This window comes from Tiliqua scincoides, chromosome 2, assembly GCF_035046505.1.
Source record: "Tiliqua scincoides isolate rTilSci1 chromosome 2, rTilSci1.hap2, whole genome shotgun sequence".
In the NCBI taxonomy this organism is placed as follows: domain Eukaryota; kingdom Metazoa; phylum Chordata; class Lepidosauria; order Squamata; family Scincidae; genus Tiliqua; species Tiliqua scincoides.
The window spans coordinates 28,461,501-28,605,679 of NC_089822.1; the positions used below are offsets into that span (position 1 = coordinate 28,461,501).

At 43.0% G+C, this 144,179-nt stretch overlaps 1 protein-coding gene across 2 annotated transcripts; it reads left to right on the forward strand.

The window, feature by feature from the left end:
* The first annotated feature begins 27,227 nt into the window (after positions 1-27,227).
* PIK3R1 (phosphoinositide-3-kinase regulatory subunit 1) lies at positions 27,228-105,818 on the forward strand. 2 transcript variants are annotated; one of them, XM_066614161.1, is made up of 16 exons: positions 27,228-27,315; positions 35,561-36,259; positions 69,224-69,316; positions 73,206-73,280; positions 79,892-80,023; positions 81,051-81,252; positions 81,343-81,422; positions 90,560-90,662; positions 91,569-91,667; positions 91,777-91,957; positions 93,361-93,486; positions 95,328-95,470; positions 95,588-95,764; positions 95,862-95,930; positions 99,126-99,296; positions 101,333-105,818. In XM_066614161.1, exons 2-16 carry the CDS (start codon positions 35,926-35,928, stop codon positions 101,520-101,522), a joined length of 2,175 nt encoding a protein of 724 aa, XP_066470258.1. In that variant the 5' UTR covers positions 27,228-27,315; positions 35,561-35,925; the 3' UTR covers positions 101,523-105,818. The 2 variants fall into 2 exon arrangements, with proteins under 2 accessions (XP_066470258.1, XP_066470259.1); XM_066614162.1 differs by lacking the exons at positions 27,228-27,315; positions 35,561-36,259 and adding an exon at positions 63,833-63,902.
* Positions 105,819-144,179: the final 38,361 nt, after the last annotated feature.

Here is a 144,179-nt window from a genome sequence, read left to right on the forward strand (position 1 = left end):
TGAGACATACAAAATTATGCAGGGAATGGACAAAGTGGATAGAGAGATGCTCTTTACACTCTCACATAACACCAGAACCAGGGGACATCCACTAAAATTGAGTGTTGGGAGAGTTAGAACAGACAAAAGAAAATATTTCTTTACTCAGCATGTGGTTGGTCTGTGGAACTCCTTGCCACAGGATGTGGTGATGGCGTCTGGCCTGGACGCCTTTAAAAGGGAATTGGACAAGTTTCTGGAGGAAAAATCCATTATGGGTTACAAGCCATGATGTGTATGTGCAACCTCCTGATTTTAGAAATGGGTTATGTCAGAATGCCAGATGCAAGGGAGGGCACCAGAATGAGGTCTCTTGTTATCTGGTGTGCTCCCTGGGGCATTTGGTAGGCCGCTGTGAGATACAGGAAGCTGGACTAGATGGGCCTATGGCCTGATCCACTGGGGCTGTTCTTATGTTCTTATGGGATGGGTGGCAAAATGGCAGATGCATTTCAATGTAAGTGTAAAGTAATGCACATTGGGGCCAAAAAAATCAAAACTTCACAAATAGGCTAATCATGAGTTCTTGAGAAGAAAGATCTTGGGGTCCTGGGGGACAGCTTGATGAAAGTGTTGACCAAATGTGTTGTGACTGTGAAAAAGTCCAATTCCACACATGGGATAATTAAAAAAGGGATTGAGATTAATACGGAGTATTGCGTCCAGTTCTGGTCACCACATCTCAAAAAGAACATAGTGGAACTAGAAAAGGTGCAGAAGAGAGTAACCAAAATGATTAGTGGGTTGGAACACCTCCCTTATGAGGAAAGGCTACAGTATTTGGGGCTCTTCAGTTTAGGAAAAGGTGCTTGAGGGGGGACATAATTAAGATGTACAAAATTATGCAGGGGGTGAATATAGTGGATAGAGGGATGTTCTTTTCCCTCCTATACCACACCAGAACCAGGGGACATCCACTTAAATTTACTGTCAGAAGAGTTAGAACAGACAAAAGAAAATATTTCTTTACCAAACGTGTAGTCTGTGGAACTCCTTGCCATAGGAAGTCGTGATGGTGCCTTGCCTAGATGCCTTTAAAAGGAGATTGGACAGATTTCTGGAAAAAGAATCCCGCACATGTTACAAGCCTTGAAGGGTCTGTGCAACCTCGTGGTTTTAGAAGTAGGCTACTTCAGAATGCCAGATGCAAGGGAGGGCACCTGGATGGGGGTCTCTTGTTGTCTTGGGTACTCCCTGAGGCATCTGGTGGGCCACAGTGAGACACAGGAAGCTGAACTAGATAGGCCTTTGGCCTGATCTAGTGAGACTCTTCTTATGTACTTATAGGGTGATGCCGCACAGAAATCCAACCGGCTATTTCCTGTGTCCTAATCAGCAGATGATCCTGTCTCAGCATTACGGGTTGAACTAAATTGCCTTTATGTCTGTTAGAGATATGGAATTCTTTGTGTCAACGTAAATTATGTATTTGGTTCAAAAGCGAAGCATTCCACACGTCAGATTCAAGCATTTCAGGCACAAGTGCGCTGTGCCTGGATACATCAAGACCAAATTATTGACCAGGATGTTCAAGTAAAAACATAAGTTGCAAATAAAGTCAATTAGGCAAAAGGGAATTTCTTCATCAGATGTTAGTCATCCTACAGCACTATTCCAAGAACTGCCTTTCCTTGGATTAAATGAGGATGAAACATTACTCCTCCTGCAACCTTATTTGACATAGTGTTAAGCAGATGACTCTAGGAAATGAAATTTGAGTTATGCACCATTAACACATTTGTAGCAGCGCATGTTCTTAAGACGTTATCTCTGCACAGTGCCATAGTGCAGTGATTCACCGCCCACCACTGGTGGTCCCTGAGACCAGGTCAAAAATATTAGAAAGCAGTTTCTTAATGCTTTGGGCATTTTCTGAGCAAACAAGAATGAATGTCAAAATCAAGCTCAATTCCTTCCGTACTTTGGTGCAGTTGTGCTGACCATGATTACTTCAATGTAGCGCTGCCCCTTCATCCTAAGTGCTGGAGGCCACTGTCTAAAAGTGTAAAAGAATTTTATTTTAATTTGGAAGCTGTTATCAACTGTGGTGGTCTGAAAAAAAAAAGATCAAACCAGAATAGTGTCCCATAATCTAGTAAAGCTTCAGCATTTCTGGTCTGGTGCATTAGGGCCCAATCCTATCGAACTTTCCAGCTCTAATGCAGCTACAATGCAGCCCTGAGGTAAGGGAACAAATGATCCCATACCTTGATGAGGCCCCTGTGACTATCTCCCCACAGTCATACAGGATGCAGTGCATGTCCCATTGGCATGGTTGCACAGGCACTGGAAAATTGGACAGAATTGGGCCCTTAGCTAACCATGGTATAGAGTGTTTCTTTATTAATTCAATAAATTAATTAATTCAACAAATCTGTATACCATCCTTCAAGAAATATTTCCAGGATGATTCAAAAGATTTTTTAAAAAGTAAATCTAATAAAAAAACAGCCAAATCAAGTACTGAAAACAGCTACATAAAGTGACAGTAAGTTAAAAGGGGCCAATGCTGTATAAAGTTTATAAACTGGAAAGCCAGAAAGGTCATTGTGTGGTGCCAAAAGGGCATCAGCATAAGTTCCTGACAAGCCTTATTAGGGCCCAGTCCTAACGGTCCACTCACTGCATCATAGCAACTCATGGTCTGGCAGTGCAACGGCCTTTCCAGCATTGCAAAACGTGGTGAGCAACTGCTACCAGAAATGGCAGCTTCAACTGTGCAACTGCAACTGCAGCTCAACTGCAACTGAACTGCAACTTTAACTGTGCAACTGCAGCCTACTAGGATGCTCCAGCGCTGGTATGTTGGTGTGGGGGTGGGCGATGGATGGAATGTGGGTAGAGGGCAGTGAGGGAGAAGAATGGAGCCGGGACAAGGGCAAAGACACGGTGTGCTGAGGGCAGGAAGGGGTAGTGATCAGTGGCAGTAGCTCAGCTTATATCCTATCCCCCTTCCCAGGCTCATTCCGCCTCCCTGGGTCCATTTGGAGTTGCATCAGTCAAAGAGCTGGTGCCAGTCTGAGAAGACCTACTGGGGACGTGGAGGGAATGAACATTCTCTTGCCTCCAAGGTGTGTCTGGGAATGCACTGGATACAGTATGCACTCTGTTGGTGTGGAGGGATTTGGGTAGGATTGGATTATTTAGCAAAACACAATAAAGAGCATTGTAGCACCTTATAAACTAATTTATATATTTTGGTCTATGCTTTTATGGGTGACAAAGGATGATGTGGATTGTAGTCCACAAAAAGTTAGGCTGAAATGGATTGGTGCTACAAGGTGCTACAAGACTCTGTGGTGGATTTCAGTGGAATTGAGTTGGAAGAAACACATTATCTAAGGATGAGGGAAAGGTTGCATAAGGCTGAGAATCTGGTCCAGAGCTTACATGCATGGTGGATCATCTATTTCTAGAAACAAATGTACTCCTCAACATGGTTCCAACTAGTGACTATGACTACATGAATGCAAAAAAAAAAAAAAAAAAAAAAATGGTTTGAGCTGACAAAACACTGGAAAAGAAATGTCTAAAGAGCTATAATGAAACTGAAATTCTGTAGGAAGCTTTCAGATATGCCTCTATCTTAGCATGTAAAATATGGATGGAAATATATTCCATTTCTCAAAGTCTCCTCCACCCCACCACGCATTAGTACAGTTTTCAGCTGGCTCCCAGTCAGTGCTTCAAACCAATTATAGTGAGTTTATGTGCTGGTTGACAGCTATCAGCAAGGGAAAGAAGATCAGGCAGGAGATAAAACAGAACATATTTAATTTACAGCATTTCCTCATACATTTCCAGGGAAACCAATGTGCACTTCAACAACTAGCATCTATGTGAGAATTTCAGCAACCTCAGATTAATTTACACTTCTTAAAAAAATAGACATTGGATTAGTTAAAATAAATGTTTAAAATAATCTCACTAATCCCTTTACGTATTTCTTTAACCTATCTCGGCTCAGTTTCCATGGAATCAGGGTCAGAAAGTTCACAGAGAGCCAGCAGGAAAGCGGCAGCTGAGAAAGATTGCTCTCACTTTTAGATTTTTGTCTGAAAGCTATACATGCTGGTTCACAAAGGGCAGCAGAGATGCTCAGGTTTGGCCATTGATGTCATAGTTCTCTTTTAAGCTGAAGAAAAATCTTAATTTTAGAGCTGGTTTTTAATGCTAGCCTGAAAATGCATAGATTTGAAAGCACTAACATCTAGTTTATTGTATTCCAGTTTCAAGGGGAATTTATCTAATTAGTTAAAACAGCAGTTCGCTTATGAAAGTGCACTTATTTCGTTGAGGGTTTTACTTCTTGGGTGGCAGGAGACAAAGATATGCATGGTTGCAACCATACATTTTGAAATGCATTATTTACTCATGGCAGCCCATCTATTATGTTCTATAGATATAACTCCTACAGTTAACGTTAAGCTTTGTGCCATAATTCTAGAGTACTGTACTTGCTTCAGGTCACAGTCTGGTTTTTCCATGGAAATGCATTGTAGAAGAAAACGCTGGGCCTTCATGTGCATTTTGCCCAAGTACAGCTCTGTTGCTTTTGTATGATTTTTCAGCCCAATCTTATAGGCTGCCCGCGCAGCCAGAACTTGCGTTCAGGCAGCACAACCTGCTTTATGGCAGCACAAAATGCTGGCTACTGTTGTGCACTGCCCGGCTGCTGCCACAAATGGCAAAAGGGGAGACGTGCACAGTAGCTGTTTTGAGAGCTGCACCAGCCCCAGTAAGGTGGCAGAGGAGATGTGTTGTGGGCATGGAAGGAGAGCGCAGGGGGTGTTTCAGGGTAGATCAGGGATTGAGCAGCAGATGGGGAAGGGAAGTGTTGAGGTCAGAGGCACCAGTGTGTGCCAGGATCCTATCTCTGTCCTTTTGCCCATTCATCCTAATTTTTCTCTTTGGAGTTGTGCAAGTCTAGGCCTGAGGAGACCCATAGGGCAGCAGGGGTTGATATCCATCTTTGCTTGCCAAACATGCATCTGGTCAAAAGGTGAAGGCTTCCAGCACTGCTTAGTCTTGGGGCATGACTTCATTCACACATTGGACATTTATATAACTGTGTCGGCAGGCTGCATTGCAATCATTGTGCAATCGTAGGATTTTGTTCTGGTATGGCTGTTTAAAGGGAACTAGTTCAACTCAAGCCCAAGAATGTAGGGCTGCCTCTTTTAAAACAAACATATTTTAAATTTGTTTCTGTAAGACTTCCAGTGTGTTAAGTTTTGTGAGATATTTTCACTTTTATCATCTGATTTTACTGTTAGGAATGCACAATTAAAGTCACCTTTTTCTTCAAGAATTCTGCATGATGTCCCTGCTGGAGAGAGATAAAGATCAAATTCCATGACTCTGCCAGATAATTCTCCTTATTTGATCCAGTTCATGTAATAAACCAAAGTCTAAAATGAAATTAAACTATTTATTCCCCCACTCCACCCCCTGGGTGTGTGTGTTTCCCTTTGAGATATCTTTCCCAATCCTTTAAAAAAAAAAAAAAAAAGCTGATCCTTTCAGTTCAATTCTTCCTTTGTTTTCACACTTAAAACCTATTTCAGGATTGATCCAGCTACCTCTTGGGCTGAGCCTTGATTTCATTCACCTCAGCACTCAGAGGCAAAAAAGAACAGCGTGTTCCTGCAAAACAGCCCAGCAAACATGCTTCACGGCTATGCCAAGTTTGCAGCTGACCAATTGGCCCACATTCTGAAGGGATTCATTTTCAAAATTGTCTTCCTTTCAAATAAGCTGACAGGACTGGGAGATTCTCTGATTTTGTTGAGACAAAGAATCCATTCTGATTCCCACTCTGGTCATGTCAACAATCAAAGTTTGGCCTCTCTGAGCTGGGCAAACATTTTATATTGGCTGCGCTTCAGGGGTCGCTTATGTGAAATAATGAACCTTATTCCAGGTGGCCCTGGTTGTTGGCAGCTAGAGATGAGAGAAACAGTTTCATTTATGTGTGCTGGATTTATGGAGTATCCTTCCATTTATCCCATGATCCAAAGCTATTTATTAAAAAAAAAGTCAAAGATAAGTCCATCCCCTATCTAAGTCCCAGCCGAAGTACACCCATTTCTTTGACATTTATGAGTGGTCAGCTTCCCATCCAGCACCATTTCAGTTTTACAGACAAGTGGATTGGGGCATTCTAAAAGTAGCCATTAAAAGGCGATCCATGATTTTTTTTTTTAATTTTTAACACAAGTTAACACAATTTTCTGATCAGCTGTTGAGGCATGTGCACATGCTTCTCAGGGCGCAATCCAAAGGTGCAGTTGGGCTGGCACAAGTTCCTTAAAGCACTTTTGCGATGACACAACCGCACTTCGGCTGGCGCAAGACTGCGCTGGCCTCCCCGTGCCAACTTAGGCCCTGTGGTGGGTGAGTTTGCGCCGGCCAAGCTCGGCCAGCACGGGGATCTGGAGGGGGCAGGGGGAGGTTGGGGAGGGAGGTATTCTGGGGAGGGGGGTGGGTGGGCATTCCCAGGGGCAGACAAGTGGGGAACAAGAGGCAGGGCCAGAACCCAGCAGTTATGCCGGATCCTAGTCCTGTCCCCAGGCAGCCCAGGGCAGTCCCAGGCTGCTTGGATTTGCGCTTCTGATTGAGGTGGCACAGATCCGAGCAGCCCCATTGGGACTGCAGTGGCTCTCCCTGGGGTAAGGGGAAAAGTTTCCCCTTACCTCGGGGCGAGCCTCCTGCTGCCTGAAACTTGTTTTGGATACAGCACAGGCCCGCTGGCCTGCCTGCTCCAGCACAAGTTAGGATTGTGCTGTTAAATGCTAGCTTTCTGTTATACAAATTACATGCAACTTAATTTGGCCATTTCCTTGGTCATGTTGGCACTTTTCTCAATAGCCATGGAAATGTCTACTAACATTGGCAGGTTGGATCCACAAAAAGGCTGACACGCACTGAGATATTTTCTTTGATGAAGAATCTTGAAAGCAATAATTCTCTGACTAGTATGCATGAATGCCTTTAGCATGCATGAATAGCATGCAGCCAAACTAGAATGACCTTACAGAGTGACCTTATGGTCCTATAATTGGGTTCAGCATGCATTGAAATTATGGGCCAAGATTTTCAGATCCAATCTGGCTTCATAATCTGTGTACTCTTTCATACCACTCTGCTTATTGGTCATGGCATGATTTTGCAGTTAACTTGTGCTGGGAAAAAGCAGTCATATGAATTTATTCTGACTGAAGCTCGAACTCCAAACACTACCATTTGGCTTCTGCTTCTTACTATAATAAGAGATAAGTTAGAAAGTGATTCTGTGGCCAATGTGGGAAAGTGAAGTAGCCAATAGTATCATTGTCTATATTCGAGCACACCTAACAAAAGATCAATGATGTCATCTTTCCCAAGAAAATGGTGCTGGAAAACAAAATTATATATAGGCAGAAATCAACTTTTTGGCAATGTCTTTTTAAATGACTATTTTCCATCAAGTAGGTCTGCAGATGTGCATAACAGTTTTGCCACCTGGTTCTGGCATCTTTGGTGTGACATCAAGAGCATAGCCCACAATTAGTAATCCCATACACTACAGTCTGTAGGCCCGACATTGGGCCCGTTTGGTGGAATTCATCTGGTCTGTTTCCAGAATGAGATTATCACTATAGTCTAGCACAGGGGTGCTCAATAGGTGGATCGCGATCTACCGGTAGATCGCGAGGCAAAATGAGTAGATTGCGGAGCCCTGTCTCTCCAAACTGTTAATATGTCAGTTTCGTCTAGTGACTAGACGAAACTGACATATTTAGCTAAACTGACACTGAAACTGACACTTTAGCTGCTCTTCAGGCATGCAGCAACAAAACTGACGAAACTGACTAGACTCCAGCAGGGGCTCCATACATTAAAGGGGGTGTCTGTCAGACGCTTCCTTCCCCCCTGGTAGATCTCCGGGCCTTGCTGGGTTTCAAAGTAGCTCTCGAGCCAAAAAAGTGTGAGCACCCCTGGTCTAGCACATTTATGGAAGCCTGAGAATTAAGTGGAAGAAATCCATTACAGAGGACAGAAAGTAGACAGCTGAAGACATGAGAAGCAGTGACACCTGGAGAAGCATCGAAAGAACCTGGCCTGCAGGAAACAACATCCAGGGCCTGACCTGATCCAGGAGGCTGATGTAAGGATCTCAGTCAGCAGGCTGAATATGAGAAATCCTTAGAGAAACAAGGGGAAGAAGAGACAGTTCTACATCTTCAACCAATTCCAAAGTACACTGGGTGAGTAATGGTGGCTTTGCAAGGTTGTATGACCTCAGATATTCGTATCACATATTTGAAAACATCCCCATAGCAAAATTTCCACTCAGGCTGGCTGGCTGTCTAGTAAATTAGGGATATGGCCCTTGATGTGAGCATTCTGCAAAAGCAGGACTGTGTGTGTGGGGGGGGGGGGCATACTTTAAAACCAACCCTTCCTTCCCCAACTATATACAGTGTGGCCTTCTCAACATTTGAATCAGTTCCGTTTTGAATCTGGCCTTGATCTCATTCTCTGGGCCCCTGTAAGACCCCTGAAAATTGCCAAGTAGTTGCCAAGTAGACAAGACACACTGGCGTCCCTGGGGGTGGGGGTGTGTGTGCTAAACACTAAGTTTTGCAGGCTCTGAAATGCTGGTGTAAAGTGACCCCTTCCCCTCACCTGCAGAGCCAGTCACAGCCGTGAAAGCAAAACTCATGGCAATCATGGCAATTGTGTTGCTTCCTTTGCCCCTCCCCTGCCAGTACTTACCCCAGTTCCCAAACTCCCGGAGAGTCTGGGAACTGCTGTAGGGCTGTGCTGTTATTTCTAAGAAAACAGCCATGGGATCAAGCAGCATAGCTACTTCTATATGCAATGTGCAAGAGTAGTTGATCAAAATTGGACTTTGCCAATAACGGACAGCTTGACTGATATGTAATTAATTAAAGATTATTATTAAGCAGCAAATTGAATGATGGCATAATTTGTTTGGTTTATTAAATACACCTCAAGACTTGAATGGCCAGCCTGCCTTGCTCTGATCCAGTTAACAAATCGTGGGCTTTGCTCTTGTGCACTGAAATAGGGATTGGAGCGCAGCAATGGTCACTGAACATAGCCAAGTAGACCTCAATTAGCAATGATAACATATAGATAATAAAACAGATAACTGGTAATTTGTTTTTGTTCATTTGCATGTAAACATGAATTGATTTCCAGCTTCGTTGCTAATCAGAGAAGAGATCCAAGAAATCTAAATGTTCTCATTCTCATCAGCTAGTGCTAATCTAATAAATGGTTTCACCTTACCTATATTGTCTTGTTCAGATCTAATATGGTAATTGATATTGACCATCTGCCTAGTCTCATCATATCTCCCCCCACCCACCCACACACACACCTGTCTTCTTTGTCCAAAACATGACATGACAACAGAAGGCACCTTTAGGCTATAAAATCTCAGACTCTGTGCGAAACTGACATGAGCATGAGTGCTTTTAAAAAAAAGGTCACTGCAAGACTGCCTTGACTTTGAATCCTACTAGGGAAGGCGTATAAAGCAGAGGAGAATGTTGACAGGCATGGATAGGGCCACACAAAACCATAGATAGCTCAGTTATCATTGTGAGTATTGCATTTCTGGCAGGGCAGTGCAGAGAAGGATACACATGTGCTGAGAGGTACTATGATTTTTAGGAGGGTTGGTTCCCTTCATAAAACAAAGGCATTCTCTAGGGATGAGCTCAAGTCACCGAGCCAAAGTTGTGAATCAAGTCGGGGTCAGTGATGTTCGTGACTTGAGACAAAATGAGTCACAAATAAACAGCACTTTTCACGATTCAAGTTGAGTCATTTTGAGTCAAGTGACAATCCCTGGCACTCTCTTAGGTACTCTTGTTGCAAAAACCATTTTCCTGAGCAGGGGTCCAATCCTACCCGACTTTCCTGTGGTGATGCAGCCATGCCAATGGGGTGTGTGCTGCATCCTGTGGTAGGGAGGCAGTCACAGAGGCCTCCACAAGGTATGGGGACATTGTCCCCTCTAGGCTGCATTGCAGCTGCATCGGTGCTGGAAAGTTGGATAGGATTGGGCCCTAAATGCTCAGCAACTCACAACTGAAGTTCACAATTTTGCAGAGAAAAGTTAGTAACTCAAAATACATGCAAACTGGGATCAATGGTGGTATCAGCTTACGTGAGGGCCCCCACCAATCAAAAGGCCCACTAGTCAGAGTCCTAAAGTTCCATGACCCAGAGGCAGAGTTGACCAACGTTGTGGGACCACCTAGAGTTGAGCATTGCCCCAGGGCAGTCTGGCACAAGCGCTCACTGGAATGAATAAGTCTGTTCTGTGGAGACATTGACATTCATGTCTTTAGTTAGCATCATTGCAGTACAAAACTGGCAGTATTGGCTTGTCCATGAAAGCACTTTTACCTCCTATTCCCAGTCATGAAAGAAAGGGGGACAAGCAGGGTTGGACCAATATCGCCTGACACCTGAGGCAGTGTTCCAAGGGTTGCCTCCTCTTAGCCAATGACGTGCCAGTCTCTGCACCTTCCACTCTCCAAGGTTCTTCCTCAGCACTCTCCTCCCTCCACATTTCCTCTTCCCCTCTGTCTCCCTCTTCCTTTTCCAACAGGGAAGGCAAGGAGAAGTGGCAGCAGTGAAGGCAAATAGCCAGAGAGTGATGAGTGCCCACCACCAATCTGGTGCTGAGGCGACTGCTTCAGGACCAAATCCTATTCAACTTTCCAGCCCTGGTGTAGTCATGCCAATGGGGTTTGTGCTGCACCTTGTGGTGGGAGAGTAGTTATGGAGGCCTCCACAAGGTAAGGAAACAATTGTCCCTTTGCCTTGGGGCTGCACTGCAGCTCCACCGGCACTGGAAAGTTGGATAGGATTGGGACATCAGTTGGCCTCACAGAGGGGCCAGCCCTGGGGACAAGGAGGCAGCTACTGTAATGTCTGGAATATGCCACGAAAAGGAAACCAGGCCCAAGGACAGGGAGAAAGTGAATGGACTAGGCTTGGGCATTATTACCATGAACAAGTAAATAGTTAAAGACAGCGTTTCTGCAATGTCCTATGTCTTGTGCACAAAAATCATTTCCTGGACAAAAAACCCAAATCTGAAGTGGTAACTAGTTCCTCCCTCAGTTATTTTTGTCTAGGAGGGCCTTCCACAATACCCATTCATTGGCCACTGCAGAATGTGCCTGAGCCTCTCCTAAGAGATAAAACATACGTACAGCCAAAATGTCCTCATAAAGGATTCACATTCTGTTCTTTATCAATAACTACAAATTAGTCATTCCTTTTCAGTCTTGCACTTTGGAATCAGAACAACATAAATTATGAAGAGTTCCCACACTCAGTCATTCAAAAGCAAGTGTTTTAAGTAATTGCAAAAATATGAACTTCACTTAAGACCAAATACAGTCTCGTATACTGGAGCCAAAAGCACTTTGCAATTCACCAAAACGCTCGTATTCTAAGTGTTCTCGTGAAAGGACAGGAATGGATGTATACAGTGGTCATGTGATTGAATATAGAAAATGACTGTTCAAGTCCAATGTCCAGGCCTTACCTCCAGGAGTTATCATTTCAGAAGTCCACCTTCTTGGCAAGTGTGCCTCTTTCAAGCCTGATAACAAACAAGTAACAAAGCATGGGCAGTTACATTTATAGTCAGAGCACCAGGGTAAAGGAGTGGCTTTTTTATATATATGCTACTCTATTCTTTCTCTTATCCTGCTCTTTTGAGACTGATAAGCCCTCAGTAAACCTGCAGAGCAGCAGCCAACTGGCTGCGTTCTCTAGACTTTCTGAGAAACATCCCTTACAATAGCTTCCTGTTATTGGGGTTGCCAATCAACCAGGAAAGGAAAGCCCTGGCTGAGTTTCTTACATTCAAAGACAGTTGCCACTGCCGAAAAAATCAAGGGAGACTGTTGTTTGCTCCCCTCTCCCACCTTTCCAAATAAATCAGACCCAGAACAAATGTTTCTTTTGTTATGTGGTTTTGATGTTTTCATGAGCATTTTATGGTTGCATGTTTTCATGAGCATTTTATGGTTTATGATTGCAGCTCCACATAGATATCTTCATCTGTGGTTCCTTTCTTCACAGTTGGCCGGGCTCTTCCTCCCACCCCTTGTAATTGTGATTACATTTTCTCCACTGGCTCAACTAACGTTTGATAGAGAACTCATGAGGTCACGTGTTGTCTGTGTGTGTGTTCAAAAGCAGACCTGGGTAGCTTGACCAGATGATTGAAGTAGGCAGGAGTGGGACATGACTGAGATTTCCTATGGATTTCCTATGGTCCCCAGATGCAATAGTGGGGGGTGGCATGCTGCAATCCTGGCCCTGGGGAGCACAGGGGCCAGGATGGCCAGTGCATAATGTATCCCCAAGGTAAGGGAATAAGTGTTAAGAACATAAGAACAGCCCCACTGGATCAGGCCATAGGCCCATCTAGTCCAGCTTCCTATATCTCACAGCAGCTCACCAAATGCCCCAGGGAGCACACCAGATAACAAGAGACCTGCATCCTGGTGCCCTCCCTTGCACCTGACATAGCCCATTTCTAAAATCAGGAGGTTGCACATACACGTCATGGCTTGTAACCCATAATGGATTTTTCCTCCAGAAACTTGTCCAATTCCCTTTTAAAGGCATTCAGGCCAGATGCCGTCACCACATCCTGTGGCAAGGAGTTCCACAGACCAACCACACGCCGAGTAAAGAAATATTTTCTTTTTTCTGTCCTAACTCTCCCAACACTCAATTTTAGTGGATGTCCCCTGGTTCTGGTGTTATATGACAGTGTAAAGAGCATCTCTCTATCTACTTTGTCCTTCCCATGCAAAATTTTGGACATGACTGAGACATACAAAATCCCATACCTTGAGGAGTTCTCTCTGACTGCACCCCTCCACACTCCTCCCAGTGCATACTCCATTGGCATGGCTGAATCGGCATTGGAAAGTTCATAGGATGGGGCCCTAAGTCCCCTCGATATATATAAGTTATATAAGCTCAAGTTATATATATAAGCTCAAGGATCTGTACATAGGTTGAAATTTACATAGCTCAAAACATCCAGCTCTTGCCAGTCTAGCACTATCCACCTGTACAAAAGGACGATCAAAGGATGTACTGCACCTTCACAACTGCACTGATGCAGGAGTCTGTAACTCAGAGAAGATTGTAATTAAAGATTTGTTACAAAACATTATGTGGACTTACCACTTACATACTGGATTCTTCATCTAAACCCTCCAGAAATCCATCCCAGTAGTGTGAACTTCCTCCATGTCCTGCAGTTACCAATTTTTATTTTTTTTTAAATTTCAAGAGCTAATAACCCTTTCAACAATTCCCACATTGAACATCAATCCAGAATGGTCATTATTGTCCTACGTAATGCCTTCATGCAACAAGCAGGCTTGGGGAAAAACTTTATGTTTTGTCCCATCCTGAGGAAACATTTAAAATTAATGCAAGTGTTGAAACAATATAGCATAGGTGCAAAAATAAGGTATATGAGGAATGCATGGCTAAAAACATCAAGGCAAACAATAAATACCTCTCTTAAGTATTTATTGCATACTTTAAGTAACAACCCAATCCTAAGCTGCCCAGTATGCAGGCCTGCCACAGTGCCAAAAATGGCTGCTGCAGCATCCTAAATGCAACCAGGTAGCTGCTGACATTTGTCCACTTTCCCTGAGTAAGGCAAGTAGCCCCACAATGGGGCTACTCGATTCTGCAGCAGCCCTTGGGCTGTGGTAGAATCAAGAGCCTCCATGTCGGGCCTTGCAGCCAGACACAGAGCTCAGGATCCAGTGGAGCTAAACTCCACTGATCCTGCTCTCCTCCCGCCTCATTCCCTACCTCTGGAATGCCTTCTTCTTGCCCTCTCCCAGCCCTCCTTCTGTCTCTCTCCGCCCCAGAACACCTCCTCCCCACCTTCCCCCATGCCCCCACCTACCTCTCCACCGTAGGGCAGTTTAGGCAACCACAGAGTTGTGGAGCACCAACCTTCCACCAGCGCGAGCCCAGCACTGGCTGGCGCTGGGCTAGCTCTGGTGCTGGGCTGGCACTAAGCCCTGCAAACATGCCTTCGGGCATGACTGTGACAGTGCATGCCTGCGGTAAATGCATACTATTTACGTAAATGCATACTATTTACGATTGGGCCCTAAGTCTCACATGCATAGGATTGTGCTGTAAATGCACCAAAAGCAGGAAAGCTGCCCAGGGAAACACCAGAACTATTAGATAACAAGGGAATAAAAGGGCAAGTTAAAGTGAATATGGAGATTTCAAAGAAGCTGAATAAATTCTTTGTATCAAACTTCTACAGAAGACATAGGGCAAATGCCCATGCCTGGTCCAGCACTCTCAGGGACAAACCTGAGTTGAAGTGATAAGGGATATGTTTCTAGAGTGGATTTACAAATTAAACAATCACAAATTATATACACCAATGGGGTCTGAGCTGTCAGTAACGAATTATAAAAGAGATGGTGATGGTGGATAGCGCAATGAAAATGTTGACCCAGTGCATGACAGTGGTGAAGAAGGCAGATCAGGATTGTTAGAAAAAAGATAGAGAATAAAATGCAAGATAGAGAATAAAATGCAAATAAAAAAGTTTTATTTTTTATGGATTTCTGGTGTGTCCCTCCCTCCCTCCACTATAGCATGCAGCACACACTCTGTTGGAGCAGCTGCATGTGGCAAGGGATAAGATTGGGCTGGAAATCCTCCTGATAAACAAATCAACTCATTACACAATTCCACAGCATCTGAAACAGCATCAATAAAATGTTTGTGAAAAATTCTTTTGGTGCTTCTTATGTAGTCCAAATAAACAAATCAAATGAAACAAACTATGATGGGCAGCAAAATGGCTGTGCTCTACAATTTGCTGAATAGCTTTTGATGACTGATACATTTCTTGTGAAGAGAGAGAGGGAACGAAACAAGAGTGATTTGGGAACTTCAGTATTATAGTGATGTAAAACAGCAGTCAAAGAACACACATAAGGTGGGATTGAAAGTAAAAGAAAATACAGAGGTTCTCACAGAAGTAACTTCGTACTCAGATGTTGGAAGAGTCTTATTTTGAGACTGCTCTTGGAAGTGTAGAAGTTTACCCTCCAATATTTCCAGACATCCACCCACCCATGTATTGAACATCACAGGTGATGCATCTGTCTGCTTCCACTGAATGTTCTGAAACTACTAAGCTACAGTGCTCCCAAAAAGTGGTATTCAAAATATTATGGCATCTAAGGCAATACTTGAACGGTTTAATTTTTTTATGTATTTATAAACCTACAAACATTAACCTTTAGCCTCAGAATTCACAAGTCTCCAAGAGTTCCCATTAATACTCAGCTCCTGACCCAATGCTAGCAAAAACCTGTGATATCAAAGCAGCCAGCCCAGTGATAGCTCAAGAGGCTGTGAGACTGTTGCCTACACATCCAACTACATATGTCTGCTAAGGAAGATCAGCCTTTTGGATAGCACTCAGAGCCTGCAGTCTGTTACAGTGAGTATGCTAAACTTTTGTAAGAAGGCAACTATTCTGAAGCTATTTTTCAAATTCTGTGAAGCATTGTGTAGCCATTCAAAACAATATTAACTATCCTTCAATCTCACTCCACATATTATACTTAGTTGTCTCATGTTGGAAAAAGAACAGCTTCAGTGAAGGGGGGTACGTGTGTGTACCTTGTTCTTCCACAGAGTTTCCCATGTAGAGGCCTGGTTCAGAAGTGCTATAAATGGATATGAAACACAGAAAACTGGTGGAATATGTTTCTTCAGAATTCAAAGTTAATGTTCTTAGCCAATGTAACAATTTCCACTTCCATTCTTGGCAGAAACCGCACTACAAACAAATGGACCAGACATGTTTGTGTAGAGAGAGAATGTGGATGTCCAAGCTACCCTAAGAAGAAATAAAACAGGAATTTTCACATAGCCATTGGGCTGGTTGCCTTATCATGGATCTTCACTTTCACAAAATTCCATTTCCACTGACTAAGGGTGGACTAAGATATAAAAATAAAATCCATCAACATGGAAAAAAAAAATGTTTGTCGTTCCCAGTGCCTGAAGGTCAATTCTCACAATTAATTTCAGGTGGTAAGATGCAGATATGTGCCCATATCTTGACTTTTTAATTTTATGGGCAATGAATATAAGTTACTGCGAGCACAATCCTATGTGTGACAACTCAGAAGCAAGTCCCAATTAGTTTAATGGGAATTATTCCTAGATAAGTGTATACAGATGGTACCTCGATATCCACAGGGGATTCATACTTGGACCCCGCGGATAATGAAATCCACAGATCTTGGCACTTGTAGCCCTCCAAACATGATCGGAGGCCCTCCCTGGCCTGCCGAAGGCATAAGGCCTTTAAACATCACTTCCTGTTTTTGCTGAAAACTCCCCAAGGCCTTGGAAGTCATTCTGAGGGCCAAGGAGGCTGCACGTGGCCTCTCCAGCCCTCAGAATGTTCATTCAGAGGGCTACAGGTTGGGCCTGATCCAGGTTTAATGCAGATTGGGGGACCCGTGTTGAGTCAAATCCACGGATGAAAAATCTGTGGATGATCAGATGCAAGCTGTTTAAGATTGCAGCCTGCACGTGTTACCATTCGGTATCCTAATCTCCTATAAGGGTACAATTGGACATTACCTTGACGAATAAGTGTTCTCAACCCACACTTGATGGGCTAACACAAATACAAGCATGGGAGCATTTGTAGGAGAGAATTAGAAGGTGGAAAGAGCCACTTAACCTTTCCCATACTCACAGATTATCAAACTACACAGTGTAGACCATTTTCTCTTCTGTTCTTGTAGGCTAGAATGGGGGAATTGAAACTAAAAGGGAATAATAAGTATGTTCGTGTGCTCCCCACTTGCATTATTAGACAAAGATGGGCTGGGAAAATCATCCTCATCATCATCACCTCCAACTAGCTATGCAAGCCAACCTGTGAGGCCTTTGCCTAGCAGAAATCTTCAGGGAAAGTTTGGATTCCCTCAAGAAATTCCATGATGTATTGGAATCGTGGAAGATCTGGCGAGGAAATACGATGTGGTGTCTGCAGTGGCCCTTTGCTCTAGTGAATCTGGGAGACATGGGGTTAAAGCCTAGGCTTTCAGCAGGGTGTGTGCTGCACAGCTGCAGCCATTAGAGGCAGTCAGGCTATTACAGGATATAAGGAGCACCTGGGGGAAAGTTTGTGGGTTGTAGTGGAGGGAAAATGAAGACTTGCTTGCTGACTAAACAGACTGACTGTGGCTAACTGACCTACTAGACAGCTAACTCATGGACTGACTTATGGCTCTGCCTTTTGGACTTACCTTCTGACTAACTGACTTACTGGCTGTTAACTCATGGACTGACCCATGACTCTGCTAATGAACCAATGGACCAGTGAATGATATACTGGACTTTTGGACTGGTTATCTGGCTCACTGACTAATGGACTACTAGAACAGATTGCTAAGAGCTGAGGTGCTGCTGCTGTACTTGGAAGGATTGCTGCCTTAGGAACTGGGAGGAGGGACCCTGCAGGTTGAAAGGCAAGCTACCCTGGTGGAGTCCAGCAGTACTGCAGTGGAGAACTGGGGCTATTGTTGGGGAACAAAGGGGAGTTAATTAGCTTAGAGTGGGCATAAGTTCTCTAAGTGAGGCTTGGCTTGGGAATCTGGCAAAATACACTGATACCACTTTGCAACCAAATGTTGTTCACAAAGTGGTTAACATACCAAAATAAATGAATGTCATGTTTAGTTCTGTTCAAAGTCTGTGACAGTCAAACTTGTCACATGAAGGTTCCCTAGGGGCAAGTTCTAACCCACATGGACATTACTTAAGTTTTCATCACTGATGCTGAGTGTGAACTGTCTTCCTAGAACAGCAGAGTTTGTGCCATGACATGAATATTCCATCTGGAATGTTTCATTTCTTATGGCTCATTCACACATACAAGTTATCATCAGTGTGGAAGGGGATATTCTGTGAGAGAAGGAATTGGTAGGCTACCACAGCATTTTTGGGATTTTTATTATGTTTTTATCCCACTTTTCATCCAAGGAGCTCGGGTGAGATAACTATGAGCCATTAGGTTTAGATACTGTATCTAGCCTAAGGTTACCCAGTGGGTATTTGAAACTGGATCCTCTAGTCCTAGTTCAAAACCCTAACTGCTATACTGCATTGTCATTCAAGGTACAGGGTCACATGTGTCTCCCTATGCCACTTTCCCAGCTTTGATACCATTTGCCTTTGTTTGTAAAAAATAATGCTTAAAAAATAAAAACACAGAGTAGAGATGGATACTACCAAGTCTATTCTCATCTCCTTCAAGAAATGATGTGAAAGTCCCTAAATCCCACTGAGCATATATTCTGTATTTTCTTACATGTCCATGAAATTCAGCTTCCATGGCAGTAACTCTGGATAAGGCATAATATCAAAGGTAAAGAGCGGAATTTCACCGTTATCTTTGAACTTCCAGGTTTTTCCTTATTGCTTTATTACAGTTTTTGTGGTCTAACAGATAGAAAGCTAACTGGCAGGTTGCATTAACGCTTTTTATGTAAGTTGAAAAACATTCAATCAGTAGGTTATTCTGGGTATTACTGATACTACAAAAATGCCATCTGAATTGCAAGGATAATTGTACTCCCCTTTTATCATTCAATGAAATATAGTTTGCGGCACTTTGGTGCCAGTATGTTGTCTAGGAACAAGTCTTTTTCACTGTGTTTCATTTTGCAGTACACACAACACTTTCTAACAGTTAACATTACACAATATATTGCATTTTCACATATTCTTTTTAGAATTAAAGGTAATGCGCAGATACACTTGTGAAAGAAGCTCTCCATACCTGGGTGTTTTTGTTCTTGTTTTTTGACTGGTGGGTAGAAAAGGCCTGGATAATCAGGACTTCAGCAGGGCAAGGGGGGGCAGAAAACATGAGCTCAAGGCAGTAGCTGAAGATGCAGAAAACAGAGCTAGGTGTGAAAATCAGCCTGTGAGGCTTTTGCCTAGGGGAAATCATCAGAGCAAGTTCACATTCCCTCAAGAGAGCTCCAGAGGCCTAGTGGTACCTGAGTGCTGCCCTACCTAGTGTTCCCTAACACTTTCCAAGTCCCTCTCCTCATTCTGTGCTTGAGGAAATGCTACAAATGCTGGTCAGTCTGGAACATCCTGTTTGTGGAGACCTGTGCTATAAATCCCACTGGTTCCAAATAAAGCTACTGGACAATGCACACTACAAGACCTATGTGGTTGGTGCCCTGCTTCACCAGCTGGGCTCCAGCCTATAAGAAACCAGAACGTAGGGCCCAATCCTACCCGACTTTCCTGTGGTGATGCAGCCATGCCAATGGGGTGTGTGCTGCATCCTGTGGTGGGGGGCAGTCACAGAGGTTTTCTCAAGGTAATGGAGTATTTGTTCCCTTACCTGGGGGGCAATGTGGCTGCATTGGTGCTTGAAAGTTGGATAGGATTGGGCCCTTAGGCACAATATACATAGATTTAAAGGGCATATAGATTTTTTTAAATGTTATTTTACATTAGAATCAAATAGCTTGGATTGTGAGCCTGTGGTAACAGTGATATTAGGTTTAATCTTTATTGTGTTATTGTCCAAAAGGTTATTCTATTTGCCTTGAAAATTCAAGAAACCAAAAGGCATGTGCTCAAATAAACTATTTTTTAAAAATTTTCTCACCATGATGAATTCACAAACTTCATACTTCCACCACTGCCACTTGATGTATGTCTGGAAAATATCATGACAAGAAGTGTTTTCATCAATCCTTCATAATATTTGATAAGAATACATCTGCTGCCCACTTACACATCCTTCCTGTCTGCATGCTTTATCGGTGCCAAATGCAGTCTCTGGTGATTTAAATTCAGACACAACTTTCCCACTTTAAAATTGTTGGAACAAACTAGAAAGCATTTCTGGATATGTGAAGAGAATTCAGTTACTCTGGGCATTGATATAGCAGAGGCATCTACTAGGTATAAAGAGCATCAGTACAGTTTATTTACATCTAGTAGAACTCACTGGCATATCAATTCAGAGAAACTGAATCTGAGTGTTAATTGTTCAGATATCTACATTCAAATGCCCCTTTCTGCCAGTTGCAGCACAACTGACACTATTTGGCCTCAAATGTTCAGCTTGCCATCCCAGCAAAATGGGAAGAGATTCATAACCCAATCACATTTCCCACAGAGCAAAAAGAAAGCCCATGAGCAGCGGACAGGCTGCTAACTCATGTTGCCTAAGAGTCCCCAAAGATCACTATCATATTTTTGCAAAATATGCATGTGCCTAATATACCAAGGGGCAAGCAGGACCATATAAGAGGATACTGCCTGGAAATCAGATGTATGGAGCAGGAATTGTATTGGCAACCTTCAGTCTCGAAAGACTATGGTATCGCGCTCTGAAAGGTGGTTCTGGCACAGCGTCTAGTGTGGCTGAAAAGGCCAATCCGGGAGTGACAATCCCTTCCACACCGGGAGCAAGTGCAGTCTGTCCCTGGTCTGTCTCCCTGGCTATGGGCCTTCCTTCTTTGCCTCTTAGCCTTAGACTGTTGGCAAAGTGTCTCTTCAAACTGGGAAAGGCCATGCTGCACAGCCTGCCTCCAAGCGGGCCGCTCAGAGGCCAGGGTTTCCCACTTGTTGAGGTCCATCCCTAAGGCCTTCAGATCCCTCTTGCAGATGTCCTTGTATCGCAGCTGTGGTCTACCTGTAGGGTGCTTTCCTTGCACGAGTTCTCCATAGAGGAGATCCTTTGGGATCCGGCCATCATCCATTCTCACGACATGACCAAGCCAACGCAGGCGTCTCTGTTTCAGCAGTGAATACATGCTAGGGATTCCAGCACGTTCCAGGACTGTGTTGTTTGGAAGGAATACATATCATCATTTGGTTTAAAAGGGGAAAAATCTTCCCTTCTAGCATGGAATAGCCTGTGCATAGGCTTTATAACATATTTTGATAATAGCCCTTACAGGGCTATTACATCAGAGTCAGATTATAAAGAGCCAGATGTCAGCCTCATAGAGCCCTTAAGCTTTCCAGATTCATTTATCTATCTATAAGTGAAAGGAGCTTAGAGAAACATCAGCTTCTCATCATTCCAGTGCGTATGGATAATTTTCATCCTACATTAAGCATGCAAATAACTTTTTCTAACTACCTATAGATCCACTTGAATATTACATAAACTTTGGGGTCTTAACTTTTTTTAACCTTATAGTGCAACTGTTCTTTCCATATAGCCCCCAACACTCCTGGGTACTCTTGAAGGCCATCTGATTTACCCATAAAAGAAGATATAAAACTGAGTGCATGGTACTACTTGACTTGGTTCTGTTAGTTAGCCTGTAGTTTATCGTTCCTTAATGAATTATTTAGAAATGCTTATAAAAGTGCTGCTTATGTCACAAGCTATTCTCTAAACTGTAGACTTTTGTCTCCATGACTGTCAAACAGACACAGAAACTAATTATCTGTGGGATAACGTGGCTCATGTTTTATTGTGACTCTGTTGGCAGCAAAAGCCTTACTCATATTTTAGGAAAAGTAGGATCTGTGTTGTCATAGTTTTACAAGGTTGAAAAATAAACACAGATGTCACTATTACAGATAATATTTGTAATCATTTTATGATTTACTTGCACTGACTCAGCAAATATAGTTTCAGATATTAATACAGCAGCAGAGAAAATTCTTGAGAATGGCAGTTTTGAAATGTTGCATTTCACTATAATTTCTGACAAAGAGCACAATCTACTTTGATAAACTGGCACAGCAATCAAGAATCCTGTTTACTTGGTAGAGAGACTGCACATCTAGGCTGCAATCTTAAACATACGAGTACTTATCTGGGTGTAAGCCCCTTTCAACTCAATGGGACTTACTTCTGAAGAAATATGCATAGGATTGTACTGTCAGAAACTGTTCCTTTTGACCAAACAGCCCAACTGCTTTTGGTTTCTGTAAATAAACATACAACCTTTATGACAGTAGCATCACCTCCTTTAACCTTTACAAAACGCTAATACTAAATTCAAGCGCCATGTCATGAACATCCCTAGATGATCACTGTGATGCTATTCTAGCCTTTGGGTATCTCTATTTATTCCCACTTTCCTTTCTCAAGAGAGCTAAAATGCTCATTCTGGGTTTTAGAACTTTAATTTATCCTGCCTAAAATTTTGATCCAACCCTCTATTACTCTGTCATCCTATGGCTATCCATGATATCTATACTATGTGGTTTGACTGAATAATCTCACTGCGTACTATGACCTATTTGCTTAGCTAATACATGACCACACTGAACAGTTCCCATCTACCTCACCATCTTTTTTATGTGCTTGCGCTAGCATTTTTCAAGCCTAAGCTGCTCAGAGTTGTGTTTGAAACAGCTCAATGCTTGTGACAAGTCTGAGCATGTATCTCTGGTTTTGAACTTGGCAATATGTTAGCACTCAGACTATACTGCCACACATTTCAGATTCTGCAGTGTCTTTTTCTTTAAACAAGACTACTGCACTGACAGTTTTTAGGAAGTGATAATACAAGCACAACCCATCACTGCCCTGTTTTGCATTGTATTGTTAGGGAAGCCCCAAACAAACCTAAATGGGATTCATGCAGCTGACATGGACACAGGTAAACAAATTTTCCCCTTTATTTCTATATTTAGTTATGCCTAGTCATAATATTAATTTTTAAAAAAATCTGCAGTCAGAAGAAGCAAGTACAAATATTTGGTACTTAATTTTACAATGTCTCCCTGTTTTTAGTCAATTTTGTTATCCTCCAAGGCAGTGGTTCTTGACTGGTCCCTGCCCCTTTAAGGAGTGGGGAGGGGGAGAAGGCAGCAACACGATCCTCAGGACGGGAGAGGGGTTTTCACTTATGTGTAACTAGCACTGCAGTCCTAGCGGGTCCAAGCCTCTGTATGTCTAAAAAAAGGGGGGCAAATGGGTACTTTCGGTTTTCATGACAAAACTGGAAGGGCCTTTTTTCTCTTTTTTGGACATAAAGAGGCCTGGAAAGCTCTGCAATGGGCTCTTCAGATCCCCCAGGACTGTAGTGCTGGCTGCAGGTAAGTGCAAACCTCCTTCTCCTCCTGGGGATGGCATTTGCATTGCTCCCTTGTAGGAGATTGGGAAGCACTGCTCTAATGCCATTATCAGATAAATGCATAAAACTGCAGTTCTTTCACAAGTGAGGTATGCATACACCTGTTCTCTTCAAAAGAGACCTGATTTTAATACAGTATCCTTCTCTGAATTTTGTATATTCCTCCTGGTATTTTACTGTCAAGCTGAATTCCATGCTTCCTGAATTATTTATTAACCCCAAGTTGCAAGCTCATTCCAATATCTCAAGTACACAGGCTGCAATGTAGAACCTGTGCTGTCTACATAAACATCCCTTAACAGAAATGTTTCCATAAGAAAACTGGCAGAAGAGATTCTTCTCTGCTGCTTGAAAAGCTTGTGTGTGTGTGTGTGTGTGTGTGTGTGTGTGTGAGGGAGGGGCCCAAGAGATAGTTTCCGCCTCACACTCTTTTAGCAAAATCCTCTTCCTCTTATTTTGGAATAATATCTTATGTACAGTATGAGTTCTGTACATTATGAGGAACTATTTCACAGCTTTCTAGAGCCACAGGTTCATAAGAAGTACCAGGGAGTGACAAGCAACCCTCCACCCTTCAGGTGGTTAGTGTACTTGAAGGAAAAGCACTTTTATATGTTCACAAGGTTTTTTCTTTATTATTAACAGTATTTATATACCGCTTTTCAACTAAAAGTTCACAACTAAAAGTTTACAGAGAAAAATCAAATCCTTCAATGTATAAAATCAAACATATTTTATATGTATATCTACAAATAAAGCACCATTATATAAGAAGCACCATTATATAAGAAGCATATAAGCTCACTACTGATATATGAGTAGCTACTCACTACTGATATATAATCTACCACATAGAGTCAGACCAGTGATCCAACCATCTGCACATTGTTGACACTGAATGATGGTGGCTCTCCAGCGTTCCAGATAGGATTTCTCTGAGGTCTACCTGCAGATGCCAAGGACTGAACCTAGTAACACAGAGAGCAAGGGCTCTACCCACTGAGCTATGGCTCTGCCTCCAAGGGCCAGCTAACGTGTGAATTTTCTGATCTAAATCTACCAGAATACATGTGAGATAATGCTCCTCTTTTTTTCTGGCAGCGCTACTCTACTTTTAACAGCTGCCTGAAAGGTAGCCATTCAGCAGGCTAGGGCTACAATCCTATGCACACTTTCCTGTGAGTAGGCCTCATTTAACACAATGGGACTTAGTTCTGAGTAGACCTGCATAGGATTTGGCTCTTTTCCATCTTACACAATGCCAGAACCAGGGGAAATCCACTGAAATTGAGTGGTGGGAGAGTTAGAACAAAGAAAATATTTATTTACCCTCTGTGTAATTAGTCTATGGAACACCTTGCCACAGGATATGGTGATGGTATCTAGCCAAGATGCCTTTAAAATTGGATAGATTTATGGAGGAAAAGTCCATCACAGTTTACAAGCCATGATGGGTATGTACAACCTGCTGGTTTTAGTAGACTACCTCAGAATGCCAGATGCAAGGGACTGGCAAAAGGATGCAAGTCTCTTGAGGTCTTGTGTGCTCCCTGAGGCACCTGGTGAGGTGTAGGGAGCTGGAGTAGATGGGCCCCGGGCCTGATCCAGTGGGGCTCTTCTTACGGAGGTGGCAGTACTTCTCAAAGGTCCATCTCATAGGATCTTTCTCAAAAGAAAGCATGTGATTAGTCTGTGGAACTCCTTGCCACAGGATGTGGTGATGGCATCTGGCCTGGGTGCCTTTAAAAGGGGGTTGGACAAATTTCTGGAGGAAAATTCCATTACAGGTTACAAACCATGATGGGTATGTGCAATCTCTTGATCCTAGAAGTAGGTTACCTCAGAATGCCAGGTGCAAGGGACTGGCACAAGGATGCAGGTCTCTTGTGGTCCTGTGTGCTCCCTGAGGCATCCGATGGGGCACTGTGGGATACAGGAAGCTGGACTAGATGGGTGTCTGGCCTGATCCAGTGGGACTGTTATGTAGGTGGCAGTACCTCTCAAAGATCCATCTCAAAGGACCTTTCTCAAAGGAAAAATTTAGTTAACTAACTTGTGTAATGGAAGATCAGAAGATCATCAGGTGGATGATGTGGTATTGACAGCGATTCCATGTTTTGACAGCTGTTTGACAGCTCTGGGAAGGGCAGGGCTAGCTCCACAGCTGTAATCAATCAAGGCCAATGGAGGCTCTGATGGGCACCTGAGCTTCATTTGACCTTGATGGGACTTTGAATGGAAATGGACTGAAGAGATGGCTCACCTGAGCCTAATTTGACTGATGACACACTGATATACTGATGAGTTGACCCTCCGTGGCAGAGAGGAATTCCCCTCAAGTGGAGTGTGGGAGGGCCAGAGATAGACCAGCTGGAAGGAATCCAGCTGGAGCAAGGAGTTCTATGAAAGACTAGAACTATTCAATTGTAAAAATCCCAATGGGGGTTTAGAACAACCTGCCTATGTAAACCACCTTGGATTAAAGTCTGAGGAGAAATCTGATGACCAAAGAAAGGTGGTATATAAATACCTATATATGAGGTATATAAAGAATAAAGTCGTAAATAAAGAATTTGGACTTAGCAAGGTAGCTCACAGCTGAGCTGCATTTTGGATAATGGGACATCCAAGGATAAAAGGCAGCTTCAGAAGGCCCAAAGCCCCAGACCCATGAGGTACCCCAGACCCACAGGACACATATGGACCAGGACCTATGGGAGAAGGGGACTGCCAGGACTGCTGGAGAGGACACAGAGGGGGGGACTCTGCTGCAGAAGGCTGGGCTGGGCTGGGCTGTGTGGAGACTGGATTAGACTTGGACTGGAGGCTTTGGACCTTTACCCACTAAGTTAAGTGGAGTTTTGGGGAGGGAAAGCCTCTGGACAAGAGGAAGTGCAGGGAGTATATGTGCGTGTAGCAATAAATTCTTGTTAATTGCTTAAACTGATAAGGAGTTCTGTTCATTTCTTTGCACACCACAGCTGCTCTTTCTAGAGATAAGAGGGGGTGTTAATTAGCCAAAAAAGTGGGATTGGGAATTGGAATATTTGGATGGGACAGGATAAGGGAAAATTGGATGGGACAACATGTGATTAGTCTGTGAAACGCCTTGCCACAGATTGTGGTGATGGCACCTGGCCTAGATGCCAATGAGAGGATTGGACAGATTGATAGGGGAAAAGTCCATCACAGCTGACAAGCCTGTGTCAAGCTCCTGACTACTTCAGAAGGCCAGGTGCAAGGGAGGGTACCAGGTTGCAGGTCTTTTGTGTGCTCCTTGAATTCCCTGGTGGGTCATTGTGAGATACAGGAAGCTGGACTAGGTTAACCCTGGGCCTGCTTGAGCGGGGCCTCATTCTTATGGAGGTGGCAGTGCTTCTCAAAGGTCCATTGTTAAATACAGCAGTGGTGGGCTGGGCTGGAGGAAACTGAGGCTACAATCCTATGCACAGTTTCCTGGGAGTAAGCCCCACTGGCTATCATGGGACTGACTTCTGAGTAGACGGGCAGAGGAGTGGGCTGTGAGACTGCAATCCTATGCACACTTTCCTGGGAGTAAGCCCCATTGACTATCATGGGACTGACTTCTGAGTAGACAGGCATAGGAAGAAGCAGCCCCAGCAACGACTGACTGCGGAAGGGGTGCGGGTGCGGGGGCGGGCGGCGGGCGGCCTTCCCCTCGTGGCGGTCGGGGGGGGGGCTTCCCGCTCAGCGCCTCGCTCCTCAACAAGGGCCGCTCAGCCGAGGCCCCGAAGGCGCCAGACGACGCGGCTGCGGGGAGGCAGAACGGCCGGGGCTGAGGGGCCGCCAGTGGCCGCGGAGGCAGCGGCGCAGCCCGGCGAGTGGGCGGCGCTTGGGTGCCGGAGGGCCGGCCGGGGTGAGGGCGCGGAGGCGGAGCGAGCGCCGAGCGGGGCGGGCGGGCAGCCAGGCAGCCTTGCTGGGCTCGCGCTGGGGCTGAGGCGAGCGGAGCGCAGCTGCACAGCGGAGAGACGGGCAGCCTCTGCGGACTCGCCTGCTGGCTCCCCGCACCCGGGCGAGGGTCGCGACGGACGGGGTGAGCGGCGGGCTCTGCATGGCCTGGCGGGCGAGCGAGCGGGCAGAGGAAAGGGAAGGAAGGGAAGTCGGGCGGTGTCGTGTCGGCGGCGCCTGTCCGGGCCAGGGCGCTGCTTGGCCGGGCGCGACATCCTGTTCGGCGGCGCGAGGCCTCCTGCAGCCGGGGAGAAGGAGAAGGGGGCGTGCGGGACGGGCAGCGTCTCCCTCGCCGGCCTCCCTCCGCTTCTTCTCCGGGAAGGCTGCAGCAGCCTCGCCTCCCCTCCAAGCCTTGCCGCCTGGAGGAACTTGGGGCTGCTGCAGGGTCACACGCACCGATGGACTGCACCCATTGCCCCCAGTGGGGCTTCCTCCTGAGTAGACCTGCAGAGGAGTGGGCTCTAAGCCCCAGTGGGAGGCTTGCTTAGGCTGCAGTCCTATCCATACTTTCCTGGGAGCAAGTCCCATTGACTTTAATAGGACTTACTCCTGAGTAGACCTGCAGAGGAGTGGGCTCTGAGCCCCGGTGGGATGCTTACTTAGGCTGCAGTCCTATCCACACTTTACTTGGAGTAAGTCCCATTGACTTTAATGGGACTGACTTCTGAATAGATATGCATAGGATTGGGCTACAAGTCCGACTGGTAGGCTTACATAGAGCCCAATCCTATGTATGTCTACTAGGAAGTAAGTCCCATTATAATCAATGGTGCTTTCTCTCAGATAAGTGTGAGTAGGATTGCAGCCCTAGGCTATAATGCTATTCACACTTTTCTGGGAGTAAGCACCATTGACTTTAATGGGACTTACTTCTGGGTAGGCATGCATAGGATTGGGTTCTAAGTCCTGTTGCTAGGCTTACTTAGGCTCCAGTTGTATGCACACTTTCCTGGGAGTGGGTTTCATTGAATACACTGGGAATTATTTCTGAGCAGACCTTACTTCTCTGTCAAGCATGCTCCGGATAGGGCTGTCAGTCAGCCGCTCTGCAAGCAGACCAGATCCTTCAAGAGACCCTGTGCATGTGTGGACTCGGAAGCATGTGCCACCAAGCTCAAGGGGGGATTCCTGCTATAGGGTGTGTTGGGGGCTACAGCTGTCTGCAGTGGTTACAGGACTGCAGGGCATGTGGGACAGACAGGATTGGGATGATGATGGTGGGTTTATGTGCAGGGAAGTCCATATGAAACACTCTCCACCCTCCTTTTCTGCCTGGGGATGGTGGTGCACAGAATTAAATCTTCCCTTGATTACAACAAGCCCAGGTAGATTCCTGATCTGCTACCAAATTGGGGGAGGGGAGACTCTTGAAGAGTGTAATCCATTTTTTGACTTTATGCTTCACAATCACATTTCCTTCCCCCTCCCTGTCCTTTTTATGGACTCATGCTTCCCCCACAGACAGTGTTCCATGTCTGTCGCAACCTTCCTCTTCTTTTTTTTTTTTTTAAACAAGCAAACCAAAGAGTGAACTCTTGGTCTAGACAGTATGCAATGGCATGAGCGTAGCAAGGTGCTAGACTGGTGGATGCTAAATAAAGCTAGCTAAATATTGACACTAAATCTTATTCTCTGGATAAGTATGGAATCCTCAGAATTCAGTTTGGAAAAGTGCTTCATGCCATTTTCATGATATGTATGTTAATTATGTATGTGATAGTTTTTTTGCCCTGTTACATTTTTAGAATTATTCTTCCTTCACATGCTAGATTTGCATATACTGAACTTATGGTATTTTATTTTGACTGTACAGATGGTGTCTTTGTAGTGTATTTTTCAAAATTCACATTGTTGCTTTTTTTTTTTTGAAAATGGACACTTGTCCTCTCCTAAATAGACAGGGAGGCTTAGGCTGCAATCCTATGCACACTTTCCTGAGAGTAAGTCCCACTGAAAACAATGTGACTTACTTCTGAGTAGACAAGTATAGGATTGGGCTCTTCCTCATTTTAATAAGATGCTATGTGTAATTGAGGTGCAGTCTGAATTCAGTCATTAATAGTTTGTAAAGTTTACATAGCTAAGCAAAATCTCAATAAATACTAGTGCAGGGAAATACTTGTGCATTTGAGGGTACTGGTTTGTGTTGGAACTTTGGAAGAATAACTTTTAAGTGTAGTATAACTTTCCTGGATATTGAAGATATGTGGTTCTGAAAGATCAAATGGTTGCTTGAAGGATTTCAGTTCATGAGCTGGAGAAGGGAGTCTTGAATTGGAGAAGGCAACTCTTTCTGTTGCCAAATCCTTGCCAGTAAGCATTGGAGAACTTGCATGTGTAGCTTGTTCTGACAACTATGAGTTACAGGATTGGGATAAAACTAGAGGCCTAAAATCTTTGAAAAGCAGCTTTCCTCACAGTGATTTTTGGCTGTCAGGTGACCCTTTGGCTGTATGTCAGTGGAGCATGCAAAAGTGCTGCTTCTGGAATGAAGCATTTATAATATGCTGTAGTGTAGACAATATGAGCTAAATTTTCAAAACTAAGAGTGCATGTGCTTTAAACTTTATCTGGAACTAACTGTTTGATAGTCCCAGATAGCTGTGTATTAATGTTTTATGGTGTTTCAGATTGTTTCTGAGAAATCTAAAACCCTACTCCCTAGAAATATTTGGGGCTCAAACAGTTTTTTTTTAATGCTGTTTAGAGTGATGTGATAAAATGGTCTTGTTATTGTGTGTGTTTTGAAGTACATTGAGTTGCTCATCAAAACAAAATCTCACTAGTAAATATATTCATATTGTTCTAACTGCATCCTAATTTCCTATAGAAATATTTTGAGATTTACATCCCAATCCAACAGATGCAGACATGGACTCAAGTATCTTGATTTGAGTGGAACTTCCTCCTAAGTAACTCATTTAGGATTGGCATGCGGGATGTTCAGAAAAGATGTAGAGGATTAGCATCTGTTTAGGCTTATTTGAATTTTGATTTGCTATGTGTGATTCACTATGTGTATGGGATTATATGTATCTATTTTTAGTTATAATTTTTGATGATAACGATGAAAGATACCTGCTGGGAAGAGTAGCTTCAGGCAATCTTTGGAAAACTAATAAAAATGTTATTACCATTATCTGAAAGTGTAGAACTTGAGTGCAACTGTTTGAAAAGAAATGACTGTCTTGCTATCCAGATCACAGATGCAAAGTACATGGTTCCATGTTCATAATATATGTTAATGAGTTATATAATTCCTATACTTAGTAATATTGTTTTGTGTGTTCTGTTGCTGTAAGCTGCCTTGGGCATCATTTTCATGATAGAAAGGTGGGATGGAAGTGTCTAAAATAAATATACTGGGATGTAATTCATGATGACTCATCAACAGACAAATTCTGTGCCGGGAGGAAGCGCTTGATGTTAAAGCTAAAGCATAATTGTGGATTTATAAATGAAGGAAAAACTAGCAATCTCAGTCCTGGAGAGAAATAAAGGCCCGTTAGAATTTAAGACTCTCAAATTTAGAATTGTCCTGTTGACTGATTCCAGGGTTGTCTTGGGGAATGAAAGCTACAGTAAATTTTAAAATTTGAGTATGTAGTATACGATGGCCACAACTCTGTGGTAGCCCATATGTTTGGCTTATGTAAAGTTCCAATTTAGTCCCTCAATTAAATAATTTCAGGTAGTAAGGCTAGGTCAGAATCAGAGAGAGAGAGAGAGAGAGAGAGAGAGAGAGAGTGTCCTGGGCTAGATGGACCAGTAGTCTTTCAGTATAGTATCTGTATGCAAAGAGTTTTGGAAGGAGTCTGATGCTAGTTGTTGATGCACTCATTACTTCTTGGGAACCAAACCTGTGAACTGCATATAAATAAAATCTTCAGGCACACAAATTAATGGTTACTCAACATTTTTACCTATCAAATCCAATTCCATGTTGTTTGAAAGAAAAATACTGCTTGTATGCAGTATTTTGTAGTCATAGGTAAATTGCACAATAACTTTTATGATTAAGCAGTTTATGTAGCTATGGACAGCTTTGTACCTGGAGTGATGTTGATTTGTATAACATCTTAATAGTGTGGTGAGTAAATGCAATAGAAATATGGTTTGGTTTTCTGTTATATAAACTTGCAGGGTTGCTGCTAGACAATGCTAATGATACTTCAACATGTCTCCAGAAGCAGAACATTCTTACTAAGATGCCTTGGTAAAGAACACAATTGTGTTTTTGTCATGGGAAGTTCTGCCTTCTTCCCCACTCATATTGACTGCAGATAAAAAAATGCTCTTTAGGATACAATCCTATCCACATTTTCCTGGGAGTAAGCCCCACTGACTATAATGGGGCTTACTTCTGAGTGGATATACTTAGGATTGGGCTCTTAACTTATTGTCTTCTGTTGGCTGTGGCAAATGCTTTAATTTTTCTGTATCACTTAAATAGTGAGGAAAATTGGGGCACTGTACCTGCATGGGTATAGATTCAGCAGTTCGCTGTCCTGAGGGAATAAGCGGAACAACTAGAGGTGAACTAGGCACAAGAACTCTTTGGCTATGATTTTCAACCAAACCAAGTAACGAAAAAAGTTTACCATGCTAATAAAAAGGAAAATGGAGAAATTGAATTGCCGTGTACCTGTATAGGGAATACATGTGTGCAGGTTGAGCCTAATTATTCACGTGGGTTCAGTTCCAAGCACTTATGTGGATGGCAAAAAACACATTATAGCAAATGCATTTAAAAAACAAAGTTCCCTTGCTCTGGTGATTTAAAAACAGCCTTGCTGACCTTTGTGGTGTAAGATAAGACAAATTAAGAACAATCCATCAGTCAGTCCTCCTCCAAGAGCTTAGAAAGGTGCTTCACTCAGCCCCTCCCTTCAGCAATGCAAAGTGATTGCCTTTCTTTCAGTTGTTCAGGTGGAAGGGAGGGGTCCACTGGAGAGAGGAGGACTGATGGATTGTCAGCCAGCTGCCCTCTCTCTCTTTCATTAAGGAGGCTATTGTTAAAGGACTGTTCAGTTTTTTAAACTGATTTTAAAGGGATGCATTTTTCCCCTTCTCCAGGAGTCAGCACGTTCCTTCTCATTTGCAGGGGCCATTCCTGTTGAGTCAAATCTGTGTATAAAAAATCTGTGTATAAATAGGCTGGACCTGTACTTGTAAAACTTGTAAGGTAGCTCAGCACTTACAGAGCAATATACTGGTGCTTTTGGTCACTTATCCTTCCTTGTGACACACTATTAATCTCTGGGTTTAAAGCAATTGTTGCTATACTTTTTCTACTGTACAGCCCTCACTTTAAATTTTACTGGTGGGGGCAGGGGAGGTAAAGAGAGAGACTGCAGTCTCTCTGGGTAGGGGTGGGGAGAGGGGAAATAGGTCAAGCTAGATAAATTTTGCAGTGTTTAGAGAAGAACTGTGTTTGGCAATCTGCCCAAATGCCTGTGGCAATGAGAACAAAGTGAGTACTCCTCACACACTTGTGCACTTGTTGAACTGAAAATATTTCCCAACAAGATAATAAATATTTTAGAGCATTTGAGACATTGAGGAAGTGTTAATTTTTTGGTACATGTTGTATGCATATTTAGCCGAGTGCTGGCAGTGTTCCAGAATTTCAAGTCAAGGTGTGTTTGAGTGCATTTGCTTCCTTTTTGAAAGAATTAAGGAGGAAAATTGTGCACACAGAAATGCAGAACAGTTTAATTAGTATTTAAGGAGCATCTTCATCCTCATTTTTCAATTCCTGCTGTGTTTACTGCACATAGTTGTGAAGGTCCTAAAATAAGTGTCAGTAAACACTTGAGTTAATGTCAGAGCCTTGATAGTGTGTGTTAAGGTATATGTATTTAATTGTGAACCTATTCTACTGTTCTGCAGGACTCTAGTTTAAGAATAAGTTAGGTGGCCAACTTCTATAAATGGATAGCTAATTTTTGCATCGCTAAATGCATTGCTAAATTTTAAGTATTGTTTCTATAGAAAGTGCTCTCCATCTCTATGAAAAGCTGTTTCTTGACTGTTGCATAGTGCAGGCACTGGTATCTTGACCTGTTTACTAACAAATTAATTCCTGAAATGTTGGTCGTTCGTTTTCCTAGATATCTATTCATATATCATGATGCTGTCATACTTTCAAATATTCCTTCTAGCCAAGTTTCTAAAGAAAATACTCTTGCCCTGATCGATATGAAGGAATGGAGAAAAATAGCATAAAACTCTATTTGCATTCCTTCAGTTTCTAAGCAAAGACTGGGGGTCCAGTGCTGTCCAGCTTTCCAGCGCTGATGCAGCCATGCCAATGGGGTGTGTGCTGCATTTTGTGGTGGGGGCATCCATGAAGCCCTCCTCAAGGTAAGGGAATGTTTGTTCCATTACCTCAGGCCTGCGTTGCTGCTGCATCGGTACTGGAAAGTTGGATAGGATTGGGCTGTGAATTGCTGAGGAGAAATTGCTTAGGGACCCTGAATTGCTGAGAAGTAGAGGCTGAGTATTTATCATTCATGTGGGTGATCATTTATGGCTCCTTCAGAATCAAAGGGCCAATTTTGCAATGAGGCATGTAACCAAATCGCATAACTCCACAACCCTCAGATGTTCTGTTACCACTGATGTCTTCACTGTTCCTCCCTTGCTGCCTTTCACATTTGGAAGTATCTCACACAATGCACTGCTCTTATTTCCGTTAAATCCTTACTCAAAACTCACCTTCTCTAACAAGCTTCTGGCTCAACCACCTGGTCCGCATGCTACACTGTAATTAACCCTAACTAAATGTACATGATAATTAATAATACAGTTATCCATCAATAATTGCAGCGGTTTGGTCCTCCCCCCTCCCCCCCGTGTATACTGATATTTGCAGATACTGGGGTCTGCTTTTTCTTAAATGTTTAAAACAATCGAAAAGGCTCCAAACTTTTGTTTCACAAAATGACTCCATTTTCAGGACTATAGGACAGTCTTCTGTGCTCCCTGAAGCCACTTCCATGTTGCGCAACCACCTCTCTTGGCTTGGGTTGCTTCAGAATGTATCACGCAACCTGCACTTGATTTTAAGATGAGAGACCTAGAAGTACAGGTGGGACTCCATATCTGTGGATCCGGTATCCATGGATTCAGTTATCTGCAGATCTACCCCCCCCCCCGTGCCCATTAATGTAGATGAGAAGTGAAGAAAGCCATGTCATTTCTTTTTGTTTCATTATCAACCCAAAAATCACACCTCTAATTATAGGTTAAATTGAAACAAAAATGGCCTGGGCATGAAAGATAAGCATCTCCACTTTTATTAGGATGGTGTTCCTGTTGTGATTTTGGTAATTCCCTTGAGTAGAAAGGCTTTTGACATTGTCAGTGACCCACCAAAGGGAGTAGTGGCAAGGGAACTATTCTGCAGTACTTGTAGGTCTGGCCTGAGCCAAAGTGTTTCCCAAAGTGGCACCCAATTTTGCCCCCCCTTTTGACACACCACCTCCATTTTACCTTTTCTGCCACTCATTGCATATTTCACTCACAACATCCTTCTTGCCCAGTCAGGGAAGGCATATGTACAGAATAGAGGAGGGAGATGGCAATCCTGAAACTGTTCTCCTCGTGAGGAACAATCAGAAACAGCAGTGGTTCTCAAAACATGTGCTGCAACACCTGAGGGCACCACGGTGAACTCACAGGGGTGCCATGGGATGGGTGCCGCCATCTTGGATCATGTGAGATCTTGTATTATCCAAGATGGCAGTGCCCAGGAGAGCCAGGAAGGAGAGGCCACTGCAAAAGAAGTGTGCCATGACCGTGCTAAATTTGGGAACTGTTGAGAAATAGGATTTTAGTGGCCTCTCCTACCTCTTCTTCTAGTTCCATTGTGGCTTTCTTACACCCTTCCCCATCTTCCTTCTGGGATGAATTCTCTCATTCTGTAGTGAGAATGAGCAAGAAAAGGATGCAGTAACTGCCAAGTGAAGGACTGGGATACCTCCTGCCAGTTCACTGCCTTGAAGGGGGAAATTCATCTGCCTTATACGCAAGTAGAAGGTACAGCACATTCCTCTTCCATGTATTTTAAGAGAAGAATCAGTGTAGGAGCATCCTCTGTGTGCCCAGTGACCATTTTCTGAGATAGTGGATCTTCTAGAGTTTTTGTATACTGCACTTTTAAAGGGTTGTCATAATGACTTCTGATCCGTAGAAATGTGCCTATTTTTCAAAACATGTTTTTTATACTGGACTTCGTTACTTGTTCTGTAGTACCATAGTCAGAGCTTTAGATACCACTTGGAGTAATTGCACTAATCTTGTGTCCAATTTTTTTTCTTCTGTAGGTAAAGTATGAGTGCAGAATTCCACAGCCAAAGTTTCAAGACAAGTGAATGTTTTATGGCAAGTTCATCAGAAGGAGGTGCAGCAAGGAGTAATATTCAGCCCACCTTGAAAAACTGTACCCATAAGTGCCAAGAAAATTTGAAAAACTACTAGTTGGAACTGTCCATAGATAAAGAGTGCATTCTTCAGCATTTTCACTGATTACAAACACATCAGCAGTACAACAGCAGGTCCTGGTGCTTATATCTTTGTATTACAATCCTTAATTGATTATTCTGTTTAGAACTTCTCTAATTGTATATTCAATAAGACGGAAAAGCACTGTTTTTTGTGAAAATAATTGAATGTTAAGACATTTGTGAAAATGAGTGCAGAAGGATACCAGTACAGAGCTTTATATGATTACAAAAAAGAACGAGAAGAAGACATTGACTTGCACTTGGGAGATATTTTAACTGTGAATAAAGGTATTTTAGTTGCCCATGGATTCAGTGACGGGGAAGAAGCAAAACCTGAGGAAATTGGTTGGTTGAATGGCTATAATGAAACTACTGGAGAAAGGGGGGACTTTCCAGGAACTTACGTAGAATATATTGGAAGAAAAAAGATTTCTCCCCCAACCCCAAAGCCTCGTCCTGTTCGACCCCTTCCTGTTGCACCAAGTCCTGCAAAAGTAGGAACAGACAGTGATCAACCAGGTTAGAAATGTCTGTCTTGTATGTGAAGGTGGGGAGGGGGAAGCTGTGATTCAGTATCAAATGCTTCATTCTATTCATTAGCTGCAGGTGGATATCAACAGAAAGTTGTTCAGACAGTGGTGGTTTATTGTGTTTCACGAAACCGTGCACACTTGGTCATATCTGTACTTTTTGCTTGGGACTGGAATTAAGTCCACAGTAGTGATGTCTCTAGACTTTATTCTGAGCAGCTTGGTAAGTCATATCTAGCCATTTTGTAATGCTTGTTTCCAATGTGACACAAACATTGATCTAGAAAATTCTACCCCATCACATGTTTTAATCCAAGATTGGGAAGAACCTAAGCCCTGTCTTCCTGATGTTTACATGTGCCTGCAAGCATCCCTGCTTCCAAGCCCCCTCTGTCACAAACATCACCCTTGGGGTAGGGAAGGACCAGGGGAGATTCCCAAGTAAACCAGGATTTAACCCTCCTCCACCTACACCATCCTCCACAAACCTCCAAGAAATGTTTATTTATTTAGCTTACTCCAAGCCCCAGGTCCTTTTAACATACATGCCCTTGGTTAATTATTGCACTCAATTTTCATGTAAAAGATTTTTATTATAGCTTTAAGGGAGCTTCAATTGCTCCAGTAACATATTTACATGAATTACAGTAGCTTAAAAACAAGAAAAGATCATATCTAAAAAGAGGCTAAAATTACCATCTTACAGGTCTCTCAGCATTTCTTCCAGTATAAAAGCTGTTAACCCCCCAGCTCCCTTCCTCCTGCTGAGTGTGTTTTCAGGCACCCATGCCCAGGTTTTATTCTTTAAATTACTAATGCACTACACCTGGGTAACACACAACTTAATCCATCTTAAAGGGAAAGGGACTTGCCCCACCCCGTGACACCCTCCTCTTCTGGTTATTGTTTTCATGGCTCCAGGAGCAGCAGGAGAATGAAGGGTCATCTTTCTCTCCTTCGCTTTCTGGGATGCAGTCATCATAGTGTATAAAGTGTGATAGGAGTTGTTTCTTTTCAACGCTTTGGATCCTGGGCAGAAAGCTCTGGAAAGGCTGTAGTCCCATCAGTCTTTGCACCGGACATATCCACATCCTAGATAGGAGTCTTCTACACTGCTGCCAGAACCATGGAAAAGATCAGTGGGAGAGGGACGTGGAGGGAGATGATGGTGTTGTGTTGGATATTTACAGGGTGTTGTAGGAGGAATTGAACGGTGTCCTGTTGTCCCTCCAGTAGCATCAGTTGAGCTCAAAAACCAAAAAGTATTTTCCAGAGGTGTTTTTTTGGGTGGGAGGGGCATATAGTGTGTTCTTTCCAAATCCAGATTTGAGATTGTCTGGGCAGCATTCACCATCCCTAGTCCATACTGTCCTTGCATGTTGGTTGCCCTTCTTAGGAATGATGTTCATAGAATAACCAAAAAATCTATAATAATCCTGGAAAACCCTCTAACATAGTCATCTTCAAAATTGCATTCTGGCAAATTTTGGTGCTATTCAGTAAAAGGTGTTGGTAGTAGGAGACAGCTTTCCCTGAAAGTTAAATTGCCAGTGTGATCTTCTCTTATAAGTTACAGCTGTAGGGAGGGACATTGCATAGCCTGTAGCACATTGTCAGTTCACCTAGATCAGACTTGTGTTTGGAGGACTCTGGCTCTGACAGACTCCCCAGAATCCTCTGCAATATGTTCATCGACCATATGTGCAAGTTTTCTGTCAGACAAGTCAATTTAGCAAGAGTTCCCTGGAGGTTGAGTTTTATTTTTAAACTACTACTTTAATGCATAGATGGGGAGATGCTGGGGTAATTTTCAGCATAAAGCAATGAGTAATAGACTTTCAACTATAGGAATATCACCAGTGTGATAACCATAAGTTTCACTGATGCTATTTCTGTTTTTTACTAAATAGGAAAAAAGTATCATCAGTACTCTTAGGATCTTTTCATGGTCCATTACCTCTTGTACACCTTGGTCAGTATTTGTATTTAGAAAGTGCGCACACACAAATGTAGCTAGAATAAATCCATGATTTTTGATGTAAACCATGATTTAATGCTACATCAGAATTTAGCATTACCTTGGATATCATTACAACACTATTATGTTCTACATCTTCAAGCTCACAGATGTGTGTCTTTCAAGAGAAGGATTAATCCAACTAATAAAATGATTGATTTGTTTTTGTATGAGTCCTTTTCACTCGAAGAAATGTAATTTGCTAGAAATTTAATCTCACTAGTTGGTGAGAGTGTTTCCGTCTTCTCTAGCTTTCTGTGATCACCCTGATTCACCATTCAGTACTACTGGTGGGAATTGGGGTGATTGGGGAGTTTCTTCTCCATTGCATCATCCATGTGGGTGAATACTTGAACCTTGTGTACAGACTCAGATGGTTCTTTGTGTATGTCCTTCCTATATGATGATTTCCTGGTTGGAGCAAAAACAGTTGAGTAGGAAAGGCCCAAGTAATAGTCCCTGTCCATTTATTATTCACGTATTTACTGCACTGGCATGCGACATTACCACAGAGATGGCATGTATATGACTGGGATGTGCCTGGAAAATTGCAATAGAAGCCCAAATTGTTCAATTTATACCCCACTTGTCTCCCAAATGATTACTCAAAGCAGCTTACAAAATATAAAAGGAATATAATAAATGATTAAAACATAACAAAGTGGGTACATGCAAAAGACACACTTTAAAAAGTTTTTAAAAAAAATCTAGTACTAAAATGAAAATAAAATCAGAAGCCTATAGTACAATCCTATGTATGCCTACTTGGTAGTAAGTTCCATAAGTTCAATGAGGCTTACTTCCAAGTAAGTGGAAGCAAGCAAATGTAACTGTAGTCTGTGACTAAATGTCAGTCACTAGCTTCTGCATTGGTATTCTAGGAAAACATAAGGAAAATCTTTATATCTTGTGGCATTGGGTGAAATATCTGGCATGCCAAATACCAGTGACTACCTGCTTTTGCAGTTAACAGCCTAAATTATTAAGGTTTTACAATAAGATTTTTGCTCCCAAGAGATTGAAATAGTTAATCTTTTGTGCAATCCAAATTCATGTGTGCAAAAACAAAGAGGAATCTTCCCAGGATAATAAATGATCGTTCTGCGCATTAGAGTGCATGGTTACTATAATGAGACTGTGATGTACGATTTGTTTGACTGTATTTGGTGAAGTTTATATTTTCTGGGCTTAACGGTTCAAAACTGTACTGTATCAATATGAAAGGATGTGCCTGGAGGAGTGGTGTTTATTACTATATTATTTGGAGTCAAGATGAAAATGAAATCACACTGGTATACAGATTCAGGCTCTTTTGTGGTTTCTCACAGGTACATTAACTCTGGTATGTTTTTTACAAACTGTGTTTAACTGAGTGCTCCTATAAACAAAACAAGCTTTAGCTGGGTTTTTGCTTATGTTTATCAAACCAAGTGACCTAACACTTGGTTCAGTTCTCCTAATTTAATTTTAAAACTATTTGTGAGCTTATATTGTGTCATTGAAATATATCTGATTGGAAATTATGTTCCAGGGTTGGTCTGAAGCATTAATTAAATTATAGAAATGTTTTTCAAATTTAATTTTATGCTAATTTACTACACTTGGGTTAACTCTAGTTCACAGAGCTGACAGAACAACTATCCCAGGATTTCATATTTGTTTAATGCGATTTGAATCTGGGATAGAAATTCTCTTTAATTTATCTCCTGTCTAGTAGTACTGAAATTCCAATGGGGCATGCAACGCTAACAATGGTAGTAGTTTGATGAAAAATTAAGAGCAATTTTTCTAGCATTAAATAAAAATACAATTTAGGCAGTTGAAATTCAAGTGATGTCTGGGTGTGAGACTTCTGTGTCCTCATATTGACAGTAAGGACCACTTGATTTGTTTCTTCAGTGGTACTATGGTTACTTCTCCATGTTTAGACCTCTTGCTGCTGCAGTGACCTCCAGAAAGAGGAACCATATCATATAATTAAATCATGGTGCTTCTCACATACTAGCATCACTCCTTCCAATGACGCTTGTGCTGGAAGCAACCACATTATTTGCCTGACTCATGTAGTTTCCCTTCTTGGACTCTACTGGGGCAATGAGAGATTTAGCCAACAGGAAGTGGGGACCATGCTGCTGTAATAAGATATTAATCTTGTTTAAGTTTGGTTATGCAAGATGTCAGTAGATCATATTTTATGGATGAAATTCAGGCACATGCTCCTGAAATTTGACATGTATATTTTGTCAGTTTCATATTTTCTACTAAGTAGAAGTACAATTATGAACATAGTGTCCGGGATAGTGTGATCATAGTAGATACTGAGAGAGAGGCTATTCCTGTTCCTCCTAAAAACTTATCTGTACGATCCCTAAGATTTCTGTTTGGGCATTGTATGGGGTCTCCCAGCAGAACAAAGCAATTGTGTGTAGTGTTTCCCAATTAACATTAGAGTGGCATTTTTAAAAATAACAAATGAACTTCCAAAACAATCATTAAAAAATAATAAAACTAAGAAGGGGTACTTTGTCATTTTGCCTCACATGTTGATGAAAGTGTCAAAGCTTTATATCCAGGCCTCTTCTTCACTATTTTTTTTTAAAGTGCATCCCCTTCTTTTTTTTCTCAGTTGATTCAAGCTGGCTCACAGAAGAGTCATCAAACACAAAAATATTCTGTCCTTGTGACTTGTAGTGTTGGTTAGAAAATAGCAAAAGGGGGGAAAGAGAGTGCAGTTGGGAAGCACTTTGCAGGATTGTGCTGATAATTCCTAGGATATCTTCAGAGAGATAGAGAGAGAGAGAGAGAGAGAACAAATAAACCTGGTGTGTTACTGTTAGAAATGTGTTTTGAAAGATGTGTCAGTATCTCCATTTGTCTCTGTTTTTCAAAGAAGGTTCATTTTTGGAGCCTACAGGCTCCCTGAAATCATCATTCCCGTTTTCCAGAGACCTGAAATTATGTATGAATTGTCTTGTATATTCATAGAAATCTTATACTTCATACATATGTTTCTCTAAAACCAGGATGCTGGGGCACTGTGAGCTTTTATTGGCATATCTATGAGATTTATTACCAAGCCAGGTGCTTTTAAAGCCTGTATAATGGACAAGCATCATCTTGCCCTGAAATGTTTAGTTTTAATATGCCTGTTGACCCCTGGACTCTAAAATAAGAATACAAAACAGGAGCCTATAAATTGAGATTGATATCCCAAATCAATAGCCTTACATTGGACTTCATAAATTTGCAGAAATTTGAAAGGGGGATAATTCATACACCTTTTCCCATTATCTCAAGTTACAATGTGTATGTTGTGAGTTGTGAACTCCTCAGTGATGCACTGATTTGTAGTTTTGTTTGTACATCCACTTATTTCAAGCTGAGCAACAAGAAAACAAGAGTGACTTAGCTGCTATTGCGCCCCATCCTTTTGATTTTATCAACAGTTTCATGTTTGAAGAACAATAATGAGTAAATTGACTTAACTAACCATGGAAGACATCCCACCTTTGTCAACATTGTTCCTGCAGTGCTTAAGGTAACAGAGGAATATCTGAAACTTCTGAGGGAACCAGAGTTTGAGAATTAGGCCGGTATTCAGCACAGGTGCCTGTGTCAGTATACACATTATAGAGCTCTGAGTTGTCTTTTTAACTTCTGAGTTCTACTCCAAAGGCTCACTGCGATGAGTGATTGATTTGAAGAGAGTGCGGTTGTTGAAGGGAAGCTTGGGCAGTCGGAAGCAGAGGGCAGCCCTGAATAGGTTGCAACAGGAGGAGTGTTTGTTGCATCATTGGGAAACAGAAATTAGAACTAGGCATTTCTTGCCCTCCTACTTTTTTGTTTCTCATTATGATACTGGAAAAGCATGTACAGTATGTGCATATAAATGCTTAACAGCTTCTGAAAATGTTATTTTCAGAAAAGTTTGTATTTTTATCTACCAGCTTGTGAGGAATTTGGAGCCATGCATTCAAAATGCCTGCTGGTCACCATGTTCACCAGTTTCTTTGAAATACTTTTATTTGATGTACTGGTTAGCAAAGAAAATTCAGAATTCCCCATTACATCAGAGGAACTCGTATATTCTTTTCCCCATTTTGGCAGTTTAGGGCAGTTTTTCTTTGTGAGAGTACAGGCACTGATATTTACTAATCATAGAATTACATACATACATACATACATACATACATACAAAGAATAGAGGCTTCTTAACTATCCTGTCAATTATTAGTGTTTGTTAACTGGTAGTAATTTGATGCAAAAGCTTTTAACCTAAACAAAATATGCTTAAAGTGATTACAGGGTTCAGCCCATATGGCTGGGAGTGAGGAGAATAATGCATATAAAAATCTGAACATTTTTTTTTGAGAAAGTGATACATTTTTTTTCCTCAGATAGCAATAATGCTGGTGAGCGTCTCTAACTGTTGTTTGACTCCACCTGCTGGTAAATGTGCATAATAAAAAAAGATTGAAGCAACCACATTGATTGATTTGAACTTTTAAAATGGTATCTAATCGGTTTTTGATAGATTAGAAACTTGATTTTAATAGTGTGCGCTGGGCTGTAAACATTCAACTTCCATATCCACACAGTAAGCTGATAAAATAAAAACCAAACCAGTCCATTTATTTTAAGTTCTCTGACTTGTCTTCTAAGGATGTGTTGCTTACTAGGGCAGTTAAACCTGTGTATGTGTCTTTGTGTTTGCTCCAAGTGAGCCTCTCATCATAATTGTAGTTCTGTTTAATCTGTGCTAATATCCAGTACCTGACACTGACAGGAGTAGGTTTGTCTTGCTTATAAGGGAGTACATTTTTCTGTAACACATGGTTCTTCGCTAAGCCCTTGCCAAAAAATGATAATTCTGTACTGCTAGTAAAATGGCTGTGCCCTCTTAAATCTTTGCTTAATGCCATTTACAGATACACAGTTTCTTGTGAAAGAACACAGATGTCTGCAGTGCAGCTGGTCATAAAACCTTTTGCATGTGTGTCTTACTAACAATCTGGTGTCCATGATGAACTACCATGAAATCAGTCTGAAGGCTGAAATCTGAGGAATTACCTTTTTTAATAGTTTAGAATGAAAAGGGCATTTGTGTTATAATTTGAGTGCTTAAGGATGGTTGTGTGGAGAAGGCTTACACATTTAGGGGCAATACACTGACATTACCCTAAACTTGAAGGAGTGGGTGGATTATAGATATGCTGGAAGAAGCAAAGCAGACCTGGTCTGTTCAAATTTTATTTCAAAACAGAATTAACATTCCATATTAATTATTTAACTAAAATCTTCTCTTGCCCTGTCCCCAAGGGATAGATAAAGAACAGATAGGGCTGGTAGCAAGACATGCAAACGAAAATACAAAATCAAATCAATGAAAACATTAAAACCTCATTCTGTTGACTAAACCTTGACCCCAGAAATCTGCCCAAACAAAGGTCTTACAGTGCTTCTGAAATGTGTTTAGCCTTTGGCAAGGCTCTGTGAGGAGCAGAATTCCACAGCTGTGAGGCAGCCACCAAGCACGCCTTTTTATGCACTTTTGTTCTCTAATATAGCACATAGACTGTATTGTTGGGAGTGAGTGCACAGCTGATCTTAAATTGCAGTGGGGCAGAAGGTGGTAGCTAAGCTCTTAGATATGTCTAACCTGTTTAGAGCCTTGTGTCAGAATATTGGGACGAAATGTACAGGTGTATATAGCACTCAGTTTTATTGTTACATGAGGCTCTTTAAGGATTACTAGAGCACAGCACAGGACTACAGCCACACAAGTGCTATATTTTTTTTTTGAGAGAGAGAAACTAGCATGTGGGGGAGCACTGTTTGCATTCTTGTCCTAAACTCTTGAGCTACAAGGCCATCATTTGAAATCCGGCCAATGCCTGTACTGGATTAAGGCAGGGCTTTTCAAACTGGGGTGTTGTGATGCCCCAGCCTGTGGGCCCTGGCCTCTGCCCCCTTAAGGGGTGGGGGCAGCCTGGAGGCAGGGAGGAGGCAGCAGTGCGATTCCCAGGATTGTGCCGCTCAGGGGGCTGCAGGGGCTTGGGAGCACTTACCCAGGCTTCCTGCAGTCTCCCCAGGGTGCAGCGAGCCCAGTGCGAACCTTTGTTAGGGCTCTCCGCAGCAGTGAAAGTGGAGCGAACACGCTTCACTTCCGCTTTAGCGGAGGCGGGGCGTGATCACTCTGCTTTTACATTCACTGCAGCAGGGAGCTCTAACAAAGGTTTGCACTGGGCTCCCTGCACCCTGGGGAGGCCGCAGGAGGCTTGGGTAAGTGCTCCCAAGCCCCTGCAGCCCCCTGAACGGCGCGATCCTGGGGATGGTGCTGCTGCCTTCCACCCACCCGTGCTGCCTCCCCCCTGCCCCCGCAAGATCTTACAGTGGCTCAGACTCTCCTGTAGAGTTTGAAAACCACTGGATTAAGGGCTTCCTCTGTCAGTGTTGCCTGCCACGTTATAAATCTTCCATTTTCAAAGAGTCACGCAAATCTGATTGAACACCATAATTATTTTCTCTTGGGTGTCTCTGACTGTATGTGTGTGGTGGAATTTTGCTGCTTCAAGGAACATATTGATTATGAAATACTACCTTGAAACTTACAAATCAGAGGCTGACTAAAGACACTGTGAATAACCATGCAGTTTAATTGATTGAGCAAGGATTTGTTTGAGTTGTGTCTCTCCTTATACAGTAAGCATGCATTTTCCAATGAGGCATTGTTCCTGACGAATCAGCTGGCAGCAGTGCTTTAGAAGGTGACTTGTTCTGATCAGGGCAAACTTTCTACTGTGGTCTACTGATTGAGATGAAGATAGTCATAGATAGCCAGAGTATGTTTGGGAGGTCCACTCTGCTTTGAAAGTTCCACTTCATCCTTCAAAATTTACAGTATTTCTCCAGTGTTTTACTTTATTCTTTTCCATTTTTTTGCCAGTTAACAGCCTTGGATTACAAACATATACATGGGCTGTCTTGCTGCCAAAACAGGAGTATTCAAGATTGTATCTTAAATAATGGATAGGGCAGTGGTTCCCAAACTAGTGGTCATGACCCACCAGCCAGAGAAGCACTTGTCCCTGCCCCTTTAAGGGGTGGGGAGGGAGGAAGGCAGCAGTGCTGTCCCCAGGATCATGCTGCTGCTGGGGATGGGAATGGTTTTTTTAACTTCCAGGCAACCAGTGCCAAAGTTCTGGGGGGTCCGGGGAGCCCTCTGCAGGGCTCCCAGGACAAACATGTTAGAAAAAGAAGAAAATGAGACTTCTGGATTCACAGCGAAAACCGGAAGTGTCCTTTTTTCTATTTTTAAACTTTTGGAGGCATGGGGAGCCCTGCGGAGGGCTTCCCGGACCCTGGCATGGCTGCCGGTAAGTAAAAAACAAACAAACCACTCCCATCCCCGGTAGCAGCATGATCCTGGGGATTGCCATAGTGCTGCCATCCTGGTGCTGTCATAGCCCCACCCCTGCAGACATAGTGCTCCCAACTCCCTTGTAAGAGTTCAGGAAGCACTGGTGCAGGGCATTCAGGCAGAGTTATCTCCACTTTTTAAGTCCAGTTTTTCGGTGAAAGCAGTGTAAGCATATGCTTAACTTTGGTATTGAAATGAATGGCCTTTGAAGGTGCTTTACTTTTGGTTGAATTGGTCCTTGGAAGAGAGGGAAGGACCAGCCTATCCATGAGGCTGTCTGAAGCAGTTGCTGCATGCAGCTGATTTGTGGGGCCGGCAAATTCTGTCCCAGTGTTTCTGCTGTGGCTCCTTATCCCCATTCCCTGGCTTGGAAAAGAAAGGGAGGGGGTAGGGCAGACGTGTGAAGGAAAGCTGGGTAGTGCATTCCTCCCCTCTCCTCCACACTTCCTCTTCTGCGCTATCCCTGCCTTTCTTTTCTATTCCAGGGAATATGAGGAACTATGAGGTCTTGAGCCAGCCCTGTGGGAAAGAGCAGTGTTAAGGCTAGAATTCTATGCCCAGTTTATGCAGTTCTTGTACTCAGTCTCAGCAAACCATACAACAGCCCTCCAAGGTAGGCCAGTACAGTTCTCCCTATACTGTATTACACATTTGGGGGGGGGATTAAGATTGAGAGATAATGTCAAAAACCCTCCAGTGAGGAGTTGGCTAATATTTGAACTGGATCATTCAGGTCATACTTTTAACCCAATTAGACTGCAAAGAGCTCCAAAAGGATCTTTCCAAATTTTTTGTTGTCCAGTTATAAATGCAGATGACATTCAACATATGCAAATATAAATTGATGCGCAAAAATCCTAATTTCACCTGTATATTAATAGGGTTCAAATTGGCTGGACCTGGTCCTGAAGAAATCCTGGGGTCATAGTAAAAGCTTGTAACATCTGCTCATTGGGCTATGTCAGTCAGAAAACCTTTGAGGAGCAGGAAGAGAGAAAGGGGCAGTGTAAAGGGATGGGCATGATGCATCAGCTGCAAAGGAAGTCTTAAGAAACTGGAGGGAGGAGGAGGCAGAGCATTGTTCTGAGAAAGGTGGAAATGGCCGCATGATATGGTGACAGTCATTAGCAAAAAAAATAAAAAAAAAATTTAAGGGCTGGAAAAGTAGACCAGAACATAACCCTTGTTCTATTTCATTTGCTTACTATTTTGTAACATGTGAAATACTAGAGAGAAATTTCAGCAATGATAGTTCTTGGATCGTGTTAAACCCCTGCCTGAATGCAAATGTAAATTTAAGCAGAGTTCTTGCCAATTCAGATCCAGCACAAATACAAAAGCACAAAACTAATAGTTAGCCACATAAGCATTTCTATGAAAAGCTTTATTGAGGTTTTTTCTGGCACAATCCAGTTCTGAGACTTTTCTCTGCGGCCTCCAATCTTTCCCATTACTGTGGAAAGCTTTGAGGAATATGTATTTGCTAACACAAAGAGCTGGTTTTGTTTTTAATAAAATATCTAGATTTAAATGACCTCTGTTAATCCAGGAAGGGGCCTCCTCACATTGTTATTGTTTTATTTAGTTCACAAAGTGGTTTACAGGCAAAATCAAATAAATGCCTGTCCCTAAAGTGGTCACAATCTAGAAAGATGTAGAAGAATGCAAGCAAATAGCTGCTAGAAAAGATACTGTGCTTGGGTGATAAAGGACAGTTACACTTCCCCTGCTAAATAAAAAAGACAACCCCACTTGAAAAAGTGCCTCTCTGCCCAGTTAGTAGAGATAACTGCATACACTAGTAATACAGTTTCCCCAATGTTGTGTTAACTGCGACTGATTCTATGTGTTTGTTTCTATTTTGAGACGTTTTATGTTAACAAACCCCTTTATGGTCTAACCCACAGGTTTTCAAACTCTCTAGGAGAGTTTGCACTGCTGTAAGTCCTTGCGGGGGCAGGGGAAGCAGCGGGGGCAGGGAGGAGGCAGCAATGTAATCCCCAGGATCGCGCCACTCAGGAGGGCTGCAGGGACTTGGGATGCACTCACCAGTCCCTGCAGCAGCCTGTCGGAGGTATGAGGAGCCTTGTGCAAGCATCTACAGGGCTCCCCAACTAGTTAGAAGTGAAAGTGGAGCAATCGCACTCCACTTCCGGTTTTGCAGAAATGGAGCATAATCGATCCACTTTCACTTCTGATGACCTGGGGAGCCCTGCAGACGCTTGCGCAGGGCTCCCCCCACCCCCGACAGGCTGCTGCAGGGACTGGTGAGTGCATTCCAGTCCCTGCAGCCCTCCTGAGTGGTGCGATCCTGGGGATTGCATTGCTGCCTCCTCCCTGCCTCCCTCCTGCCCCGCCCCTTAAGGGAAAAGAGGCCAGGGCCTTCAGGCTGGGCCATTGTGATGCCCCAGTCTGAAAGCCACTGGTCTAATCTCAATAATTTTAAAGTCTCAGCTTTACTAGATTTTCATAGCAGTACATTCTGATGAGAAGGACTTATTTTGGAATATATAGCTAGTGAATCAGTAACATCTTTAGCATACGGGTTGGTCTTTGGTTTATATCCAAAGTTATACTTGGACCTGCCAGGTGAATTTTTTGTTGTCGTCTTTTTTCTTTTACATGACAGTCCCCATGCCCATTCAAGGAAAGTTTGAAAAGTAGTTTGTGATACAGCATGGGGGGTTCTGTTGCTCATGTCACCAGGTTGTTTGAATCTGCTTATGTTCTGAATCTTTGGTTATTAAGATTAGTAATCTTTGGTTACTAAAGAAAGGAACAAAGTGCACTTAACCTATTTGAATGTGCACATTGGATCTGCTGTACAGACTAAAAGACCCAAACTGATTGTGCAGATAGCTGTGAAGCTTGAGCCTTCGTATCAACAGGCAGTTCAAATCACTTTACCAACAGACTCTATGAAAAGGGGAAGACAGTTATAGGCTGGTTTGGTTTTTTCTCCAGATGTTTCCTCCATGACATGCTTGTCAAGTTTTTATTATGTTTAGGTAACAGAAGGAACCAAGTCAATTACTTTTTTAGTTTGCATTATTCATCTGATGTTCAGCATTTGTCGTTGATTGTTTATATCAAGGCAACTTTAAAAAGAACACGTTGCCCTTTCTATTTTGGAAGGATAAACTCTCTGTCCCTCTCAAATGATAACTAAAACATTTAAAAATATTTTATCTAAGGGTAATGTTTTTAATTGTTCATGAGTATTCCACATTCTGTCAATATAACACAGGAAAGAGCAAGCGGTCTTCCTCTCATCAAGTCCATCAGCCAAATCCTCATTAATTTAAGTGAAAATAGGATCAGACTAAAGATTATCCAGGATTGACTCTTTAACCTGGCTATGGGGAATCTTGTCTGAGAAAGTACTGTAGAGTTGGACTGTCTTCACCACTACATTGGTCATACTTTGTTAGTGCACTTTAAAAGAATTGTGAGGCTAACAGGATACCTTTCGTCAATTCCAAGGGCTCTCAAATTTTATGTTACTGTGACCCCTGGAAAAATAATGCATAAATTTATGCAAACCCCTGATACTACAGCTAGATGTGATCCCCTGGAGTAAGACACTTGGTCCATCTAGGTCAATGTTGCCTGTCTTATTGACAGTGGCTATTCAATGTTTCAGATTGGGGTCTTCCCCAGCCCCATCCAGAGAACCTATTTCTTATTTGCATCCCCCATCCAAGCCACTTGTGACCCCCCAGGGGATCAGGATCCACACTTTGAGAAATCCTGTTAAATACTCTGTTAAATATTCAATGGTACCTGATGGAATTGGCTTCATCTCTTGACCATTTAATGCAGTTTCATACAATAGTGATAAGAAGCTTACAAGTCTCTAATAGCAGACTTTCAATACCTTGAAATACTGACACATTTATTATGTCCTAAGCCTTTTCATAGATTGAAGCTAGGGTCTACTTCATCATACAGGAAGTGGTAAGCAAATGCAAAAACAAATAGCCTACCATACATTGTGATATATATTTGTGACATTTAAGGCTCAATCCTTATCCAACTTTCCAGCATTCCAGAAACAAGCATCCTCTTCTCTTGAGGAGGCCTTTGTGACTGCCCCCCCCACAAGATGCAGCACACACGCTGTTGGCACTGCTTCATCAGTGCCGATGAGATGTGTGCTGCATTTTTGGGGTGGGGGCTGTCGCAAAGGCCTCCTCAAGAGAAGGAAATATTTGTTCCCTTATCTTAGGGTGGCACTGCAGCTGCATAAGCACTGGAAAATTGGATTGGGCCTCATGGTGATATAAGAATGAGAGACATTTCTGATTTTTATGGCAAGATTCAAGACTTGGAGCCTTTTTAGATACTATCAGTTCTTTAGCATACAACTGTTGACAGGCCAGGCTATTGTTACTTCCCCTTTCTGAGCAGATGTGTGCCTTGGAGAAACCTTGCTTGCATTACTTCCTCACTAGACATGCATGCGCACACTGGAAATTGGAGCTGCCTGCATAGGAAAGCTACCAGAGTGCTTCCTGCAGAAAGTAAGAGCATCCAACCCTTTTGGAAACCTAGAAGACAAATGGACGTTAACATTGAATGTGGTATGGAATGTTAGAAAGAGGGCAAAGACTGTTTCCCTCAGTAGGAATATTCATAATTAGTAACTTGCATTTGTAGTAGATTCTTTGTGTTGATCTGTTGATTCCAGATCAGATATCAGATCAGACCCTGCCCCCCCCCCCCATTTGGTTGGTCACACAAGTATGTGAGGAAAGCCTTGATTGCCACAGAGCTGATTATAAAAGCCTGGTCAACTCAGTCACAAGATACTGTTGTCTGGCTGCCTTGCGCTATTGTGAAACAGGGCTATACAGGCATGCATCACTTAACAAGCTTCCGCTTAGTGATGGAGTGCATATATGACGGTAGTCAAAGCACAACAAAGAGACTCTTAATGAGGCAGTCAGGTGTCCCATAGCTTGCAGCAGAGTGTCAGTTTACACAACCAAGGGGCCATTAATGCAAAGAAGAGGCAATCTATCTCTAGTAGCCTGTGCAACCAGCTAGCATTTGGCAGGGAGTGTCTGTTTACACAACAAAGACACTAGATTGGGCTGAATGTTCGCTTAACAACCTAATCACATAACAGGAATTGGAGAATGTATCCCTTTTAAGTGGCGCACACCTGTGCTTCAATAGCAACTTGCATCTGGGTGATAATGGACTTATTGACCATATAGAATTATTTATTAATCTCAACTAGAACTAGTTTCCTATGCGGCCACTACCCATTTGAGTGAATCTGAAGGTTTTATGCTATTTTCATCTAAAAAGGAAGAAGAAAATAAATATGTCCAGTTTCTGTTGGAATAAGGTTGACTGCTGACAAGTGCCACCATTTTCTTCTAGCTTATATAAAATATAATGGCTTGGATCAAGAGTTGTGCAATGAGGCTTTCCACCCCTTCTCCCACTGCTGCCCCCTCTGCCCTAAAAAGTTGTTCCTGTGACTTAGGGTGGCCTTTGGGTTGACATAAGATGTTTGGGGCTATAGTGTGAGGGGAGAATTGCTTTTCTGCTTTTTGTCTGGGGTTCCAAGTTTAATAATTTGTATGTTTTAATTGTGTCTGCTCTATGCTGCTATGGAATTTGAGTGGGTTTGTCAGGAATGTGCACTGGTTTTTCTTTGTTTTATTGGTTCATGGTTTTGAATTTTATTATCTTAAAAATTGTTTTTCATTTTATTCTGTATTTATTATGAATTTTGTTAGCTGCCTTGAACTTTTATGGGATATAAATATTTATTAAATAAAGTAAATAAAATTACACAAGAGTAAAGGTATCACCCTTGCAGCCACTTGGTTCCAGAGGGTCACCCAACTAGGAAAAGTCATGTTGCACAAGGGTCAGAATTAAACCGAACTGGGAGGGGGGGATTCATATGTAGCATTCATACGTCACAACGTAGCATATGGCTGTTTGGGACCATTGACTAGATAGCAGAGAGAACAACTTTAAAATGCATCTAATTAGGTTAATAGTAACCATCGAAAGAGTTTTTCAGAAGAATATAGATTTTCTTAAGCAATGTAGGAAAACAGTAAAGACAGTACTTATTTATAAGGTCAGTTACGCAGGGCTTTAAGTAGTGGTAAACGAAAGGCTACTTGTGAATAGCTTGTTTGGATAGGCACGGGTTAAGTAAAAGAGTCCGGCTGCCAGCTGGGCTGTTTTCTCCGCCAGAGATTACTCAACAGGAGAGAAGGAGAGAATTAGTGGGAGATTTAAAACCAGCCCTTAGGGATGGAGGATTTTATAAGAAATGAGTTGCTATGAGAATTAGAGGAAGAGAGAAGAAATTACCTATTCTTAATCTGCTGGGTAGACCTGGATACAGTGTCCTTTCTGTAAAGTGAGACTGGCTGCATGGCTTTAAATCCTGGAGAAAAGGAAAAATGCAACTAAAAAAGTACCCCTTGGTGGGCAGGGAAAGTAGTTCCTCTGGAGATCAGCTGCCAAGGCAAGAAGGTCTCCAAACCAGAAAAACCACACCAGAAACAGATAAAGTAGAAGTCTCTAGGGGAGGGAAAGACTACAAAAACAGGCAGCATGCCTTTAGTGAGGAAGAAAATGCCAAAATTCTTCTCCTAGAGCAGGGGTAGTTATAGGACTTGGGACAAAGAATACAAAGATATTCTTGGGTAAACAATGGTATCTAGAACATCACCTGGGCGTGCAACCAGGAGTTTCTCAGTCTTCTTTGAGTTACAGTGTTTCCATCCAGGAGAGCACAAAGGCTGAATTGCACCTCAATTGGAGTGGTTCCTAAAGGGACAGAAGTTGTGGCAGGGTGTAGGCTGCACCCAGCTTAGGTCATTGGTGGGAGAATCTTCCTGGAGAAGGAGTCTGAAAAGACTGTACAGGTGGCCTGGCCACTGGGCAGTTAAGCTTATTATGCAGGAAGTTGTGCACTTGCAAGTGAGCTTATGGAGAGCCTGAATTTGCAAGACCTTCGAGTAGTGCTGCTCAAACTTACGTTATCTGCCTGATGTCCCAGAGTGATGCACAACAGGATGTCTGGGCAGACATGACTGTTCAGAGCATCCGTGTCCTCTGAATGGGGAGGATGTCACATGGCTGCCACGCGGAACTGAAAGGTCTGCTCACCGGGCAGGTGGATCTGCATGGATGCTGGATACAGCAGTTGGGCCTCGGTTTACCCTCCCCTGCCTTACAGCAATGATTTTCAACCTTTTTCATCTCACCGCACACTTTCAAGGTGCTAAAATTGTCGAAGCACACATCAGTTTTTTGAAAATTGACAAGGCCCACTGCACCACCAGTGGGGGGCTGACATCCCCCAATGGCTCTACTAATACGTGACCCTCCCCCCTACTCCCACGGCATACCTGTGGGCTATTTGCAGCACACCAGTGTGCCACAGCTCAGTGGTTAAAAGCTGATGCCTTAGAGAAAGTTGACATACAGATGGCCACACTGCTACTGTTTTCCTTTTCTCTCAATGGTCCTTATTATCTTGCTTAGAGGAAGTAATCTCTCCTCCCACTAGGGCAAGATCCTGGCTGACCCTCAGGAATGCCACCTAAAGAACCAGCATGGAGTTGGAGAGATTACAGTAGTGGACTTGCTCCTCTCTACTCCTGGGGCAAAGGTTCATGAAGCTGTCCCCTGCAAGATGCCTCCCCCCCTGCTTGTGAAGCTGCCCCCGCCTTTGAAGCGCGATGGATCATCACGCGACCATAGGATAGGCTGGGAAAGTGTTTTAACACTTCCCCACGGAAAACCAGAAGTACAATTTCCAACCGCGTCGGAAGTATCACTGAGGCTTTCTGTGCTGTCCTAGAGTAGCGCAGGCTCAGCGCCTGGGGCATTTGCTGCCAATGCAATGCCAGTGCACGGTCCGCTGCCAAGAGACTACTTAGGTTTTGGAAAGTGAGGTCATTGCAAACAACCCTGTTGATCATGTTCATGGCATTTGGGTTTTATTGTATTTCCCTTTTGCTCCTCTTTTTTATGTGGTTTTGCTTTCTAGAAGATGTTGCACTCAAAGCCAAACTGAGAGCAGGAGGATACAGTGTTTCAAAATAATCATAATAACTTGTTTCTTCAACATTCAGATTCTGTATAAATTTTAGTTCCCCAGTGTCTTTCTGTCTTTTCTAAATACTGCAATTTTAAAAAAAAATGGGGAGAGTGAGAGCATGGTGATTAAGATATGGACAGAGCACTTTAAGTATGTATTAAAGTATGTGAATGTACATTTATGTAACAGCCAATACTGTGCCATTTGTATCGTGCCCACAACCTTCTGGCAGATTACGTGCAAGTGCATGCATGTATGTTTCATTATTTGATTACTTTAAGAGGTTGCTGTTTAAGTTGGCAGATTGACTTATTAAAAGCAAAATTTGTCTACTGGCAGGATTACAGTATGCCCTGGGGATGGGGGAGCCAAAACGCTGAGGTGTAGTGTGTTTATAGTGTAAGGAAACTATAAATTTACCAGGGAAAAGTAGGATTAAACATGGTTCCAGATCATTGTACTCAGCTCACAGTGATAGTCCTTCAGGAGTAAATGAGATGTTCTTTATTTCAGAACCAAATGTGTTCAAAAATCTGGAATACTTTCCTCTTCTGGTCCCTAAAATGGCTGGAAGTTTGTTCTCAATATTTCTTAAAATGTTGAGCAGCTGTATTTTAAAACAAAAAAGCAGATGGTAACAGAGTAGGAAAAATTGGTTGTGTCTCACTGAGTCCACTGGCAGTTTTATCAGAGGTGGGCAGGTTAAGGCTATTTCACATGTTGTATTTAACTCTGTGTGCGCGCGCGCATAAACAGTGTGCCGGATAAATTGAAAAATGCTTCAGCAATAACCATAGGCAAGTGTAATAAAGCAGGATCTGTGTACACACTGCAAACAGGTGACACATTATGCCACATTCCATCCCAGAAAAGCCGGTACTAAGACTTTGGAGTTGCTCTTTCCTAGGGGAACTATGAGGTACAAAATGTGTGAACAAATCCTTAGCTGCTTTACGGTTTCAGTTCATGAATCCCCAAACTACAGCAAATCCAGTAAGTTTAGTTTATATTGTATGTGCCTGTCATGGACCAGCTGCTTGCAAGGGATAAACTGCAAACCATTTCCCACAGGCGGCTACCGTTAAGACTGCTCCTTATAATAGTTGGCAACCTTCAGTCTCGAAAGACTATGGTATCGCGCTCTGAAAGGTGGTTCTGGAACAGCGTCTAGTGTGGCTGAAAAGGCCGATTTGGGAGTGACAATCCCTTCCACACTGGGAGCAAGTGCAGTCTGTCCCTGGCCTGTCTCCCTGGCTATGGGCCTTCCTTCTTTGCCTCTTTGCCTCAGACTGTTGGCCAAGTGTCTCTTCAAACTGGGAAAGGCCATGTTGCACAGCCTGCCTCCAAGCGGGCCGCTCAGAGGCCAGGGTTTCCCACGTTGAGGTCCACTCCTAAGGCCTTCAGATCCCTCTTGCAGATGTCCTTGTATCGCAGCTGTGGTCTACCTGTAGGGCGCTTTCCTTGCACGAGTTCTCCATAGAGGAGATTCTTTGGGATCCGGCCATCATCCATTCTCACGACATGACCGAGCCAACGCAGGCGTCTCTGTTTCAGTAGTGCATACATGCTAGGGATTCCAGCACGTTCCAGGACTGTGTTGTTTGGAACTTTGTCTTGCCAGGTGATGCCGAGAATACGTCGGAGGCAGCGCATGTGGAAAGCATTCGGTTTCCTCTCCTGTTGTGAGTGAAGAGTCCATGACTCGCTGCAGTACAGAAGTGTACTCAGGACGCAAGCTCTGTAGACCTGGATCTTGGTATGTTCCGTCAGCTTCTTGTTGGACCAGACTCTCTTTGTGAGTCTGGAAAACGTGGTAGCTGCTTTACCGATGCGTTTGTTTAGCTCGGTATCAAGAGAAAGAGTGTCGGAGATCGTTGAGCCAAGGTACACAAAGTCATGGACAACCTCCAGTTCATGTGCAGAGATTGTAATGCAGGGAGGTGAGTCCACATCCTGAACCATGACCTGTGTTTTCTTCAGGCTGATTGTCAGTCCAAAATCTTGGCAGGCCTTGCTAAAACGATCCATGAGCTGCTGGAGATCTTTGGCAGAGTGGGTAGTGATAGCTGCATCGTCGGCAAAGAGGAAGTCACGCAGACATTTCAGCTGGACTTTGGACTTTGCTCTCAGTCTGGAGAGGTTGAAGAGCTTTCCATCTGATCTGGTCCGGAGATAGATGCCTTCTGTTGTAGTTCCAAAGGCCTGCTTCAGCAGGACAGCGAAGAAGATCCCAAACAAGGTTGGTGCAAGAACACAGCCCTGCTTCACGCCGCTTCAGATGTCAAAGGGGTCTGATGTGGAGCCATCAAAGACAACAGTGCCCTTCATGTCCTTGTGGAAGGATCTGATGATGCTGAGGAGCCTGGATGGACATCCAATCTTGGGGAGAATCTTGAAGAGGCCATCCCTGCTGACCAGGTCGAAAGCCTTCGTGAGATCTATGAAGGCTATAAAGAGTGGCTGTTGTTGTTCCCTGCATTTCTCCTGCAGTTGTCTAAGGGAGAATACCATATCAGTGGTGGACCTGTTGGCTCGGAATCCACACTGTGATTCTGGATAAACGCTCTCTGCAAGTACCTGGAGCCTCTTTAGTGCAACTCGGGCAAACAACTTTCCTACAACGCTAAGGAGAGAGATGCCACGGTAGTTGTTGCAGTCACCCCTGTCGCCTTTGTTCTTGTACAGCGTGATGATGTTTGCATCCCTCATGTCTTGAGGTACTCCACCTTCTCTCCAGCAGAGACAGAGGATTTCATGCAGCTCAGTGACGATGATCTCTTTGCAGCACTTTAGGACTTCAGCAGGGATGCTATCTTTTCCAGGTGCCTTGCCAAAGGCAAGGGAGTCCAGGGCCACGTGAAGTTCTTCTAGGGTTGGTTCACTGTCAAGCTCCTCCAGCACAGGCAGGCACTCAATGTTGTTCAGCACTTCTTCGGTGACTACATTTTCTCTGGAATATAGCTCAGAGCGTTCCAGCGTTCCATCTGCTGCGCCCGATCCTGGATGACCTCGCCTGCGGCAGACTTCAGAGGGGCAATTTTCTTCTGTGTTGGACCTAGGGCCTGCTTGATACCATCATACATCCCCTTGATGTTGCCCGTGTCAGCTGCTATCTGTATCTCGGAACAGAGCTGGAGCCAGTAGTCGTTAGCACATCTCCTGGCAGTCTGCTGGACTTTGCTGCGAGCACCTCGGAGGACCTGCAGGTTGCGCTCACTGGGACAGGCCTTGTATGCTGCTTGAGCTCTCCTCTTTTCCTCAATGACTGGTGTCAACTCCTCAGAGTGGGCTTCAAACCAGTCTGCTGTCTTGTAGGTCTTCTTGCCAAATATGGACAAGGCATTGTTGTAAACGGCATTCTTGAAATGTTCCCATCTGTTGGATCTGCTCCTTATATTGCATGGCTTTTATACCAAAGAGAGAGAGATTAGATTTTAGCTGGCAGTCAGCATAAGAGAAGTGACCAATATGTGGCTTTTAAAGACAGACACTATTTATGTAGAGCAGGAAGGAAAAAGACTTCCTTAGATAGCCCCAGAGGATCTCCATTGACTTTGTACTAAAGAAGTGATGAAATGGTAAGGCAATTACCACATTCACTCAGGTTTGGCAATTACCACATTCACTCAGGTTTTAAGCAGTTTTAATTGGTGCATATTTTTGTACATTGCTGTAATATGCAAGGGAAAGGCTAATTGGGGTACAACTTGTTCTTACTGTGCGCTCAAATTCATGATGAAAATAATGTACAAAGTATTATTTCAGGTCCTGTTACCTTCATTGCCCTTAGGAATAAGGAGCTCTGGCCTATTAGAAGAAAAGATCTAGCTCGCAAACAGTTCTTTTTATCTGCACAAAAAGAAAAAAGAAAAAGCACCAACATATTTCCTGTTAGCTCAATGAGTTCAGTTCAGTGGACTTTTAATGTTTCCCTATAATAAAGGTTGATGAAGAGAAGGCATTTATTTCATAATCCAGCATTTTATTTGTAATGTATTGGCACCTTGCTGTTCTGGTGTAGCACCATATTTGTGGTGCTGTACAAATTATAAGAAGAAATATGCATTATTCTAAGCAACGGGGCTGGATTCCCTCCAGACAGAAGATGGGAAGCTAGATAGCTAAACGTTTGCTTGGTATACAACATGGAAAAAAAAGAAAAGGGGTGGGTTTTCCTTGATATAATAGCATTCAGGTATAAAGGTCTCCTTGTTGATACCTGGATGAGCGAAAGACATTCCATACCACTGAAGTCGCTTCTCAGAAGACCCTGCTCATAGTGGATGGTACCTCTCAACAGAAGAAGATATTTCCTGAAATATTCAAAGACCAAAATTAGCCTGAGTCCTACAGATCAAAACCAGTAGCTTGAATTGGGCCTGGAATAATGGCAATCAGTGTTGTAAGAGGGGTGTAATATGCTTCTGCTTGGGCCTCTTGAAAGAAGGGTAACAACATTTTGAAATACAGGTGTGCACCCCTTAATGTAGATCTGCAAGAGGGATCTGAAGGCCTTAGGAGTGGACCTCAACAGATGGGAAACCCTGGCCTCTGAGCGGCCCTCTTGGAGGCAGGCTGTGCAGCATGGCCTTTCCCAGTTTGAAGAGACACTTTGCCAACAGACTGAGGCAAAGAGGCAAAGAAGGAAGGCCCATAGCCAGGGAGACAGGCCAGGGACAGACTGCACTTGCTCCCAGTGTGGAAGGGACTGTCATTCCCAAATCGGCCTTTTCAGCCACACTAGACGCTGTTCCAGAACCACCTTTCAGAGCGTGATACCATAGTCTTTCGAGACTGAAGGTTGCCAACAACCCCTTAATGATCTTCCAGCCTGTGACAGGTCACATCTGTCATGGCCGCCACTGATCAGGAGGTTACACCCCCCCCAAGCCTCCAAAACTAAGAGGAGTTCCGCTCCCCTTGCCCCTGGAGGCTTTTTTGAGGATGAGGCAGCACGCAACTGGGCGCTGCGTCTGTGAGGCTCAGAATGCCCCAATTGCACAAGAGAAGCAAAGTCATGTCTCTCCGGTGATTCTGGCATTCTGAGCCTCTGGGAGGCTCAGAAAAGTCTCCGGAGGCAAGGGGAACAGAGCTTCCTCTCACCTTTGTAGGCTTTGCATAGCATCAAGCCCCATTTGACAACAAGGATGCCAGTCCGCAGCCCTGTTGTTAAGCAGCGCACAACTGTAACTGAAGTTTCCAGAGTGTCTTCAAGGGCAGCTCTGTGTGTAATAGACTACAGTTGTCTAATAGTCACCAAGTCATAAATGACAGACAGCAAAGTCTCTTGTCCAGTAATATATAGAGCTGGCATACCAACCATATCTGATAACTCCTCCAAACCTTATTTGCAGGAATGGGGGGACAGGCACAAACCTGACATTAACTCACATAATTCTAGAGCATGATTGATCGTTGCATCTATACTGCGTCATTAAGTGGTACATAGTAACATAAGCAAAAAAAAGTCATGTCTCTGCCCTGAGGAATTTACAGTCTTAATTGTTGTTCCAGGGCCTTCATTACTAATGTTATGTTATTGAAGTATTAGTTTTCCTTGTAGTTTGTGTTTGGTTTTTTTAAAATAAAGAAGGCTTACTGAAACTGGTACGATTAGTTTCATAAAACAAGTAATTAAAAAATGGCCAATAGGGGGAGTAGCATACAAAAGACACTCAACTTTAGGCCTGTTTAAAAAAAGAAAGAAAAAAAAAAGAGTTCCAACTGGAGCCAACAAAAAACATCTGTTGTCTTATTTATAGCTCTCATTTCCAAGAAGTATATTCTATCGCAGATGAAAAAGTGGATGACAGCTCATAATTCATAAAGTTACTAAAGCCTAATCTGATAGAACATCATGTACAAACTCCTCCCTACTACACAGACAATATTGCTTCTTTTTACCACAAGGTGCATGGCTTTGCTACATATTAAACTGAGATTTGATATACAATTTGCAGCACTTGTTATAGCAATTAAAACTTAGCAAAGGGGCATGGTGTCACCTTTTTGGAAATTGTTGGCTCAGAACCAGCAGTTCACTGTTGCAGAGATAAATTTTGTTAACATGTTCTTAGGAGGACTTTTCTTTAAATTTAAATTGCTTTCCTCGATCTGTTTTTGTCTTGTGCTAGGTGAACTCCTTGCATTATCATGTGGATGATACTTAAAAAAAACTTTTTTTTTGAGAGTTTCTTGCATCTTATCTGTTAACACATGCATGTGCGCGTGCGCGCACACACACACACACACACACACTGAAGAAGGGAAACTGTTCTGTGCTTCGTTTTGGCACCTTGATAAAACTGGTAAGCATGAATCCACTTCGATTGTTTTGTGGCTTCCTATCATAGCAATATTAATGTTAAAAGAGGAATCCTTACACTTCTACCTTAAGTTTCCAAACCTGCCACTGCAGCCGCAGATCTGTAATATCCTTACATACAGCTGTCTGAATGCAGTTGTATTTTCTGTTCTACTGAGCATGGCTGGGTTAATCAAGCAAGACATAGCCTAAAACTTTACTTGCACTGGAGGAAAGTCCCTTTTGAGCTGCATGATGAAAAAGAAGTTCCAAGTGTAAATGCAGCATTGTGACATTTCCTTTAAGCTCCTGCTGTCATATTCTTCTATTCACGAATGCACCCAATCATAAATAAGATTAATTCAACAAGATATGGATGGGTCAATCCTTCCCCCCCCCTCCAAAAAAAAGAAAAGAAAACCCAGTAATAAACACCTTGCTTTGTGCTAAAGGTCAAGGTTGGTTAACACTGGTCTCATTTCATGCCATACCATTTCTTCATTTTTTTTCTCTCTTGGTTGTGCAGTCTTTTCACTAACAGCATCATACCTAAAGATTTGTAAATAACAAACCTGTGTTAACTAATTCCTAGAGAGAATATGATAGAGGTCTTGGTTTCAGGGCTGGTGATGTATTCATAAAGCAGCTTGGAAATTTTTTTGGAAATGGACAGCCCAATCCTACCCTCAGTGGGGCCTGTCCTCACTGGGAGTCCGCCGGAGTTCTCCTCCAGGGAAAGGAACTTTCCTCCCTTTCCTCCGAGTAAGGATGCAGGCCCCTCAATGGGGCTATTCGAGTCTGCACCGGCTGGAATGGTGTTGCACAAAAATACCTCCATGTTGTTTTGTGAGCATTTAACTTATTTCAGTGCAGCTGGTGCAGGCTATACTGCCAAAGGCTTTTAGAATTGGATGACTTATCTTTTGGGGAAAACAGAAACTTGCTATGTCTCAGATCGTTAAAAATAGAAAAAAAATATGTTCCTTGTATCATTCTCTAATGCAGCAGTTTTCAAGCTTTTTCATCTCAGGGCATACTGACAAAGTGCTAAAATGGTCAAGGCACACAATCAGCTTTTTGATAATTGATAATGCTGCTAGGGGGGGCTAACATCCCTCAATGTCCCTAAGAATAAATGATCCCCCTCCAAATTCCCATGGCACCCCTGTAGACCATTTGTAGCACACTGGTTGAAAGTTGCTGCTCTAAGGAAAGGAAGGTTATGACTTTCTCACTCTCGCTTTCTCTTGTGTGATAAATTCTGTAGGAGGTTTTCTATTTTATTTATTTATTTAATACATTCACACCTCTCAAAATAATTTCATTTTCACAATTTGGCTACCAACATTAGAAGTGGTAATGAGTGCCCTCATTACCTAATCAGGAGACAGGCTGATTAAAAATTCACTAAAAAATTCAAAAAATAATTTAAATTAGAACATTTAAACTGTAATGTTGGCTCATAGGTTCATGAATATCTTCTAGTATATGAGCCCCCTTTTCCTGTACTGTTTCTTACTATGTTTTAAAGAGCAGATTAGGTTAAAATTTTGAGTAAACTAGCAATTATAAACAAAATCTAAAATCATATTAAAACAGTGAGCACTACAATAAAATACATTGGTGAGCAACATCAAAGGCCTTACAGAGCAGTGTCTTCAGCTTGCATCTGAAGGCAGACAAAGAAGAGATTATATGGATATTATTGGGGAAATTGTTCCACACCTTTGGAACCACCACATAGAAAGCACTGACCAACTGCGCTTCATTAGTGGCAGACTAAACCATTTGGGAAGCACATTGTATTGTGCCTTGCAATAAACCAGCATCTAGCGTAGCTGCAGGAGCAGCAGTTAGACAGACTAAAACCACTAAACTCTTGTGTTCACGCAGGCCACCGCATTCTGTACTAATTGCAGTTTCTGGATAGTCTTCAAGGGCAACCCCACATAAAGTACTTTACATGATCACATTTTGATTTCACCAAGGTGTGAACCACTGTGGTTAAGTCTGATTGACTCAAGCACAACCACAGCTGGTGCCCAAGCTCAGCTGGGCAAAGGCTCTTTTTGCTGCTACCACCACCACCATCACCTTGACAATCTAGGAGCAGCCAAGAATTTGGAAGAACCACAAAGTACAGACCTGCTCTTGTAGAGGGTTTGCATCCCCATTCAGAACAGGCTAGTAATCTAACTCATAAATCATGGATCTGCAAACTAAGGGGACCCAGCAATAAATACCAGGTCCAGCATCTATCCTGTCATAAGCATTAGGCCGGTAGTCAACTGAGACAAACCCATGGTTGATGTGGCAGCCATGAAATCCTAAATTGCTCCTATACTGGAGGCCCCCAAGATGGATGTTTTAAGTGGCCTAAAACTAACAACCAAGGGTATCCAACGCCACACCAGAAATCATGCCAGCCAGATCAGGTAAGGAGACTATTGAGCAGCAAGGCATGCTGTATACCAGCTATTGATATCCATGGTACTCAACTATGCTTAACCTACTTTAGAGGGTTTTCATGATCAGTGTGAATTTCAAAGATAATCCCACATATCTAAGTGATTTTTTCTTAAGAAAAAAATTGTAGTAGAACTGTTGTACCTGTTCCCTGTGGAATATTCCATATGGAGTAACTGTTTCTCAGACACCCCATACATCACAAGGGAGGGCACCAGGATGCAGGTCTCTTGTTATCTGGTATGCTCCCTGGGGCATTTGGTGGGCCGCTGTGAGATACAGGAAGCTGGACTAGAAGAGCCTATGGCCTGATCCAGTGAGGCTGTGCTTAAGTTCTTATCTCCCTACTGTTGGCAAGACCTCTGCCTGAAGCCCTGGAAAGAATCTGAAGCCCTGGAGAGAGCCACAGCTAGCCAGTGGAGACAGTAGTGGGCCAGATGAAACAAGTGGTGCACTCCACAGAAGACAACCTTATATGTTCAGCATGTTTGCAGAGCTTGAAAATCTGAAAATCTAGGGTAAAAGAAAAAAGCATTTGATTTAAACAGCAATATTATCCCAAAGTCTCCTGCATATCTTCTAGTAAATGAGCCGCATTTTTCTACACTGTATCTTATTACATTTTAAAGGGCAGCTTAGGTTAAAATAAGTGTTCTATCCACTTTCATGCTTCCTCCAGCTGTAATGAAAGGTTTGGCTCAGACACTTGCAGAGCCAATCATCCAGCTTTAACTTTCCATAACTCCTTGCCAGGTAATAACTTTGAAATATCTCTTTTTACTGAGAACTCCTCTAAAAGGTGCAGCTGTGTGCTGGTTTCGTCTTGCAGTTTGTAGGTATGTTGGCAATGCTTAGAGACACAAGGTATGTTGTCAGCTCTCACACGTTGCTGTTGCTAAATGCTGTTCAGGCCTGTCTCTATTAGTGTGAGAGGAGAGCATTTGGATTGGAGGGAATTCCAACTACTGTTTCGTCTGATTGGCTATGGTGGTGGCAAGGTAAAAATAGAACGAGTGGAAAATCCAGCATTTCTGACATGTCATCAGAAGCCTCCCTTAACCTGAGATAAATGCCTAATTTATCTCATAGTGAAGAAGGCATTACTAGCTCTTTAAGACATCTCCAGCAGCTTTTGGAGACTATTTGGATTTAAAGTAACCTTTATAATACACCTTATTTTACATGAAAAGTAAAATGATTACTTTAAGTAAAAAACTGATATTGGATTGTAGCAAAGGAATCAGCAAAGTTGCCCAGATTCTTAAGAATGGACTTGGGTCTCCAAACGTCTGTGCTGTACTGCAGCACACATCAAAGCAGAAGATAATTTTAAAGTCAGGTACTGATTGCAGACAGCTTGTTGGGTTTTATTATTTCTGTGTGTTCAGTGAACGTAGCATGTTGGGAGTGGGTCTGGCTTCTTGATATAATTCTAGTGATATTTATGCAGTCTGCTCTGTTACATCTAATCCATATTCAGCACTTGTTTTGGCTGTGGTAGTTGGAATGCTCACTTTTCCCCCCCAGTGTGTTGCTGTAGCATGTCAGTATTTTAAAAATTAAAAGCACCATGAACAAACCTGGCCTTCTTCTGTGTAAATCTTAGAAAATGGCATTTAGTCCTAAGAACGTTGTAAAGTGTTTAGTTTGGCAGACAAATGTTTCCTGAGGTCTTTTTTTAAAACTTTAAATGACTGTAATTTGCAGTTTTGTGCCAGAGGTGGAAAGTTTACTGTCTAAAGTACCAATCACAGTGTAATGGTATGGGAATTTTATACAGGACCATCACAGAAGAGTTGCAGCTACTGCTGCGAGTGATTCATTTAAGCACAGAAAAGAAGACCATTGTGAAACTGTGTCAGTTGTGATGGTCATGTGCATTGCTCATTTATTGCCTTATCATGTTACATTTTTAAAGTTCTTTAGTTTTCTTGTGTTCTGGAGAATTTACCAGTGTGACTTTTATTGAAATTGTAGTTACAGTATTTAATCTGAATTTTGATGTATGATTTTGAAAAGCAAAATAATTAGGACTGCCACCAGTGAAATTAATCTTTGTCAATAAGTTGATCAGTTAAATTCACATAGGAGTAAAAATATTGTGAAGCAAAAAGTGTATATCCTAGATTTCTAGGAGATGCACATGTGGAAGCATGTAGTGTACTGTACAGTACTGTAATCATGTTAGGGTGCATCCTATCCATCTTTCCAGCCCTGATACAGCCATACTAGTGGGGCATGTGCTGCATCCTGTGTTGCAGGGAGCAGTCATCAAGCCTTCCTCAAGGTAAAGGAACATTTGTTTCCTTACTTCAGGGCTGCATTGCAGCTGTATTGGCACTGGCAAGTTGGACAGGATTGGGCCCTTAGAAGACTTTCTCTTTCCTTCTTTGTATCATCTTAGCAGAAGTCCCTCCTTTGGGAAAGAGAAGACAGAATACACTTTGGTGACTGCAATCTTCATAAGTATTGGGATTTTGAAAAATAATGTTAGAAGGATGCCCAGTTTATGGAGAGCACTGTTTTAGCCAACGGATTTTAATCGATTACTCTTACATGTTCCAGGATAAAAATAATCTGTACATAGCAAAGTCAACTGACTGCAACTCTGCATCATACTATTTTGTTGACTACAGAAGCTAATGAAAAGATGAGATCTTCTTTAAAGAGTTGAAATACTTAGATCTGCTATAAAATTACAGTACTGTACTTTTGTATTTTTGTGGAAATATTCTGTTTTTATGAGAGTGCATATGTAAATTGCTAGAGTCTGCCTCCTCCGAATGGTTTTGCCCACATGTTAAGCAGTTAAAAGTAAGGTCATTTTGAATATTGACTTATAAAACCCAAACTTTGCACTCCTAAGTCACCTTGTCCCAAGGGAGTGGCATGGTTGGCAAAAGTGGTCACCATCTTCAAACTGTCCATCTTTTAAATGTATGGTAAGTGATTATATTTTTAGGGTGCTGACATTTTGGGTGGTACTTCCTTTAAAAAGTGCCAATGCAGTAGATGCTTTGAAAATTCTTCTTTCCTGTTTAGATTTTTTTTAACAGTTAACATCTATTCTTGTTTTACAATTTAAACAAAATAAAAAGGTGCAATTGTTATTGGCTTTGTTTTGAAAGGTAACGTAGGCTGAATTCTGTGTCGTTGATCCGTAGCCAGGGCTCAGCATGCCTAGGTGACTTCTGAAGTTCTTATACATAAAGGATGGAACTGGGCTTAAGAGTAAAGTGAGGGAAGACTTGCATGTGCTTTTCTTATGAAACCACCAGAGGGAGTAAGAGAAACAAGGCAATGAATGGGTATTTAGAACAGAACTTTTCTTCTCATATCTTTGCCCCCCATAACAGGTGTGTATGGATACACACACGCACATGTGCAAAATGATATTCTTTGGGACATCATACATATATGGCCACGTGTGCATGCATGAGGAAGATGCTCCTGACTGTTCATATGTTTGTTCCAAGACTTATTTACACATATTGAATACATGTACTTTTATATATAAAACAGAGTGGTTAAACTGTTCAAACTGTTGTTTTCTTAGAAATAAGCAAAGTTGCTTTTAAACTTTTTAAAGAATTATTTCTTTAGCAAATAGTATATTTGAAACAACTGCTTCTGGTTTCAGCGCAGAAGCACAGCTGCAATGCTATACACAAGTAGGACTTAATTGTGTGTAGACATGCATAAGATTGTGCTGAGGGATAGGGGAAAACATCCTTTCCAAAGAGGAAAAGCTGTTCTTTTGCTGGATACGCTCCACATCAGCACTGCAGAGATCCCCCTTCAGAATCCTTTTAGATTCTTGTTATGTGGTTTCCAACTTGCCATAATTAGTAGTAAAGAATGCTCTTAAAATACGATTGCATGGACTGAAAAGGAAGCTTCACCTGCTGTCTTTCAATGCAGTATGTTAACGGTTCTGAGAAAAATGGCATGCTTTTCTAACCACTGTGTTAGCTTCTTCCCAAAAGACAGTGTATAGCTCCCTCACCTGGTGTTAGATGTCTGCCGGAAGAGCTACAATGGTTTTTGTTTTATTTTTTATGAACTTCCCTGTATCAATTCTACACTTAGGAATGAAATGTTTAGTTATAGTAATATAATGATTAATAATTGTGTGTATTAGAGACCTGGATGGATGAAGTGGTAACTCTCCTAGCTTTATCCTCTAGGTTTCCAGGCATTACAGCAACTTCAGAACTGAGAAGGTGGAGTTGCAGTAGTCTATCATGATTCTGTTGCAGTTGGAATATTGTTGATTTACTGTCTGCCCTACTGCCCAATGATCTCCCTGTCTCAGCAGCCCAGGTGATCTCAGGCATGATGTTGAAATGCCCTAGACCAGCAATTTTCAACCAAGTGTGCCATGGCACATTGGTGTTCCATGAATGATCTGCAGATGTGCCACAGGAATTTGTGGGAGGTCATTTATTAGTAGGGATGTGAGCCCTCCACCATTAGTAGGGATGGTGTGGCTTGCCAATTGTCAAAAAATTGATGGTGTGCCTTGAAAAATTTAGCACCTATCCAGTGTGCCATGTGATGAATAAGGCTGAAAATATCCATACCAAGGCCACATGTTTGGGAATGGCTCCAAATTTCATGGCCACCATGGTAATCAGGAGCCTGTCTCAATCTCTGCCCTATTCATTTTGCAGGACGCATGTTGGACCTAGTGTTTACTGCTCAACAGGTAGATGGTGATATGGTTGTGCAGAAGATTACCATCACTTGTTTGTCATAGAGAGATCCCTACTTGGTAGGGTTTAGACTTATCGTGTCTCATGCAGTGGGTGACCTACTTGGAAGATGCACCCCTGGAGGCTTACTGATCCAGCGGAAGTCCTGATGGTTCTGGGAGATTTCTCTGCCATCAGGACTGGTGATTCTACTACAGTCCTGATCAGCCTCTTAAGTGAGAAAATGACCCAGTACATTAACATGATTACTCTTAGAACCCATTTTAGAGCCTGTTATGTGGGACTGACAGCAGCAAAGAATATACACTTCTCTGCCAAAGGCGTTCAATTATTATCTGGCTTCCAGTGGGGATTTGATACAGAAACAACTTTGGTTACCCTAGTTGATGACTTATGCTGGTAACTGGATTGGGGAAGGGGCAAATTCCTATTGGTTCTGTTGGAGTTCTCAGTGGTTTTCAATACCATTGACAGTGATATCATTCAGGAACTCCTGACTGGGGTGGAGCTTGAGAGCACTATTGACTTTGATCTTTCATGGATGGTCAATTCTGAATGGTGGATTTGGGGTGATGACGCCTGCTTAATGTCTGTGGTGTCCACAGGGTTCAATGTTGTCCTCCATTTTGTTTAACATGAAACCTCTGGGGGAGTATTGGGCTTGGGGCTGAGTACCACCAGTATGTGAATGACACCCATCTCTGCTCCATCTGCTTCTGAAGAAGCTGTGTAAGTCCTGAATCAGGACTATCTGGAGTCAGTGATGGGATGGCTAAGGGCAAACAAATTTAAATTAAATTCTCACAAGACAGAGGTAGTCTTAGTCAGGAGACATACTGATCATGGGTTGTCAACCTTTTCTGAGTGGGGTAGCACTCCCCTTTTAGAATGCGGCTGTATGAGTCTTGAGTGACTCCAGATGGACTCAGTCCACTGTTACATCATCTACACTGGTTGCCAAGTGCAATTCAGGGTACTGATTGTTACCTTTAAAATACTAAATGGCTTAGAATCAAGGTACCTCCCTCCTAATGAAATCTGCTGTGGTGGGCTTCTGCAGTTTTCACTACTAGTTGAAGCTTGGCTGGCTTCAGTGATTCAGGAGAAGGGTCTTTTCCATGGTGCCACCTTGTGTGTGGAACTCCCTACACTTAGAGATTAGTTTGCTCTCTTCTCTGCTGTCTTCCAGTGATAGCTGATAACTTTTTAAATTTCCATTAGATTTCAGAGGCAGAGAAAAATTCTTAATTTCTCTGCTGCATAGTTTATTTTTTTTATTCCTTTATGATTTTTAATGTATTTTTTAAAGTCTTGGGAACTATCTTGTGGGAAGGGAAAGAAGGGATACAAACATTTCAGACAAATATTATTTATTGTTTGAATTGTCTAAGAAGGTCAGAATGTACTGATACAATGATTGAATAATGAAGGGTGAACAAACATAGGTAGATAATAGGGAACTGCCTGATACTCAGTCAGACCATTGGTCCATCTAGGTCAGAATTGTCAACCCAGACTTGCAGAGACTCTGCAGGGTTTCAGACAGGAATTTTGCTCTGCCTTATCTGGATATGTTAGGGATTAAGGCTGGAACCTTCTGCATGCAAAGCAGATGCTCTGCCACTGAACCAGGTGTTGTTGTTTTTTTTAAGTCTTCATGGCAGGAACATTTCAATTAAGACTATTCTACCAGTGTCTTGACTTTTTTTTTGAATCATTTGACTTAAATTATACTCTGATGTTTTGGGATTCAAATATTTCATTTATTTCATATTCTATTGTAATACACAAGTGAGGACTGATGAGCAAATTGTTTGCATAAACTTTGGCAGCTTGATAAAGAGAATTTGTTCAGTGTTTAAAATTTAACCAGCTGCATTAAGACTCATGACTTTCATAAGTTCTGGATGTAACTGCTTTGTTTTATTTTATTTTTTCTTTACAGCGTTCATGCTTCCAGATCTTTCAGAGCAGTTTTCACCACCTGACAGTGCCCCTCTGCTCCTCATCAAATTAGTGGAAGCTATTGAAAGAAAAGGTATGCATGAATGGATCGAGCATATCAACTTGCTGGGTTCCCAATATTTCAAAATAGTCCCTTTTGAGAGTTGCTTTTGCATTGCAAGTGGCTTGTGTAAATGTTAGAGGCCATACTGGGTAATAGTTATTCTTACACAGGGCTTTTTTTCTAATGGAACGCGGGGGAACGGAGTTCTGGCACCTTTCTGCAGGGCCCCCTCCCCTTCAGAGGCATTCCAGGAGGGGGGAGCAAAACAGAGGCAGAGCAGACAGGCACAGGATTGGACTCTAAGGCTGCCATCCTATCCACAGTAAGCCCCATTCACTAAAGTGGACTTCTGAGTAGACATGCATAGGATTGGGCTCTTAGGCTGCAATCCTAGGCACTTTCCTGGGAGTAAGCTCCATTGACTAGAACGAGACTTACTTCAGAGTAGACATACCTAGGATTGGGCTCTTAATCCTGGCAGAGGTATATATCTGCACCTGTTTTCACATGCTAAGGGCAGGTGAAAAGGGATTCTATGTGTGTACAACGTGCTGTCCAGCCTTGCCAGAGATCCTCCTCATCCTTCCCCCACAAGCATGCCCTCCGCCAGCGTTTGCAGCTCCCCTCCAGCAATGCACAGCAGCTGCTCAGGGCAGCAGAGAACATACAATTGCATGCCAAGCGCCTTCCCAAAGACACAGAGTATTCTGATACCTGAATTAAACCATATTTAATCGCTTGTTTGCAAAAGTAGCTGTTTCTATGTGCACCTAAGGACCCCTCTCATGTAAGAATTTCGTTTTTGTTCTTACTCCCACAGTTACTTAGAGTAATTTTACTACATGGAACTCATGTAAGCCATTTTTCGGAATCCATTCACTGCTTCCTCTCCTCGAAGTAGTGCCACACTACATACTACATGCTACAAGTGCACCTGTACAGTATTTTTCCCCATGTGTAGAAAAAATAGCTAGGGGAAGGGGATGTGGAGATTGACAGCCCAATCCTATGCATGTCTACTCAGAAGTAAGTTCATCTTTAGGGGGGAAGCACATAAAAATATTTTATTTCTCCAATAAAAAATGGTTTAAAAATAAATAAATAAAAGATTAACAAGTTGTGAGTTCCTGCACCTTTTTTTCCATAAAAAAAGCACTGCTCTTACACAATTCTGGTGTGCTTCCACAATAATGTCAAAATTGAACTTGGTCCATGAGTTTTTCTTTTCTTTTTAATGAATGCTTGATCCATTCTCATTCAGATTTATCTTACTGGTATGCAGATGCTGCTTGGATGAGGGCTACTAGGATTTTAAAGACAGTAATGAGGCTTGAACAGTTTACCATTGGGCAGGTGGCAATACAGTTGTATTTACTTATTTAAAGTATTTGTGTCCCATACACAAGATTTTAAAGGGGACCATCACCAAGGGGACCATCAGGATGCTAGCTCTGCTTAAGCAGTACTACAAATCCTCAATAATACAATAAAAAGGAGACATATTCAGTGTTACAATATCCTTACTAAGAAGTAACCTAATGAGAGCAGCCTCAACAGAAAGGCAGCTGAAGTTGACATGTCTTCACCACAGCTTAAAAAATCCTCTAGTGACTGAGAGCCCAATCCTATCCAATTTTCCAGCTCTGGTATAGCCACAATGCATCCCTGTGGTAAGGGAACAAATGCTCCCATACCATGAGAAGGTCCCAGTGACTGCCCCTCCACCACAAGATTCAGCGCACACACCCCTGGCACAACTGCACCAGCAATTGGATTAAGCCCTGAGTGAGCCAGGTTTCTTGGGAGAGGAAGTTCTATAATCTGAGCACCACCACTGAGACGGCCCTGTTTCATGTTCCCATCAGTCAAGTCTCTCCAAGTATCAGAATGTGGAGCAGGGCCTCTGATGAAAATACACTACAGGTGTCCCCTGCTCATTTCACAGTTTAGGGATTGGAGCAGAAGTGAGAAGCAGAAACAGTTGAAAAGCAGAACCTAGTCTTTTTTTAGCTTACAAATGTTGCTTCCAATGCTTTTTTAGTTAGCAGATTGCAAATGCCTTTTTTGTCTTGCAAATTCCGTTGTCACACTAAGATTTCTGCAGATGGATTCTCATTAATGTCTTCAGGAATGGGAATAGACCCCTAGCTAAAGTTGGCACACTCACTCACACTCATACACAGGCATATACCCAAAGGTTTGAATCACCATGTCATATGCAAATCAATGTGTTGAAAGAGGGTTAATTGAAAAAAAGAACCATCAGAAAGTGGGAGATACCTGTATGTGGGCAGGTTTGTGTAAGAGAAAGCATAGATATCAAGTCATGAAAGGTACCTTGAATTGTGCCCAGAAACGTATTAGAAATCAGTGAAGATGGCAAAGAATTAGTGGAGTCAGTGTTTAATGTCATCAGCATCACAACACTTCCTGTGAACAAAATAAAAATGGCAGTGCAAGGTAGTACCGAGCCTAAAATGGCTATTTCAAAACGTACAGGCACCATTTTACCAGTATCTCAAAATCTTACCATAACGAGAGTTCTGTTTGACTGGTGGGCAGCCTTTGCAAAAGTTATCTCATGCTTCATGAAATGATCCCTGCAAATGCAGTTGCTTTGTGTTTGAGTCATGTGGTTTAGGCCCTACATTCTTCCCCTCCATTAGATTAGGCAAGGTATTAACCACAAACCAGAACTGTTTCCTCTGTCTGCAGGTACATTGTATAGAAAGGGGCTGCATAAAATGCATCGATAGCTGCAACTATTCTGAGATTTTTGGGGCCAGTTGTTTCTGAATGGGGGTGCTGATTATGGTCCAAGCTCCATGATGCAGCAGATCTGTGACTGGATCAATTCATCCCCTCCTTTTCTTACAGTAAAAGCACCAGCTGGCCAATCCTGAATTACAGTAGAGTATCAGCTCTGGGAGAGGTTTTGTATCTGTCTCTCTTCTTTGTTAGGTTAAGAGCAGCATCAAGAGGAGATTTAGTTTGTGATGAAATGTTTTAGGAGAAAGGATTAATCCTCTCCTTCTCAGGACCACTGCTCTGGGCCAGTTTATGTTCCCACCCCCAGCTGCTGTTTCTTTTTTAAAAAAATTGTATACTATTGATACAACACAAAGATACATAAGAATGGTCTTATCAAGAAGATGGCGGACATGCATATTCACAGTAATAGTGACAAAATACAACTTTATTAATAGACTCTTTACTGATTGGCAGAGGCAGCCAAATGTGAGTTAACAAGTCATTCCAAAGGGATTGTTGATTCCTGTATGTGGAACATCTGGAGTTCTGTTAACATAAGAAAGAAAAGAATGTTATATTGCATAAAGCCTTGAGTTTAATAATTTCTCATGAAAGATTAATCTTATGAGCAAGTTTCTTTGATAAGACAGGGTCCTAAACCTTCATATATCATTGATGCAGTACTGGATCCAGAAAAGTTTTCCAAGAAGAGCTCTTTTAGGTTTGCCACAATCTACAGTAGAACAATTGCCTCTCTGCACGGCTCAAATTACCAATGTCATTAAATGTCAGTAATAAGATAACCTAGGACTTGGTCTGACAGTGTAGCCCATGATTTTTCATATTTCAACATATATAACTTCCCCAAAATTGGGTTATTTCCTTTAATTTTGGAAAGCTAGGAGAACCACTCATGGATGTCCCAGTTCATGTTTGGCTCAGCCCTGACACAGGCTTCTCATAGTCAAGTTTTTTGGATATCCAAAGCAAAACTTAAAGGTTTGCAAGTTTTGTACATACCATGTGTGGGGTGCAGTTGTATGCAAGTATGTAAACAGGATAACAGGCGTACATACTAGTTCCTTTTACAGAGGGCAGTTGGGTGCCATTATAATACAGAAAGCCACAGATGATGTTTTGGTTCATCAGAACGATCTATTCTTTGCAGGTCTGGATTGTCCAACATTATACAGGTCACAAGGGTCAAGCAGTGCTGCAGAATTAAGACAAATTACAGAGTGTGGTGAGTACAACTATTTTCCTTGCAACCCAATCTAAATAACATTTACATGAAATTATGTTGATATGTTTTGATGTAATATACTTACAAGGAAAGATGCTTATATGCATTTTGTGTGCTTTTTTATTTTACAATCAACATGAGATGGGTTTGACTGGCTGAATAATTTTGAGGATGAAAAGTATGGTGTACATCTCTGCTCATAGTTTAAGAACTCTATTCCTTAAAAAGCAAGCTCTCCTTGCTGACCTACTTATGATGGCTGAGAGGCAGTGGGCTTCCTTAGATGTGCCTAGGGCTTGGGTAGGTGTAGGCATGTAAAGTTTTTTTACTCCTTTTAAAACAGCAGAATTCTGTGCCACATAAAAATTTGCCCTTTGTTTCAAAAGCAGTTTTTTTTTTCCATAGGAGTTGTTCAAGAAACACAAGCCCAAAGCTTCTTTGGGTACAGTAAACTAGTTGCTTGATTCTTTTGATCCTGGCCAATAAGTTAATAATAATAACTCAGTATTTATATACTGCCTTTCTGGTCATCGGATTACTCCTCTGACTTTATTCAAGGCGGTTTACATAGGCAGGCGTTTCTAAATCCCTCCAGGGGATTTTTACAATCATAAAGGTTCTCTCTTTCAAGAACCAACAACATTTCAGAATGGATCTTCCTGGTTTGGTCCCACTTCTGGCCTCCAGTTCTCCCACGCAGACTGACAAGCAGCTCCATCTCTCACATGGAGGGCAGCCAAGATGCTTCTTGCTCACACAGGAGCAGGTGGAATCACTCAGCTTGGCTTGTCAGCTGCTTCAAGGTCTCGCCATTCTCAGCCATTCAGGGAGCTGCCGGTGTCCTCGAACTGGCGACTTTCTGATGTTATCTTCGGGCTAACGGAGGATCTACCCTCTAGACCAGACCCCTTCCCCATTTGCAGTTAGATGTTGTCTTTTATATCTAGTACCTTGTAAGGAAAGAGCCATGTTTTTCACAGTGATACTGGAATTTCTTTGACTCGCAGCCTCTGCGAACCTGGTGCTGATAACAGTTCATGGCCCACTTGCTTAGGTCAGTTTGGCACTGGGAGGATGAACGAAAATGGCCAACGCCTGCTAGAGTTTTGCTGTCATCACAGTCTCTGTGTCAGCAACACGTTCTTCAACACAAAGCCCCAACATAGAGTCTCTTGGAGACATCCAAGATCAAAGCACTGGCACCAGCTCGTCCTGATCCTCACCAGACGCTCCAGCCTTCCCAGCATCAAGATCACACGCAGTTATCATGGTGCTGCCTGCGACACTGACCACTCCCTGGTGTGCAGCAGAGTGAAACTGCGAACAAAGCGACTGTATCACACGAAAAAGGAAGGAAGACCTCGCATTGATACCAGCAAGACCCGGGATCAGAGAAAAGTGGAGGAATTTGCACAAGCACTTGAGGAATCTCTTCCAGGCCCAGCCGACGCAAACGCATCCAACAGATGGGAACATTTCAAGAATACCGTTTACAACACCGCCTTGTCCATATTTGGCAAGAAGACCAACAAGGCGGCAGACTGGTTTGAAGCCCACTCTGAGGAGTTGACACCAGTCATTGAGGAAAAGAGGAGAGCTCAAGCAGCATACAAGGCCTGTCCCAGTGAGCGCAACCTGCAGGTCCTCCGAACTGCTCGCAGCAAAGTCCAGCAGACTGCCAGGAGATGTGCTAACGACTACTGGCTCCAGCTCTGTTCCAAGATACAGATAGCAGCTGACACGGGCAACATCAAGGGGATGTATGACGGTATCAAGCAGGCCCTAGGTCCAACGCAGAGGAAAATTGCCCCTCTGAAGTCTGCCACAGGCGAGGTCATCCAGGATCGGGCGCAGCAGATGGAACGCTGGGTGCAGCACTACTCTGAGCTATATTCCAGAGAAAATGTAGTCACCGAAGAAGCGCTGAACAACATTGAGTGCCTGCCTGTGCTGGAAGAGCTTGACAGTGAACCAACCCTAGAAGAACTTCACGTGGCCCTGGACTCCCTTGCCTTTGGCAAGGCACCTGGAAAAGACAGTATCTCTGCTGAAGTCCTAAAATGATGCAAAGACATCATCGTCACTGAGCTGCATGAAATCCTCTGTCTCTGCTGGGAGAAGGTGGAGTACCTCAAGACATGAGGGATGCAAACATCATCACGCTGTACAAGAACAAAGGCGACAGGGGTGACTGCAACAACTACCGCGGCATCTCTCTCCTTAGCGTTGTAGGAAAGCTGTTTGCCCGAGTTGCACTAAAGAGGCTCCAGGTACTTGCAGAGAGCGTCTATCCAGAATCGCAGTGTGGATTCCGAGTCAACAGGTCCACCACTGATATGGTATTCTCCCTTAGACAACTGCAGGAGAAATGCAGGGAACAACGACAGCCACTCTTTATAGCCTTCATAGATCTCACAAAGGCTTTCGACCTGGTCAGCAGGGACGGCCTCTTCAAGATTCTCCCCAAGATTGGATGTCCACCCAGGCTCCTCAGCATCATCAGATCTTTCCACAAGGGCACTGTTGTCTTCGATGGCTCCACATCAGACCCTTTTGACATCCGAAGCGGAGTGAAGCAGGGCTGTGTTCTTGCGCCAACCTTGTTTGGGATTTTCTTCGCTGTCCTGCTGAAGCATGCCTTTGGAACTGCAACAGAAGGCATCTATCTCCGGACCAGATCAGACGGAAAGCTCTTCAACCTCTCCAGACTGAGAGCAAAATCCAAAGTCCAGCTGAAATGTCTGCGTGACTTCCTCTTTGCCGATGATGCACTACCCACTCTGCCAAAGATCTCCAGCAGCTCATGGATCGTTTTAGCAAGGCCTGCCAAGATTTTGGACTGACAATCAGCCTGAAGAAAACACAGGTCATGGTTCAGGATGTGGACTCACCTCCCTGCATTACAATCTCTGCGCATGAACTGGAGGTTGTCCATGACTTTGTGTACCTTGGCTCAACGATCTCCGACACTCTTTCTCTCGATACCGAGCTAAACAAGCGCATCGGTAAAGCAGCTACCATGTTTTCCAGACTCACAAAGAGAGTCTGGTCCAACAAGAAGCTGACGGAACATACCAAGATCCAGGTCTACAGAGCTTGCGTCCTGAGTACACTTCTGTACTGCAGCGAGTCATGGACTCTTCGCTCACAACAGGAGAGGAAACTGAGCGCTTTCCACATGCGCTGCCTCCGACACATCCTCGGCATCACCTGGCAGGACAAAGTTCCAAACAACACAGTCCTGGAACGTGCTGGAATCCCTAGCATGTATTCACTGCTGAAACAGAGACGCCTGCGTTGGCTCGGTCATGTCGTGAGAATGGATGATGGCCGGATCCCAAAGGATCTCTTCTATGGAGAACTCGTGCAAGGAAAGCGCCCTACAGGTAGACCACAGCTGCGATACAAGGACATCTGCAAGAGGGATCTGAAGGCCTTAGGGATGGACCTCAACAAGTGGGAAACCCTGGCCTCTGAGCGGCCCGCTTGGAGGCAGGCTGTGCAGCATGGCCTTTCCCAGTTTGAAGAGACACTTTGCCAACAGTCTGAGGCTAAGAGGCAAAGAAGGAAGGCCCATAGCCAGGGAGACAGACCAGGGACAGACTGCACTTGCTCCCGGTGTGGAAGGGATTGTCACTCCCGGATTGACCTTTTCAGCCACACTAGACGCTGTGCCAGAACCACCTTTCAGAGCACGGTACCATAGTCTTTCGAGACTGAAGGTTGCCAATACAATACTGGAATTTCTTTGACTCTTAAAACCTGTGCAGTTAGTTTTTTAGCTGAGCAAGATTTACAAGTGGAATGCTGAAAACAGTGTAATAAGGTTGCTCTTAAAATAGTCTTTGAGAGCACATGACACATTTGACTGTACTTTTTTTTTTAATTTCAAGTATTTTTGTGTTTGAGATTCTGAGAAATCCTCATGATAATGAAGGGTGCGTTTCATAAACCATTATTTGATTTTTAAGCCAGTGGGACTAAACAGTCTTAAAATGTAATAGCATTCAAATGTATATCTGTGATATTAAACATTGAACAGCCCAATCCTACTGAACCCTCCCCCCCTGATGTAACTGTGCCAACAGAGCATTCATTCCATCTGCAGGAGGGAGCAATTGGAAAAGTCTCCTTCGGGGTAAGTGACCTTGTTCACTTACTCTGAGGAAAGCCTCCACCACTGCCATGGGACTCATCAGATCTACTCCTAGATAGCAGGCATAGGTTTAAGGCATGTAATGGAGGTGGTAAGGGAAACAGATGGGGTTAAGATATGGGTGCATGTGAGTACCTCTGATACTGCCCCTTGTCTGCCTCCCTCTCTGCCTTCCCCCACTGCCATCACACCTAACCATGCTGGTCTGGCACCAGTCCTCCTGCACTGCCACCAGTAGCAGCAGGGCATGCAAAATGGTCACCAGCGGCACACTGTGCCTTCCACTGGAAGCCATTTTATGGCACTGGAACTCTGTTCCACTGTCGTAAACCCCTGCGTGCACCAGCCCAATTCTGCATAGTATTGGGCCTTAAGTCTCCAATTTCAGTGTCTATAAAATAACTAGTTTCTTTGTGACTTGGCCTTGACAGTGGTTATTCTTTAATGCATTAGTTTACACCAGGCGTGCTCAAGACGTCGATCGCGATCGACCAGTCGATCGCCAAGCAAAATCCGGTCGATCGAGTTCCGAGCCTCCCATCCGCCATGTTGAAAGGGGCGGGAAAGAGCCCCGGAGCTTCCCGATTGGCCCGGCACCGCCAAGTGTCCCAGATGCAATGGTGGGCCAATCGGGAAGCTCCAGGGCTCTTTCCCACCCCTTTCATTGATTTCAGGGGAGGCAACCCCTGGAAATAGTGCGTGGAGGTGGCGGTGCAGCTGGGGTGGTGCAGCCAGGGGCGGCGGCGCGGGCAGGCGGCGCGGGAGCCCTTGGCCAGCGGGGACGCTCTGGTTGCTGCTGCTGCCCCGCAAGGGCGCTGCCGTCCCCGCCTCGGGAGCCGGGCGCTGCGAGGCTGCGGCCGGCGGGAGGGCGAGCGCCGCCAGAGGCGCCGCCGAGACCCCCTCCCTGGGGACAAGTAAGGGGAGCCCGGGAGGAAGCACAGCGCGGCTGGGCTGCATTGCCTCGCGTCGCCGCCTTCCTCCTGAGGCTGGGATCAGCCCTGCGGCGCCCTCGGAGAACTTTTCCTGCTTCCCAGAGGGTGAGCTGAGCAGGCGCCTTGGGGCGGAGGGAGGGTGGGCGGGGAAGAGGGTATGGGGCTGCCCCCAAGTTGCCCCCTGAAGGGCTCCCCAGCCGCTCCCCTGGCCCCACACCTGGTGTCCCCCCACTTCCCCTCCCCCCAAGTTGCTCTCCTGGAGGGCTCCCCAACCTCTCCCCTGGCCCCATACCTGGTGTCCCCCCACTTCCCATCACCCCACCAAGTTGCCCCTCTGGAGGGTTCCCCAGCCGCTCCCCTGGTCCCACACCTGGTGTCCCCCCACTTCCCATCAACCCCCCAAGTTGCTCTCCTGGAGGGCTCCGCAACCCCTCCCCCTGGCCCCATACCTGGTGTCCCCCCCACTTCCCATCACCCCTCCAAGTTGCCCCCCTAGAGGGCTCCCCAGCCGCTCCCCTGGCCCCACACCTGGTGTCCCCCCACTTCCCATCACCCCCCCAAGTTGCTCTCCTGGAGGGCTCCCCAACCCCTCCCCCTGGCCCCACACCTGGTGTCCCCCCACTTCCCATCACTCCTCCAAGTTGCCCCCCTGGAGGGCTCCCCAACCCCTCCCCGTGGCCCCACACATGGAGTCACCCCACTTCTCATCACCCCCCAAGTTGCCCCCCTGGAGGGTAGATCTCTGGGCCTTGCTGGGTTTCAAAGTAGCTCTCCAACCAAAAAAGTGTGAGCACCCCTGGTTTATACAATATTAGTATGTAAAACATAGCCCAGTTAAAAATTCCTTGGAAGAGCTATAGCAATCTATATATACTGCCATATGAATTAGAGAGAAGCATGTTTAAGGTGTTAAAAGGTGAGAATCCAGTCACTACTGAAACATTGTTTCAGAAAAGATGCAGACTTCTCATTCTTTTATATGCTCAGTTTCCTGTATGTAAACTTGCCACTAGAGGGGGAGCAGGATGCTGTTGTCAAGCATGCAAGGTTTCTTATATGTTATATAAAGTCTTCCTACATTGTTTTAGATGTAGTGTGTATGTAATGTCTTACATATATATATCCTAAACCTTTTAAATAGTGACAGAAGTACATATTCAGATATTTTGTTTGCTACAAATATTTCCTATAAGTCAAATTGAAATGTAAATATGGTTCCTCTAGTTGTTGTACTGTGTATAGTTGTTATTGTACTATGTATATTTTTTGTTTTCAACAAAAAGTTGGCAAAGCATTTTGCCCAAAAGGATCATAATTTACAAAGAGGCAGAAGAAACACTAGTATACAGTCCCTAGAGAACGTGTTGTGTTGAGGTGAAGAAAATGTCTCTTTGCCCAGTTCCAGTGGTAAGAAATAGGAATACATTGGAAAAATTTGAAATCTCTAAAAAGCAAAGTATGGTGTCTTTTCTCCTTCTCTTATTATAAATATGAATACATTAAATCAATCAATTTTTTTCCAGATGTTTCTACATTGGATTTTGATGCCATTGAACTGCAGATTTTAACAGATGCTTTGAAGAGGTACTTTTTGGACCTGCCAAATCCTGTCATTCCAGCATCTGTTTACAATGAAATGATTTCTACAGCACAAGGTATGAATGCAAAAGTGGTGGTTTTTTCTCAGCACAGAATTAGCCTTTTTTAAACAAAAAAAAAGGTCTCTAGCATCCACAGTGCAGGTATTAATTCTGTTTAAGTATGCATATGACAAGGAAGGCTAATATCCTGCAAAAAGGAGCCTTACGTAAGAATGATATACACTCTTTAAGTCTTACACACCCCTACCTTCCTGGTCAGGTTCAGACATTCTGTGGTGCATGCGAATCACAGCTTCTAATCCCTGTTCCCTGGCACACAAATCTCTATGATCCATGTGGTTGAAAATATGTTTCTTGCATGGTTACTTTACATTTTTAGGTGTATGCATAAAATGCATACCTTACCTTACCTTACCTTTTTTACCTTACAAACATAATGTGCAAAATGGATCTTAATATTAAGAACACTATGTGTCTTGGCAAAGACCATATCTGTACAAACATTGGTTAACAAATCAAGGGTTTGTCTGTATGCAGAAAGAGCTAATTGTTAACCTTTTATCACCACTTGCAAAGTAAACATATTAGAGGAGACAGGATTCTGAGGTCCATGGGCAGTTATGAGATACAGTGCAATGCAGACATACCAATAAAGCTCATCTCTTACAATAATGATTTCAGGCAGTTAGTCTTAAAAACCTTGGTGGGCTTCAGCTGCAAATTTTAGGGACAGGATATTATTGCTGGTGTAATCTTAACAGCTAAAACAGCTCTTCTGAGGCTTATCTGCTACATCTTAGAATTAACCAATCACGTGCGATACTAAACAAGTCAGACTTTTATCAGCACATGCTGAAAGTTTTGTGGCTTTTAACCAAATGATTCTTCTGTTTCAATTTGAGCTATGTATAGTTGGTCTTCTCTGCCCCCATTTGATCACTAAAGTTTTTGCTTTTTCACAAGAAGAAAAAGAAGTTTGGGTTTACTACAGGAATTTGCAGTTTTCCCCACAAAGCTGCTATTTTTCAGAGTAGCTTGTTTACATGATTCCAGGCTTATTGGGATACTGATTTCTTTGCAGATGTGCAGAACTCAGAGGAATATGCACAAGTGCTGAAGAGGCTCGTCAGGTCACCTAATATACCTCAACAGTATTGGCTCACTCTCCAATATCTGCTCAAACATTTATCCAGGCTTTGTCAGACTTCTGCCAAAAACCTGTTGAACGCAAGATCTCTAGCTGAAATTTTCAGCCTTCTGCTGTTCAGATCCCAGGTAGCAAGGTGAGATATACAGTTCATGTAACTGTTTACAATACAGAATATTTAATTCATATTCAGAGCGCATTTTAATATATGGTTAATATTTTACAGCTCTGACAATACTGAACACCACATCAAAATCCTAGAAGTGTTAATTACCAGTGAATGGCATGAGAGACAACCTGCACCAGGTAAGAAAATCTTTATTTTGGAGGTGGGAGTATTTTGAAACAAGCATTGCCATTAGTTTTGAGACCAGCAGCAGAAACATGTTATGTTTCTCAAGGTAACCACACAGTCTGTATTTATTTTTCACAATGGTTTTTTATTTAAGCAAAACTGAGTATTTATTAGTGGCATTTTTCCCCCTGCACTTTCCGTTTTTGTTGTTGTTGAACTGAAATATGATAAAAGATTTTGCTTACTGTTTTTTGTTGACCATTAATTGTCGACAACTATAGCTGGAAAACAAAATAGCCTATTGAGACTTCTTAGCTTCAGAGTGTTGGTATAAATACCTGTCAATGCATCGCTTTTCATGGGGTCTAGTGCCCCATTCCCACAAGGCACACTGATGCTCATGCCTGCCCACATGGCAGCCGTGGGAAACCTCAGGCTGTGTATGGCAGCAAAGGAGCAATGTTGGTATGCTAATATCACACCTTCCTGCTTGCTCAGTTTTGTGATAAAGCACTTAACCAGGAAGGAAGGGCTCCTGTGTGTGTATATCCAAAGTTAAGATAGGCCATCAAGGGCAAAGCCTAAAGATAATCCTGTTTGAAAACAAGTTTGTTTGTGTATTTTATTCTGTTGCATGATACACAAAAAGTGATGCTTCAAAGTTATTTCAAAGGACTTACAGTGCCGTTGAAAGTGGTCTAACATTGTCAAGAGGTACTTATGAAAACAAGGGTGTTGGGGTTCTGTAACAATAGTAATGATAGTATTCAACATTACATAGTTGCTGGAGTGTGCAAAATGCTTCCTGTGTATTACTTTTAATATGGTCATTGTAATATGACCTTGTAATTATACCCATATCACAGCTGGAGCACTGAGGCTAAGCAGCAGTACTTACAACAGTACCTACTTAACAGGGTTGCTGAAAGGTTTACAGAAAAATTACTGTGTGCATTTGAAGCACTCCATACACTCAAAGCGAACTATACAAATGACTGCAATATTTATTATTGTTACACTGGAGGCAATGATTCTTCTAAAATGGGGCCTACTGCAATATCTACATGCGAAAGCTAAAAGGAGTGTGCATTTTTCCCCTTAAAGCTATTGCATTGCTTTTATTTAGACAATTGTTAAAAGCAACCACTTAGCCTTCATGTGACATGCTGTTAACTTTTGAAATGTGCTGTATAAATGTGTGTTCAGCAACACAAATATGAAAAGACAACATGCAAAAAGCAGATCATTTGCAGCACCTCTGCCATACCTTCAGAGTATTTATCTGCTTGCCCATTATCTTCTGTGAGTAGTGAAACACCTCATTCGCATAACAGAGACTGAAGACCTTTCTGTGGAGAATAAGGTGTGCTCTTTAATTTAGATAATGCACATGTTGCAGTTCTTTTTTGTGTACTTAAGTGTATATTTTCAGCTGCTGCAGAACTGTGCAAGATGTAGTCATGATAGGCGGTCAGAATTCCCAGTAGGCAAGAATTTGGCCAGCCAGAATGCTGAAAATATCCTTGGTCTACTCCTAATCTTTAAGCCTCATATTCTTGACAGCTCTGTCAAGATGGAAGCACAGATGACTCTCTTTCTGACACAGGGATGCAGCCAGTCCACTTCAGCCTAGCCAGAGTCATCTGTTTCTTGTAAAATCTGAACATGCTTTAGTGTAATGTCTCATATTTTATTATATATCGGATCTGGGACAAGAATGTATGAACAAACCTTGTCCTCTGTTTTATGTTCTGTCCACTATTGACACTGCTTTGGATATAAACCCATTGACCAAAAAAAAAAAAAAAATCAAAGTACAGATAGTTTGAAGGTCTGGAGCAAGGCTGAGAAGCCCCAAACGCATATTATGGAAAATGTTAATGTTGTATCAGATGTTTGTTGTGTTTTAAATGAATTTCACTGAGAGTAAACAGAACAAGGTAATACCAGTGATCATGTAAGAATGTTGTATGGGATACTTTGAAGTTATGCTTTTATAAATTTCGGTATAAATGATTATCATGAGTCACCTATACTTAGAAGAAATTAATGAGTGATTTGACATGGAAAACAGTGTTTTATCTTCCCCCTCCTCTTTAAGCTAGTGTAAATTCCAATATTTATCCAGTAGAGGGCTCTCCATCTAAGCTAATAATAATCAAGTTGCAAAAGAAACCATATCTTACTAAATTGTGAAGCTCACATTTTATCAATATTTTTACTTCATAAGTGGAAAAATATGGAGACCTCAGTGATTTTACTGGTATCAGCTGTGTATCTAATCACACCAGGGGTGTCCAAAGTTTTTGGCAGGAGGGCCACATCAGCTCTCTGACACTATGTCGGGGGCCAGGGTAAAAAAAGAATTAATTTACATTTAAAATTTGAATAAATTTACATACGTTTACATAAATGACTATATTAAAGATGAACTTATATGAATGAATGAAGGTCTTGCAATTGCTCAAGGCCTATACAAGGCCTTGCACAAAGCAAGGCTGGCCTTTCCTTTGCTGCCTTTGCTGCATCACAGATGTGAAACAGCAAGCAGTGGAGGGAGCCCTCATCCCACAGCTCACACGAGAGGTCAAACAGTCGCCCTCATGCTGAGAGCAATTGTGTTGGGCCAGTATGGTTTCCAGCAAATCTCCAGAGGGCCAAAGGCTCATTGGAGACTGGGGGCTCCCTGAGGGCCACGTTGAGAGGCCTCCAGGGCCGCAAGTGGCCCCAGAGCTGGGGTTTGGGCACCCCTGATATAGACAGTCACTGCAGCTATGCTGAATTTTGTGTATACCACTCAGCGCCTGCCTTTTAGATGCTTTGTGGATCCAATTCACAGGTGCCATCTGCTAAGTCTGTCAGTACTATCATGCAAGGCATAGGGAAATCCTACCTTCTGCATGCGTGTAACTGTGCATGCAAGTGGATTCCCTTAGGGGCTCTTCATTTCTGCCTGTGTGTATCCATTGACATGTATACTTGAATGGGTCCTATAGGGAAGTTAAATCTCAGATGTAGCTGCAAGTTTGTGCAAAGACATAACTAGATATTGATTCCTGATCACATTCTTGCATATCCAACAAGTAAATACTTAAGATAGAGGATACCAACTGCTGCACCAGTGCAGGGTTGCAAAAGATGTTATCGTAGAACAGTTGTAATCAGATGGGCTTAGGCTCAAACTTAAAAAAAGAAAAGAAAAAGCTCAAAACAGCTGGTATGATTCTTCCATCAAATTTTTCTGCTTTTTTTTGTGTAAGCCTGAATGCAATAAACTCAGTTCCCAATCAAATATGGTTCCTTCTGCACACCCTCACTTCCCTATAAATGTGAAAATTGGTTCAGTTTGTGGCTGTAGCAGGGAGGAAGGAGGAAAGCAGTGAAAGTAGGACACCACTTTATTGAACCAGCAGGTGTGCAAACAGTTGAGTGGCTAGAGGGCAGGACCCACGCAATGTAGCTGTAACACCTATCCCAGCTGAAGGGAGGGAAGAGGGAGAAGTTTGACGCAAGAGACAGTTCATGCTAGTTGATGGCTGTTGCACTAAAGCACCAACCCCCCCCCCCCCCGGCAGTGCTATTTACCCTTGAGAATATCAGAAATAGTGTGGATCCACTCAGCTCCCCAAGGTCTTGTAAGGAGACTCTTTTTAAGGTTTTAGAAACCACTTCACCATCTTCCCTCCTGAGTTTCTGTCAGTGTTACAGCACTGGTTGTGACCAAAGAGAGGGGCCCCTCATCCGTCATGAGAAATTCAGGACCACTGTGTTGACTCCCAATTCCTATTAAATGTGTTGGGAGTAGGCTAGCAATGTTCACTCACTCATTCAGTGCACTGTCCAGTTCACTCACTCATTCAGTGCAGCAGGGCTCCTGGTCCCAGTTGCACTGTCTTCCAGCACCTCTTGTGCCTTCGCACAACAAAGGCACAGTGCTACCCCCAGCTGAAAACCCAGAGCATATTCCAAAGAATGCAAAAGATGACATGCTTAATATTTTACATAAGAAATCCCAAAGTATACCAGTATGTGCAGTTTCTGGCTGGTGTGAGAAATTTTTCTGGAGTACATGGTGAGAACGAACCAGGAATTGGGTATCTTTGTCCCTTTCTCCCTTCAGCAAAGGATTAAAACAGCAGTTCCCAATCTGTGTGCTGCAGTGTTCCAGGGCAACGCGAGGCACTTGTCGAGGTGTTGCGTGCTCCGTGCTACCTGGTAGTTAGACTGCGGCATGAGCATCCAGACAGCGGCAGAAGGCTCAGTGCAGCTGGTAGACCTGCAGCACATGAAAAGCATGCACTGCAAAAAGCCCGCCCACCCTGACACTGTTACCGCTGTTTAGAGGCTCGTGTTAGGCCTCAGAACCCAGAAGTGAATGGTGGTGACATCACCGTATGAAACATTTTGCATCATTTTCATTCACTTGCAGGTTCCAAGGGCATCACAGCAGCAGTAAGTTTGAGAACCTGTGGCTGAAAACATTTTCCTTCCCATTTATTCATGTATTTTAGTTCATGTATTCTAGTTCTTGGAGGGTACATGTTATAATGCAAGGACAAATCCCAGAGTTAAATTTTCTCTCCTTCCCTTCACCCAGTCAGTGCACTGCTACTCCAGGCACAGCAAAATTGATTTGATCCAATCGCTTTCATGTCAGAACCCTTCCTGTTCACCACTGCTGAGGACAGCATTGGACCAAAATAATGTGCTTGCTTCAGTTACTTGAAAGCTCTGTGACAGTTAGCTCTCGCAGGAATTTTGGTGGGGAAGGGTTGGCGCTTCCAGTTGACTTTAATTTGATTCAACAGTGCAGGGCTTCATTTTATAGGCCTTCAAACAACACCTGTCCTGGTAAGCGTGTGGGAGGTGGTGCAGTGAATGCTAACAAGTTTCTTCTGCGTTTGTGTGCTCTGGGAAGCGCAGAACTTTACAAGGAAGGCTTTCATTCTATTTTTTCCCCCCATGAACTAGCTCAGCCACTTCCTGTAGTTGGCTGCTCATAGTGCTTTTCTTGACACTCTTCTACTTCAATGCTGCATGCAGCAGCCAGTTACAGAGACTATTTTAAGGCCCCTTACAATGGCCTTCTCATTTACTTGGCTAAAATGAGACCGGTTAGTCTTGCATCGGCCACTTGTTAGCCGATGACAACTCTGACTTTGACTCCAGTTTCCCCTCCCCCACCTGAAATCCCTTGCTCAGCAAATATTTGAACCTGCCTGCGTTAATCATTAAACTGAGATCTTTATCTCAGGGAGACGTGCAAGCTACCGAGTTTTTTTTTAACCTGTGCAAAATCAGTGATGAAACAAATGAGCAGATAGCTCCAGCGAGCACAGAACTTCATTCTTTTCAAAGTGAAAAGGACATGGATTTTTTTTCCTGATATGTGCATGTTGCAGCTTTTTCTTCTGGATTTAAGGAGTTAGAAGAATTGGTTACAGTTTCAGAGCTGATTTTTCAGACAAGTCTTTCTTGGATTCCATGATAGTCTTATGTTTTTGCTGTTTGATTTTTTTTTGTTAGTTTTTTTTAAATTTTCATTTTGTGGAGCTGAGCAAAGATCATCTACAGTCGGGGGTTTTCAGATTCTTAGATTCAAGTATTTAAAGGGTGAACGTGTGTGCCATGCACAGTTTACAAAGTAAGTGACTATTGGTTTAACTGTTTCTGTTTCTTCAGTCTTTAATAGCATGTGGGTGCATTTTTTTATATATGTATATATTTAGCAATAATAGATGCTAGTGTAAAAGTCATCACTGACTAATGCTTTTGTAGTTAAAACTATGCTTAAGTGAAACTTGGTGCGGTTCTGAGTATACTAGAACAGTGGAAAATCACCTGTCTGTCACTGCATTGCCTGTTCTGGTTTGCAGCGTGGTGTCACAGCAAGCTAGACTAGTTTTGTGTTGAGCAGTAACCTGATCATACAAGTGTGACTGTTGAGAATTTAACCAATAGTAAAACCTCAATGAGAGTGTGCTCTTTTCTTATTTCCCCCCCCCCCCCCGTGTTGACAGCATTTGAGGAAAATACAAATAAACTTCTGTAACTGGTCCATTGGACTACAGTAGCCAGCTATGTATGCTTTATGTCTTTTGTAACCTAATTTAAGCCATGTACCTTGGCAACACAGCTATTTGGATAGCAGGTGGGCTAAACCCTCAAGTTCAATGTTTGGACTTGTGTCTGGGACTGTCTGAAGTGTCCTGTTACACGAGGCAAATGGAAGGAATCTCTGGAGCATGTCCACCTAAATGGATAGGGGGTGGGTGGCTACTTCAGGATGAGCTTAAGCATGGCTATCACAGGGCAACGAGTGTGTGCATGTTTTTGCTGGGTCTGGTACTGTAATCAGGCCCTTAACGTGCTAGCACTTGTCTCCAGGGATAAAAATGGTCAAGAAGTTGTTTGTATGTACAGTGCTTAGTTGGGACATGTAAATAACTCTGTTCGTGGTATCCTGCAATATACATCCCTTAGCAGTGCCAGTATAGCAATTACGTGTGGCAACAATGGTGCTAATGAGTTGCATTCGTTTCATGTCTGGTTTCCTGCTGTGGTAAATATGTGAAATAGTCATGATAAGTTATAAAATAAACAGGAATCTTCTGAAGAGATTGAGCGAGAAATGATCTTTTTGTTGTTGTTAGTTCACTTTACTTGATAAGGTTCATAGGGGGAGACTTCAAAAATATCAGGTCTAATACAGAGGAGAGTGTCCAAGAATGCCTATTCTTTAGGAATGATTGAAATGACAAATGTCTTGATGAGACCAGGTCAAGAGAGTTGGTGTGAATCAGGTGTACTGAAATATTCATCTGCATTTTGGCCAGTATTTAATGATTGAAAGATGGACTTGACAATCAGAATGCTACTTAGCTTTGACTCATTGCAGTGTAGATTCTCTTTATTGTATACAGTGTATATTGTATTAGTTAAGCTTGATTAGCATTTTTTAACAAACGCAGGCTGGAATTCCAATTTAAATATTTATGAATGATTAGACAATTTTTTGTCCAACACTTCAGACAAAAAATGCAAGCCTTGGGGACATCTTATTGAAAACAGTACAAAGCTTGTGATTATTTTAGGCATTCATACCACAAATGTATGCAAAATTGCACGTTTACCACCTCCAAACTTTCCCTTCCCCACATTTCCCCCCATTAAAAAAAATATGTTCACACTAGCTTCAAAATGTGCATAAAAGGATATCAGGCAATAACCTAGGCTAGATGGAAGCCTTACAGTGCTGTGATCCGGTTCTCTGTAAAGCAAGATATTCTACTGTATTGAAAAGAATGCTTCCTGCTGCAGCATATCAGCCTTTTGTCAACCTGCCAGCAGTGGAATGTACCAAGAAGCAGACAGAAAAGATTAAGGGGGGGAGGAGGAGAAGAATCAGTGTAAATTGAGAACACGGTCAGTCATCTTTCTAAATAAGATCAGGTGTCGCTCACAATTCTGTTAAGTGTCTTTTTCTGAAATGACAATTGTGAGATTAACAGTGAAGAACAGAAATGATGAAACAGGAGTGGTCCAGTGACATTATTTTTGACATGATTGGCTGGGGATTATGATGTAATAGGTTACAGTGCAGCCCCTTGTAGGTTTTAAAATGAATTCCAAGACACCATTACAAAGAGATCCTGACTGTTTCCTTATAACTGAGCTTACTTGCTGAAACTCATACAAATGTACAATACCATCTGGAACATGGAAGAGCTGGACATAGACTATACTAGGACAGATATAAATCGTGGCACAGACTTGATGTTTTACATAGAAATGGACCCACCAGGTAATACTGCAGTGTTATTGTGGAGGGCTAGCATCTTTTGGATAGTACAGTAGCTGCTGCTCAAGCAGAATCAGATTTTTAGGATTAACATACTTTGTTACTGAATTAATTTTGGGCTTTATTGCATTGAAAAAGAAGTCAGCAATAATTACTGTACAAAATTATTTTTGGTTTGTTTAATGAAACTGTAATTGTAGTCATGTGATTTCTGTTTTAGTTTCTTCTCTCACCTGTAGGTATGTTTGTCATCTACTAAAAAGAGTGCTGTTTTCTGTATCATGACAGGCACAAAATGCTGTAAAAATGTGTTGGGTTTTTTTTTATGCTAGCTTTTAAAACTGGACACTGTTTTAGATGTTAGATGTGATCTTTTGAAAATCATCAGGCTGAGTTTGAACCTCTGAATATACAGGATTCATTTTGATACGTATTTTTTATATGCGCTGATGTATATAAACAGGATTGAATTTACCATTTAATTAAAACACTTGTTTGATTATTATTACTGTTGTTTTTAATCCTGACTCCTGTATTGTCCCTCTTTGCTTGCGAGCCAGGAATGCTGCAGTATCTCTTCTTTGGCACCCATTGGTGTATGCATGCAGCTTTGACATTGATGAAAAGGGATATGGTTTTTTTAATCAGTCTTACCATTTGGAGCAATTTTATCCTACAGAATGCTAAGATTAACACCAGGGATATTTAGGTCACAGATGGGTTCCTTACAGTGTTTTTGGGCAGATCATTGTACAAAGTACCAGAGGATCAGAGAAACTCACTTCCTCTCCTAAAACATACAGCAGTGCCGTGGATTTGCCGATGGTTTATTACAGTGGTGGTGGAGGTAGAAAGCAAAAGAATTCCTCTTGAATGATTAAATGTCAGAGGATGGGGATGTGTGTGACCCATTTTATAACTTAAAATAATGTAAGGATCCTAATACATAGGATGGCAAGTGAGGGGGAAGCAAATTTCAGGGTATATCTTTTCAGCCTACATTGGTATTTGTGGCAGATGGGAATGGAATAGGAGCAGTCCTCCTTGACTGGAAGCATAGGAATTTTTTTGGTAACTTTAAATAAATAATAAATAGTGGTTGTACCTGCTTAGTTAGGAATTAATTCTGACTTATGCAGTTCTGAGGTCGGGAGGGAGAGGGAATGAGATTTTGAAAATATTGCTAATTAAAAACAAAACATACACAAAAAATAATTACTTCTGACAGACAGATTTAAGTTGATAATAATGTGGTTTCTCATTTTAAAACATATGTTGCCTAGTTATATCTATGTCTGTATAGATATGCTAAAATATTATTTCTTTTTTCTCTCTCTCCTTTTGCAGCACTGCCTCCTAAACCTCCAAAGCCGAATACTGTAACAAATAACGGTATGAATAACAACATGTCTCTGCAAGATGCTGAGTGGTACTGGGGAGATATCTCAAGGTAAGGAGAACATCTTTATCTTTATTTTGTTATTAATATCTTAATAACATGCATGCACATGCATTTCAATAGCCTGCATACTCACACCTGAGTAGAGTGTGGTCTTTGTAAAACATTTGTAGCACAGGTTTAGGATGCACACTTTGAAAGAGTTAAAAATTATTTGGTAAGCAGTTAGAAGTACAAAATATAACAAAGTTAAATATGCCAAAATGTGTTTATTTTATTACAGTTGTGCAGATTGTTTGCAAACGTTCTGACACAATTATTTTTACTTCTAAAACTCTTGGATATTTAAACAAGCTAAGAAATGTAATGCATGTTCATTATCTCAGTAGACTGCACTGTATTCTCCTTTAGTATAAACATCTTCAGACATGTGAAAAGAAAACTGGTCACATGGGGCAGAACCTTTTAATACGTCATATAAATAAAAAGTAACATGAAGAGTTGTTAACGCTTTGTAGAACAGGGGTGTCAAACATAAGGCCTGGGGGCCGGATGTGGCCCCCGGAAGCTTTTTATCCAGCCCTCAGGCTCTCAGCTGCTGAGGTGTTACCGCTGAAATGGCAACCAACATGAAAATTGAACTTTCCCAAATCTTGAAGTATGATCAAGATTTGCATATTCTGTCATTTGCAGTTAATGAGTTTTTATATGAGAACAAGGTCTGATTTCTGGCCATTAGCTGCTTAATGATGTCACTGTCTGCTTAATGACATCACTTCTGGCCTTCAGCAGGAGCCCTGAATGCTGACTTCGGCCCACTGTATGAAGTTTGACACCCCTGCTGTAGAATATAAAATTAGCTAATTTGGTGCAAGACTCTCTCTTATTCTGCTAGTAAAAGACAAGTAATTTTAATATAAGAAGCTAATCTGAATGTTGGTTTTGGTTCTATTGTAGAGAAGAAGTAAACGAAAAGCTTCGTGACACTGCTGATGGTACCTTCCTGGTACGAGATGCCTCCACCAAAATGCACGGGGACTATACACTTACACTAAGGTAAGGATAGTTGCACCCCTGCTGACGATGATTAGTTCATCACATGGCTTACATTAAGCAAAATTTTGGACATAAATATTACTGACTCTTTTCCAAATTTTATTCACAGGAAAGGAGGAAATAATAAGTTAATCAAAATATTTCACCGAGATGGAAAATATGGCTTTTCTGATCCGTTAACGTTCAATTCTGTGGTTGAGCTAATAAACCACTATCGGAACGAATCTTTAGCTCAGTATAATCCCAAGCTGGATGTTAAACTACTTTATCCAGTATCCAAGTATCAACAGGTAAAATTACTGTCCCCACACCTTCTGTTTGAATACTGAAATTGTATAAGATTATCTTCTCATACTAGAGACTTAGGCCCAAATCCTAACCAACTTTCCAGCACTGGCATAGCAGTTCCAATAGGGCATGTGCTGCATCCTGCAGATGGGTGGCATTCACAGAGGCCTCCTCAAAGTAAAGGAATGTTTATTCCCTTACCTCAGAGCTTCTTTGCCCTTATGTCAGTGCTGGAAAGTGGGTTAAGATTGTGCCCTTAGGGCCCAGTCCTATATAGTGTTCCAGTGCTGATGCAGCTGTGCCAATGGGGCATGTGCTGCATCCTGCAGTGGTGAAGGAGGAAGTTATGGAGGCCTCCTCCAGGTAAGGGAATATTTGTTTCCTTTCCTTAGGGTTGCATTACAGCTGCATCAGCACTGGAAAGTTGGATGGATTTGTACACTCAATTTGTGAGGAGTCTGGTGTGAAGATCTCTAAAAACACTGCTGAAGCAGCAGTTAAGTTCTGTACACAGTTTTCAACTCTAAATTATTAGTGAGAAGTTATGTATACAATAATGCAAATTCCAGAAGAGTAGCTGTGTGAGAGCCCAATCCTGAGCTTGTACCGCCTGCGCTCCTGCAGTGGAGAGTGTCCCAAACGTGCCATAAAGCACATTTGCAATCCTCAGTGCCAGCCAGCACTGAGCTAGCGCCGGTACTCCACCGCTCGGCAGTCAAGGGGTGAGTGGGGGCATGGGGAGGAGGCAGGGAGAAGGCGTTCTGGGCAGGGGGAGGTGAGGTGAGGAGAGGACAGGGAGGAGGCATGCTGGGGGAGGGAATGGGGCGTAAGGGGCAGGACCAGCAGAGCTCTGCTTCGCAACATTCAGAGCCTCTGTGTCGGGCCACAAGGTTACCGCGGAGTCAAGATGCTCCATTGTGGGGCTACTTCCCTTACCTGGGGAAAGAGGACAAAAGTTCCCTTCCCCCAAGGAGCCGTTGGCAGCTGCTCCGTTGTGCATAGAATACTGAGGCAGCCATGTGGGCACCGCTGCAGCCCCAGTGCAACAGGCAGTTCAGGACTGGACTGTGAGTCTGTGATAGAGAAAACAAAGAGTCCTGCAGTCACTTAGACCAACAAGCTTATTGTGAGATGAATTCTTTCCTGTACACAAGAGCCTCATTTGAAGAAGTAGCCTCATTCCACAATAAATGCATGGGATACACATCTCCCTTTGGTGGCAATATTATAAGCAATGTGTTCTGCCATGTGCAGAATCCATTTTCTTGCATTTAATTTATATTCCTTTACATCTTTATGTAAATCATTTATTTGGCTTCTCTTTCTTGCCTCATTATTGTTTTATGATGATACTGTAAGAAACTATATCTTCACTGGATGTCTGTTCATTTACGCATCCTTCCAGGATCAAGTGGTTAAAGAAGATAGCATTGAAGCAGTTGGAAAGAAATTGCATGAATATAACATTCAGTTCCAAGAGAAGAACAGAGAGTATGACAGGCTCTATGAAGACTACACAAGAACATCTCAGGTGAGCAGTGTTGAATGTTAAACCATAAGCCCACTCTGCCACAGCAGGGCCGATTCATTTTAGCAAAGCAGATGTCAATATGTAATTTGAGGTTAAAGCTTCTTGACATTGCAGGGATTTTTATCCATACTGATAAGCTTTGAGCTTTCTGTTTTAAAAGAAAAACCCATGGTTTGGATAGCTGATCAGATTGGAATTGCTTTGACATTTCTAAATCATTGTAATACTGTGACTTGGGAGCAGCTCTTACAGGTCCTTGATATCCTGAATACTCACTTGGCAGGTGTTCTGCTCTCTGGTCACTTTCAAGTGTAATAGAATAGTATTAATAGAATAGAATAGTATTAATTATCTTTCAATACCATGTGCTGTTTGAACTGGACTACTCACTACATGTGAGTAAAAATTAAAGTGTTCACTCTTAGCTGATTAATTAATGTTCAGCAGAGACTGAAAATACCAGGATGGTGTAATAGGGGAGAAGACTTCAGCATCTTTACAGTTTGGAGATTGTTGACTAGAAGACTTGGAATTTTGAGCATTATGGGGAGGATAAAGTTATTTTATATGGCTATATATATATACCTTTTAAGAATCCTGATTTTGGATTGTTGTAATTTCGTATCCTCACACACATCTCTATTATGATTTAACTACACCTGGTTTCATTCATGGTAGGAATGGATGCCCCATACTTTCTTGCCATGCATAAGGAAATATGGTAGATGTATTTTATAAGAACACTCTAGTCAACTATTTCTGATCAGGAGAGCAGAAATACATAAGGTAGCATCCAGAGCAATGCTTCTGTGAACACAAGTGCTTTCCAAGAATGAAAGTAGCATTCTGCTCACATAAAGCGTTCTTTGGATAAGTGGATTGTTTTTTCTGTGTACAGAGTGCACCTCTATTTACAGAAACATTACTCTGAATTTTGCCCATAATATATAACATCAGTGCTCCTGAAGTGCTTCTACTTTTAACCATTGAATTTTCTAACAATACCTGGTCAGAATTTAATGCTGGGAAAGTTGCTCTATATTACCTTCAGCAGTAAGCTTGTATGTCAAGTATTTGTATTGAAACAGTCCAAATGAAACTGTATAAATCTAACCAGTTTCTCAGATCAATGTAATATTGGAGTGTTGTGATTGTACCATTAAAAGTATTGTTGTTGCTTAAAGTACCATTAAAAGTGTTGTTAATACAGAACATATTTTGTGCGTGCACGGGCAATTCCATATATCCGTGGGGTTTCAATTCCAGAACACATACGCACACACACACACACACACACGCCCGCAGTTAAGTGAAACCGCAGATATAGGCGAACGTCTTCCCCCCCACCCTCCGGAGCCAAGAGGAGCTTTACTCCCCTTGCCTCTGGGGGTCCTCTGACCCCAGCAGAGCCCATGGACATTCGTTTGCGGCCTCTACTGGGCTCAGACTGAGCCTTTCTGTTAAAAAAAAACATGACTTCCAGTTTCACAGAGAAACTGAAGTGATGTTTTTAATGCCTTATAAGGTGTTGGCAGGCCCAAGGAAGCCCCAGAGGAACTTCACAGAGAAACCAGAAGTCACTTTTTCTTAACAGAAAAGCTGAGTCTGAGCCCTGCAGAGGCCTCGTCTGTCCGTCTGCGACCTCTGTTGGGCTCAGAGGGCACATGCAGGAGGGCCCTCAGACCTGATCCACGGATAAGTCAATTCACAGATAAGGGATCTGCAGATATGGGACCCCCCTCTATGTCATAAATGCAACTACAGGTATATCTTCAGATATAGGATAATCTATCATTGTTTGAGTTTTATTGAAACTGAAGTTCTAATTATCTCCCTTCCAGGAAATTCAGATGAAAAGAACTGCAATTGAGGCATTTAATGAAACCATAAAAATATTTGAAGAACAGTGCCAAACACAAGAAAGATACAGCAAAGAATACATAGAAAAATTTAAGCGAGAAGGAAATGAGAAAGAAATACAAAGGTTGGTAGCAATATTTAAGATGTTCTGTTTAAAATATGAAACAGTCTACGAAGTAGGAAGAGCAAGGCTGAGTGGTGCTTAAGGATTTTGCTTAATTTGCCACATTCTTTACTCTAGAATTATGCACAATTATGAGAAGCTGAAATCTCGAATCAGTGAAATTGTGGACAGCCGGCATAGGTTGGAAGAGGATTTAAAGAAGCAAGCTGCTGAGTACCGGGAGATTGACAAGCGCATGAACAGCATTAAACCAGACCTTATACAGCTAAGAAAGACAAGAGATCAGTACTTGATGTAAGTAGCTATGAGTAGCCAAGCCTTCAGTGCTTTGTATGTAGTGCACTGTATGTTTGTGAATGTTACTAACTTTGACTTCAAAACTGCTTTCCAGGTGGCTGACTCAGAAGGGTGTTCGGCAAAAGAAACTGAATGAATGGCTTGGCAATGAAAATACAGAAGAGTAAGTATCCCCAAACCTCTCAGTGCACTTGTTTCTCAGTTAAATCCTATTTCAGTGAGTTTTCAGTGATAGAATAAATTGTCTCTCATAGCTTAATCCTGTACATGTCTAGTCAGAAGTAAGTCCTACAGAATCTAATGGTGCTTACTCCTAGGTAAGTACGTATAGGATTATAGCTGTACAGTGTACTTTACTGCGTTGTTTCACCTGGAAAATGAGCATTGCCTTCAAGCTTACTTTTTCTGGCAGTGGAGCACTAAGAGTTGGGATCTAGGTGATTAGAGGGGGGAAAAAATGGAAACTAAGATTTCTAACTCTCTCAATGCCTTGACTTCCCAGTTTATCACTCATCTGCAGACTAGGATTAATAATAGGGATAAGGTCCTTGATGGCATCTAAATCTCTGTTCAATTAATGTACAAGGAACTAGAACTGGTAGGTTTATTGTTTTTGCTATGAACACATAAACACAGACACAGTCTGTGCCATTTCTGTGCTGTTCAATAAAAGGAAGTGGTTGATGGACATGCAAGAATTTCCATCCCTGTGTGTGTGTGTGTGTGTGTGTGTGTGTGTGTTGAAAACACTGGAAAAGGAGCCTACAGTGCAATCTTATGTATGTCTGCTCAGAAGCAAGTCCCATTGAGTTCAGTGGGACTTACTTACAAATAGGTGTGCATAAGATTGTAGCCCTAGCCACCTGTGTGATTTGCAGCCGCATCTTACAGCAACCATGTGAGACTACAGGCTTTCAACAACCTTTGGGTGTTAGTCACATATATTCCTATCAGAAAGATATTCAAAGTAGGCAAGTTCTGTGTATTTCAAAATGTGCAGTGTAGCCTTCATTTTAAACCAGATAAACCATGCAAAGTGCATGTTTTAAGACAACATCGGGGAAGAAAAGTATGCCCCAGTCTCTGTAAGTGTGAAGAAACTGCATGGATTCTGGGTCTCACACTCTTACTTGTTTGCAAAGCCATTTTGTGATCATGGTTAGCAATATCTTTTTGATCAATAATTGTGCAACTTCCCTGTAGGCTTGACAATACTAACATTTTAATTGACCAGATCACCTCATGTTAACCCATTTCATGTTGTGTTGTGCCAGCTCACTGCCATTACTGATGGCAATACTAGAAGTACTGATTAAAAACATTATAGGTATATTAATACAGGTCTAGCCTATTTATACATGGATTTTTTATACACGGATTTGATTCAATACGAATGTCCCCTGCAATTGAGAAGGAATGTGCTGATCCCTGGAGAAGGGGAAGAAAATGCACCATTTTAAAATCAGTTTAAAAAACTGAACAGTCCTTTAATAGCCTCCTTAATGAGAGAGGGGGGGCAGTTGGCTGACAATCCATCAATCCTTCTCTCTCCAGTGGCCCCTCCCTTCCCCCTGAGCATGTATGCATTGGTGAAGGCAGGGGCTGAGTGAAGCGGTTGGAGGAGGACTGATTGATGGATTGGCTTCTTAATGAGTCTTATCTTAGTCAAAAGGTCGGCAAGGCTGTTTTTAAATCACTAGAGCAAAGAAACTTTGTTTTTTAAATTGATTTGCTCTAGTGCCTTTTTGCCATATACGTGAGTGCTTGGAACGGAACCCACACGAATCATTACCGCAGACACTCGCCTATAAGTCGATCCCACAGACAAGTCGAGGGCAGGTTTTGAGTCAACAATCATGGAATTTTCTATGACCCTCGGATAAGTCAGGGGTTAAACTTAGGGGGATGTCTGACTATAGTTTTGTCTGATTTTACTTAAGGCCAGATCCTGAAAAATAACCCACCCCTAATTGTTACCTAAGAACTGTAGTCTCTAATTTATTAAAAACATAGTAAAAGATCATAAGATACATTTTTATTCTTTTTAAATTCTGGTCTTCATCACCTTTTTGTAAGCACTATCAGAGTAAGTGCACTGTAAACAACATACCAGTAAAACAGTGGTTCCCAACCTGGTATTCATGTACTCCCAGGGACACTCAACAGGACCTTTAGGGGTACTTGAAAAAGAATGGCATAATGGTAGAAAGAGGCAGGTCATGCTCCAGAATGCCTTGCAAGACAGGAATGCCTTGCAAGGACCAGCAAGGCAGGAAGGGAGGTAGCTAGTTGGCTGTGAAAGCCGCACCAGTAGCTAGTTTTTGGTCATCAATTCATGTATGAACCAGTGATTGAAAACCAGCACAGTAAAAAAGCTGAAACATAATATGGAAAGTGATCAATCACTTAGAATTTCTCAGCACACTTCTGGTGCAAAACAGTGCAAAGGCAGAGTCTTCTGTACTTCAAACATGAAAAGAGAGAATATGTTATGAATATATGAAGTCTGGGCTTTCATATAGAGAAGATGAGGGCTTGTATTATTAATTACAAACATTTTGCTAATACGAAAGGTACAATTTATGGAAATGGGCTGCCAAGGGATATGCAAGTGAAAAAGGTTGGGAACCTCTGCAGGAGAACCATGAATCAAATCCACCTTTAAGGTGTCTGGTGTGTTAAGCCAGAAGCTCTGTGTACAACATACAACCCATAACTGAGAGTGTGCAATTCAATTCACAGCAGAGAGATGGAGCCGCATATATTTGCAACCCTTTTTACTCAGTAGTAGACCCACTGCTTTCCATGGGTGTTATTCTTAAGTAAGGGTGCATTGAATTGTAGCCTGCTTCAAATGCAAGGAGGATTCCCATCCTCGTGTTTCAAAAAACAGACCTGCTTTGCAAGCATTTGCAAAGCAGAACCAGGCTGCAGCAGAAGGAAGGAGAATAAAAGGTTAACAAATTGCTTCTAAGGAGCTGTGCCTGCCTGCTGCTTGAGAAACTTGGCGCCTGTCTGCAGCTTGAGAAACGAAACTTTTCAGAGCTGAATGGCTTTGCCCTCTGATTGACCCGGAGATAAGGCAAAGTGATAATTTGAGCTTGATTACTTGGCAAAAATGTCACATACTATAGGCGAGTATCTACGGTAGTCTCAGCCTGTAACTTATTTGTTGTCATAAAGTCAAGCTGTTGATCATCAGAGCTGCAACCTTGCAGAAATATTGATCTTTAATCTCAGAAAAATTCAACTTGGAAGGAGTGAAATTTTCAAGGCCTGAACTAAATAATTTGAATGGAAGTGTCACTAATTATATCTGATTCTTACTTTTTTGTCTGGGTTTTTTTTTTTTAAACAGCCAATACTCTATGGTAGAAGATGATGAAGATTTGCCTCATCATGATGAGCGAACATGGAATGTGGGAAATATTAACAGAAGCCAAGCTGAAAATCTACTGCGTGGAAAACGGGATGGAACATTCCTTGTTCGAGAAAGTAGCAAACCTGGTTGCTATGCCTGCTCTGTTGTGTATGTATCCATATGTTATGCTTTATCTCTAAAGTATTGGAGAGGACATATAATTAACACCTGCTCCAATCTCTGCTAAGAATTTTCTTTGGGGACAGAATAAAATGTTTTGTGTATAGAAGTTGAAATCAACCCTTTTTATGATACTATTTAAAACTTATAATTTGTACACCAAGAGGATTCTCGGTGGTTCTACCATCCCTCAAATTATTGAATTCCTTCCCTCAGGAGAGTAGCCAAAGTTCAAGTCTGAACACCTACCTCTTGGGGTTGTCTTTGAAGAGAGAGTTGGGATGAATTGTTTTATTTGCTTGAAGTTACTACACTTGTATAAACCTTGAACTTTGAGATAAGCTATACATTTGAATAGAATATATACTGTACTGAAAATAAGCATACTGGTCCCTACTCCCTAACTGCAGATTCAGGACCCATGTTTTTAACTAACCATGGGTTCCAAACCCATGGTGGGGGCTGGACCTGAGCCCACAGACACCACCAGAGATGCTTTGTGAGTCCCTGTGTCTTGGAACCTGCAGATTTCATTATCCATGGGTTTTGGTATCCATGGAGGGTCCAGGAACAGATCCCCCATGGATACCAAAACTCCACTTGCATTTACCTTAAGTAGTTACCATCTTTGCAATACAGTTGGTAATTCTTAAGGTAAAGATATTTATTTTCAATGAGAGCCTCTGTTTCTTTCCACTTCAAATTTTATTACTTATTTCAATGATAGTTTATAGCTTGAAGTGTCTGTGTAACAACTTCAGGACATAAAAATGTGTTTGCCCCGTTTGCTTTATCTGGAGATGTGTTTACATATACAGTGAGTCCTCTTTATCCACGGATTCAGAACACATGAAGGTTCCAAACCCATGTCTGGAGGACTCACAGAGGATCTCCCAGATTATGCAATCTAGGGACTTCTAGTGGGGGATAAGTATATAGGTCTGTCCTTGGCATCTGCACAGGTTCCATTCCCAGAACCCCCTCCCCCCAGAATGCTGAAAATTGTGGGTAGTGAAATCTGTGGTCTGACCTATTTTCTGAGGTGCAGGGAGGTTGCTCACGCATGAAATGCAGAAAACTGCAGATAATTAAAACCGGAAGTGCCTGCCTGAAGACTCATTATCCTCAGTTTTCTGCATCTGTGGGGGTTACAGGAACGGAACCCCTGCAGATGCAGAGAACTTACCTGTATACTTATCCACACCACTAAAAGTCAGTTTACTGCATGTTCTTGCAGTGTTCCCCTCACTACTAAACATGTCGCTCAAATATCCGTTTTCTAAATGCTCACTGTACTTTTCTGGGAACCCGGCCAAGTGACTGGCACTATGTAGGACTGTCTTCATTTCTTGGTGAAGACATTCATTCATTTACATGCTTTTTAAGCATTTCTGTCATTAAATGGATGATTCAGTATAATCATCTGGATCTTGGATCCAATGACTTGGATCCAAAGGACAGTGAGCAGAAAGAGGATATGACTTGGTACTGTTCTGTGAACTCTTGCCCTGCTGCTAGTGGAAGACTTCTTGCAGGGCAGAGATGTATGAAAGCTTCTTTACAGCAGGAAAGGCGTGGGGCTGCATCCTAACTAGCATAAGCATGGCTGCTTATGCAAGTCACCTTCCCTGCCTTTTCCTCCCTGTGACAGCTGCCTGGGTCTCCCCAAGAAGCTACTACTGAAGGTTCAGGAAACCCTGACAACAACATGGGATGAGGCACAGGGAACTGCAGTGAGAAGGGGGAATCTCAGAAAGCAGCCATAGGCACATTCTGCAACCATCAAGGCTTTTGAACTAGATCAGTAGGAAATATTCTGAGAACTATTGGAAGTAAACAGCAGCCAAGTGTTACTGGTTAGAGATAAGAAAAGTAATGGAAGTCATTTTAGGCTACATCATGCAAATAGACCCAAGGATGTATTTGTTTACTTATTTAGGGGAAAGTTAATGAGAAAAGAAAAAAAAGCAACGTATCTTCTTTGATAATGTTTAAACAAACCTGCTCTATTTTTTTCTGTTTAGTGTGGATGGTGAAGTAAAGCACTGTGTTATCAACAAAACCCCTACTGGGTATGGATTTGCAGAGCCATATAACTTGTACAACTCGCTGAAAGAACTGGTGCTACATTATCAACACACATCACTTGTGCAGCACAATGACTCTCTCAACGTCACACTAGCCTATCCAGTATATGCACAGCAGAGGCGATGAAGATGTGAATATTCCGGGGTTTTGTCTCTTTTTATTAAACGCCCACAAAGATAACTCAACAATCTTGAGGCCTCTGGGTAAGGAATGCTCGTGAGCTGGAGCTGAAGTGTCAAAGCCATCTGTCTTCAGATGGGACTGAAGCTTTCTTTACAACAGCAGTGGGAGAGATCACAGCTGAGAGCTGTGAATACACATTTTTAAAGTGCTTTTTTATAAAAGACTAAGCAAAAGAAAACACAACGAGAGAGAGAGAGAGAGCAAGAGAAAGCAAAGAAGTGCTACACCTGTCTCCCTGCAGGGACATAGAGGCCTTTAACCATGGTGCTTGTTGATCATCTCTTCGAAGCTTTAAGAGCTCAAACATTGGAACTTTGCAGACCCTAAAGTGCAGCAGGGTCTGTACGTGGCAGTAGAATTTCTCCATCGTGGATTGGGTGATGATAGAGCTGTGTACAACAGCTGCAGAGGCCCAGCGCTGTGGATTGCTGGTTTTATGGTAAATGATATGTAGCAGAATGGCACTTTCATTTTTAAGGGACACTTTAAAAGACTTTGATGGCCGACTGATCATCAGAGAAATGGACACAGTAACAGAAGTGCCAGGAAGTGTTTTTGTTTAGACGTTTAAAATCCTGTTTTAAGAAGATATTTAAGACTGAAGAGAACTGGACTTTTATGGTATACCATATACAAATGTACATAGTACTGGATAACTAACTATTGTAGATGGAAACTGTCAATACCAAACTCATTCTGTTCACTTTTTGTTTTGCCAAAAGCTGAATCCTTACACTGCTATGCAATACTTCATTTTTCGCGAGGCTGTATTTCAGTTTCAAGTGTAACTAGAGGATAAGCTTTTTCTGGTGTTCTTTTTCTTTGTCGTCTCAAAATGTTCTCTTAATTCATACTTTTTGTGTTAATTTTCATTTTGTTCATTATTTTTCCTTTTTTTAAAAAGAAATGTACAGGCCGCCAGTAAAAGTTGGCTAAAGAATTAAAACTATGAACTATTTTAACAGGGTTTTTTTCCCCTTTGTATAGAGTATTGGGCTGATAGCTCAAGGTTAAAATTCATTATTTCCTTTTCGACTAAATATTTTGTTGGGCAGTGCCTGATAAGCTTCAAAGCTGCTTTATTCAATAAAACTACATGAACATTGCAATGTATCAGTGAGTCCAACAATATTGTTTGAAGGTAGCTTCAGACTGTAGTATCCCACTATGTTTGATTCAGATAAGGGTTTATATTTTTGTCCTGGGTTCTGATCATGAAGAAGAGAAATCTCCACCTTGTTTGAGTTCTAGAGATAAACAGGGGAAGAATTTGCAACTACAGTAGTTAAGTCAAGTTTAATTTTTCAAACTAAGTCATGTGAAATCCTGACCAACGATTATAGACACTGCATCAAGCAACTTCTCATATTACACAGAAAAATTTGTGTGTGCGTGCGTTTTTTTAAGTATGTGTGCATTATTTGGTTTCAAAGTTCATATTGTCCTGAATAACTGTGTATAATAGGCAGAATTTTTGGAAGTCCTGTTTCTGTGACACTTTCCACAAATTAATCTTTTTTGTTACTTTTATATCTCTGTGAACTTAAAAAAAAGTTGTCATCTAAAAGGGCAATTTTAAATCAGGTACGAGTGGGTTAAAGTTAATGAAAGAAACATAAGACCTCAGTGTTATAGTTCTTAACCAAATTATTCATTTCTTGAACAACACAATAAAAATGAGAGTTGTATTTTACATTTTACAGATAAGTGTTAAGGAACTCTGGAAAATGTTATTTTAGTGAAAGTTCAAAAAAGAAAATAGATCATGTGGAATTTAGTTTATGGTATTGACCCTTGTTAAAGCAATCTTTCCTTCTTAAAATGAAATTTTAAGGACTACTTGTAGATATATCTTTATCATTTGGTAACACTATTAATAAATCAGTCTGTTCCTTCTATTTCTCTTTATATCAGATACTGTGAGGAGTTTGTTTATAACCTGTTTGCTTTCCTGAGGAATGTGGTTTATTTCAGCATACTTCTGAGATTGATACAAACTCCTTAAAAAGCCAATAGGGATTTTTAAGGTCCCACTGTGCAGCCACATGCATCTCTACTCAGAACTAAGCCCCATTGAGTTCAATGAGACTTACTCCCTGGTAGTTGTGTGTAGAGCTGCAGCCTTAGTAAAGTATTCCATGGGAATTGTGGCTAAAACCGCAGACTGCAAGCTTTAACTGACTTGCACAGTATTAGCCTCACTTAGTCAATGGAACTACTCCAAGGAGGAAGGAAGGGCTGGGAATCACATTTCATCTTGGGGAGCAAAGATTAACCCAAACTTAACTAATTTTAATCAGTTTCTTCTTTCCCACTACTAGACCTTTCAAGAGTACAACAAAATAATGGTGGTGGTAATTAATTTTGCCTCTGTTTTGGCAATTTTTCTTAGAGGGTAAATGTATTACCAGTCACTGATTTGCAAATAATTTTCCATTGTAATATGACCAAAAATGCACTTTGATAGATGAGTACATCCATGAGCTGACTGCACATAACTGCTAAACAGATGGATGCTGTTGCCTGGAGTGATCACCTGTTTGGAGAAGAGCAAAGCCTTAATGTAGGCCCTTTTGGACAGGAAAGTATGGTGCCCGCGTTCAGTCTCCCCTCTTCCTCTCAGCACCAGGTGATCAGTATTGTCCAATCTGAGACCATGCCCATTTGTTTGATTCTCTGCATGTAGGTTCCAGTCTAGTATAGGGAGCTACACATGTGGCCTCTCTAGCCCTTGAAACCATGGTTGAGCCTTGGGATCTGCATGCACAGCATCTTTTTTTTTGTGCAGTTCCCAAACCAGCAGTGGATGCTCATGCAGAAGCTTACTTCTGTGCATGCATCTTCCTTTCTGAGAAAGCAGAGAGACAAAACAAAATAACAAAAATCCTCAGCTATAAAGGTAACTTAACAGGGCTGCTGGAATACAAACTGCCATGTTTATATCATGATGCATAATAAAGCTATTACAGACAAAACAAGTTATGGGTTCCTTAACTTGAGGCTTAGGTTCATGGTCCCTGCCGCACTTCTGTACGTTGTACGAGAAGGCCATGTTTTAAGTGCAGCTTTCGGCAAATAGAAGTATACATTGAAATTTGTATCCAAATTTCCCATTTATCCAAACTGCTAGGAAGGGGAAGGGATGGGGGCAACATTCTTAGTTGTGTTTGGACTTTATTGTTTCATGTCATAGACTGCCCTGAACGTTCTCTGAGCCATGTGACCGAAGACAAATTGTAAAAAATATATATATATTCCAGTCTGGATAAATGGGGAATGTTCTTTCCAATGCAAGAAATTCAAGTCACATAACTAGGATTTTCTTATCAATATTTGTAAGGAGGAAATCTGTTGTGCAAGCTGTCATTGTACTAAGGTGAGCATTCTTTAACATCTCTAACATGTTTCCAAAAGGAACACACAAACTTCTTTCACAAGAAGTTCACTAGTGAAGAGTGAACACCCTGGGTGCATTTGTTCGAATTCAAGTAACCTGTTTGAAACACACAGGGAGCTTGGAAAGGTCACCTTACATGTTTCTAGAATTTGTTTCTTAAATGTGTAAAGCCAGATCTTCTGTTTTCAGTGTCAGCTGTTATGTAGAAAAAGTGGCTTTGTCTTGTAATTAACAATGAGCTACAATGCTTGGGGGGGAAATCATTCTGATGTTTTTCAGTGGAGAGAACATCAATTAGTTTTAATACAGTGCTTTTTGCTATGCATGGTATTCGTTTGGGAAAGCAATTCCTAAGGTGGATTTTGTTCAGGATTGCTTTCAGAATGGGCAGTTCCAAGCACAATGCCTCTCAATGGACATGATGCAAGATGCAATATTCTGTTAAAAAAATTAAAAAAATTAATCATTTTGGTAAGGTTTAAAAATGGGCCAGATAGAAATTAGAAAACATTACATTGCTATTTGTCCTGTGAGACTGCATTAGCTTCCCAAGATGCTGCTATTTTTATTCTTAGTTCTTTCCCCCTAAAAAGATTAAGCTCTGTTCTGTATAATGTCTTTAAAACATTAAAAATTCCTTTGTTTTTAACTGGTTTTTTTTAGGGAGGCAGAGGCTAAATGGGTCAGTTGTAAATTGCCTTTAAAAGGCAATATTAACAAATGCGCCTCCTTAAAAAATGTTGTTGGCTTTCTGGAATTGATGGAGCTGTGTCCTGTTTTTTCAGTTGCTTTAAAAATTGTACTAGGTCTGCAAACAGAATAAAGATTGTTTTGAAACTGCACTTTATACATTGAAGGCACTGGTATATTGCTGACTTTTTCATCCACTTGCTTTCTGATGAATAACTGAAAGTGGGGAGGAAGCAAAGGATGAAAGCATATGCTTTCTTTCCCCCATCCCCTCCAAATCTCAAATATGAAGAGGAAAATAAATTAATTTACACCACAGCAGTTGAATTGCTCAGATATCAACCCTCTGCGCCCCCCATGTGGTATTCTAGTGCAACCACATTCATCCCAATGGCTTTTAGACAAAGTAACATGTGATTATTCATTGCTCAGAGTTCCTGCAGACTTCAGTCCAGCCAAGAAATCACAAGCCAGAATAGGATCCAAGGCTCAATTACGCAATACTAGTGGACGTGCCTAAGCCTATGGCTGCAACTAAGGTAGTTCTTTAGAGTTGTGGTCTCTGGTCTGTGCCTTTCACTGGTCCTTTCTCCAGCATCTCAGGCAACTTCTGTCCTGTGAACCCAACCAGATTGCTGAGTTTGCATAGACCTTTCCTGATCCCCCTCTTCATTTGGAACCACTTGTTTTTAATGTGATCAGTCCTGTCTTCACCTCTCTGATGTTTCAAACAGAAAAGAGCAGCAGGACCTGGTTTAAGAGAAGAGGTTTCTCTTGAACCTGAAAAGAAGCATGGGAGATGCAAAGGAATAATCTTTCCCTGTAAATCTGCATGTCTAGCTGAGCTTGTATTAAATTTTTGTGCCCCCAAATTGCTAGATACCTTAGCTACGCCACTGGACAAAGGTGGAACTAGAATCCGTGTGCCTGTGCATGTAGAGGTGCATGCTTGTATCACGAGTTGGGCAAGGCTAGTGTGCAGCTCTAGCCAAAGTAAAATCAGCAAGGCAGCCCTTGGCAATCTTATCTTAAAAGAAACCCACCCCAACATTCCTTCAGGTATGGGACACACAAAGCTGCCTTGTACGGAGTCAGCCCACTGGTCCATTTAGCCTAGTATTGTCTCCTTGACAGCAGTGCCCCAGGTTCTTAGACAGAAATCACTCCCATTACTTCCTACATGATGTTTTGAAGCTGAGATGTTGAAGACTGAACGTGGCATCTGCTACATGCAAAGTGTATGCTCAGCCACTGAGCGATGGTTCCTCATCAGCTTTTATTCTCATTTCCAGCATGGTTATGATAATTTATCATGCTTCTATCCCTGCCTCTAAGGACCTCAGGGCAGCATATGGTGAGGTTATAATTTTATCTTTGCACAGCTCTAAGAGAAGTTAGGCTAAGGGTGAGTGACTGGATTAAAGTCCCCAGTGATCTGGGTAGTCAAGCAGGGATTTGAATATTGAGTTGTCAAGATCTGAACTCGAGTGCAATAACTACCTAACACAGTCTCTCTAGGTTCTTCAGTGGGTGCTCACTAGTTCAGACTCCAAAAAGAGTTGATGATGACGATGCAGTTATATACTGCTCTTCAACCAAAAAGTTATCAAAGTAGTTTAGGCTGTAATCCTAGATACACTTTCCTGGGAATAAGCACTATTGAACAGAATGGAATGTACTTCTGGGTAGACATGCATAGGATTACACTGTCACATAAATGGTTCCCTATCCCAAAAGGGCACACAATCTAAAAAAAATGCAAAAGAAACACCAGCAAATGGCCCCTTCAAAAGGTGTTATGCTGGGGTAAAAATGCATAATTGCTTCCCCCACCCCAATTAAATATAAGAGGAGCATTACTTGGGGGGGGGGGGGAGCTTCTTTGTCCAGTTCTATCACTTCCAAAACCTGATTCAAAAATTCTGTTGGTCCTTTTGAGATCAATTATTCTTTAGAAAAATCCACTTACACCTCAGGCTTACAGTGCTTCCATGGAAACAGTTGTGTGGATAATTGGTGCTTCAAATCAGACTACTGATCGCAGTGCATGGAGCTCTTGGGAGGGAAGGAAGAATAAAAATGTACTAAACATAACACATGGTCACATTGATGGGGTGCAGTCTCTGAGTGGTGCTGGTCCACATACAACATGTGTATAAATGTTCCATTCCTGTAACCTTCCTGCTATTAACATCAGAAACCTTGCAGAAATTCTAAAGGAGAATTTGAATGGGTTCCAATCCACTGATCACTGCATTCTACATGGGCACATGAACAAAAGCTCTCCAGGTACAGATGTCCACTGAATAGTTGTCCTCTCTAGTTCACTACATGCTCTTGCATGTAGTGAACTACATGCAAGAGCATGTAAGTTCACTATCTTCAAAGTTCACAAAAAACTATCTTCACAACGTCCCTGTGAAGTAGATCACACAAAGAGCGATAAAATTGATTCATAATAGCCTGTGAAAGACCTCTGCTCTTCTCTGAATTTGTCTAATCCTCTTTTAAGACCCACTAGGGCTGCAATCCTATATACATTTACCTGGGAGTAAGTGTGCTTGCATTCAGTGGAGCTTACTTCTGAGTAGACATCTATAGGATTGCACTGTAAGTATGAAATTTATAGGCAGAGAAGGTCTGTGCATATGGTTTTCTGACAATGCCTGAATAGTCATTTATTTTGTCTGCTGGTTTTACTTTAAGTTAGAGGTACAACTCAATTCTGAGATTGCCTCCTCCAAGTCTCATGCACACTGACTTGAGAGAGTTGGCTGCACTGGGCATGGCAATGCCAGTGCAATTGTTTGAAGGTTGAACCCAGGTCATCTTGGTCTAATTCAAAATCCCCATTCAACCATGAAACTCACTGGGTGACCTCATCCCATTCACCATCCTCTAGATCAGGGGTGCTCAAACTTTCAACTTTAGGGATGCTGGACCTTTAACAAGTGTATAGAAGAGAGAATTGCAGCAGGTGCAACTTGTCATCCCACAGATGATAAGCTACACCTGCTGAAATTCTCTCTTCTATACACTTGTTAAAGGTCCAGCATCCCTAAAGTTGAAAGTTTGAGCACCCCTGCTCTAGATGACCTACCTTACTTTGCTGTGAGGATAAAGAGGGGAGGAACCCTGTGCTCTTGAGATAAAGGCAATGACCTAGCACTATAGGAGCTAGCAATGCCTACTGTTGCTGCTAGCATGGCAACATGGCCTGGGGATGCCATCTTGTCCACCTCAAGCAGCAAAATGTCCTGGTCTGGCCCTGGTCCTGAGCTACAATCTGGTTGACTGTAATTTTAGCATAAACCTTCTGTCTTGCCCTGACCTCTTCCTTTCTTCAACATTTCCCAGGTGGCAGAGCAGGGCAGATTCAGTGGTTTGTCTTTGGAGGCCTCTGCCACTCAAACTCCCTCCAGCACCTAGAATGTGGCAATAACAGCATCCTGGGTACCAGAGTGCTTGAGAAATGTAGTTCTCTTTGACATTTAATTTCAAACTTTGGTTTTATGCATCCATGAGAACTACATATCCCAAACCTTCTTGCATCTGAGATACTGCTATTGTAGCAACCTAGGCAATGGAGAGAGGGAAGGGGAACAGGGGCTGGAAGAAGAGCTTGAAAACTGTGTTTTGCTCCCAACTGCAACATTAACAATACAGCAAAGTCTCTAGTTCCATAACTGGATTGGTTATATGGTAAGCAAAAGTTCAGCATGTCAGAGTCAATTACACATTAGATCCTGGAGTACAAAACAGTGGGGTAGATCAGTGGGTTTCAACTTTGGTGATCCTGGACCTCTAAAAAATTGTATAGGAGAGGGAATTTCAGCAGGTGCGGCTTGTCACCTGTGAGATGACAAGCTGCACCTGCTGAAATTCCCTCTTCTATATAATAGTTAAAGGTCCAGGATCCCCAAAATTGAAAGTTTGCCCAGCCCTAAGTTAGATGGACCAATGTTCTGCCTCGGTCCATGGCAACTTCATGTGTTCATAGACGATGAACATTAACAAGGTGCCTGGGTTAATGAGTGTGTGGGTGTTTTCAACATGAAAACGGTAGACAAAGAAAAGAAGGAAGAAGATTCTGAAAATGAAGGAATGCAACAATGGCTAGAAAGGACAGTGGAAGACTTCCATTTGGACCAACTATTACTGTAGAATGCCATGTCTCTTTAACGTACAGAAAGCCCACTCACACTGGATGATCTTTTGGCAAGATTAGCTTGGCAGGGCTGCATTTCCTTGTTTGACCAGGTAGTAGATAGTGAAGAACATGTCACCTACATATACCCTTCTATGTGTTCTGCTGATGGGGAGCTGAAGTTGAGATGGAGACCTGCCAAAAACCACCCAGTGTAATTTTGTGGCCCATCACAGATTTAAACTCAGGTTTTAGGCTTCCTCTGAAATTCTGCCCTCTCACTTAACCCACTGCTCCCAGTGAGTTTTCTTCAGTATACTGTATATAGGGAGCTCAGACTTATAATTGTGAGAACTCAGTATAGGGCATTAAAATGGCTATGGAGAAACAACTGGGACAAAGCTATTTAGAATGAAAGCAGCTGTTGATACCCTAGGAAGGGATAATGCATGCAGGAAAAATTTGAACTTTCCAAAGCTCTTGGAGGTCTAATAACATTTGAATCCTGGGATTACTTGAATCATTCAGGGAAGATCCACAGAATGCGTTAATTGTTTGTCATTGTTATGTGCCAGGCAACCTCTGAAGTTGAAAATCCAAATGGTTCCTAAGCACCTCCAGGACAACGGCCCTCCAAAGACTTGAAAAGAATGGCTAAATTTTGTTTAAAGAAGTGTTTCTTCTTCATGACCCATGCGTCATGACCCACCAGGTAGGTCATGAGCCAATTTCAGGTGGGTCTCCATTCATTTCAATGTGTATTTTATTTTTAATATATTAGACTTGATGCTACCATGATATGTGACTGCATTTGGGGAAATGTTACAGATCTGTACTTTTAACAGGCTACTATGTTTTTAACAATGATACTCAATGGGTAAGTGTGGCTAGGAATACAGCCTTTGGGATGTTTGGGGAATTGTTTTTAAACAAATCAGCAACTGCCTGGGAGGTTAGGAGGGTTCTTCTGTATTCTAAATAAATTTTCAAACTTATACTTATTGTAAACTTTTTATTTGCATAGTTAATTAATTTGATTTGATTTTGTCACATGGGGGTGTTAAAAATGTTCCTGGTTGATGATGTCACTCACTTCTGGCAATGACATCACTTCTAGGTTAATGACATCACTTCCAGTGGGTCCTGGACAGATTGTCATTCTAAAAAGTGGGTCCCATGCTAAAAAGTTTGAGAACCACTGATTTAAAGGAATCATAGCCAATAACATTGGGCAATTCTACAAGGACACTGGTAGAGAAAATTCCAGTTTAGTGTCATTCGCATTGTGAGTGCATCTCCAATAGATTTGAATGAACTTTGTCTCCATATCATGATCTCTTACACACACTTTTATCATGGACAGACTGCAACAATGCATATGTAACTCACAAATGTGAATTCAGATGTGCATATGCACCCATTTTCATCATTTAGGATGGGGTGGGCAATCTTTCAACTTTGGGGATCCTGGACCTTTAATGATTGTATAGAAGAGGGAATTTCAGCAGGGGCTGCTTGTCATCTCACCTGCAGAAGGTTCACCTCTTCACTCAGCCATGAGTGCATTGGATGAGCCTTGGGTCAGTCACATACTCTCAGCCTGTCTGACCTCACAGGATTGCTGTGTGAATAAAATGTGTGAGTGGAAAGAACCTTGTACTGCTCTGAGCTCCTTGGAGAAAGGGCAGGATGAAGATATAATGCTTGATAAATTATGCAAATTTGATCCCAGAACTCAGCTTTTTTTTTTTTTTTGCCCAGAATTGTTTTAGTGTGGAATGCATGTGCACACACGGGAGGGGGGAGCATTCTCAGGTCCCTGCCCTGAGGCACTCACAATCTGTCAACACAAGGAAGGAAATGTAGCAATGGAAGGAAAGTGAAGGTATAGTTAAAAAAAGAAAAGTATGTGATTATTTCACTTACACGTACTTCTCATTACTTACATTGGGCATGGATACTAAGGGGTTGTGCCAAGAGTTACCTTGTTTATATATAATTTTCCTCTTGCCTGTGCCCCTAACTCTGTGACCTTAAAGTCCCCTCATCCTGGATCAATAGAGTAGTACTGGGCAGGAAGAAACTCTCGTTCCACCTGGCCAAAGCCAACATTTGTATGAAAGCGCTGACGTACGTTTAGCTGGACTTTGCCCTTGACTGGGTGGCAAAATGGTTGACTGCCATCCAACAAAATCAGAATGTCCTGATGTCCCACCAGACTAAAAGCGCAGATGTACCACTTGAATCTCATGAAGTTCTCCAAAGAATCTGGTTCTGGTCTGGTTTAGGCATCATAGTCTGGTGCAGAGAAAAGACGTTTTCTCTGGAGAAGACTGCTACACTGCTCAAATATTGCAGGAAAAAGTGCATGATCATCATCCTAGCGCTCAGGAACACTGAATGAACATGCAAAAAACAACTATACCGCCTTAGCTGCACTGGAAAATGGACTGTAGATTGTCAACACAAACAGTTAGGGGCATGTTGTTTTTGCCGGGTGCCAGCCACCTTTTACAGCAAAGTAAATGCATGCAGACTTAATTTTGAGCAGTTCTCAGCTTTTACCAAGAGATTCTAAGAGGCTCAGTTTGGAACAAGATTAAACATGTTCACAGCTGAAATCTAAATGGGTTCTGCATCAGCGTCAAAATGGTGTGCTTAAACGCTGATCCCTAATGCAGCCTATGCGCAACCCACAGCAAATGTTCTCCCCAGCTGCTGTTCTTCCCATTAACAGGATGGGAGGAAGAATTAAGGAATCACTTGCACTGAACAATCTGAAGCTCAGGCTATAGTAGCTGTCAGTCTGTAGGCGGAAGACAGTAATAGATTGGACAGCAGCAGGAATACTAACCTCAGGTCATCTCCAAAAACAATCATATTTGGGTGCTCTTTTGTGGTGTTGCCTTGTTATATTTAGAGCCTCCAGGAGCTCACAGTTTCAGGCTTTGCCCAGCGTCCATGAGAACTAGAAACTTTATTTATATAACCCCCCCTTGCAGCTGCCCCCTCCTTGCAGCTGCTTTTAACAAATGAATGAATGAATGAATGAATGAATGAATGAATAAGATGGCAGGAGATGCATTTATAAACACACCTCTCCTGTCTAGCATGATCCTATGGGTCATTTATTTCAGAAATAAATGCGCCTCCTTTCAAACACAGGAGTAACCCTTTGTTTCTACACTGATTTCCTGACTGACTGCCCAATCCTATCCCCCACCATTGGCGTGCAGCTGCACCAGCAGGAGCAGGTGCTGCATCCAAAGGTGGGGAGAGATGATCAGAAGGTCTGTCGGAGATAAGTAAAAACGTTTTTGATGACCATGGCATAATGGCCTATGGGTCTCCTTGGATCCAAGCCAGCTATAGAGCTGGTGTAAGCCCAAGGAAAGGAGTTTGGGAGGGCCGAAAAATCAGGGATAAGATCTGGTGCACGTGTTTGCAACCAAGATCCTCTTCTCCTGGCCACTCCCTACCCAGCCTTGCCCCCTGCCCCCACATCAGAATGCCCCCAGAACTCCCTTCCTGCCCATGCCACCATCGTACCAGCACCTGTGGAACCTCCTGAGCAGCTGCCATGTGTGCTGTGCCTCTCGCCATTGGTGGCAGCAGTCCAGGAGCATGCAAAAGTGGCCCTACTTTTGTGCCCCATAAAGAACCTTGCACTGCCAGAATGCTAGTTCAGGCAGCACAAGGCCAAAATAGGATTCAGGCTTGAAACACATGAAAACAAAGGTGCTATTAGCCACAGAAGGGAAAATGTGCAGGCATAGCTGGCATCCTTCAGGGCTTTTCCCAATACGAATTCTTGGTAGCGCTGCCTTCTGAGGAGACCTCGTAGAGTGGCCCTACTGCAACCTCAGAAGGGTTAGGGTCAATCTCTTTCCTCTACCTGGCAGCAAATGTGACATCATTTCAGCACCAGGTTAAAATGTTCTAGCTTTCCCAGGCTTTTAAACATTTTTAGATCAGCTTTAGGCTGGTTGCACAGAGATTACCACTGTCGGAATATGCTAGTTTAATTGTTAACCGATAGTGTTGTTTTAACCGTGTGCTGGAATCTGCTTTGATCTGCTACTGGCAGGCAGGTTATAGATGTTTTACACAATCCAATTTGCCTCCTCCCCTCTTCCCTGTCTTATTTCCCTGCTTCCCTTCTCTCTTTATAAGTGAGTCAGGCAGATTTGCATGTAAAGAGAGGGGTCTGCAGCCCTCATGTCTAGGCTGACCCCGAAGTTATACAGGTTAAGCAAATGGTCAGAAGTCAAGGACCAAATATTTTTTTTTTAAAATCTCTTAAGTTTCCAAAGCTGCAGATAATGATAGGAAGGAGTTAACAAATAAAAAGGCCATGAGTCAGGAATTAAGTGCATCACTGCAAATAATCCATACATCCATCGGTTGACACAGGAAGATACGCTTAATCTCATCTTCTCATTCTCAAAATAACTATTTCCTGTTTGGATTGCAGAGCAGTTCCACATGCAGATAAGATAAATGCTCCTAGTGACACTTGTTATATAGTAAGACAATCATATGCCCACAGTCATTCAGGACCCAAGCCTTCCCCCACAATGTTACATCACTTGCAGAGCCATGTTGTATCAGTCAATGGCTTGACCCAGCTACCCAAGGAAGTGAGCAGGAAGTGGTCACATGCACCCCGCCAGTCCATCACCTTCCAGCAGTTCACCACCTGAATTGTCTAGTTTTCCCAATTTCATGAGTGGGCTGACCCTGGATCTGTGACTCTGTACAGAGTTCAGTACATGTTGCAGGAGTTTGGGCTTAACTCTGTCACAATATATTCTATACTAGTTCTTATAGTACCTCCACCAGTTTGCTTTCTCTTCTCTGCCCTGCCCCACTCACGTCATCAGATTCCTGGGCAGCCTTTCCAACAGTGCTGATGGTTGGCCAGCCAGCTGATCAATGGTGGGTAGGAGAGGGCAGTTTCTCCACCCTCCATCTGGCTTCTCATGAATACATTGGCCTTTTGAGAAAGGGTGAGGGTCCCTACCATCCCTATAGGGCAGGCCAATTGAGATGTTTCCAAGCAGTGAAGATTGCACCAGTTGGGAACATCCCAACATCACCACTGGAGAGGGAGAGGGGAGAGTGAAGGACAGGCCAGAAGAATGGTACATGAGAGCATGTTTTTCTTCCTCCCCTTCCCATGGGCTAAAATGGTTGCTCCCAGGCAACTTCTGCAGAGGATGTCCGGGAGCAACCAGGCAACTTGCGACAGCACCTAGAGGCTCCTTTGAAAATCTAAACATGTGCTTTGTCTCTACACTTCAAAACTCTCAGTTTTGACTTTGAAATAGTGATTTGGCCAGGACAGTAAGGTCTACAGAGGATTTCAGGACAGATCTTTACAATTCTTAATTTTTATGGCTGCACAATGACTAGCCAATTCTGATGAGTTTTGAATATAACATAATAGCAATAGTACATGTCAAAGGTCAGTAATAGCAATGAGGGGAGACTGAGATGTTACAGATTTTCATGAAGAACCCATATAATATATTTTGAGCAAATGTATCAGAGGCTTCCCATATAGAAGGTGCAAAGTTTGTAACCTAATCATGTGGATCAGCCCAATCACATGGAACCCTCCAATATTCCCAGGTGTCATTGGCTTGGGCAGAAAGACACTCCATCTGAATCTGGTGTGGAATGCATTACTTCCCCACTTAATTTTCATTATTTATTCTAGGCACAGTACTGATGTCCTGCCTTTCAGTCCTAAAAAGGATCATAAACATGGCCCTGGACTAGCAGATCATATGAACATATGATCATATGAACATTATTACTCAGTCATAAGTCCTTCTGAGTGCAGCCTTTGTCAACAATTCCTTCCTAATGACAATGTTGACCATCTCACTGTTAGGAAGGAATGGGCAGCCCAATCCTAAAGTTGGCAGCTCTGTCAGGTATGGCAGTGCCAAAATGGCTACTGCTGCATCCAGTGGCATCACCAAGGCTGCTGGAGGTCTCCTTGGGGGAAGTCTCCAGCTCCACAATGGGGCTTTTCAAGTTTGTGCCAGCTATCTTGCTGGCGCAGACTTGAGAGGCTCCATGTTGGGCTTTACAACTCAACATGTTGTTGGCAACCTTCAGTCTCGGAAGACTATGGTATCGCGCTCTGGATGGTGGTTCTGGCACAGTGTCTAGTGTGGCTGAAAAGGCCGATTTGGGAGTGACAATCCCTTCCACACTGGGAGCAAGTATAGTGTGTCCCTGGTTTGTCTCCCTGGCTATGGGCCTTCCTTCTTTGCCTCTTTGGCCAAGTGTCTCTTCAAACTGGGAAAGGCCATGCTGCACAGTCTGCCTCCAAGCGGGCTGCTCAGAGGCCAGGGTTTCCCACCTGTTGAGGTCCACTCCTAAGGCCTTCAGATCCCTCTTGCACATGTCCTTGTATCGCAGCTGTGGCCTACCTGTAGGGTGCTTTCCTTGCATGAGTTCTCCATAGAGGAGATCCTTTGGGATCCGGCCATCATCCATTCTCACAACATGACCGAGCCAACACAGGCATCTCTGTTTCAGCAGTGCATACATGCTAGGGATTCCAGCTCGTTCCAGGACTGTGTTGTTTGGAACTTTGTCCTGCCAGGTGATGCCAAGGATACATCGGATGCAGCGCATGTGGAATGCGTTCAGTTTCCTCTCCTGTTGTGAGCGAAGAGTCCATGACTCGCTGCAGTACAGAAGTGTACTCAGGACGCAATGCGCCAACCTTGTTTGGGATTTTCTTCGCTGTCCTGCTGAAGCATGCCTTTGGAACTGCAACAGAAGGCATCTATCTCTGGACCAGATCAGACAGAAAGCTCTTCAACCTCTCCAGACTGAGAGCAAAGTCCAAAGTTCAGCTGAAATGTCTGTGTGACTTCCTCTTTGCCGACGATGCAGCTGTAACTCAACATAATAATAATAATAACAACAACAGGTATTTATATACCGCCTTTCTTGGTCTTTATTCAAGACTTTATTCAAGGCGGTTTACATAGGCAGGCTTTATTTAAATCCCTTATTAAATAGGGATTTTTACAATTGAAAGAAGGTTCTTTCTTTCAAGAACCACTACATTCAGGTGTTTCATTCTGATCTGGCTTCACATTCTGGCCTCCATCCTCCCACGTTCAGAGCAGATGGAATAGCTCAGAGCAGATGGAATAGCTCGGCTTCAGCTTGTCAGCTGCTTCAAGGTCGCACGGTGCCGGTGGCCTCGAACTGGCGACCTTGTGGATGTTATCTTCAGGCAGATGGAGGCTCTACCCTCTAGACCTCCTGCCCTTCATGGGCAGACCTCCTGCCCATGAACATGAACTTCATGATTTGGTGGACCTCCCTTCTTCTGCCCTGCTTCCTTCCCCCACCCCACCTTCCCCCACCCCATTCTGCCCACTCCCCACCTCCCCCCAACCCGAAAATATTTACTGCTGGCCAGTGCTGCTGGGGTGCGAGCCGGCACTTCACGCGGCATTGAGGCTGAGCACCAACTGACACTGAATGAATGCCAACGGCCCCTCCTCTCTGGGTGTCACAGACATGCCTTATGGCATGTTTGTGACACCCAGTGTTGGCAGTGGAGCTCAGCACCAGCACTGAGCATCATTAGGATTGGGCCCTGAGTCGATACAGGGACAGGAGTGGGAAATTACACAATTCAGGACCACAAAGCACTGTTAAGGTAACAGATGGTTAACAGAATTGCATAAAGCTCCATGGTAGGATTCTTAATGTGAGCCTGCAGCAGCATTTTTTTCTGTGGAAAAAAGACGGGAACCTGAACTGCGCTTAGGGAGACAATGCACAACTCCTTCACTATGGCTGAATACAGCACACGATATAAGACTTTGCCTTGAAATGTCCACTCTGACAATATGGCAAGTATGAAGAACGTGCAGCAAAACTGATGGGTAACAAAGATAAGGGCCTTTCCGTCTTGTTTATTATGTTCATCCACTCGAATGAGCTGGATAGTCACTTCAATAAGCATTCCTGCTGCTTACTCTCACCTCCAACCCAGAACAAGTCTTTAAAGGTGCTCCCACCCCCCATAACCTCTAGAAGACGTTAACACATATCATTTACAGACAGTTTTGTCACCTTCTTTCCCCGACAACTCTAGTTTTTACAGTAACTGGTGTTGGGATTTTTTTTATTATTATTATTTAAGCTGTAAATGCACCCTTTTATGTCAGGGTCTTTTTACTGTTTATGCAGCAGCAATCACTGCTTTGGTCTCCAATTAACTACTTTATTATTCAGCTACCACACTTTTAATACTGAATGCAAATTAGTTGACCAAGAATGGCGGGCATAGTATATAAAAAATTATTAGATGTTTCCCAAGGCTACAGTTCCAGCCCTTGCCTGGAAGATAAAAGATTAAATAGATACTTTATATACTGCTAAAGATAAAAGATACAATGTGTAAGCAGAACGTAATCCTTGGGGAGCTGAGAGGGAGGAATGGTGATGTGATGTACATTCCAGGGAGAGTGGCTTTTGTGCTGCCTGAGCTATTGTTACCAACATGTCAGCTAAAGATATGATGTGTCTGGTTTTCAGGGTCTATTCTCTCATTAGGTAGGGTGAGGTGCCTGTCTCAGGTAGAGAGATTGGGGGTACCACTGCATGGCAGCAAATTACCTAATTTATTGTATATTTTTACCACCATGGGTAGCTTGCCATTTAGATTTTCTTCCTCAAGCATCAAAATATCTTGCAACATTTTTGATCCTTAATTGGGGAACAGTGATTTTTTGATCCTGAGCCATTGGGGAACAGTGATCATGCTGCGATCCGTTTTGACGTGCACGTTGGGGGAAGAATACCAGGCAAATCTCTAACAAAAACGCTTGACTTCCGACGGGTGGACTTCCCTCAAATGAGGAGGCTGGTTAGAAGGAGGTTGAAAGGGTGGGTAAAAAGAGTCCAATCTCTCCAGAGTGCATGGAGGCTGCTTAAAACAACAGTAATAGAGGTCCAGCAGAGGTTCCACAGAGGTTCCGCAAAGAAAGAAGGGTTCCACTAAATCCAGGAGGGTGCCTGCATGGCTAACCAGCCAAGTTAGAGAGGCTGTGAAGGGCAAGGAAGCTTCCTTCCGTAAATGGAAGTCTTGCCCTAATGAGGAGAATAAAAAGGAACATAAACTGTGGCAAAAGAAATGTAAGAAGGTGATACTAGAGGCCAAGCGAGACTATGAGGAAGGCATGGCCAGCAACATTAAGGGGAATAATAAAAGCTTCTTCAAATATGTTAGAAGCAGGAAACCCGCCAGAGAAGCGGTTGGCCCTCTGGATGGTGAGGGAGGGAAAGGGGAGATAAAAGGAGACTTAGAGATGGCAGAGAAATTAAATGAGTTCTTTGCATCTGTCTTCATGGCAGAAGACCTCGAGCACATACCACTGCCCGAACGGCCCCTCCTGACCGAGGAGTTAAGTCAGATAGAGGTTAAAAGAGAAGATGTTTCAGACCTCATTGATAAATTAAAGATCAATAAGTCACCGGGCCCTGATGGCATCCACCCAAGAGTTATTAAGGAATTGAAGAATGAAGTTGCAGACTTCTTGACTAAGGTATGCAACTTGTCCCTCAAAACGGCCATGGTACCAGAAGATTGGAGGATAGCAAATGTCACGCCTATTTTTAAAAAGGGAAAGAGGGGGGCCCCGGGAAACTATAGGCCGGTCAGCCTAACATCCATACCGGGTAAGATGGTGGAATGCCTCATCAAAGATAGGATCTCAAAACACATAGACGAACAGGCCTTGCTGAGGGAGAGTCAGCATGGCTTCTGTAAGGGTAAGTCTTGTCTCACGAACCTTATAGAATTCTTTGAAAAGGTCAACAGGCATGTGGATGCGGGAGAACCCGTGGACATTATATATCTGGACTTTCAGAAGGCGTTTGACACGGTCCCTCACCAAAGGCTACTGAAAAAACTCCACAGTCAGGGAATTAGAGGACAGGTCCTCTCATGGATTGAGAACTGGTTGGAAGCCAGGAAGCAGAGAGTGGGTGTCAATGGGCAATTTTCACAATGGAGAGAGGTGAAAAGCGGTGTGCCCCAAGGATCTGTCCTGGGACTGGTGCTTTTCAACCTCTTCATAAATGACCTGGAGACAGGGTTGAGCAGTGAAGTGGCTAAGTTTGCAGACGACACCAAACTTTTCCGAGTGGTGAAGACCAGAAATGATTGTGAGGAGCTCCAGAAGGATCTCTCCAGACTGGCAGCATGGGCAGCAAAATGGCAGATGCGCTTCAATGTCAGTAAGTGTAAAGTCATGCACATTGGGGCAAAAAATCAAAACTTTAGATATAGGCTGATGGGTTTTGAGCTGTCAGTGACAGATCAGGAGAGAGATCTTGGGGTGGTGGTGGACAGGTCGATGAAAGTGTCAACCCAATGTGCGGCGGCAGTGAAGAAGGCCAATTCTATGCTTGGGATCATTAGGAAGGGTATTGAGAACAAAACGGCTAGTATTATAATGCCGCTGTACAAATCTATGGTAAGGCCACACCTGGAGTATTGTGTCCAGTTCTGGTCGCCGCATCTCAAAAAAGACATAGTGGAAATGGAAAAGGTGCAAAAGAGAGCGACTAAGATGATTACGGGGCTGGGGCACCTTCCTTATGAGGAAAGGCTACGGCGTTTGGGCCTCTTCAGCCTAGAAAAGAGATGCCTGAGGTGGGACATGATTGAGACATACAAAATTATGCAGGGGATGGACAGAGTGGATAGGGAGATGCTCTTTACACTCTCACATAGAACCAGGGGACATCCACTAAAATTGAGTGTTGGGCGGGTTAGAACAGACAAAAGAAAATATTTCTTTACTCAGCGTGTGGTCGGTCTGTGGAACTCCTTGCCACAGGATGTGGTGATGGCGTCTAGACTAGACGCCTTTAAAAGGGGATTGGACAAGTTTCTGGAGGAAAAATCCATTATGGGGTACAAGCCATGATGTGTATGCGCAACCTCCTGATTTTAGAAATGGGTTATGTCAGAATGCCAGATGCAAGGGAGGGCACCAGGATGAGGTCTCTTGTTATCTGGTGTGCTCCCTGGGGCATTTGGTGGGCCGCTGTGAGATACAGGAAGCTGGACTAGATGGGCCTATGGCCTGATCCAGTGGGGCTGTTCTTATGTTCTTAATTATAGCTGCTTTGAATGCCCTTTGGGGAGATAAAGCAGGGTATAAATTTAGTTTAAAAATAAAAATAAATAAATTATGCACCAAAGACAATTCTATTTGTTAAAAATAGTTAAACATTACCACTTGAATTTTTTTTTTTTTTTTTTTTTTGTGGAAATATAAGAACTAGGGTGTGGGGGGGAAAACAACAACATCTGTTATTGATGTTAATATTCTCATTTATGCCAGTACTCATTCATTGAAATCACATTCATGTCATCAGAAAATTCCACCTGCTTCATTTTTTTAAATATGGTCCCTGTTGATTTCAGAAGAAGAACCAGCTTCACATATCCTGCTTATAATTTTGCTGCTTTCCACCCAATCAGCATGAAATTAATAGACATTCCAGGGCTCTGCCAAGAGATTGCAACTGCTAGAGTAAAGGAGATAGAAAAGAATGAATGATACCTAATTGGGACCAAGATGATCTCTGTTCAGTTGGGATCGGTTCATTCTTATTATGTATGATTTGGCATAAATGCCAAATTGAATGAAAGAGCCCAGTTAGTCACGTTCCCCCATTCATCCCATACCAAATGCACTCCCCTAATTAGGCCTGGTTTTAACTCTCTGACAATGTGAGCCTGCCTACTCAGAAGTAAGTCTCATTGAGTTCACTGAGACTAAGAGCTTAATCTTAGGGGCTCCGAGTGCTGGTACTAAGCTACAGCACCAGGTGTCGTAAACATAAAGTACGTTTATGGCACTCTCCATGTAAGGAGCAACACCACCGGCTCAGCGCCAGGTGGACACCACCTGAAACAAGGGAAGAGCTCCAGGTGGTGGTAAGGACTTTTAAGGCAGGGGAGGTGTTCCAGAGCAGGGCAGGGGGACAAACAGGGTGGGGTGGGACCGGTGGAGCCCTGCTCTGCTGTATCATATCCTCCATGTTGGGCTGCAGACACAAAAGGTTCTCAAGTCTATGCTTGAGTTCACTGAGACTAAGGGCCCGATCCTGAACATTGCTGTATCCTATCCTCCAAGTCGGGCTGCAAAGCTCTACACAGAGTTTTCAAGTCTGCACTGGCAAAATAGCTGGTACAGACTTGAAAAGCCCCACTGCAGGGCCTGGGGCTCTTCTCAGGGGAAGGGGATGACAGTTCCCTTCCCCTGAGGAGACCTCCAGTGGTGCTGCTGGATATAGTGGTAGCCATTTTGGCACCACTGCACCCGGTGGCACCGCCGCCAAGTATAGGATTGGGCTGTTACTTCTAGGTAAATGTGGATAGGAATGCTGCCCTACTTTCTTTGTCAGGAGAATAAATGCCTTGCTCCATCTTTCTGAACTCATGAACCCAAAAGGGAAAATCTAGCCCAAACCTAATCACCAACACCACCCTTGCTAACTCCCCACAGCACTACCAGTTAATAAGGGAAGGAAATTTCTATTTCATGATATAGGTAAAGGGTTAGAACCAGCAACATCTGAACATACAGCAACATGGCAAACTCACCAAAGTTTTCTCTGCTTTGTCATACGAGCCAGGTGCATCAAGCAGGCTCTTGAGGAACAAAAATGGCAGGAATGCCAGCACATGAGCTTCAGGATTCTTTATACAAATTGAGGAATTATGAACAGTGTGGCCTCGTATAACAAATCCAGTTATGAATGTTTGGTAGCATTGCAACTTGTAACCTTTTACAGTCCAATTGTTGATGCAGTCTTACCTCCAATAACACAGCTTCCTTTAGCACTGATTGATTTACAGCGCTCCTTGTCCCAGCGCAACTGCCAACTGTCCTACCCAATCGGTACAGTGCATTCTGAACCAATCAGCTCTCATTCCTACATCTTAGATTAACTTGAATTTTATAGTGCTGTTTTGAGCAGCACTCAACTTTGGGAGATGTGTCCCCCATGCTATTGGACGTATTACTGTACATTTAAGGGCAAGCTGGATCAGACCCAAGAGCCACCTAATTCTGCATCTTGATTTTTTTCAGTGGCCAGCCAGGTGCCTCTGCAAAGCCCACAAGCAGGGCATGGGAGCTGTTCCCCCCCCCTCCAGCAACCGATACTCAGAGACTGGTCCAGCTTCTTCTCAGCATCTAGAAAGCAACATTTTAGTTTACAAAGCACAGCAAAAATCCTGCCTGATTTTACCCTCAATTTAGCACAAAGGGCCTGATTTTAGCACAAATTTATCCTAAGCCATAGTTTACATTGCTTTTCCCCCTAGTTCTTAAAGCTGCTGCTCCAGCAATGCTTTAAGATATTTTTAAAAATCGCTATGACAATCATCTCCCAATGGTTGGTAAAAAAAGAGAAAAAAATAGAGCTGCAATTTATGCTCCCAAATACTACCTTTATCTTAAGGCTCTTAAGGAGCATTTTCAGAAATAATGGCTGATTTAGATAGATTCCCAGGGTGCTGCATCATTGCTGATGACATTAATGGTTTAAGGCTCCCTGAATGTTGATTGATTGCTGTAATCTGCTGAAACTATTTCAGGACATAGATTTATTATTATTAAGCCTATAAAATGATCTCAGGGTCAAAGCAAGCTGATGATTTGTTTTGTGATGCAGACATTACAGTGGAGAAGATGAAATCTTTTAATAAATGTGAAATGTGGGAGAGAACAATGTTTCATCTTCTTTCGTTGAAAAATCTGCGGCTCGCTAATACAGAGTGCCGCAGCACAAGGAAGGTGTGTTTAGAGGCTGTCTGAGCAAAATAACCTTCAAGTGCCAAGTAAATGCTGTGCAGGACTTCAGAGAAATCTTTTGAGAGTGTTGCCGTACAGGTTAGGTCTGTGGTCTGAAACCTCATGACGCAGCAATCTTGCTGCAGCAAAGTACACTGAAATTTGGTTAGTACCTGGAAGAGAGATCAGGTGGGGCTCAGCAATGTGTGTCATCTTGAACGCTGCTGAGGAAAGGTGGAGAAGAGATTAAACATATCAATCAAGTTACTTACCTTCTTTCAAACAAGAGCAGATCCAGTTTGGTTTCATCAAAATTCAAATTGTATTGGTTTTTATAAACCCAAATGTTTGGCCCTGATCTGATTTGACACTTGAAAATCATTGTTTCCCTTTCTCTCTTTCTCTGTCTCTCTAAATTTATCTCTTTAGAGGCTAGGAGGCCAAGTTATTTCCCGACTCAGTATGAAAGTCAGGATAGGGGTTACAAGTCAATGTGACAACAGACAAGATCCTCATTCCCGAGGGAAAGGAAAAATGTGAAAGTCCAGACCTGAAACTTGAGCAAGCATTTTAAAACTGCACATAAGCATAAAGTGCGCAGCTGGTGCCTCAAACACAGAAAAAAAATGTGTTTAAGGTCAGGTGCATTTTGAAGTGAATGCAGAACTTCAGAGGATTAAGGGCTGCTTCACACTTTATGTGACAGTCATTTTTTAGTCTCATGAAAGCTAAATACAGTGGACTTTTGTATCTGCCTTTTTCATCAAACCATTGGGCAATGGTCAAATCATTCTTCAAACCATTGGTCCATCAAGCTAGAATTGTCTGCCTGGAGTCCAGCAGTGGTTCTCCAAGGTCCCTGGCAGGCATCTTTGCAAGCATAAAAGCCTTAGATTCTTTGATGTGGACCTGTTACAGAGTGTATTGGGACTACAGGTATCCCCTGCTTTTGACAGTTTGGTTTTCAACAATTTGCTCTCTCAACACATTTCAGTTATACCCAGAAGTCATTCATTCAACACATACTCCACTCTTTCAACCTCTCTCTGCTGTTCTAAAGGCTAAAATTGTCCTCCCTCATGTTGATTTGCTTATGACATGGTGATTTGAACTGTTTTGGGGTGTGTGTGTGTGTGTGTGTGTGTGTGTGAGAGAGAGAGAGAGAGAGAGAGAGAGAGAGAGCATGGAAACTTTAGCTCCGTGTCTGTTCTCATTACTGAAGGCGTTAATGAGCGTACACTTGCAGAATCTTAGTGTGACAGCAGGAATTTGCAAAATTAAAAAAAGGCATTTGCAATTTGCTAGCTAAAAAAGCATTGGAAGCAACATTTGTAAACTAAAAAAAGACCAGGTTCTGCTTTTCTACCATTTCCGCTGTGTCGGGGGTCAAGCTCTTGCCCAACCCCCACCTTACCTGGCAGCTGGCCAGCGACAGAACTGTCGTACCACAGAGCCACTGCCTCACCGGCTGACCAGCCAAGACGTGAGATGGCTGGATGGGAGAGACAGTCTCCCCAGGTCTCACCTGACCAGAGCAGTGAGCAGGGCAGGATCACCATTAGCCACCAGAGAGCAGAGAAGCAGGCTAGGGCTGGGGCCCCTTTAAGTCTGGCGAGGGAGGGAGGAGAGGTGCAGAGAGTGTGGCTGGGGAGGAAAAAAGCAGGGAAGCCAGTTTTGACAGTCAGTCCTGAAGAGGGGAGGCTGGAGCTGGAACCCCTGCCTGATGACCAAGGATCAAGTATAGGACCCTACCTCAGAGAAGTACCTCCCTGTCTCCAGAGAGGAGGACAAGGGTGTCGTGAGCCCCCTCCCCCTGGTTGGGTCTGAGGCTTCCCCTGCAGGAGCCCCAGGAAGGCGGACACCCCCGCCCAGGGGACCCCAAGAGGCCATCCAGCCACTCCTTGGCACCACACCGGGCAACGCCCAGAGACCCTCTTCACGGGACAACCCTCACACCCACTTTCCACCACTGCTCTGGTCCCTAACCTGTCAAATGAGTGGGGGATGCCTGTATTTGCAAACAAACACATGTTCTTCCATTGCTTTATAGCTTTACAGCAATAAATAAAGCTTTGTTGCATTATAGAGCTGCCAGGGATTAGCAATTGTGCCTCCTCAAGGAGCATCCACCATAAATCTCTGAGCATTTTCAGGTGTGATGAAAACATAAGGTGTGAAGGAGTGTGAGGCAACGAACAGTGGTTTACAGTTCACTACTGTGCACTCCTTTCCTGCAGATCTGCTTATCCACTGGAACAAAAGTGTAACTCATGTCACACCATTTGTTGCCTGTTCTTGGCTATCCATGGCCACCCTGCAGCTATATGTGGCCATTCTGAAGCTATCTGCAGTGACTGTTCTTAAGTTATCCACACCATTCTGAAGGTATCTATTGCTGCCATTCCTGATCAGGAATGGCTCAATCCATGAAGTCCTCAACGTCATTCCCTCTGATGCCTGCAAAATTTGACTCCCCCTAACCCCATTGATCCCATAGGATCAATGATTCATTATCTGCTGATTCAGTATCCACTGGGTTTTCTAGGAACCTAAACCCAGTGGATAATAGGAACTGACTCTATATACCAGTATCATCACTACTGGGACCTTGAGCATTACTGATATGGGAAGGAACTGAAATGCAGGCTCAAGTGCTCTCAAAGTGCTTTCTATGTTAGTGACTGGAAGAGAAGAGAGGAGGAGCTTCTCTACAACAGCTCCCACACTACTGAAGTAATGTCTGTTCCTAAGTGGACCTACCAACAAATTTGCCCTTGGAAATGTTAACTGGAGCCTAAATGCTTGAATCTATGCGCACAAGCAATTTGGATTGCTTGTGAGCACCATAACTATGGGGTTTCTTCCATCAACAAAGAATGTTTCTACTACATAAATGTGATTTATGGTGGATGGGAACCAATCTTCCGGAGACATCTATATGAAGCAAGGGTTAGAGATGCCTCATACGTGTATCTCCTTTGCATTCTTCAGTTTAGCTATATCCTTTTCACTGCTGGACCCGGTTCACTTTGACTCCTGCAAAATTTAATATTGTCTGTAAAAGATTTGATGTTGAGACAAGAAGTAGAACTGAAATTTCTTTCAATATTATACTGACAGGTACAATCATCACCTAACAAAAGACGATTTGTGAAATGGTAAGCAACTTCTGAAGGGGTTTATAATATTGTTATTCAGTTACCAAAAAAAAATCTTTTTTCCCCCCATAGAATTACAGGCAACATAAAAAGGTCATCTAGGCAGTCTTCTCTGTGCACAGGCCAGACTTAGGCCTCTGCGTTTTTAGTAAGATTGTTCCAAATTATAAAAGCTGCAAGGCAGACCAGACTACTGCAGGTTAGTGCTCTTAACAGGGAGATAATTTCCCCAGAGAAAAATTATTATGAGCACAATCTAGCCAATGTTTAGGGGACAAATCCTATCCAACTTTCCAACCCTGGTGTAGCCATGCCAATGGGGTGTGTGCTGCATCCTGTGGTGGGAGGGTAGTTAAGCCCCTTGTCTTGGGGCTGCATTGCAGCTGCACCGGCACTGGAAAGTTGGATAGGATTGGGCCCTTAGTCTTGCTGAAGAGAAAGAGGAGACAGTAATGTGTAGACATGGCTCTGATTACCTTCTCCTCCAGCTGCACCACCACAATCTGTGCAGCAGTGCAGGGAGCTGTTGCCCCTGATCAACCAGCCACCCTTCCTTCTGTCCTTCCTTCCTTTTCTTCCCCCCCCCCCCCATTACTCTGCCATTGTGAAATAGAGCAGCAGGACAAGGAAGCTGGGAATGTAGTTTCCACAAAAAAAGTTTTGTGTTTTTTGACATTTTTGAAAGTGGGGCAGAATTTTTTTTTGCTTCCTTGTGAGCTGAAAGAGCTTCCACACTGCTGCTCTATTTCAAAACACAGAGCAGCATAGGGAGGAGGAAAAGGTGTGGCCCAAATGGGAGCATTGTGAGGCACCTGCAGAGGTGGCTGATGGACACAGGGTCTCACCTATCCCATCCGTAGCTCAAAGCAGCTGCTTGTCCCTGCCTCCTGGGTGGAGCACTCAAATGCCTTCTGCTTACCACTTTGCAACTTTGTATTGGCTCCCATTAAAGTATTGCCCTACTTGGGCTGGTGGATTTTTCCCCCCAATGGACTAACATAGTTACATACAACTTCGTGAGCAGTCATAAACTAAATGATCTGCAGAAACCAGTAAAACTGGCAAGAGATTTGGTTTAGGTCTCTTCATTTGGGACACTGCCCCCCTAAATGATGGGTGAAGTGACCCAGGTGCCATTTGGATTCAAGTCACCAGTTACAAGCAGCACTGGAATATGGAGTTCCTGGGTAAGTGCCTGAGAAAGTGACATACATGTCCACCATCAAGGAACAATGAACTAAGGAAATACATTTTTTCCCTTTGAAAATATAGCTAGACATATGAAACTGTGTGCAGATTTAATCAGCACTCAGAGGGTGACCACAATTTCTTTAATCAAGTGACAGCCCTCATTACAAGTGTTCTCTGCTTCCAATTCTCTCCCAGCACTCCTGAGAACTCTTCATGGCAACTGGATCAGCACGACACAGACCAGAAGGAAAGGCACCCCTTTTCAGAACATACGTAAACCATTAGCTGGAGTGCTAGCAAAGGCTCAGCTCTTCAGGGTGCTGTTGTTACAGAGCTTTCTTGGAATTATATCTGTACACTGTAATCTCTAGAAAGCGCCCTTGGGCAGGAAGCCATGGTGGGTAAGCTGACAGCTTCACCATATCCTGCAAGTATATGAAAAATCTATAGGACAGCCAAATCATAACAGGCCTAAATCATAATCTAGTACTGGGGGGGGACGGACAGACAGTATCTTCCTTCTAACCAAGATGCTGAAGACAATCTTGTCTTGGAAAGAGCTATCAGGGAGACAGCTACGGGACAAAGTGTAGTGGTAATGGGTGGCAACAATGAACCTCACATATTTTATTGTTGTTGTTGGCAACCTTCAGTCTCGAAAGACTCTGGTATCGCGCTCTGGATGGTGGTTCTGGCACAGTGTCTAGTGTGGCTGAAAAGGCCAATTCGGGAGTGACAATCCCTTCCACACTGGGAGCAAGTGCAGTCTGTCCCTGGTCTGTCTCCCTGGCTATGGACCTTCCTTCTTTGCCTCTTTGCCTCAGACTCTTGGCCAAGTGTCTCTTCAAACTGGGAAAGGCCATGCTGCACAGCCTGCCTCCAAGTGGGCCGCTCAGAAGCCAGGGTTTCCCACCTGTTGAGGTCCACTCCTAAGGCCTTCAGATCCCTCTTGCAGATGTCCTTGTACCGCAGCTGTGGACTACCTGTAGGGTGCTTTCCTTACACGAGTTCTCCATAGAGGAGATCCTTTGGGATCCGGCCATCATCCATTCTCACAACATGACCGAGCCAATGCTCGGTTTCAGCAGTGCATACATCACAACACTAAGTAAATTCATGTTCAGGTCATGACAAAGAGAGGAAATGTCTATATATACACTAACAGCACAAGACTAAGCAACTCAGAAGTAAGCCCCATTGAGTTAAATGGGATGGACTCACAAATAAGTGTATACGGGATTGCAGCCTTGACTGCAGGGGCATTTCTGGAGGGGGTCAAAACTGTTAAGTGTCTTCAAGCACACTGATGCCCATGTAATGCAGCCCCTCCCCCTCTGCTTCCAGGCCAGTCATGGCTGCAAAAACAAAGTGGAGGCATCTTCTCCACTTTGTTCTTGCCTTCCCAAATGGCTCAGAAACCAAGCCACTTTACACAGGCATCTGGGTGCCTGAAGACACTGTTTTGCCCCCTCCAGGAACACCTCTGCTTGACTGTGCCTTGGAACAGTTGGTTAAGGAACCAAGCAGAAGGAAGGTGACCCTAAACTTACTCTTATGTGGTACCTAGGGCAGGAGGTCTGGCTCAGTTGGTAGAGCTGCCGCCTTGTATGCCTGAAGATCTGAGGCTGCCAGTTCAAAACAACTGGAAGTACCCGAGAACTGACCACACACTGATATACTGATGAGCTGACCCTTGGTGGCAGAGAGGAGTTGCTGTCAAGTGGAGCGTGGGAGGCGAAGGGACAGAGAGAGGCCATATCAGGAAGGAATCCTGCTGGAACGAGGAGTTCTATGAAAGACTAGAACTATTCAATTGTAAAAATCCCTACGGGGGTTTAGAACAGCCTGCCTATGTAAACCGCCTTGGATTAAAGTCTGAGGAGAAATCTGACGACCAAAGAAAGGCAGTATATAAATACCTGTATAAATAAATAAATAAATAAATACCTAGGACATTGTGCAAGATGCCAGTGTTGCTGAACCATTAGGGAACAGTAACCATAGTGATTCCTTTTTCAACATACAGTTTATGTAATTGGAAATTTTCCAAAGAAATCCAACACAGGTACATTTGACACAAAAGAGGGGCCTTCTCAAAAAAGTGGAGACAAGTGAAAAGGAAGCAGAAAGAGAATGAGGGTCTAATCCCTCCAGAATGCATGCAGGTCCTTCAAAGCTGAAATAACAGAGGCTTAGCTAGAATGTCTACCATTAAGTAGGAAAGATATCACCTGACCTGATCCAGGAGACCAGCATGGTTCATGTATAAAATCCAGGAAGCTAGAACAGGCAAGAAGTCTTCCTTCAGAAAATGTCTTGTCCAAATAAAGAAAACAGAAAGGAACACAAACTCTGGCAAAAGAAATTATTATTATTATTAACAGTATTTATATACCAATTTTGTTAAGTTGACTGCTATTGTGCTATATATACCACTATTGTTAAGCTGAAAATAAGGAATATATTAAGAAGGAGTATGACGCATGCATGGCTAAAACTGCAAGGCTAAACTGCAATAGAAACTAATTCAAATATTTCAAAAACAGGAAACCTGCCAGGGAGGCAGTTGGACTGTTCAATAACAAGGAGCTAAAAGGGAAGCTTAAAGTGGGTAAGGAGATTGCAAGAGAAGCTGAACAAATTCGTCACATCTCTCTCTACTATAGAAGATGTGGGACAGAAAGCCATGCCTGAATCAGGTCAGGGATGGAGCTATGTCAAACTGAAGTGACGAGAGATGAGTTCTACAGTGTACAGGTAAATCAAGTATTGAGAAATTGCTGGATCTAGATGGCATCCACCCAAGAGTTCTTAAGGAACTCAGATGTGAAATTGCCAATATTTCAACAAAAATATGTCCATTGTCCTTTAGATCAACTTCAGTGGTAGAGGACTGGAAGAGAGCCAATGTAACACTGATATTTAAGGAGGGGAGGGGAAAAATTAAAGGCCAGCCAGCTTAACGTCTGTTCTACATTAATTGGTGAAAAGCTTAATTAAAAATATTATTATTATTAAGCATCTAGAAGACCAAGCCTTTCTGAAGGACAACAAACATAAGTTATACCTTGCTTACCTTCTAGAGTTCTCTGAGAGTGTAAACAGCATGTGGCCAGAGGCAACCTGGTTGACAGTGTATACTTGAACTTATACAGAAAGCTTTTGACAAAGTCCCTCACCAAAAACACTCTTGAGTAAACATATTGTACAAGCTTGTGCATGTCCGGAAATAAGTTCCACTTAGTTCAATGGGACTTTCAGGCAGGTGTGTAGAGGATTGTAGCCTTAGTAATCATGAAATAAGAGCTCAAGTTTTTGGCCTCTGGATGAATTTAAAATTTTTAATTACAATTTGCAGGCATGTATATCTGATATATAGTAGAACAAGTTCTAGACTTTGGGACAGGGAGTCATTTGCACACATTTGCATGGATATGTGTCTAAGATCATGGTATGGTGGACTTCATATAGCTGGCAGAGCTCATGGAGGGAGCTACTGTTCATTGGAAGACAGAGGAGGGGGCGGATAGAAGCAGGGTAGGAACATACCTCCACAGGTTGAAGAGGATAAGAGTAAGGGTCTGAGACAGGAAGCCTCCAAGTCATCTGTCTCCTGGGAAGTACACTGCCCCCTAGTGTTCTGCAGATGGCATTGTATCCCCTTCCCAACACCTGCCACGTAGAAATGTCAGAAACTACATCTGGGATGCATGCAAAGCTTGAGTCTCTTCCTGATGCATCCCAGCTGCTCCCTGCTTCTGCTGCCTCTCTGTAATGATTGTCAAAAAGGAGGTGAACCTCCCTCTTCCACTTCAGTCTGAATTTGTGTCGTCCAAGTATTAAGGTCCACCCACAGATCACACAACCCACCATGGATCTCCCTGCTCTTCTGGATTTATGGCATTCATGACATCTGAGGTGATGACGATAAGCCACCGGACAAACTAGATATTATAAGAAGTTTTGAAAGAAACCTGCCTTGAAATCCAGATCAGATCAGGGCAGGAGGTCTGGTCTAGAGGGTAGAGCATCCATTTGCCTGAAGATAACAGCTGCAGGTCGCCAGTTCGAGGCCACCGGCACCGTGTGACCTTGAAGCAGCTGACAAGCTGAGCCGAGTTATTCCATCTGCTCTGAGCGTGGGAGGATGGAGGCCAGAATGTTGCGACCAGATCAGAAAGAAACATCTGAATGTTGTGGTTTCTTGAAAGATAGAACCTTCTTTCAAATTGTAAAAATCCCTACGGGGATTTAATTAGCCTGCCTATGTAAACCGCCTTGAATAAAGTTCGAGCAGAAATCTGAGGACCAAGAAAGGTGGTATAGAAATAACTGTATTATTATTATTATTATTATCATCATCATCAGTGGTGTCATTACGGTTTGCATCACCTTGTGCAGGAGACTAGCATGTCACCTCTATGATGGACCTCCTCCACCTTAGGGGGTGGAACAAAACCCCAGGTAGTGGGTTGGTGATGCACCACTCCACGTCTGCTACTTTTTTTGGCTATATCTTGTGATAGAATATAGATATTTCTACACAGTTTGTTTTGTTGCATTCTGCATGAAATTACGCATTGAAGGATGTATAACATGATAGCTTTATTAGAAAATACCAAGATTTAAAAAATTTTGGCCAGTAGTGGTGTCACTCTCCCTGTGAACGTCACCTGGTATGGCCCACACCCCGTAGTGCTGCCTCTGATCCAGATTCATCCTATAACTCTGCGGTTTTCAAACTCTCTGGGAGTTTGAAACCCATAGTAAGTCTTTGTGGGGGCGAGGGGGGAGGCAGCAGGGGCAGGGGGAAGGCAGCGACGCAATCCCCAGGATCGCATTGCTCAGGGGGCTGCAGGGACTGGGTTGCACTCACCAGTCCCTGCAGCAGCCATCCCTGTGTGCGGGGAGCCCTGCACAGTCCCACAGCTGTGTCGCTGAACTCCTCTACACTCCTTCATGGTACGCAGATCCACAAACCAAAGAGCTACTGTAGGAGGTCAGTTTCTTTCCAGATATGACACTATTAAGGAATGTATGCATTCCTGGGCCTGATGTGTATGGCTTGTGGCAGTAGTCATTGCCATGTGTCCACGGTAACTCCCCTACCACCCCACGTGGGCAGTGAGTCTGATTCCAGGAAAGGGTAAGATTTCAGGAAATTTCTGTCCCCCTCCTTAGGCTCCTGGGCCCCCTTTCTGACCCTGGGCCTGGGTACAAATTACCCCCTTTACCCCCCTCTCCTAGGCCCTGGTTAGCAAGCCTCATGTGTGGGGTCACAGCTATTTACAAGAATGAAGAAGGTTGGAAACCACCAGGTAAAGGGGGAGGCATCAGGTGTACCCCTTCAGGGACCAAGTGATTATGTCCCAGTCCTACTCAGGTTCTTAGCAATGGTGCTAACATAGTTTTCACTATTTACCAGGCTTCATGGTAACTTTTTCTGCTCTCTCTAATAAGAATATTTGATTACAGTGAACAGTGCTGGGAAAGCATTACAGGGGTCGGAATTGGACAGTGACAGGGGTGGATAGGGTGGATAGGGTCCCGGGAGAAGGGTGGGATCAACAGTGGGGCCCCCAGTTTGTTTGTTTGTTTGTTTGTTGGGATTGTGGCACAAAAAAGGTTGATGACCACTGTTCTAGAGGTTGTCAGGTTATAAGTTCATTCCAATACAGACAGGGCAGGTCAGAGGTATGTTAGGGTATGTTTACAATTAATTGATCTCATTTCTTTGTGTATCTCCACTTTTTGTTTCTGTGGCAATCCAACTTATTTTTCTTCACTGGTTGTGTTTCAACCACAAAGATCCTAGTGGTTTGCACCTGGCTTCAAGAGTTTTCTCGATTGGTGCCATTGCTAGACATTCACCTTTGGCTTAAAACATGAGCACAGATACAATTTCATGTATCAAGAGCATTGTCCTGGCAGGAAATAAAAAGTTACTTGCACAGGAAGATGAGGCCAGCTTGGTTGCACTCGCAGCTAATGGAGGTGAACTGCGGGGAAAGGGCAGAAACAAAGGATAAGCCAAGGCAAGGAAACCACCCCTTCGGCTGTCAAATTCAATTCATTTGAGCAAAAGCTGCAAAATATGAGTTGGCTTTCTATAACATGAAGAATGATGGGAAATTGCAGCAAACTTCATGTGCACTGCCCAAGCTGATCTCAGGCATAGCAGATCCCAAAGAAAACAGCCAGTATGAACACACCCTTCGATGTCTCAGCTGGGCAATGATGCACTGCTCTTAAAGGGACTTCTGCTGTAGCATACAGCTATTAGGAAGTTGTAAGAATTATAATAATAATAATGATAAATAATTAATTATTAGGAATTATAAAAATATAGTCATAAATTGATTGAGACTGTGCTTTGTATGAAGATCCCAGACTCACACCAGATAGGGCTAGAAAACAATTCCTGCCCATCAGGGTAGTAGATGATAGTGATCTCAATGGACCTCTAGTATGAGTCAGGATCAGGCAGCTTTCTATGTTCCTAGGCAAAAGAAGATAGAAATACATGGCTCCATACACCCCTCATATGTTCACAAAAACAGTGGAGTCTTTCACTCTGATGTGTGAACAAAGCCTCAATGAATATTGTTGCTATTTACATAGAGTCCTAGTGTGTGCATGAGATTGAAGCATGACCGTCTGGATCACAGCCCAGGTCAACACATTTAAGTATAAGAAAAAGGCAAAGGAGGGAGTGACTAAAGAAGGGTTGGGCTGGAATCATATCTCATCCTCTCAATAGACCAGAACTTGTATGTCAACTGTTCAGAAATGATCATACCTGAAGAGGGGGTGGTGTTCTGGGTTCAGAAGATGGAATATATGCAAATATTTTCAGCAGGTGTAGACTCCAAACTCATAATTTGATAGCGATAGCAATCTCCTTATACTGCATGATAAGAAAGGAAGATGTTGCTGAGCAGTATTTCTTCACTGTGTTTTTCTTTGATTTCTCTAATATACATCAGAAACGCTGTTTTTAGCATAATAGGATCCCATTTGTCCTGGGTGGAAGAGATGCATCACAAAACTGTTATTTGATCTCCAAAACTCTAAGATGATACTGGATTCAGGTCTGGCAGGGCTAGCCTCAGGGGTTGGTGTTGTACCAACCTTAGAATCAATTCTGCTTCATATGTGTAGGCTGTTGGGCTGGGAGACTCTCACACTGCTTCCTCCAATGTGATGATGTTATGAAACAATATTTAATTCAGGTACATGCACACCATTGCATTCCATAACTAGTCCCAGAGTGTGATCTGGAGGCATCCAACACTGCCATTTTGCTGAAACTAAGTAGATCTGGTTCTGATCAGTGCCTGCATGGGAAACTGTTTAAGAATCTATGTATGTTGCATTGAATTCTATAATGGTATAACAGTGGGCTGCAGATGTAATAAAAATATTCCCAGCAACTTTTTGTTTTCAGATGGAAGTCCATCAAAATGGAACATGTTCTACATATAATTATGACAAAACAAACAATAAACATGTTAGAAGATTACTTTTTCTAGAGACACTGCCTTCTTTTCCCTCTTTTGGTGCCCATTTCCATGGAAACAGAACAGAAAACGGGGTTAGAATAAGCATACAACCTATATGCAGGACTGACAATGCATTCCTGCATTAAATGAATTTGAGCTGCTGCAAGTCAGCGGAGACAGTTCAGTACAATGTTAGCAAATCAAGCCACAATTTATGAGGAAGAACATAAAGTAGCTCCAAAGTTAGGCAAGGTTCATTAGATCATGAGATTCTTCCCACACACAGAGCACAATCCTGTGTGTGTCTACTCAGAAGTAAGTTCTATTGTGTTCACTGGGGTTTACCCCCAGGAAGGTATTCATACATTACAGCCACAGGCACATAAATTTGTATAGCCACAATCCAGTACATGTTTCGGATCTGGTTAAGAGCCCTGAAATTATTGCGCTTAAACATGCCCAACTTTGCACATAAAAGCATATCCATCTAAAAGGGCCCCTAAGGGATCATATCAATGTATTCCAGCATCCTGTTCCCACAGTGATCACCCAGGTGCCTCAGGGAATTCCAAAAGTTGGACATGCAGTCTAATAGTCCTCTCCTGCTGGTTCTCTTCGCAGCAGCAGGAGTTCACATACACACTGCCTTCATGGAGGGAGTATGTAACCATGAAGACGCTGATGCCTTGTGGCCCATATATTTGCTCCTGGCCTGTTGAACTCCTTTTTCAAGACCTTACAAAAGATCATTTGTTCCCCTTAAAAATATGTACATATTCATGTGTGTAGCACTGCAGCAGTCCATGGACGTATCACCAAAACATTGGGCCTTGTGGTGCAGGGCATGAGAACAAGAAGCCAGTTTGACAAGCAGTTAGGCTTGTCTGTTGATAGATATTAAGGTAAATGAGCCATGATATGTTGTCATGTACAGACTCAGTCAGAACACCAGGGGTTGGAGTACAAACAGAAGAAGGCCATCACCCCCCTCATGGCCTGTTTGTGATGGCACATCTGGCTGAACATTTGTGCAGAGCGAATGCTGGATAGATGGGCTTTTGCATGGTGTCATGTCCTAATGTTTCAAGAGTGCTGGATCACTGGTTTATTGGGGCACAAGGTTTTGGACACAATAGCCCTATTTATCAGATATATGGTGGTCTGGAAGTCTACAAAATAGCCTCAAAAGCTTGCAGTATAACATGGCAACCCAGTAGCATGGGGGGGGGGAGTGTGGTAAGTATTGCAGGCACCACAACACGCTGTGTAAGTGGCCACTTCCACTCGCCATCAAAGCCATTGGGGCAGTGACAGCAATGCGCAGGCACTTGCTACTTGGTGAATTCTAAGGACTAGGGATGATCTTTCTATGTATTTTCTATTTAGCATTTCTTTCCTACCCTTATTGAATACGCTATTAGTTTGGGGAGGATCTTTCTTTTCCTTTTTATGCTTTGCAATTCTTTTTTAAAAAACATATCTACCATGACATAAAACTGATGGTTCCTTTGAACTGATCACCTGCATTAGAAACACAAGCTGTTGGTTGGGACCCTTGCTCAAGGCATGATCTTTATCGTGGCTTTGGCTGGCACCCTTTTCTCTTTTCCCAAAGATTCTAAACTGCAGAATTGGCTGTACATTTCTTTAAGAAACCTGGAGATAGATGAAGAGAGCCAACTTCTTCTTGGGCTTTTTACAAACCTAAAGAATATTCTGGCACTGCAGAATTTTGAAGGCTTTTCAGCCAAGCAGAGCCAAGTTTCAGATGACTCAGGGTGAAGCTTCAAAGAAGCTGTTGAATTATGATTCCACCTTAAACCAATCTAAAATCTGGCAGTGCAGATGGAATTTGACATCAGATTTGGGTTGTTTTGAAAGTGAAACTCAAGTGGGAAGACAAATCCATGTAACCTGAACTTGAAAAATGGTTTCTAAGAGGCCTCTTGAAGTCAAGGTCTTAGACATTATGTTGAACCTGGCCACACTGCTCTCCTGTCATTTCTCATTCCCCTGGTGGGTGGCTTCATGATCATTATTACAGCTCCGAAAGCAGATTCATTTTTCACAAGCTGTGGTAGCAAAATGAGAACCATTTTATTCAGCCAAAGAAACATGTCTTTCATGAAGAATTTTATAAGGCCCTTGGTGATGGAGAGGAAGGTTACAATTTATGTTTGAATCTTTGTTTTCTTGGACGTAAGGATGGATTGTGCTTGTGCACACTTCACAAGAAGTTCTCCTGCCACACACATGAATGAAAATGGAAATGAATGGAAGCTTGACAAGACCACTTGAACTCTTGAGCAGATCCCACTCATTTTAGTGGAGTTTAAAGTCCTAGCAAAGGTTGCCCCCTTGTCATTCCAGGTATAGGTGTAGGTGACAGTATTATGTGGGTTATAAGTGACAGTATTATGACAGTATTAGGTGTAGGTGACAGAATTATGTGGATTTATAAGACAAAAGAATAGAGAGGCAACAAACAGGAGGAATCAGAGGTACCAAATAAATGCAACGATCTTAGTGCAGCCCTTTCTACTGCTTTTCAGAAAAGGCAGAAATGCCTAATTGATTGATTTGATTTGATTTTGTCACATGGGGGTGTTAAAAATTTTCCTGGTTGATAATGTCACTCACTTCTGGCCATGACATCACTTCCATGTTCATGACATCACATCCAGTGTGTCCCGGACACATTGTCATTCTAAAAAGGGGGTCCCGTGCTAAAAGGTTTGAGAACCACTGGCCTAAGGACACTAAAAATAGTGATAAAGAAAAATTAGCCCCATATCAGCTTGAAGTATAATATTGTCTATCCAACCAATGGATGGGATGTTGGTCTTGCTTCAGGAGGGAGTTGGGTGGGTTGTTAGAGGATCAACTGATCACCTTTTTGAAAAAGCAGAGAAGAATTTTCAAACAGTTTCATAGAGAGATAACTGCTGGTGGTATGCACACTTTTGGCTCTGGTAAACAAGTGTTGCAGGTTTATCAAAATCTACAAAACCTGGTTGACTAGAGGTGACAATGGGGCGAAAGCAATGCATGTATTGATTGAAACCTGTCTTCATTCACCCACTCACATTCACTACTGCTTCTTCTCCTCTCATTCTCCAATGCAGCCCACTCCCCTTTCCTTCCATCCCCTTCTTCCTTTCCCAGCAAAGACGAAAGGTTTGGAAATGAGAGGCTGGTGGAAACCAGGTAAGTGAGAGCAGAATTTGGTACACACCAGGAAGACTTGCTGGCCCTGGTATACACTTTGGGAAGCAATGGCTCTCTCAACTCATTTCAGATACTCTTAAGTATTCTTTGCCTTCAAGCTAAAGCAGCACCAAAAGTAAAGCACAGGAAAGCACTGAATTCTATTCTCCACGTTACACTGGAAATTGTGAATGGATGAACTGTTCTATGAATCATTTCTCATTCATTCATCAAGGTATGAGCATTTTATGAATGTGTGAACCATTTAACAGAGAAGGAGAACATTGTTTGGTAACTAGCTGGGATGAAATCGCAAATTCTAGCATCTCCAGTAAACATAAAGAACACTGAATCCAGAGAGAATTGCTGCCATTGAGATAGATGACCCTGGGCAAGGTGGACCATTTGTGATTTGCCTGAAAGACCTGTGAGAACATAATTGGAGGTAGCTGTGTGAGCTAATGTTTCATGAATCAAATTCGTCACCATTAATCTTCTGGGTCTCCCTGACCTTCTGACAGTCCAATCCCGAGCTCTTCAGTGCCAGCAGTACAAGCATAGCACTGGGTGTTGCAAATGTGCTGTAGAGCACATGTACAGCACCTAGAGAGGGGGGTCAGCAGCACCAGCTGGCTGAAAGTAGTATCAGGGCAAGGAGAGGGAAGGGAACAGGGCAGGAGAAGGAACCAGGGCTGAGGCAAGTGGGACCAGCAGAGCTCTGCTTCACTGGATCCTGAACTCTGTGTTGGGCCAGAAGGTCTAATGTGGAGTCTCTCAAGTCTGGCATAACTTGAAAAGCCCCATTGTGGGACTTGGGGCTTTGCCCGGGGGAACTGCTGGAGGGCCACAGGATGCAGTGGTAGCTGTCTGGTGCCACTGCAATCTTCCTTTAGGATTGGGCTGCCCGTCAGCAGAATATCATAGTACTAGGATAGAGGTGTATTAAAATGAAGGCCGTGGTGAAACCCTGCTTGGCAAGTTGAAATGATTACTCAATGGCCAGTTTGGCCCTTGCACTAGCAACTCATACCCTGCCTTTATCATTGTCCAGAGTTCAGGAATGAACCTTGCACAGTATGTCAATACAGCTAACTGTGAACCAATTCTGAAACATTTTGTCAGGTTTTTGGCATCCCAGGCTTGAGATTGTTATTAGCCAGGATGTGGCAGGAGGCCCTGATATCTGGGCCTGGAGTGAAACAATCTGCAAAGCAGCACAGCTGATGCAATCAACTGCACCTGTTGCAGGTGGGAGTCACGTGACTTGGGGAGATATGAATGCTGAGTCACGTAGGCTATGGAGGAATGGTGCAATGCACCACTGGACAGCCAATCAGAATGGATCACAAGACTCTTGTGACGATGAGGTCGCCCTACTCTGATTGGTTAGTCTCGGTATATATGGGGGCAAGAACAGACTCCAAGTGTGGGATGTTGTAGTGGAGTTTCCGCATGTCGTGCTGCTGGTTTGTGTACTGACTTGGACTGCCTTCTCGTGACTATGATCTGCTGTATCCCTGACTTTTGGACCGTTTGACTGACTACTCTTCTGCCTGCTCCTGGGGTGGATGATCACCTGAACGTTTTCCTACTGGCAATAGGTTCCCTGTCATGGAGTTCCAAGGCACACATTTTTATCCTTATCTTGGGAAAAAGAAACGTATTTTCCTGTTCGCCTTTATCCCTACTCTTTGCAAGGGAACTGCTTCCAAATCTTTCAAATGTCTTTGCGGATCTTTCCCAGAAACCAAGATTTCTCTGGACATGCTTTGCAATAATGACTCGGTGACACTGCCAGGGTCTCTGCCATGCCATACAGTAAAGGTTTCTGTTGAACCAACCACTTTTTAGTCTTCATAGCCACATCCTGGTGAAAGGAGAGATTGGAAGCTACTTTTTGATAGACCTGTCAAAGGTCTTAGAATATTGTTGACTCTCAGCCAGCTTGGAAAACAAATCTTGGGGTTTTGCAATAGGACCCTACAGCTAATATTGAATTTACTGCAAGTATGAAATCTCCACAAATCCAGATGGAGCCATATTGCTTAGGCACACATGCTACAGGGGTCACTTTCAGATTATAAAGCAGTTCACTCTTGCATACCTCACAACATGCAACACCGGGTGGACCATAACAAAATGAGATGTGTCTACAATCAAAACTGTCATGATTTATGTAAGGATAGACAAAAGGTGCTCCCTGAGGTATCTGGTGGGCCATAAGAACAAGAACAGCCCCACTGGATCAGGCCACAGGCCCATCTAGTCCAGCTTCCTGTATCTCACAGCAGCCCACCAAATGCCTCAGGGAGCACACAAGACAACAAGAGACCTGCATCATGGTGCCGTCCCTTGCATAAGGCCACTGTAAGATACAGGAAGCTGAACTAGATGGGCCTTTGGCCTGATCCTGCAGGGCTCTTCTTATGTTCTTGTGTAGACAGAGGGCAAGATGGGTTCAGTGCCTAGTGCTTAGTGACCAGCACTCGCCTATCTCCTCACCATTTCATCTCTTTACCTAGGTAAACTGGGAATGAACTGGGAAAAGGCAGCTCCAACTTTAGATACCAAAACTCAAAGCTAGAGAGCTCAGCAGAAGGAGGCTATCATGAGAAAAACCTCCCTACAACTTACGTAAAACGAGCCCCCAAATCTGGGAGGGGGAGGCTTAAAATCAGACGGTCACAGAATGTGGGAGGTCCAGGAGTCTTGGCAACCCATTATCTCCTGAGTGAACTGAGATAAAAAAAAATAAGACATGCATTATATCAAAGTAATGAAGGGGGAACAAGTAAGGCACTAATAATTCCAATAAGAGGATAAAAGAGGGTGGGGGGGGCAACACCTGTGTACCTGGGAAATGTCAGGGAGGAAAATGCCCTGGGGCACCATGCCTGTGAAGGGAGTACCACCACTCATGCGCCCCACTGCTGCTGCCTTCGCGCCCTCTGGAGCCCTTCTTCTGGCCAGGGAAGCTTCATGTGGTGTCCTCCAGCCCTCTGAAAGCCTTTTGAGGCCCCCCCCCAGAAGGCCATTAAACATCACTTCCTGTTTTAAAGGCCTTCCAAAGTTCTCAGAAGGCTTTCAGAGAGCCAAAGGACACCATGCAAGGCTCCAGTCATAAGTGGTCAACACCCTGGGATGGCAGTCTTCGGGGGGCAGGGGTGGCATTCTGCAGTCCTGGCCCCAGGCAGCACATGGGCCAAGATTGCAACCGGGGGACAAGTTTGGCAAAACTGCTAAAATACAAGCAACAAATAAGACAAACCCTGATGTAATTTCCCTGGGTACTTTTCCTATTCTGCTGACTCACACTGTTTGAGGTTCCTGGTCCTTGCCTCCACCCTTAGCAAGGTGGACAGGCAAGTCACCAGAAAGCCCCCATCAGATGCTCTTGATGTAGACTAGGGTAAATGTGACTCAACTTTTTATAGCCTGTGTGCATTAACCAGTGTCATCTGTAGGACTGGGTACTGGGGGGTAGCCTGAGCCCCTGAATTTCCTGCTCCTGAAAAGTCCAGGTGGGCTTCACAGTCCAATCAGCTGTCTCCAGCCAAGTTCTTTTTTTACCTCCCAAACAGCAGGAAAATGGACCAGTCTGCTGGTTCATCGATGGCAGTAGTGGAACAGATGACATGAAGCTCTTCATCCTCTGCCATGAGACAGTTACACCTGTGAGCTGTTCCAATACTGTACCAGCAAAGTCTTGTAAATTTTGCTAATGGCTACAAGAAGCTTCAATTGCTCCATGGCTTTGGGCCAAGAGAATTATCTCTGTAGCTGACAGAAAACACATCTGAAGGCAAGTCATCACCAGAGAGCCCAGAGTCAATTGCTCTGCCTCCCATTCCTGCAACGAAGCTGCAGACTCTTCAAGCAGGCCAAATACTTGAAGCTGCAGATCCTTCAAGCAAGCCACAGGATGCATTTTGCTTCCACAAGAATCTACTAACTATGCCTAGGCTCAAAATGTTGCTGCAGCTTCTCATATAATGTGCCTCAAGGGGTTTTTCGAGGCAAGCCTGGGGCCAGTAAAGCAGTCTGTAATGCAAAACTGCACTTCCTCACTGGTGAAATGAATATGGCCTCCATTCAGACTCAGTCTGCACCTCCAGCAGAAATCTGAACTATTTAGAAATTTCCCCAAGACAGAACAGTGACAAGATAACATGCAGAAACTTAGCTAAACATGAAACAGTGTCACCTACAGATTGCAGCTGCTGCTTCTATATTCATTCCAAGGAGAGTGGTGCCAGAGGTTGACCAGGTTGGGCACTGATCAAGGGTCCACACCCATCCATGGGCCCACCAAGCCAGATCTACAGAGACCTCCCACTAGGTAGTCTAGTCCCGTCTTCAGGCCACCATTTTGGAACAGCTCCAGCAGTTGCTATCTACCTGAAACTACTATAAGGCACATGATTCTCCTACAACACTAATCCTCAAATATCTGGATAGTTGTTTGCATTCACTGGGTTACATGAACGAACTCTTTAGCTTTCTTTGTTTTGTTTTTTAATTGCCATCCCCTGGGAGGAATCAAATTACCCTGGAAGTCATTGCCATCTGCAAGGCAGAGAAGTGAAACACTCTTTGCTTTTAGTACCTAAAGATCAAAGTCTAAATTACTTGAAGCATGTGCTTTACAAGCGCATGCATTTTCAAAGCTTAAAAAGCAGCTGGATTGGGGGGAGCACATTTTGAGACCACAGCAGGATATAGGGGACACCCCATAGCTGCTGTTTGGCAAGGAAACAAAGCTGCCATTGACCAACAAGAGCTTGTCTTTCTTGGCAAATTGTAGCCATGGGGGGGGGGGAGATACAAAATCCAGATCAGAACCTCCACAGGGAGATAGTTAAAGCCCCCCTCCCTCTGTTTCAATCTGACTGCTAACATTATAAAAACAAGCACACAATTGCAAAGACTGAGCTTACAGTAATGTGTAGTTTGACCCTAAAAGAGGCTTAAAAGAGCTGTTTAGACCACTGGGCCTAGAAAAGTAGATGGATCCTGGCATTTAAAGAGTTAAATCTTAGTCGCTTCTATTATGGAATGGAGCCAGACTCCACTCTTAGACTTTCTTTCTTGTTCCCTTTAGTTCCTATCTTACAGGTTGCCACACTGGCAGTACCAACTGCTGAAAAGCTTGTGTAAAGCACAAGCTGCCAGCATGCCACTGGGAAGGCCAGTCTTCCCATGTATGCTGGAAGACCTCAGAAGGTCTGCTGGCACAGGTAAGCTCAGCACAGGGAATGGAACTGGGTGGGGGAAGGCAGGGAGGGGGCAGAATGGGGCGAAGGGAGGATGGAACGGGGAGGAGACAGGGCAGGGCATGGGCAGATCAGGCCCAGGAAGGGGCAGATTCGGTTGTGGGGGGTGCATGCCAAATCCCTCCCTGCCCTCCCCCACCCAGTTCCATTCCCTGTGCTGAACTTACCTG

What these genes read in the sequence shown, in the direction of transcription:
- PIK3R1 (XM_066614161.1), top strand. Translation starts at nt 35,926, where the DNA reads ATGAGTGCAGAAGGATACCAGTACAGAGCTTTATATGATTACAAAAAA. An exon ending in AACAGACAGTGATCAACCAG is followed by an intron (nt 36,260 to 69,223) that starts GTTAGAAATGTC and finishes TTTTCTTTACAG; the next exon opens with CGTTCATGCTTCCAGATCTT. An exon ending in ACTACACAAGAACATCTCAG is followed by an intron (nt 93,487 to 95,327) that starts GTGAGCAGTGTT and finishes TCTCCCTTCCAG; the next exon opens with GAAATTCAGATGAAAAGAAC.